Below are 144,179 nucleotides of genomic sequence, written 5' to 3'. Positions count from 1 at the left end.
ATTCTGCCAACAACCCAAACAAGCAGGCTTCCCTACAGCCACCAGAAAGGAACACAGCCTGCCAACAACCGGACTTCCAACCTATAAAACCACAAGATAATACATGTGCGTTGCTCTAAGCCACTGGGTTTGTGGTAAATTTTTCAAAAATATTTATTTATTCATTTGGTTGCTCTGTGTCTCAGTTGTGGTACACAGGATCTCAGTTGTGGCGTTGTGGCATGCAGACTCTCAGTATGGCATGTGGGATCTAATTCCCTGATCAGAGATCAAACCCAAGCCCCAGTGGGAGCAGAGAGTCTTAAGTCACTTGGCCACCAGGGAAATTCCGGTTGGTGGTAATTTCTTTTGTGTGTGTGTGCATTTATTTATTTTTATGGTAATTTCTAACAGTGGCAAAAGAAAAACTAAAACAGGTATTAGTACCTAAAAGTTAAGTACTGCTGAAATGACTACCTAAAAATGTGGAAGTGTCTTCGGAAGTGGGTGACGAGCAGAGGCTGGAAGAATGTTAAGAAGTATGAGGGGAAAAGCTCAGGTGGCTTCGAACAAACCACTGGTAGAAACATGTACATTAAAGACCAGGAATGGCCCAGAGGAAGTGAGAAGCATTACAGAGAAGAACAAGTGAAGTGCAGTTTGGGGAAAAGGCGGAGTACCTGTGAGTCCATTTCAATTAGATAAAGAAAGACCACGTCTTCTCTCTCCACTTTGATAGCTTTATGTAATGGGTACTCGGTCTTGGACTTGATCATTTTGTATAACAACTGAGCACTCATGCTGCTGAAGTCCTCCTTCCGTAAGTCATCCTGCGGATTAAGAAGACAGTGAAAAGCAGAACAGATTCAACATATCAACAATAATGACAATGCACATTTCTTAGGAAGCACTTGGAAAGTGTCTGGGCCTACTTTAACGTTTCCCAGCTCACTGAATTCTCACAAATCCCTGACGTAGGTACTGTTATTATCTCCATTCCCAGATGATGAAAGTAAAGCAAAAAGAGGCTGATTAACTGCACAGAGAGTGAACAGCTGAGCGGGGATCTGGAGCCAAGAGCCCACCCCCACTCCCGAGCATGGACTCTTCACCATAGCACCACCCGGCCTCCAGGTAACATGGTAAAGCATGAGCAACACGGACATCCCGCGGGACACAGCCACAAGGAGCCCCTACATGAGAGCAGACTCCTCCCCACTTAGCCCCACAAAGACGATAACAGAATTAACCAGAACTTCCACAAACAATTATCGGTTTCTACTGCTGCAGATCTCTAAATCTCTACCTATTTTAGCAGAAAGGTTCCTGTTTCAATTCTTCAAAATCCAGTAAGATACTTTTTCTCACAGTGTTGCTGAATACCAAACAATTTACAGAAACTAGGTTATAAAACAGCACTAGCCATGATTTTCTTAAAAAATGCAAAACAGACAACCAAGAACTGCAAAACCTCTTCTTTATGATGACAGCTACCTAAGCGAGCAGATCTAATCTAACAATTCTCTCCAGACACCGAGAAGGCAGAGAAAGCCCGGAGGGGGCGCTGCTGAGCACACAGGCCTGGGGGCCCCACAGCAGCACTTGCTTGTGAGGCTCGGCCACGGCTCCTGCAGATGGAGGACGAGGGAGGCGTGTGTCCCTTCGTTCCAAGCCTGCTTCTTGGCCTGGGCTATCTTCGCCCCTCGACTCCGAAATCAGAACTAGGAGGCTTTTAGAGCCAAAAAGAATCTAACAGATCATCTAACGCAACTACTTAGCCTTCAATTTTGTTATAAAAGGAAACAAGGGGCCAGAGACGTAACTTTCTGTGGAACCAAGTCCCACGCCCTGGTCTCCCGACTTCCAGCAAAGGTGCTTTTTTTCCCACACTCCTCAGCCTCACACTCACCCAGTGACTTGCAATAATTTCTGCACAGTAGTTCATCAATGTGCTGGCATTCAGCTCCTCTGCAGTCTGATAGAAGCGAATACAGTTCCTGACGTTCACCAGAGACATCACACCCTTCTCACATCTACGAGAGAGTTATCAGTGATCAACAGGATTGTTAGGATCAATATATTCATAAATGAACAAACCAAAGCAACAATCTGTATACTGGCTGGCTATGTCCAATAACAATAAAGTGTAAGGTTTAAGCAATGCAGCTATGAATAAACTGTAGCTGAGTTACTCTAAGTACCAGAATTTCATTATTGTATTGCTCATTCTGGTCAGAATCCAAATAATCTTTAAATAAACATGTTAAGCATAACACCCCAACTGCCTTCAAAATAACCACATGAAACTCACTGATCACACACACAGGCGACTGTAATGTCAAACATGAAATGCATCAAATTCAGTCCTTCAGTATTTAATTGTATGGGACACACTTGCAGTTCCCACTAGCACAACTCTATCATGCCACAAGTGTGGCTTAGAAATAGCTTCAAATATGAGGCTCCATGCCTCAAAACGAATACCTCCTTAAGTCTTCCCATATGGTGATCTATATGGTATGTGAATCGTAACTCAATAAAGCTGACTTTAGAAAGCCCACTTTAAAAATCCATCATGTATAGAAACAACTGAGTTAAGAGACAAACTACAGAACACCAAGATAGAGAAGAATTGGCTACAATGGTGTCCCACAGAGCCTGGGAACAGTAACAATAATAACAAAATTCTGAGAATCATTAATAAGAGAGCCCCAGCTAGGTCAGGGAAGACAGGGCTGCACACAGGTCTCTCGTAGCACAAAGCAGGCACACACCCTAGACTACACAATGCAGAACAGGGAAGCCCCAAGTTTCCACTATCCTGGGATTCCCAGAAACCTTGGTGAGCCTCCACAGCCCCGGGCCTGGGAGGAAGGAGGCGGTGACACAGTCCTCCCACCTCCCTTGCCTGCACATCTCCCTACAAGTCAAATTCACCTCCAAGGGCATCCAAGAGGCCTCATGTGGTCTCAGGGAATACCCCGACACCCCACTGCTGCTTCTGTCCCACAGTGCCCACAAAAACCAAGCTCTCATCACAAGGGAAGGTAGGGATGGACACAAACTGAATCATCAGGTAAGTAAGACCACAGCTGAGGTCCACTGCATTTAAGGGGCCCAACTACATGGGCTCCCTGGGCCCTCCTCTCCTCCTCTGTGAAATAAGGATAATACTCTCTTTCAGAGGTTCAGAGGATCTGTGAGTGTTTTTCAAGATAAAGGAAAATTATGTACAATCTGCACAGTCTGAGGTACATAGTAGGTATGCTTGCTTACTAGTTGAGGTCTTCCTCAAGGAAGATGCATAATTTAATAACTAATACAAAAGAGATTCAGTCCTACTATAAATAAGAATAACTGGCTAACAGATAACTCCAACAGGTGAGGTTTGAATACCAAGAGGACAGGGGAAGATGGGGGAAGAAAGGAGGAAAGTCACAAGACAGACCTGAGAAGGAGGAGGAACACATTTTCTAAACCTCACAAATGAGACTTGAGCCAGGAGCAAGAATAACCTTGCAGCCATTTCTCCACCTAGCAGTAAATGCATAAACTCATTTAATTCCAAGACCTGTGCTTATGTACTCTGTGTTTAAGCAACATAGCTTGGTGTAAAGAAGCACCTCCCCCAGAGCACTTTTAAATCAAACTGGCACCATATCTAAGTAAGTCACTACAATAATGAGCAAGGATGCTCTCTACTTCTGAGCCTCTGCTGCCTGCACACTAGTCTCATCAGACTCTAGCATGCTGGCTGCAATGTCTGATGAAGTCATTCTGACGCTGGCTATGAAATCAGAGCATTCTAGGAGAGATGTCGTCTTTTCGGATACGTGAAACTTTTACCACTTTTACACTGACAAATATCCTAACGTCCTAAAACATGGTGTGATCTCAGGGAGTACTGACTCATCTGCAGAGCACCTCACAAGGCATTTTTATAGACAAATGCTGAGTGTGAAAATGCCATTTTCTTCCTTACTACCACCAAGAGACACTGCACCAAGACACTCGATGCTTCACAAGGACAGATGTTTTGTTACAACCGGCAAACACTTCATTTTCACTAAACTCTCGGATCCCCAAAGTGCCATTCACAATGTGGATAGCCTATAAATAGTCACTGGCATGACTTAAACAACTGAAGGACATGTAATCATATTTAAAAATTCAGATTCTCAGTTCACATCTTCTCTTTGAAAAGCAGCAAGGCACACTGACTTTTCTCTAAAGGGATTTTTGTTGCTGTTAATACATGTTTTTCATTTTAGAGTATAAAAAAATACAGATGCACAAAAGAGTACATCTAATTTTTAAAGTCAAGTGTATGATTAAGCATCCCACAAACTCCTGTCCAGTTTTGTGTCATCTGTGCCTCTGAATATAAGGCAGAAAAATTACTGAAAGGATAAACAAAAGGTTCAGTTCAGTTGCTCAGTTGTGTCCAACTCTTTGCGACCCCATGAATTGCAGCACGCCAGGCCTCCCTGTCTATCACCAACTCCTGGAGTTCACCCAAACCCATGTCCATCGAGTTGGTGATGCCATCCAGCCATCTCATCCTCTGTCGTCCCCTTCTCCTCCTGCCCCCAATCCCTCCCAGCATCAGTCTTTTCCAGTGAGTCAACTCTTCGCATCAGGTGGCCAAAGTATTGGAGTTTCAGCTTTACCATCAGTCCTTTCAAAGAACACCCAGGACTGATCTCCTTTAGAATGAACTGGTTGGATTTCCTTGCAGTCCAAGGGACTCTCAAGAGTCTTCTCCAAAACCACAGTTCAAAACCATTAATTCTTTGGCGCTCAGCTTTCTTCACAGTCCAACTCTCACATCCATACATGACCACTGGAAAAACCATAGCCTTGACTAGATGGACCTTTGTTGGCAAAGTAATGTCTCTGCTTTTGAATATGCTATCTAGGTTGGTCATAACTTTCCTTCCAAGGAGTAAGCATCTTTAATTTCATGGCTGCAATCACCATTTGCACTGATTTTGGAGCCCAAAAAAATAAAGTCTGACACTGTTTCCATTGTTTCCCCATATATTTCCCATGAAGTGATGGGACCAGATGCCATGATCTTAGTTTTCCGAATGTTGAGCTTTAAGCCAACTTTTTCACTCTCCTCTTTCACTTTCATCAAGAGGCTTTTTAGTTCCTCTTCACTTTCTGCCATAAGGGTGGTGTCATCTGCATATCTGAGGTTAAATCACCGATGATTTACTTTTGTTATTTGTATAATTCTATACTTCCTAAATACCACACACTGAACATGTAGCTATCAGGAGAAAAAAAATTATTTAAACTGTCAGTTGTTAGCATACACTATTAATTATCTCTTTTTTAAGACTATTTTCCTGATAATGCTTACACCCAAAACTTCCTTTTCCCTTTTCATCAATCTGGTGACCACATTCCCAAACCAAGATCCCTACATGATAAACATCAGCAACACCTGCTTCACATTTAACTGCACACATCCATGTGTCAGAGCCCTTTCACTTACTATTTCAAATGTGTAATTCCTTCTGCAAACAGCAGTGGGCACTCTGTGATCATTCAAAAGCCAATATTTGACTCCAGCTGGGTCTCTTCCATCCCAGCCCTTAACAAAGCCTTGACAGATAAACTTAATACCCACATCCAATAATAAAACACTGAGCATCTGGTAATGTTGATAGTTATGAAGCCTAATCAGTTAATAAACAATAAACACTTTAATTAAAGAATCCATTACACAGATTACAGCTATCTAAACTACTCCTAACTGCAGGGCACTTTTATCAAAGCGATTCAATTTATAAGCAAGAAAATCAATCTGAGAAAGCTCAGGAAATCTGGGTGGGGTGGCGGGGGGAGAAACGTGTAGATATCAATCACATTCAATCTAATTAAAATCATGCTCTGATTTCACTCTGAGATGATTCAAAAACTCACCCAAAGAAAGACCTTTATAGTAAAGCTATCCTGGCTAACCTAATATTGTATGTACCTACAAGTCCTAGACCTGGTTTGGTTTTTAGGTTATTGGATTTAGGTATTAATACGGCCTCAAGCCCACATCAATCACAGATAATTAGGAGTAACCTGTGTACTGACTCATGTGGGGCACAGTGGGCTATCTCAGGGGAAACAGCCAGCCTCAATGAAAACAGAACAAGCGGCTCTAGGTAGGCAGGTCTCTCTTGACTCTGCTGCTGTGCCTATTTAGTTGCTATGTCATGTCCGACTCTTTTGCTACACATGTCCATGTGACCCCATGGACTGTAGCCTGCCAGGCTCCTCTGTCCATGGGATTTCCCAGGCAAGAATACTAGAGTGGCTTGTCATTTCCTTCTCCAGGGGATCTTCTGGACCCAAGGATCAAACCTGAGTCTCCTGCTTGGCAGGCGGATTCTTTACCGCTGAACCACCTGGGAAGCCCTCTTGATGCTGAGGGCAACACAACAGATGGAATGCTATCCCTCCGCCCACCTAGGAGCAACGCCCTTCCTTCACACACACAGAACACAAAAGACCACTGCTAAGTCACTTCAGGTTGTGTCCAACTCTGTGCAACCCCATAGACGGCAGCCCACCAGGCTCCTCCGTTCCTGAGATTCTCCAGGCAAGAACACTGGAGTGGGTTGCCATTTCCTTCTCCAATACAGGAAAGTGAAAAGTAAAGTGAAGTCGCTCAGTCGTGTGATGTAAAAAGCACTCCCTCTAAAAAGCTGACTTCCAGGGGCTAAATCACCAACAAAAAATAAGGGCATTTTGATCACCTGGTGAACACTGTTCTCACTGTGTTCTGTAGGGATAGCAACAGAGAAAGTGCAATATAAAAAACACAGCAGCCTCTCTCCTTGGAACCTAAAAAGCAGTAACAAATGAAGTGAGGTCTCAGAAACACTATGAAATTTACTGAGACAGACTCTCATGTACTAATTTAGTCATTAATGTGTTTGTAACAAGAGAATATGACCTTCTTCCAAGGTCAGAAGAACTTCCAAGCAGACAGAAAGTAGAAGTGAAAGGAAATGATACAGGAGGGAAAGTTGAGGGGCTGGACACTGGATTATATTATTTCATATTTGGTTCATCAGTTCACACATCTATGTAATCACAGGTAGTAAATCAGTGAAAGAAGAGAGAAGACCCAAAAGCTTCAGCAAAGTTTAGCTTACAAGACAACAAAAAGCAAGGGAGACAAAATTCTCTCCCCACTACTGCCTTTAAAAGAACACCTTGCAAAAGTTATTTACATTAGCAGAAGCAGCTGTTTTCCCAGAGCTTGGCATAATTAAAGCTCAGCCACCACCATCTGAGGTGCTTGACTATATCTGCTGTGACTTGCCTCTCCCTAAGGAGCTGTAGCTGAAACCGATTAGCTAGTTTCATCAGCTCAGTCAGGAACACATCGTCTTCTCTGAACTCCAACTCATCCGTATAGATCCAGCGAAGCATTGTCATCGTCACCTCAGGGTTAGCATCTGGTTAAAGAAAGAAAGCAGAAAAACTGAAGACAAAGCACAGATGACAGTCGGGCCCTCCCGAGGACCCCGAAAAGCTAAGGCTACAGAGAAACTTGTGGTAGACCCAGCTCAAAGAAATATCACACAGCCATTAAAAAGGGTTCTGGGTACCATCTGATTCCAGAAAAGTGTTAAAAGTTTTGCAAGGGGCAGTACATGGGGGAAATGAACCTATTAAAGATGTAAATCAAATAAGCTGGAGGAAAATATTTTAAATATATGACAAAGAGTTTACATTCTTTTTTTGGGCATCTGTACCGCATCTGTACAGGTAAACTTTTCACTTCACTGCACTTTGCACGTATTGTGTTTTTTCTCCACAAATTGAAGGGTTATAGCAACCCTGTGTTACAAAATGATGGTTAGAAATTTTTAGCCATTAAGTATTTTTAAATTAAGGTATGTACATTGTTTTTTCTAGACATAATGTTAATACACACGTAGCAGGCTACAATATTGTGTAAACGTAACATTCACATGTACTGGGAAAGCTAAAAATTCACATGACACACTATTATGAGTTTTGCTCTTTACGGCTGTGGACTGGAATTGAACCCAAAATCTCTCCAAGGTCTGTTATATACCACAACTCAGTTCATTCAGCCTTATGTGGGGAAGATAACTTACTCCTAACAATGAGGGCATCGCAACACCACCACCGTCAAACATCTTCTCTGTGGTGGTTTCTTTAATTTTATTTTAAAATTTCACTTGGTTTCCTTTAATAACCCTATGCAAATTGTCCAAACCAACAAACTTGTATGATGAATAAACCCAAATATGAACAGTTTTTAAAAAGTTTCTAAAAAATGACATCAGCAGAGATGCCCTATAACCCTCAAAACTTCAAATAAAGATTTGAATAAAAATCTTCAAATAAGATTCAAGTGATCACCAAACTTTCCCACTCCTGCCTTGATTCGTCCCTTAATCTCCAAACAATAAACTGAGAGTGATCCACTCTGAGTCTCATACTAAGCAGTGGGCAGAGAACAATGAACCAGAAGGAGGTTAGGTGCTTCTGTGTCAGTCAGCTCAGTCGTGTCTGACTCTGCGACCCCAAGGACTGCAGCACACCAGGCCTCCCTGTCCATCACAACTCCCAGAGCTTACACAAATTCATGTCCATTGAGTCAGTGATGCCATCCAACCATCTCATCCTCTGTCATCCCCTTTTCCTCCCGCCTTCAATCTTTCCCAGCGTCAGGGTCTTTTCCAATGAGTCAGTTCTTCGCATTAGGTGGCCAAAGTGTTGGAGTTTTAGCATCAGCATCAGTCCTTCCAATGAATAGTCAGGACTGATTTCCTTTAGGATGGATTGGTTGGATCTCCTTGCAGTCCAAGGGACTCTCAAGAGTCTTCTCCAACACCACAGTTCCAAAGCATCAGTTCTTCAGTGCTCAGCTTTCTTTATACTCCAACTCTCACATCCACACATGACTACTGGAAAAACCATAGCCTTGACTAGATGGACCTTTGTTGCCAAAGTAATGTCTCTGCTTTTTAATATGCTGTCTAGGTTGATCATAGCTTTCCTTCCAAGGAGCAAGCGTCTTTTAATTTCATGGCTGCAGTCACCAACTGCAGTGATTTTGGAGCCCCCAAAAACAAAGTCAGTGTTTTCATTGTTTCCACATCTCTTTGCCATGAAATGATGGGACCAGATGCCATGATCCTAGTTTTCTGAATGTTGAGTTTTAAGCCAACTTTTTCACTTTCATCAAGAGGCTCTTTTAGTTCTTCACTTTCTGCCATAAGGGTGGTGTCATCTGCATATCTGAGGTGACTGATATCCTCCAGCAATCTTGATTTCAGCTTGTGCTTCATTCAGCCCAGCATTTCGTATGATGTATTCTGCATATAAGTTAAATAAGCAGGGTGACAATATGCAGCCTTGAAGTATTCCTTTCCCGATTTGGAACCAGTCTGTTGTTCCATGTCCAGTTCTAACTGTTGCTTCCTGACCTGCATACAGATTTCTCAGGAGGCAGGTCAGGTGGTCTGGTATTCCCATCTCTTGAAGATTTTCCACAGTTTGTTGTGATCCACACAGTCAAAGGCTTTGGCATAGTCAATAAAGCAGAAGTAAATGTTTTTCTGGAATTCTCTTGCTTTTTCCATGATCCAATGGAAGTTGGCAATCTGATCTCTGGTTCTTCTGCCTCTTCTAAATCCAGCTTGAACATCTGGAAGTTCAAGGTTCACATACTGTTGAAGCCTGGCTTGGAGAATTTTGAGCATTACTTTGCTAGCGTGTAAGAAGAGTACAATTGTGCGGTAGTTTGAGCATTCTTTGGCATTGCCTTTCTTTGGGATTGGAATGAAAACTGACCTTTTTTCTAGTCTGTGGCCACTGCTGAATTTTCCAAATTTGCTGGCATATTGAGTGCAGCACTTTCACAGCATCATTTTCCAGGATTTGAAATAGCTCAGCTGGAATTCCATCTTCCAGCTTTGTTCATAGTGATGCTTCCTCAGGCCCACTTGACTTTGCATTCCAGGATGTCTGGCTCTAGGTGAGTGATCACACCATCGTGGTTATCTGGGTCATGAGGATATTTGTTGTACAGTTCTTCTGTGTATTCTTACCACCTTTTCTTAACATCTTCTGCTTCTGTTAGGTCCATACCATTCCTGTCCTTTATTGTGCCCATCTGTGCTTGTGTGTATCTTTTGGCAAATGATGGCAGTCTACCTGCCCCCAATCTATTAAGCAAGTGGCCATAAAAGTCAGATGACCCAATAAACCAGAAACTACTTTTAAAAGGAGTAGACTCTGAGAAGTGAAACCAGCTGGCATTCATCCTGCATGTTGTATCTGCTGCTAGAAGCCATTACCCCTTCACCAGGCCCAGCACACAAGCTGGTAAAAGTTCATGACTGTGAGGATGGAAAGTCACACCCAACCTTTCGACTTCACTGTGGTCCAAGATGTGTGTAGTCACACTTTGGAGAACTTGGAATTTTCTATGTGACCTAGTTTTTTTGTGTGTTTGACTGGCTTTAAATAAATGTTTTTGGAAAACATTTGGAAAGAATGGGAATAAATTCATCCTTTTGCAATCAACCAACCATTAAATGAAGCATACTGAGGAAATTAACTTTGTTACTTAAATCCCCAATCTGTGAAAACTGACAAAGAGGACTTCTCTGGTGGCACACTGGATAGGAACCCACATGCCACAGTAGGGGACACAGGTTTGATCCCTGGTTGCGGAACAAAGACCCCATATGCCGAGGAGCAAGTAAGCCCATTGCCACATTTTTCGTCACATAACTAAGATCCAACATAGCAAATAAATATAGTGAATCAAAACACAACTGAGAAAGGTGTTCTGAATCTCCTGCTATGACTCTGGTTTGTCCTCAAGTTTCCAACTATTTTTTATCTACCTTACGTAAGTCTTTCACTCATAAAATTTCAAAATCATAATAGGCTATACTTTTTGTTGTTGTTGTTCTGTGCCTCAGGATTTGTGGGGTCTTTGTTCTCTAACCAGGGCCCCAGCAGCGAAAGCGCCAAGGCCTAACCACTAGACCATCCCCACAGACTGCATCTTTCATCAGTGAAAACATCCTCTTCGGTCAGTTTAAGGATGTACCCTTAAATATAACTTCTAGAAATAAAAATAAACCCCATATCATACCTCTCAATAATCCCAGTGTCAAAAAAGAACAGAGGGTCTAGTTCTGCTATGGGAGTATGACAACCCACACTATTTTAACTGATTACAGCTAAAAACTGTCAACAGAGGGCCAAAAGCAATTACTAGAGGATTCCGAGAGTCAACAACACCACTTGAATTGCTCTGGGACGCGCCCCCTGAAGAAGCAATTGCACTGTATTAGTTTCTCGAGTATTTTTTTCCTCTTTATGGCTTTGCCCTGAGGTAGATCTGTCCAGGAGGAACACTGCTGTCCTGACCATAGGATGCCTAAAATTCCAATAAGAACACCATCTTTCTGGCCAGATGAACCAGAAGATGAAGCCTAAAGAGCACTGAAGGGTAAGAGGAGAATTCCAGAGAAGAGTCAGAGAAGGACATTTCCTAATTCTGTGTACGAAGCCACACAGGCCTCAGCCTTGCCTCTGAGCCATTCATGCATGGAACAGTCCTAGCCCAGCTTTAAAAATCGAAGTGAGGGGGCTTCCCTGGTGGCTCAGTGGTAAAGAATCTGCCTGCCAATGCAGGAGACACAGGTTCAATCCCTGGTCCCAGAAGGTCCCACATACCATGGAGCAGCTGAGCCTGTGTGTCACAATTCTTGAGCCTCTGCTCCAGAGCCTGGGAGCCACAACTACTGAGCCCACGTGCTGAAACCGCTGAAGCCCATGGGCCCTAGAGCCCGAGCTCTGCAACAAGAGAAGTCACCGCAATGGCTTCTAGAGACTAGAAGACCAGAAACTGGCCCCCTCTCAACACACTAGCGAAAAGCCCACACAGCAACGAAGACCCAGGACAGCCAAAAATAAACAAATAAGACTGCCTTAAAGAAAAAGCTGAAGTGATATTGGAACCACTATCCACAGAAGGTGAAACAGAACCTGTGATTTGCACCTAAAGAGATTCAACATCTTCCAGAGAATGGCACACAGGACCAGAGTCGACAACATAATGACAATGTCCAGAACCCAACCTAAAATCATTTGTTATGGAAAAAAACTGGAAAATATGACCATTTTTCAAGGGAAAGGACAACCAAAATATGCTAACTTCAAAATGACCCAGATATTGAACTTATCAAAGAATTGAAAACATTGAATATAACTATGCTCCAGAAGGTAAAGGAAAACACACCTGAAATTAAAAGATAAAAATGCTCAGCATATAAACTGTAAGAAAGAACAAACAGAAATTAAAGAAATGAAAAATACAATACATGGAATAAAAACTTACTCAGTGGGCTCAAGAGCAGGCTCAAGTGCAAAAAGTCAGTAAACTTGAAGATAGATCAATAGAATTTATCCTATCTGAAGAATAGACCAAAAAAAAAAAAAGGTCAGGAGGAAAAACAAACCAAAAAAAGCCTCAAACAGACCTGCTGGATACTAACAAAGGGTCTAGTATATGTGTGACTGGAGTCTCAGAAGGAAAGAAGAGACCAAGGAAGAAAAGTATTTAAGAAATGATGGTCAGCAGCTTTCTGAATACGGTGACAGACCTAAATCTTTATAGATTCAAGATTAGAGCATCTCAAACCTCTAGCAAAACAAAACAAACCACAGTAAACAACCAGTACGAGTGAATATGTCGTGAAACTGGAACCCTAGTGCACTGCTGGGGAACATGCAAAATGGTGCAGACCTATGGAAAACAGCAGCTCAAAAATTTAAAAATAGAAATTCTATGTGACCCAGCATTTCCACTTCTGGTATACTCAAAAGAACTGAAAGCAGGATCTTGAAGAGAGATCTGTAAACCAGTATTCACTGCAAAGATTATGTACACTAGCCACTAGATAGAAGCATGTATGGTTAACCAATAAGATGGGAATAAACAGTAGTTACCTCAAAGTGTTATCCTAAAGATAAAAGAGGTAACACCTGTAAACTACCACCACATGGTAACCGCTACAGAAAAATTTGCTGATTATTATCAGAACAGACTCTTTAAACGAACACACAAGACAAATTTAGCATAACCAGAGATTAGAGGGAAAAACACAAAAGCCATGTTAGGATGGAGTAAGGGGACACGACCACAGATAAAACAGATCACCTGAAGCTCTAAGATAATCTCAGGGTCGGGGGGCAGATCTCAGCTGTTAGCAGGAGGTCACAAGGCCGTCTGAGTGTCCTCATGACATAGCAGCTAACCTCTCCCAAAGTGAGCAATCCACAAGGCAGAGCAAGGAAGAAGTCACAATGCCTTCTAAGATGTATCTCTGAAGTAACATGCTATTATTCACAAGCTCAGTCGGCCTGTACCTAAGAGGAGGGGAATCAGGATCCACCTGGGAAGGGAAGAATATGAGATAACTTATGGACACATCTTAAACTACCATGGATATCAACAAAATACTGAAACCAAACAACCTGGAACCAGGAGTTCTTACACTCTCTAACAGATGCTGCTGAATTTCTCTTGAAAACGGGAACTACCACTGTCCCATGAGTTTGCTTGAGCACCTTAGTGTGCCTGAGCACAGAGTTTGGGACCCTACGCTCCTTTCGCAACACAGTGCGACCCCCCAGGTCCGTGTTCAGTGTGCAGTTTTCCTGACTGGACTGAAAAGGAGGGACGATGCTTTCTGGTTTTAGAATGGCTTGATAGGACCCAGAACACATTCCAGGAAAGCTGCATGACTCACCACAAACACTCATGCCAGGGAACCATAAGATCTCTGCTGGAGGAGGCATGCAAGAAACTCTAGCTTCACAACAGCTATTCTATGGCACTGGAACTGCTCAGTGTCAGCTGCTACTGCTGAAGTGACAGAGAGAGGCTATAAACAAACCACTGAGCCTGAAGCAGACTGCGTTACTTCCTAAAGAAGTAAATATCATGCATCAAGATTCGTTGTACCGTGTCGCGCTAACGGTTATATCCTTTCTCTTCCCAGCTGATTAGTCAGTATCTTTATAAATGTATCTTTATATATAAAATAATCAAGAAATACAAAACAAATTCATACCTTTTAAAGCTTTATATTTTGAAACAATGTGAGACTTACAGAACAGGTGTAGAGTTCCCATGTACCCTCCACTGATCCTCCCCTAACATCAGCATCTCGCATAACCAGGGCACAATGACTACAACCAGGTGGTTAGGACTGATACAATACTATTAACCAATTACAGACCTTTACAAACTTTGCCAATTATCCCAATAATGTCCTTTTATGGTCCAGAATCCAATTGAGGGTTCCACCTTGAATTTTATTATCATATCTCCTAAATCTCCTCCAAAATACAACAATTTCTAAGTCTTATCTTGTCTTTCATGACCTTGCCAGTAATTCTGTGGAATGTTCCTCAACTTGGGTTAATCTGATGCTTTCTCACAATTAGATTGAGGTCATGCATTTCTGGCAAGAATCTTACAGAATTGACTGTGACTTTGTCACTGGGTCAGATCAAGCACACATTTTACTTCTTTGAACAAGGTATGATTTAAGAAAATTTTCATTATGTCCAAATACCTTTTGAATATTTGGTATAATGCCTATTGTATATTCCTCAACATGGGCTAAAATTCTTAAAACAATTAACAGAATTAAAGTTGTGCTGGGACTTCCTTGGTAGTCTAGTGGCTAAGACTCTGTGCTCCCAATGCAAGGGGCATGGTTTGGATCCCTGGTCAGGGAACCAGATCCCACATGCTACATACAACTATAGATCCTGTAGGCCATAACTAAGACCTGGTACAATAAGGTAAACAAATTAATTAATTTAAAAAATTAAGTTGTGCTTATTTTGAATTTTAAGAAATATCAATTACAAAAGAATTTCAAACAAAAATGTGAGGCTTAGGATGTCAATCTAAGAATGTAAGTACCATGCAAACAGGAATTTAACTTTATTCACTGTTATATCCCTAGTACCTTGCAAAGTGCCTGCCACTGAGCATTTGTGATATTAATGGAATAATTATGAAGAAACAGAACACCAGTAGATCCATAAGATGATTTTACCAAACCCATGAGTGGGGAGAAGGTTCAACCATTTAAAACACAGCTTTTACCCTATTTATACACTTGTTTACAAGAGCCTATTTCCAACCTCCCTCAGCTGCAGGCGGCCACGGACAGTAGTGCTTCCAGGCGTCACGTAACACACAGGCTTGTTAGGCAGTTTCAGCTGCTGTGAGCCCGACTTTAGGCAACCACACCCACGCCCATCCAGGCAACTCCGCAGGGCTCGGGGCGAGACACACAGACCTGAGCAGGTCCACAGACGCTGCCGCCTCCCTGGAGCCCTTCAAGTGAAGTGAAAGTCGCTCAGCCGTGTCCAACTCTTTGAAACCCCACGGATTATACAGTCCATGGGATTCTCCAGGCCAGAACACCGGAGTGGGTAGCCTTTCCCTTCTCCAGAGGATCTTCCCAACTCAGGGATCGAACCCAGGTCTCCTGCATTGCAGGCAGATTCTTTACCAGCTGAGCCACAAGGGAAGCCCAAGAATACTGGAGTGGGTAGCCTATCCCTTCTCCAGCAGATCTTCCTGACCCAGGAATCAAACCAGGGTTTCCTGCACTGCAGGCGTATTCTTTACCAACTGAGCTATCATCAGGGAAGCCCTGGAACCCTTCAAAGATAAACTTTATAAAGGAAAGTAGAGATGCCATAAGTTCTACCACAGATATCTTAGTAGGTGCCTGATTTACCAAAGCCACCAAAAATTTTGGCTCTGCAGCTGCTCATCCCTCAAAGCAAACCTTACAGCAGGGATCAAACTACAGCAATGAATTTTTTGAGCAAAGACATAATTCAGCAGACTTTTCACACAGCCAATCACTTCTGCAAGTAACTCATATCTTAATGTGTGGGTATGCTCCTTACCATATGGTATCAGTCTTTTGATTATTATTTTTTTTAAATATGAAAGTATAACACATTTCAGAGAAGGCCATGACAACCCACTCCAGTACTCTTGCCTGGAAAATCCCATGGACAGAGGAGCCTGGTAGGCTGCAGTCCATGGGGTCGAGAAGAGTCGGACATGACTGAGCGACTTCACTTTCACTTTTCACTTTCATGCATTGGAGAAGGAAACAGCAACCTACTCCAGTGTTCTTGCCTGGAGAATCCCAGGGATGGCAGAGCTTGGTGCGCTGCCATCTCTGGGGTCGCACAGAGTCGGACACGACTGAAGCGACTTAGCAGCAGCAGCATAACACATTTACAGGAGACTTGTAATTCTCTTGATTATTAACAGCAGAATTAAATTTTAAATTTGCTCTTTTGTAGCAGCAGTTAGGCAAATACTAAGTGAAAATGCAATTTTGAAGTGAACTTTTGAAAATGATGTTTTTAAGTTTACTTAACCACCATATTTACCCAAATTGTACAAAATATATGTGCCACAAAAACAGTAACATTAAACAGTTTAAGCACTTAAATTCTGAAGACAGCTGGTCATCCTTTGATTGTAAAGAAAGAATATTCTTATTTTTTGCAGTAACTGTTACTTCTGAATTCAGTTCTTACAGACCAGGAAAAGTATTTTGGCAGCTAGGGTTAAATTTTAACCAGCTGAACAACAGCAGGACTTTCTCTTAGTGGAAACAAATTTTTTTTCTACATATGCTCTCATATTTATAACATACTACTATATGGGCTTCCCTGGTGGCTCAGAGGTTAAAGAGTCTGCCTGCAATGTGGGAGACCTGGGTTCGATCCCTGGGTTGGGAAGATCCCCTGGAGAAGAAAATGGCACCCCACTCCAGTACTCTTGCCTGGAGAATCCCATGGACGGAGGAGCCTGGTGGGCTACAGTCCACAGGGTGGCAAAGCGTCGGACACGACTGAGCGACTTCACTCACTCACTCACTATATGAAAAGTTATATGGAGGGATATTCTTATTTTATAAATTAAAAGAATACTGTAGTTCCTCAAATATTTATGATTTTTTAACCAGATATTAAACAGAAGTGTCCACAAAGTACTATCTAACGACTCACTACTTAACTAGTTTCTGATCACCACCAATTCGTGAGAGAAGCAGTCTACTCCCACGAAGCCACAGATATCTCAAAGTGACACATCACAGCCTTCTGCCAAGTGCTCATATGCCAGGAGTTTTGAGTCCCCAGCCGGTCAGAGGCTCACCTGACAGGTCCAACTCCTCGGTGGAAGACAAACTGGCCAGACTCCAGCTGTCACTGCGGGCCGCCAGGACAAACTTGTGGGCGTTGATGTGCCTGCTCCCAACCTTTATCTTCAAGTCACTGATGAAGAAAAATACCCACAGGTATAAAAAGAAAAAATATCATTATAACTAGGTATAGCTGGAATTCACAGCTAATCAGTATGTGAGTACTGACTGACCAACATACATCTGTGAAAGAAAAAAAAAATCACAGCAAAAGTATATCTCTATGCTAGCACTGATAGGTCATATTTATAATGCATTGCTAGACATGTTCACCAGAGGAGGCAATGGCACCCCACTCTAGTACTCTTGCTTGGAAAATCCCATGGATGGGGGAGCCTGGTAGGCTGCAGTCGGACACAACTGAAGCAACTTAGCAGCAGCAGCAGCAGCAGCAGCAGCAGCAGACATGTTTCCTATTTCTAACTTCTAGCTTTTAGTTCACATGGGATACTATGCTTTCAAAGACATTCCCTAATGTCACCCCCATGATGGCGCAGCCTACAAGTTACAAAGGATGACTAATATTCATATAAAGAGTAGAAGACGTTTTATGTAGAAAAAATCAAGATAAATCATCAGGGAGAAATAGACTCAAAGACTAAAGACTGTGATAAGAGCTCTCAGCCTACCGTGCTATGATGCTCCACACCGTATTAATGTTTAAGCAAGGTTAATCCAAAAACTATAAATAAATTAGCTTTGATAAAACAATCAAGAGTATGAAACATGAAACCCAATATCTGGACTCCTGCTCAGACCTAGTATTGGCCATTTTTTAACTCAACCATTTATAAAGAAAAGAAACATCTTTTTCTTCAAAGATGTTTCCATATATATGACATACCATTATATGAAAAGAGCTTTCCATATAGTTATTCATACTTAACTCTGAAATGTCAGATTTCAAGGTAGGAGAGCGTCTGGGCAGTTAACAAACACCTAAGGATGACCCACTAGGCTGACAGAAGCATGTGCCATATGGCTAGCTGGCAGCGACCCACAGTCACCCACTGTCATCTCCTTGCTTGTATTTGTGAGGCTTTTTACTTGCATATTTTCCTTGAAAATAACTTGTTAGGTCGGAAAGCCTTTAGAAACTAAAGACATAAAAACTATTATGTATGAGAAAAGGAAGAAGAAAAAAAATTTTACACAAATTAACTCATGCGCTTAAAAGGAGACACAAACAAGAATATGGCTTCAATACGATGCTTGATGCAGACACATTTCACCCCACAAAAGCAACCTCTAGAACATACATTATAATTATGTGAGCATATCAATAATTCCAGTTCTATTAAAGAACTAACCAGGCTGCAAAGAATTATCTTAGATTAAAAGAATAGGGTATTTATTAATACTGTTAACACGGAACACTATTCATAAAGAACAGAATTGACATTCTATTTAAAGCAGAACATAAAACTGCCTCATATCATATCCTGTGATAACGTTAAAAAAATATAATGAAAAGAAAGCACGAGTAACTTTTAAACTCTGAATGTATTTACAAAGTATTACATTCTAAGAATGTAAATGAACAGTCACTGCTTACTATTTCTAACACGTATCTTGAGTTTGGCCACAAAATTATAAAAATGAATGTTTCTATAAAATTCCTACTATTATTCATGAATGTCAAGTCAAAGTTTTTTCTTTTAGAGTCTAATATCCCAAAGAGATAGTGAAGGAGATGGCAACCCACTCCAGTACTGCTGCCTGGGAAATCCCATGGTCAGAGAGGAGACTGGTGAGCTACAGTCCACGGGGACTGCAAGAGTCAGGCACTAAACAACAATCCCAAAGAGAAATAAATATAAGAATTTCACTAATAATCTCTAATAGTAATAATTTTTAAAAATATAATTAAAAATGGAAACTTGGGACAGGTCAAGTCTTTGAAGACTCTATGCAGAAACAATTGGGAGGCTAGCAATTTTTTAAAGTTTTCATTCTAGTCATTTAAAGGCATTTCCTTTTAAAATATGGATACAAGGATCTTGTCACTGGAGAGGAAGCATAAAGAAAGAGCTTCTTGCTAGAGTGTCTTAAATACTTAGGAAAAATTATGTTCGGTTGTAAATAACTACAAAGCAACTAACACTTTCACTTTCAACCATCATTTTTAAGTATCTTATGGGACAAAAAAAGCCTTCTCCTAAACTTGAAGAAGTGCACCAATTTCTTCCACATTGCTCAATTTAAACATTTAACACTAACTCTCCAATTACTCTACTAAAATGCACATAAAAACACTATTTAAACTCTTCAACAAAACACACGTTCATGGGACAAAAGGTTTTTTCTTATCCCTTATCTTGGTAAAAGAGAGTCTGCTTTACAAATTTATATTCTACTTTCAGTTATTCCATTTCAAAAGCTCAGTCCATTTCAAAGTCTCCACTCCCCATCTGATCACTGTTTGTAGATAACAAAGGTATTCAGCCTTCTTCTGATAAAAGGACAGGTTTTAGAAGCGGAAGAGAGACCCACTAGAACCCTGGGACCATACCACAGCTGACCAGGTAAAAAGTTGCCAGAAGAGGAAACTGCCCAGTCTCATTCTCCCTGTCTCCTAGAAGGACTACAGTGTAAGAATGCAGTCAACTGTTACGTAATAGGGAAAGTAAATGGTGGGAATTCTAACGGGAAAGAGCCCTGGACAGTGAGAGAGCTGTGTCGGCTTCCTGGAGCCAGGGAGAACAAACTTTTCACTTATCCATGGGAAAAAGAGAAGGAAAAAAAGAGAGAGAGACAGTGACGTATATTTTACAAGCAGCTGCATCCATTAGATTTAAAGAAAGGGCTGTCCTTTACTCAGAGTGTGTAATTCTCATTTTTTGGTATTCAATTTTTTTCTTTTCTTTTAGAAATGATTAAGATGGTAGATGGCAGTTCTGGATTTTGATCTATTTTAAATGTCTTAATTTATTTCCACATTTTACTAAACCGTCGATTCCATCTTGCCTCTCTGGTAGGCAAACCCTTCCCGGCACATCATGACCTTGTCTCTTTCCCACAACTGCAGCCATCATCCCAGGTCAGTCCTTCATCACTTCCGGCCTGATTCTGCTCTTGTTCTCTCTATAATCTCGCCTACATGATGTTACCAGGCTAATCTGCCTGAAACACCACTTTATGACATTCCTGTAAACTTGAAAACCCTGTTTCACACTTCCTAAAGGATCAAGTCCAATTTTCTCACCTTGGCATCCCAATGCAACCCACCCGACCCTTCCCGCCACTCCAGTGCTCCTCTGCATGGATATGTACCCTAAAATGGGCCCCCTCCTCTAAATCCTCCACACATTCCCATCTGTGAGTCTGTTCTCAGCCACTCCCTCCACTAGTGATATTACTGTCCTTATTAAATCCTACTCGGCCTTTAACATTTACCATAAAACTCACTTAATAGTAGCTTAAAAACTGAGCACTTACTATATGCCAGACACTGTTTTCCTAAGTGCTCAAACAGTATTTATTAATTTAATCAACACAATAACTCTAGCTCAGTTCAGTCGCTCAGTCGTGTCCAAGTCTGTGTGACCCCATGGACCGCAGCACACCAGGCTTCCCTGACCATCACCAACTCCTGGAGTTTATTCATGTTCTTTGAAGTCAGTGATGCCATCCAACCATCTCATCTCAATAACCCTGAGGTAAATAGTATTCTTATCCCCATTTTACAGATTAGGAGCCTGAGGCACATCATACAGTTCCAGTTCACGTAGCCAGTAAGTGGCCAGCTGAACTCTGTGACCCCAAAGTCCACCCTCAACCATCATGCTACACTAACCAGTAGCTCCAAGATGCCTTCTTGACCAGGCCAAGAGAAGGCGACTTCTCCTCCCCCGAATCCCTGAACTTGCAAGCTAATTCCTATCTGTACCAGGGATGCAATCACCAGGACACCCATAATCTGTGCTGAAGATAAGCAGAAAACAAAAGAGAAAGCCAAAGGGTTTGCTTCCCCAAACTGGCCCCGTGTCAGCTCACCTATACTGCTCCTGCTCGTACAGGTCGGCCACGATCGTCAGCAGGCGGCTGATGAAGGACTCATTGCTGCTTTCTTTCTTTGCTTGTGCAGCTAGAAGAGTGCATCTCTTCTCTGTCTCTGCCAATTTCCTCTGCAGCTTGACATACTCTTGTCGGAGAAGCATCAAGTGCTTCTCCAACTTGGCCACCTCCTCTGCAAGGGCGACAAAGAATCAAGTTTACCACGCTAGGTGTAAACAGACAGCACTCACTCAACCCTCATCCCACAGCCAGGATGGGATGACCAAAATGACCACAGCTGACGCTTGAACAACACGGTTTGAACTGCGTGGGTTTACTTAACACACGGATATTTTCCAGTAGTAAATACTATACGGCAGGGGCCCCAAAGCAACTCCATCTGAGGTGGAGGTGATGTAATAATAAAGTGCACAATAAATGTAATGCGCTTGAATCATCTGGAAACTCTCCTACACCCCTCAGTCCATGGAGAAGCTGTTATCCTTGAAACTGGTCCCTGGTGCCAAAAAGGTTGGGGACAGCTGTGACACCATCTGCAGTTGGTTGAATCCGAAGAATCAAGGTCACGGAGGGCTCTAAGTTACATGCGGATTTTCCACTCTGCCGGAAGGTGAGGCAGAGTTCCTAGCCACCGATATTGTACAAGGGTCAACTGTAGTCACATGATGCTCCTACCATTTCTTACTGATACGCCTACAAGACCGAGAATGGTGCTGTTCAGGGCGCCATCACAGTGCAGGGATTTCTTCTCAATTTCCCTGAAGATCAGTTTTCAAACCGCTAGTAGGAATTAGTAACTTCTACATGTCACATGCTGTTTTACAAGTTTTCTGTGAATTCTCACGGTGACCCCATGGGGCAGGTACTATTAGGACTAGCCACTTTACAGAGGAGGGCACGGGGTACAGAGAGGTTAACAATTTGTCCAAGGTCACCAAGCTGGTGAGACGTGTGGGGCTGGGACAACAGCCCAGGCATCCAGTGGCTTATCAGCCACTATCCCACACTACCTGACACCTGCCCTCCCTTGGGAAGGCTCAGGGCAGTCAATAACCATTCAGATGGAAGCAGGTCACATCCCACAGGTGTGCTGGGGCAGATCCTAAAGGTTGAAAACCACTGTTTTTGACTCATTCAACATTTACCGAGTATCTGTGAGGGGCCTGATAGTACAGTACTTAAGCAAAATCAGACATATCTTTCCTCAGAGCTTTTAGTTTTGGAAGTAAACGTTTATAACAACTGCAACAACTAGATGAAAAACTACAACTCAGATCAGTACTAGAAAGAACAGAGCTTTGAGAACCTATAATGAAATTTTTTTAAAAAAGAAATTTAACTTAGGACATTAGGGAAGGCTTCTCTGAGGAAGCAAAGTCCAGAAACTTCTCTCTTACCTGCAGTTTTGGTGGGGATTCAGGCAATCATGCATAAATCATATCCGTGGAACCACAATGCTGCTGTGGTCATCCTCTGGACCACAGGACATTCACTCCTCTACTCCCCACCACAAAAACTCCAAATCTGGACACAGCCCTCAGGGCCATCTCCTACATTCTTGGACAACGTCTTGAGAAAACTGAGCAACTACCAACAATCCCCACTGTACCAAAAGCTACTCCCATCTATCCCTGCCTTCTCAGAGACTGCAGCTTCCTCCCATGCAAGCTTACGCACTCCTCCTCTGCTCCAAACCCTTCACTCTCCCCAGGTCCTTTGCTTTATCATCAACCGCTCCAGCTCCAGCAACTTCAATCTCTTTCAGTGGGAACCCTCTCATCAGCACGAACACAGGCCTAGGTCTCTATCAACAGCAAAACAAAACTCTCCTTTCACACATCTGACCACTTCTGCCCTTCCATCTCTAGCTACCACACACATTTCCTCACACACTATCACCCTGCCATTCCTTCCGTCTCCACTACCCTCTTGAAGCCCCTCTCACTGATGACTTCCTAACAGCCAAATCTAAGACACTTGCCAGTGATTCTCCTCTCAGCACAGGACACTGCTGTCCATCCTGCTTTTTCCTTCTTTCAACAACCACCATGCCACCTTCTCTCCAATCCCGGTGCTCTGTCACTTTCACACACTTCTCTGCACATCCCTCCAAACCCTCCACCACCGATACTCCCCAGGAGGTCTACCCTTGGCCTTCTCAACTGTGCCACCTTCCAAGGCAGCTATATCAGAGCCTTGGTCTGTGGTTAAAACCAAAATCTAGCATCAGTGATCCGTAGACCCTTCTATGTAGGTCTCTCTTCTTAGCTTCAAGCAAATTGCTCCTCTTTGTATGGTCCCTGTATTAATAAATGACACACCATCTATTCCAGTTACCTGCAGAAGAAATGTGGGAGTCATCTTGGATGTCTCCCACTCACTCATATGGCTCCAACCCTAAGCCAGCTCAAAAAGAGATGTTTCTATTTAAAAACCAGGAATAAGTGGTACACGAGAGTGAAGTTATTATGCAACTATTAATATTTTCCAAGAAATATGTAATACTAAATACACACATTCAAATTATAGGTTACAGAAAAAATGAGGCTGTGAAACTAAATATATTTTACAATTTCAATTTTATTATAAACATTCAAATATATGAGGAACAGAACGACAAATACCACAAAATATCAGATTTGTTTTCTTCTTTGCACTTTCTTGCACATTTCAGGTATTCTATAACAAATGTGTTCTGCCTTCATAGTTCAGAGAAGGCAATGGCACCCCACTCCAGTGCTCTTGCCTGGAAAATCCCATGGATGGAGAAGCCTGGTAGGCTGCAGTCCATGGGGTCGCAAACAGTCGGGACACAACTGAGTGACTTCACTTTCACTTTTCACTTTCATGCATTGGAGAAGGAAATGGCAACCCACTCCAGTACTGTTGCCTGGAGAATCCCAGAGACAGGAGCCTAGTGGGCTGCCGTCTATCGGGTCGCACAGAGTCGGACACGACTGAAGCGACTGAGCAGCAGCAGGAGTCAAAAAACTAGATATTATCTCAGGTGTAAATCAGCATTCCTGGGCAAAGGAAGTAGAAGGCACCTGCAAGATGAAAATCTGCTTACAGCTGCTGATCACTGTGCTCATGAGTTATGTATCAGATGAGAATTCCTATAACTAATTTTTTCAAAATACTGCAATTTATTTAGCCTACTAATATTTAAGCCAAATATTGCTTAAAAAAAAAACCACAAACACACACTGGCTAAAATAAAACACTACTTACAATGATCCTATTGTAATATTTTTCAAACCTTAGCATTTATAACCACAAAATTCCTTTGGCAGGACTCATATCTACACTTCTACTCTGGTGTGACAAATTTACAGGTCACTGATTTTGAAGAGTTATTTATAGTTACTCAGACTAAAGAGCCAAGAAATTGCAATTATTTACCTGAAACGGAGATGCACAAAGCAGTAAGTTCATGTGATTTTATAAAATGTATACTTATTTTTCCTACAGAGAAAGATATGAAGTTGATGGCCTCTTTAAAGAAAAACTGGCACTGATTTTCTAGATGTGGTAACAGAAAATGTTAAAGGACATATGAATTTAGGAGTAACATCAAATTTTGTCCAAAAGTTGCTGTCACTCGGAGCAAAATGAATCTATGGAGTCATGATAATGCTTCTCTTGGGAGGAAGGGCAGGAGAGTGGTAACTGGGAGGGCACAGCAGGGGTGCCCTCTAGGAGGTAAGATTATTTTTTTGTTATTAACTCAGTGGTGGTTACATTTTAAATATGCACATTCAAATTATAAAAAAAGTTTTATTTTGGTAATTCATTGGACTCATGCTTTGAACTTCTTTGCATGTATCTTATGCATCAATTAAGTTTAAAAAAAACTGATATATACACCTGTAGTAGCTTCTGGAGTTGCAAGTGATGGGAATATAAATCCATTTAGTAACTAGCTATGGGGATCATGGGCTCAGACCACCTCTCCGAGCTTCAGTTTCTTTATATGTAAAATAAGAGGGGGGATCTTCTACTCAGTGCTGCTGTGAAAATTAAATAAAATTACTATAACTTGCACAGGCATGCAAAATTGTCAGCATTTCCTCCACACCCCTTTTATGCTTTCCACAATTACATAATTACTGGTTAAATAATTTAAACTATTGTAACTATTTACACAACATTTTTTTGAGTCATGAAAAACAGAATGAATTTCAAATTTTTATTGACCAAGGAATTAAGACTGATCAATTAAAATCACAGCAAATCAATAGGACATTATCAGAAAAATAAGGTGATGAACAAAAGGAAAAACAGGAATGGAGAAACACTGCTAAATAATGAACGAGCTATCAAGGCTTTAAATACTTCATCACCTCATATAACAAGTCTGCACTGACAATTCCCAAACCAAAGAGTAAAGCCTAACATGCTTTTAAAACTCGTCATTAGGGAATTCCCTTGTGGTCCTGTGGTTAGGACTCGGTACTTTTGCTGCCATGGCCTGGGTTCAATCCCTGATCAGGGAACCAAGATCCTGCAAGCCATACAACAAGGCAAAAAAAAAAAAAAAAAACTTCATTATTATTGATTTGGAAGAAGTGCAAGTTAGTTAGGCTGTATCTTAAAAAAAAAAAAAAAGAAAAAGCTCTCCAGGAGGCAACTCCTAACCTGCCACAGGAAAAAGTCAGTCAATGTCTATCACTGATCCATCTAGAAATGGCAGTATTATCACTTAGAGGTCAACAGAGAAGCGGGGAAAGTAGTCTGGGAAGTGGGTTCTGAGGGATGGCAAAATTTTATTTCTTAAGTCTTGTAATATTATTTGAGTTTTAAATCGATGTGCACTTAGAAAGCAAATATATTATTTTATACAAATTTTAAAGATTATGGAAAACAATTACAAGTATGAGGGAAAGTAAATAATTTTCTAATACCCAAGTGTAAGGGTTTTTACACATCACAAAACTTTAGGAAAGGAAGGAACCTAAAGACCACTTCTTCTGGCTCAATTCCCAGACAATGAACTGAGGAGCACAAAGGGGACAGGCCCGTGACCCCTACCCACTTCCGACCTCAGACTGCTCTTGAGGACATTACTCCCAGACTGGCTGCGTAAGAATCACATAGGCAATCTGAACTAGAGAGAGAGCACCCAAATTCAGCAGATCTGGAGCGGGATCACAGGAAATGTACAGTGCTTTTCAGATGACCCCAGGTATGGGGATGACTGGCCTGGAGAAAAAGCTCAGTCCCCAGGTCACACACAGTTAGACTGCTCTGGGAATACTACTGTTTAGATGGAAGATCAACAGTACTACAATTTTTGTTGTGTTCATTCATCAGCTTATCCAGAGATTTACAACTCTTAAGAAGGCAACTGTATAACCTAGCAGTTCATTGAAAATTTATAAAGTGCCAGTGTGAAAGTAAAGAAAACCATCTTGGCACACGTTTTTCACAAAGCTGCTAGGTAATGGAGAAGACAGGCAATTAAAAAAGACAAGCTGAAAACCTGAAAGCACTCTGACAAGGGATACAAACACAGCAAGACCACCTGGCCTTAAGACAGTGCAAGGAAAGACATCTCAGACATGGCGTTTCACCCCCCAAAATTTAAATAAAGCCTGTCAGTGTCTGCAGCATACTACGACCAGAAAATATAAGGGAAAGGCTTCAGTGATTTACCTTCTTGGTCAGATTTTCCTTTTAAATTAGTGTCAGTCAACAGGTTTGTGGGCTAGGCACAACACTAGGTTCCAGGAGAAAAACAAATCATTAGAAAGCAAGACCTACCCTTGCCCTGCAAAAAAGTCACCACTGGCAAGAAGGCCTGCAAGTCACCTGCCTCTGCCTAAGTCAATTCAATGGATAACAAGAGGACACCTTATCTTGCTAGTTCAAACAGGTGGCTATAGTCACATCTTACTTGCCCAAGAGACAGCTGCTAAGTTTTCACAGGGGTTGCCTGTGGCTATGGATTGCAAATTTTTCTTCCCTGAAGCAAACTGAACCCATTAACCTTGGTTTCAATTACATCTTATTCTAGCCAACCTTTTGCTCAAGAGTCCCAAAATCCACCAACACTAAAGCAACCATAAATATTCTGCATTTCCATTTCACTTAAACTATCATTCTTATGGAAGATCAGCAGTTCCCCCTTGAAGTTTTTTAAAAAGGGCAGTTTAATTTGTACATTTTCCAAATAATATAGCACCAAAGTAGTGCCAATGGAGAAGGCAATGGCACCCCACTCCAGTACTCTTGCCTGGAAAATCCCATGGATGGAGGAGCCTGGTAGGCTGCAGTCCATTGGGTTGCTAAGAGTTGGACACGACTGAGCAACTTCACTTTCACTTTTCACTTTCATGCACTGGAGAAGGAAATAGCAACCCACTCCAGTGCTTTTGCCTGGAGAATCCCAGGGACAGGGGAGCCTGGTGGGCTGACGTCTATGGGGTCGCACAGAGTCGGACACAGCTCTGTGTCCGACTTGGCAGCAGCAGCAGTGCCAAATATAGAATCTATATAAAACATAGAAGTAGTGTCTACAGGAACTCACAAACAGGAGGGACAAGAATGAAACTAACAGTCACAAAGAATCTGGATAATGATTCATGTGGGGGCAACTATGAGGACATTTGCCTCAGAGAGTAGAAAGTTACGAATTCCAACCCTTAAAGATCATAAAAGTTCTATTTCAAAAATGTTCTCAAGGAATCTTTGTAAATTCTTTTGGATACCAGTTCAGTTCAGTTGCTCAGTCGTGTCTGACTCTTTGCGACCCCATGAATTGCAGCACGCCAGGCCTCCCTGTCCATCACCAACTCCCGAAGTTCACTCAAACTCATGTCCATCGAGTCAGTGATGCCATCCAGCCATCCTCTGTTGTCCCCTTCTCCTCCTGCCCCCAATCCCTCCCAGCATCAGAGTCTTTTCCAATGAGTCAACTCTTCGCATGAGGTGGCCAAAGTATTGGAGTTTCACCTTTACCATCAGTCCTTCCAAAGAACACCCAGGACTGATCTCCTTTAGAATGGACTGGTTGGATCTCCTTGCAGTCCAAGGGACTCTTAAGAGTCTTCTCCAACACCACAGTTCAAAAGCATCAATTCTTCGGCGCTCAGCTTTCTTCACAATCCAACTCTCACATCCATACATGACCACTGGAAAAACCACAGCCTTGACTAAACGGACCTTTGTTGGCAAAGTAATGTCTCTGCTTTTGAATATGCTATCTAGGTTGGTCAGTTACAAACAGGTAAATCCAAAATCTACAGCAATATCCCTAGTAGCTCTCAGAATTACGGACACAAATTTCTACCTGCAGCCTTGACTCTAACACTTGTTTCAGTCAACAGTTCCCTAACAATGTGTGTGTGTGTGTGTGCGTGTGTGTGTGAAGTTGCTCAGTCGTGTCCGACTCCTTGTGACCCCATGGACTGCAGCCCACCAGGCTCCTCTGTCCACGGGATTCTCCAGGCAAGAATACTGGAATGGGTTGCCATTTCCTTCCCCAGGGGATCTTCCCGACCCAAGGACTGAACCCGGGTCTCCCCCACTGTAGGCAGATGTTTTAGCGTTTGAGCCACCAGGGAAGTCTGAGACATAAACTACAAAGGATATGATCAGAGAAGAGGTGAGATAAAAGGAGGGTGTTTGGATACAGGCTCTCATTCATGAAGTCACAGCTGCTCCCCGTCTTGCGTCTTTTGCAGGAGAAAACCCCGATCACAAGTGCCTCGCCGTCTCCTGATGTAACAAAGCAGCACCCGTGGCTGAGACAGCATTCTGTGGGCATTGTGTCTGCTTGCAAATAGCAAGCAAATGTGTCCTTGAAGTACCAGCAAGCTGTAAAGCTCTTACAGGAAGAAGTATACAATTATCATTCTGAGAAATAATGGAGAACCTACAGCTCAGTGCCGTGGTGAGGGGGCACAGGCTCTGGAGTCAGATCCCAGCCCCAGCACTTTCTATTTGTCATTCCTCAGGCAAACGCCTCCTTCTCCACCTAGGTTAAGTATGTAAACATAAACAAGGACCTTAGAAGTATACCAGCCCTGCAGTAAGAGGTCAGTACATGTGCGCTATTGTTCTGAGTCTGAGAGAGGCAACATGATTTGCCCTTAAGACAGTGTGCTCTGGAGCCTCACTCGCCTGGACTGCAACCCACACCCGCGCAGTGGGTTTCCTAGCAGTGTGACCTTGGCAAGTCACTTCTTTCTGCCCTTCGGTTTTCACAGGTGGAAAGTAGCAATAATAACAGTATCTGAGAGTCCTGTCGAGGAGTAATTAATATATATTAAACTATTCACAACAGTGTCTAGTTTAAAGGTTTACTAGGACAGGGAGGCCGGGCGTGCTGAGATTCATGGGGTCGCAAAGAGACGGACACGACTGAGTGACTGAACTGAACTAAACTACTTCTTTATCAAGTGACTAATTTTCAGCTGTGGCTTCTTTTTTCTCTTTCTCCAACTTTCCCTGTGAAAAATAAGCCTTAAAATGTCTTAAAATAAGACATTTAAATAATACATAAACCTACAGTTTCACCAGAAGAGCTATACTAAGTATCAATGAAGAATATCAGTACTTGTATCACAATTTCATCGTTTTTTTCCACAAATAATACCCATTTACTCTTCACCAGTGCAGCTGGAGGTCAGATATTTTGATGCGTTCTCTGGTAATTCATCACTCCTCACCTAACCAAAGATGCCTGGGACAAAAAGAAAATCTACATTCACTAGGAGTACCCTAAGAAAAGAGACCAACATCAACTGCTATATATATATATATATATATATATATATATATAAAATTTAATCAGCAAGTCACAGGACAGAAAAGGAACCAACAAAGCTTCTTTTTTTTTTTTTTTCCCAACAAAGCTTCTTATAAGACTCTTCCTTCTAGGTCAGGAGTTGGCAAACTTTTTCAGTGAAGGGCCAGGTAGTAAATATTTCAGGCTTCACGGTTAAAGCACATCAGTGGTTGCCAGAGGTCAGGGGAATGGGAATGCAAGGGAGTTTGAGGAAATTATTTTAAGATTATAAAAATGTTTTACATCATGATTTAAGATCTTAAGCCAACAAAGCTCATGCTCATCCCACTGTACCACTCTACCTATTTTCAGTCTCAACATCAGGACATCAAACAAAAAGTTATTATTAATTCACTGACTTAGGAATTAAATGTTCTTCCCATTCCCTACCTTAAATGTGATTTCTACTCCCTGCCTACTCCAATTCTAACCCACACTGTATTCATTAAATCCTTTTAGATGAACAAAACCCTGATATTTCCTTTCTCTACATTTCTATAGTTCTTTCCAGCCCCCAATTTTCACAATGAATTAGTGTTCTTTGTATAATTCTGTAATTACTAAATGACTTTCTCCCTACTCTGCTTTAACTATGTCCATTAGATAAAAGAAAAATGACTGTAAAACTGGTAACATCTCATTTTGAGAACTGCAAAAATAATTTTGTTCCAGTCTTCTACATAACAATATTTCATTAAAGCACATATCATATTCCTAGAGAAAACTATCTTCCTTGCTGGCATCATAAGGAACATAAGGTCCTCACAGGTAATGAATTACTACCACAACTACTTTCCTAATCGTGTCATATTACAGATACAATTTTTCTTTCACCAGGATTACTAGCGCTAACTATAGTCCTAATCCTAAGAAAACGGTTTTCTAATTCTAAGAAAACAGAAAAGAAATAAGTGGATGTATTTATTGTTGAAATTCAAGTTCACAAAATACCCTAATGAAAAGAGGAAGGGAGGGAGTTCCCTAGTGGCCTAGTGGTTAGGATTCCAGCCTTTCACTACCGTACCGGGGTTCAACCTCTAGTCAGGGAAGTGAGATCCCGTAAGCCACAAGGCACGTGCGAGAAAAAAGAAAAGAGGAAGGGTTAGACAGCAATAGCATCTGGAGGAGAGTACAAAGGAATAGCAAGATACCTCTGCCAGTCTGTATCCTCCCAGTTCACACACACAGACACAGACAAAAAGTTTGGACATAATAAAAACAGGGTGGTGCTAAAAGATATTTCATATTTTGACTTTTCACCCTTTAAAAATTCTAGCAATTCTGTTACAACTCAAATGCTTTAACAAAGTCGAAAAGCCATTATTTTAACAAAAGTTGATTTAAAAAAATCCTTTTACTTCATTTACAAATAACACCTACTACTGAAGACTTCTTAGTTAGGAAAGATGACCTAATTTTATGTATGTATATGTGTACATATTATATACATGCACATAGTTATATTTGTTTTAAAAAATGATTTAGTAAAATCCTCTTCTATTCAATACTGATTCAGATTGGAAAAATATTGTTTGCGGGATATACTGATTTTCACTGAAGCTGACGCATAAATCTTGAGTTTTTAGAAGCTTCCCAGGTGATTCTAATATGCAGGGTTCTCCAGGTTGAGAACCACTAGCCCGAACTACCAGAATGACAGCAGAAAGGAAACATATGTGAGAGCTTTACAAGACCCACAGGATTTGATGCTGACTACAGAGTTAGAGGGACTTCCCAGGTGATGTGAGTGGTAAAGAAGCCGCCTGTCAATGCAGGAGATGAAGAGAGACGTGGGTTGGATCCCTGGGTTGGGAAGATCCCCCCGGAGGAGGGCATGGCAACCCACGCCAATATTCTTGCCTGGAGAATCCCATGGACAGAGGAGCCTGGCAGGCTATAGTCCATAGGGTCACAAAGTCAGATACAACTGAAGCGACTTAGTACACACACACACATGCACAGAGCTGGGGGAAGTCAAAAGTAGAGACATAACTTTCAAAGCAATGATTTTTCCAGTAGCCATGTATGGATGTGAGAGCTGGACCATAAAGAAGTCTGAGCGCTGAAGAACTGATGCTTTGAACTGTGGTGTTGGAGAAGACTCGAGAGTCCCTTGGATTGGAAGATCAAGCCAGTCAATCCTAAAGGAAATCAACACTGAATATTCACTGGAAAGACTTATGCTGAAGCTGAAGCTCCAATACTTTGGCCACCTGATGCAAAGAACTGACTCACTGGAAAAGACCCTGATGCTGGGAAAGACTGAGGGCAGGAGAAGGGGATGGCAGAGAATGAGATGGTTGGATGGCATCACTGACTTGAGTTTGAGCAAGCTCCGGGAGTTGGTGAGGGACTGGAAAGCTGCAGTCTGGCTTGCTGCAGTCCATGGAGTTGCAAAGAGTCGGACACAACTGAGTGACTGAACAACAACAGGGATGACCACTAGGTTACCGACCTTCAGCATTCAGCTGGACAGTGGTACGACTCATCATCAATGCAAAGGAGAAAACTCAGTAAACTATAAAGTACGATATGAGAAACTTTGCCTTCCCCTCTTGGCTGCACTTCCACTAAGGCTGAGACTGTGTGTTGCTCACTCTGTCATCCCCAGCATAGCTGCCTGTGTGTGTGTGTGTGTGTGCTGTGTGTTCAGTCATGTCTGATTCTTTGCAGCTCCATGGACTGTAGACCACCAGGGTCCTCTGTCCATGGAATTTTCCATAAAATACTTTTTTCCTGATTGTGATTCAACTGATGAGACTTGTCTACAAGTCAGTGGTGTGACTTACACATTTTTCAAAACCTCACTCTGTAGCACTGATCAGAGGTAGAGCTGGCTGCGTAGGAAATACTCAACAAATACTAGCTCGTTAGCTAATTTTCACACAAACACCAGTCTGACTGGAAATACTTCCAACTGCTTGCTAAGCCATAATCCTCTAAAGGTATACCGGGCATGGCGAAATCTGTCCACAACTGAGGTAAAGATATTTGTTCTCAAATCTGTTCCTTCTCTTCCTGTCAACAGCCCAGCCATTATCTGAGTCACCCAGACAAGAACCCTTGAGTCATCTTTGATTTCGCCCTCTTGTCAACATGCAAACAGGTTTCAACAGCCCTATGTTTTATGCCGTCTACAGTGAATGTCTCTCATATCAGTCCTCACCAATGACCCTTACCAAAGGACTCGTCATCAATTACTACAGTCTCTGTTCCGACCTCCCTCCCTCCCAAATCCATCCTCTACATTATAGCCTTTTTCACTTGCCTCAGACAATTCTAGTCATGTCACTACCTTGGCAGATACCTTTTAGTAGCCTTACCCCATGGCCCACAGAGTAAAATCTCAATACTTATTTAACCAATCCCTTCATAATCTGGTCTGTCACATACTTTTCCAACCTCAGATCCTGCTATTCCTTCCACTGAGAATTGTGACCTCTTCCCAACCCATGTCCAAAAGAGGCCTACTTTCCAAAGCCCAGCCCAGAGAAGCCCAGCTTATCTCCTGCAGTACAGGCTTCCCCCGACACCCCAAACACTGCCCCCACCACTTTTCTAAAACATCTCTTCCTAGCCTGAGTATCATAAGCATTTTTCACTTTCTATCCTACAATGCAATTTCTAACACACATACTCTTCATCTTCTTTCCTGGACTGCTGCATTCCCTATGAGAAGGCTCCAGGTCTGGCTCTTCTTTTGTACTTCTCCCTCCACCCCCACTCCATGCTCATCCCATCCTCCACCCTACAGTGTCTTACTTACTAGGTGGAGTTCAATAAATACCATAAGTCCCAGGCCTACTAAGATTTAACAAGAGAGACCTGTGTGGCAGGTCAAAATGTCTGGCACTGTGATAAAAGGGTTCTTGAGACACTATTTCTTTTGAGATGGAGATGATCCCCCTTTTCAAAGCTGAGGAAACCGAGACTGAGAGCAATTCACTGGCTTGCCTGTGATCACAGCTTAGTAAAACTAGGATTTAAACCCATGTCCACCTGCAGAGATTGAGGTCTTAAATACTGCGTGACTGCTAAGACTAAACTGGGCTGGATGAAAAGTAGGTTAGGCAGCTCCCAGCAGCCTGATATTATTCAGAGCACATTAATACCTGGACCAGGCAGCTTACTGGACAAGAGACTAAGGATGTATCCAGACAACTTTTCATTTTTTAGATTTTATGTATTTATTCATTTTGGCCAAGGCACACAGCTTGTAGGATCTCAGTTCCTCAACGAGGGACTGAACCGTGACCTTCAGCAATGAAAGTGAGCAGTCCCAACCACCAGACCGCCAGGGAATCCCCAGCAACTCTTCTTGATGTCTGGTAAATGACACTCAATAATTTATCCATTCCGTCAACCACAGGCATGATTCTAAGTTGGGAGATACAGCAGTGAACAAAATAGACAAAGTCTCTGCCCTTGTAGAGGTTCATATTCCAGCAAGGGAATTAAAAGACAAACAAAATCTAGGGACTATCTCTAAAGAGGTGAGAACTGAACAGACACCTGAGTGAATAAAAGTCGACTGGCTATATGGAGAAACTGAGGAAGACTGTTTAAGGCCAAGGGAACTGCAGGACAAAGATACTGCAGTAGAAGCACGCTAGGAATGTACGAAGAATAGCAAGGACGTTCGTGTGGCAAAAGCTTCGTGAATAAATTAAGAAATAAGGTAACAGTGTTAACCAGCAGTCAGACTCTGTTGGGACCTGAAGGTCACCGGAAGGCTTTGGAATAAGATCGCTGAGAGCCACAGAAGTGGGGAGAGCATGTGGAAGGTAGGTGTACTGCAAAGAATGAGAGACATGATCTGATTTATGTTTTAAAGGGAACCCTGGAAACAGTAAAAATAGGTTGTGGGGAAGCAAAATGAGGGAGAAAAAGTAAAAGCAGGAAGACCAAGTTGGAGGGACTTTTCCAGGTGATGAAGGACACTTTGATTAGCAGGATAGCTTCAGGGAAGTAGAGTGGAAATTGAAATTAATTTTAGGACTTTACTTAAATATATACAGTAAAAGCAACGTCCATGGATGGATAGAAGAAAAGAAGCTTGGTTTCTACACGAGTCCCACTAAGAAGTTACTGTATAAGTCAGTCTAGGTAGGTCGTGTTTACTATTTCTAAGTGCCGTTTCCCACAGGCTCACACACTTGCATCACCAAATGAAAACCATTATCAGGGAGGTTCCCATAGAGTGTGCTTACAGAGCATCCAATTGTTACATGACATGGGTTTTTTGCTATTTGCTTATATTTAAATGAGTATTTCTAAACAAGCATAGCCAGCTGGATAAATTCTGATTAAAGTACAAGCAGCATTAAACAAGTTAACACCGGGGCAAAACACTGTCCAGCTAATCTTTCCTTCCTGAACATAACAAGCACCCTCAGTTTAATGAGGTAACTGGATTAGAATGATCCACTCAAGAATCTTCCCAAAATTTGTGACACTGTTTCCAAAAAGCTTAAATCAGAACACAGAGGAGGAAACTGGAACACAGACAAGACAATAAAAACTGTCAAGTCAGAACCTCCTGACTATGCCTACCTATCTGTACTCCCTTGCCAATTTAACCCTGAAAGGATGTTCTCCAGGAGCTGGATGTCTCTCAAGGTTACCCTAACACAAATCTCAAGGCACCTGCAGGATTACGGATCAGCATATTCAGCTAGTAGGAGCTCCTCAAGCTGGAATCAGACTGGCAGACACAGCAGGTGCTCAGGAAAACTGCTGAATGAAAAACCAGCTGCTTTCTACAATATCAATCTCAGTAATGTACTCCCAAAACATTCAACTTCTGTAACTGATGTAAAGGCGCTGGACAACGTCACCCCACCTAAAACCTTCCTGAACCTTTCCACTCCAACTCACTGCTCTGGGCAACAAGCTCCATTTCACTGGCTGCACACTGTGTTAAAACAATATTAAACAACACTCTCTGATTTATCCAAAAAACTAGCTTCAAGGGATGCCTTAGCTTTCTTTCTATTATTCCTCTTAATCCTCCTCTGTTTTCATATAATATTTATCTGATGTTTCCCCCACAGCGGGTATAGCTTGGCAGAAAGAGCAGACCAACAGTGGGTACTGGTCCTGGGTATCTCTAGAACTCTGGCCTCAATTCCTTTATCTGTAAAGTGCAAATGACACCCACGTCAGGCCTCCTTCACAAGGCTATTGCCAAGTCTAATCAAATGAGAAAAGCCTGCAAACTGTCAGGTGCTGCCCAAAAAGAAGATTCAAGGAAAGATGGGTTCAGACAAAGCTTAGCTCAAAATCAATAGGCGAGGCGGGAGCACCAGCCTATTGCGTCCATACGCAATCATTTAGTCGAAGAAGCAGTGTTTTCCTCCAATAATGGGGGGAACATGAAAAGCACACTAGCTAGGTCCGACAGCATCACTTCAGGGTCCCTGGCAGGTAACTCCCATCTCTGGGTCTTCTTTCCCCCCAGCTGTACAAGGCTTTGACAACGAAGGATTCTAATACTGCTACGTTAAGGCAGACAGAATGGGAGAGGCCAAACGGCCTTTACCTGCAGTGTCATAAAGAAAGCGCCAGAAAGCAGAAAGCAGGTAAGGATAGGACTGAGAGGCAAAGGAGCCGAGGTCTAGTTTAGCACATCTTTTAGGAGCAGTGTGACCTTGGCCAACTACTCTACCTAGCAAACCCGCTCCTCCTGTCCACATCTCTAAACCTGAGGAAAGAACCCCAGCCGACCCGAATCTCTCGGGGCTGCTGGGAAGCCCAGAGCCTACAGCGCCCGCCCGTCTGGAGCGTCGGTCAGTGACAGCCCTGGCTCACCCCCACCCTCACCCCGGGAAGAGTCCCAGGCTCTTCCACAGGCAAGGGATGTACCCCTTCCGGATGCGGGACCTGCCAGGACAGCAGTTTCGATTTCCTAAGGAGAAGTGTTACTTCCCCAGCCGTTCCAGCGCCGCTGGTAATCAAGGGAGCCTCCCCGGAGGCCCTCGGGATCCCAGCAGCTGCACTCAGTCCCGGCACGCGACCTAGTGACCGGCTCCGGACCCCGCAGCGGTCCCCTGGGGTCGGGGACGCCGGGAGGGGCGTTGCCATAGGAATAGCACTCGAGACCCCCCCCCCCCCGAGGCGCCCAGCAGAGGCTGGACAGGAAGGCTCGCGAGACCCGCTGTGCCCCATGCGACCATGCCGGTCGTTCCCTCTCAGGGCTGCTTGGCCCAGCCAGCAGCGCCCCCACAGCTCCGCGCCTTCCCGCGCGGTTCCACAAAACCCCTACCTTCCGCCATGTCGGGCCCGGCCCTGCCTCAGCCTCGCGAGATGTGCATCGCTCAACTGGAGCGGCGCGTAACGGAGGCCCTCAAGTCTCGCGAGAGTCATGGAGGCCAGACAGAGGGAGGAGTCGAGACGAGGTAAGAGCAGTGAAAGTAGAGGGGGCAGTTGCACACCCAAGGAATTGAAATTCTGGCTCTCTGCTCCTAGTGGTTTCGAGGCTTTGGACTTATCACATCCTGACTAGGCTCTATCATATTCCACACCCTAGGGAGGGGACTGAAAAAGATGAGCGCAGCGAGCATTGACTACCCTTTGGGAACATATGGCCGTTGAGAGGGTCGAGAAAGGGGTTTTCTTTGGTTTTAGGTGTTTGTAAAGATGTGAGAGGCTGAGAGAAAACCAAAAGAGACGGAAAAGCTATTGAAGTTCAAGGTCCTTTGGGGAGGCAGGATGCCCTGCAGGAATTTAGGGGAAGTGATGAACTGTAGATTTCAGGCAAGTCACTGTTTTCTACCAAGACATTAGGATACAAGAATGTGCTTGCGGATACATGTGAAAGAGGGAAGAGATAAGGAGATTGCTTGATGCCATCAGTTTTATGGTTGAAGTTCTTAGACAAGGGAACCAAAAAAGAGTGAAGAAAAAGAAGTTGGAAGGCCTGGCTTCAGGCCTTTCAGAAGACACCTGTCTGCAGAAGCAGAGCGTAAGGGGGAAAGGGGGAGGATCTGAAGATAAATTTTCGGTGCTGCTTAGGTTAAGCATTACTGGGTGTGAGATGGAATGGAGAAGGAATTTGGAAACAATAGTCATGGGGTTAAATTTTTGAGGAAGGAGGAGGAATTCTGGATGAGGGATACCAAGGCAATGAAAGGGGAGAGGGTATTGAAATGTGTGAGAACAGTGGTGTGCTCAGGGAAATGGTGTCCTCGTTGTGACAAGACACTGAAGATGTGGGAGGAGGAATGGACAGGGAGGTATGTAGAGCTGCACTGAGCAAGCAGCCCTTAGACTAAGGCTGGCAGGGGAATACTTGCCAGACCCAACAGAGGTGCCATAGCTCAGTGCTTCCATGTCAAGAATGGTGAGCCCTTGGGGCCATTAGGGTAGTCAAGCAGAGGCAGCCTCATCTGTTATCCTAAGCTGCTGCTGCTAAGTCGCGTCAGTCGTGTCGACTCTGGGACTCCATAGACGGCAGCCCCCCAGGCTCCCCTGTCAGAGTGCCCTACAAATATATTCTAGGTCATAACCTAAAAGTGGTCAGGAAGTAATGCCATAGCTGATGGCTGGGTTTATATCATACGACTTATTTTTGCCCCTTCACCAGCACTAGCCTAGTGTCTGGCATACAGCAGGTGCTCAAAATATTTGATGAGCTGTTGCTGTGAGCTATACCAGGAGTCAGGAGAACTGAATTCAGACTTGGCTTTGCTGCTGATTTGTAGTGTTGATCATGGGCAAATCTCTGCAAGGTCTAGGCTGTTTCATCAGATTCTCCATCGATTTCAAGAGGGTGTTTGACTAGGGAGATCGTGACCTCCTTTTAGAATCTGATGAAAACCAGGGATCCTCTGCTTTATAGTAGTACACATGTAGGAGCAAACAAATTTTGCTTGGACTAGATGCCCACAGTCAAACAAGAACTCATCTTAAGGGATTTAATCAACTCAAGGGCTTTACTACCTTATCACAGCCTAACTTCAAGAAACCCTCTAACAGAAGTGAAAGCACTCTTAGTGATGTCTGTAATATTAATACAGCCCTGTCTCTGGGCCCTTGTCTTCTGAGTAGACTTACTGGCATAAAAACTCTGGTCCTGTGAAACTTAACATCTGGAGTACTCAGTGAATTACACCCTATAGGCTTGGATGGAGCTACATTAGATGTGATCTAAAATATAGACATTTTAGACCTAATTCACATCTTGTTGTCTGATATGGAGGAATGTTGTGTGGAGTTGTCTCCGACAGGGAGCATGAAGTGCACGAATAATTAAATGCTGCCTGCCTTAAGAGCATAGGAGAACAGACTCTTCTAGGGAGGCAGTGTCATTTCATGGTAGAACAGGAGGGAGGCAATCACTAGGCTGGTAGTCCCATGAATTGGGTTCAAGTACTGGCCTCAACACATTAACTCTCTATGTGACCTTGGAAAAAGTGTTCCAAAGCTAAGAGGTAAAGCACCAAGTAAGGGAGTTCGTGAAACTGAATCCCGGCCATCAAACTTACTTGCTCCAGTCTTGATAAATTACTCTGAACCTGTTTATGCCTGTGGATCCTTCTAAGGATTTGACTAGATCCCTTACAAAAAGAACATCTAGCACAAGCCTGCCACAAAGTGGAGGCTCAGTGAAGAGGAACTTGACTTCTGGTGCTGGTTAGGAATAAGGGGAAGTCACCATGCTACTACAGTTCCTTACACTCACAGTACTATTATAGTTGTTCCTAATGGAGACTGCTGGTAAGGGAAAACCAAGTACCTGTCTGTGAACTTCTGTGCAGCTCCTGTGTCCAAGATGTGTCTGGTTGCCTTTTGTGAAAGCCTTTCCCTTCACCTTCAGTTTATTTCACTTATGTGAATAGGATTCAAATTCCTTCTTAATCGTTTCAGTGCAGCCCAGTGGGGTGTGCAGACTCAGTGGAACAAGAAGCCTTGTCCTACCTTGGCAGCCAGGTTACACCATCTGAAACTGAGCAACCAAAAGTTCTTTATCCTGGAAATACTTAGCTGTGAGAATTGAATCCTGTTGAGGTTTGCAGTCCTCCAGAAAATGAAAATTTTTAATTTGGTGAAGTGTTACCAACTCTAGAGAGAGATGGAAAATCAACAGGTCCTTCCTCAAAGCCTAGGGCCTTGCACACAGTAGGCACAGTCAAGAACTGGTTCATTTGCATTGGAAATGGCATCCAAACAAAACTTTATTGCTATGTACCTTGAATAGATCATTATGCTTAAAACTGACATTTAAAGTTTAGGAACATCATATAGACCTTTCTATAACAGTTTTATTTCAAATATATTTTTCAGAAAAATTAAAACTGAAAAATGAGCCACCATTTTCCCCAAACTGCCCTGAAGGAGGATTTTCTTCTTGTGATTAAGAAATCTGGCTCCTTGTTCTATTCTGAAGAGGCCTTTAAACCACTGGCAACTTCTATCAAGAAAGACAAACTTTCAACACCTCCAAACCCATACAAAACTATATTTAAGGATGCAGGGTAAAAAGCTGAATATTCACATCCTGAATCCTGTTGGAGTTTGCAATCCTTCAGAAAAAAATGTTAATTTGGAAAAATTAAGGGGAAAAAAAGTACACAGGTCTTGCCTCATTTGCCACAAACTTACTGATCCTGGGCATGTATCTGGGTCAGGTTTGCCCATCTGTTTAGAGAAGGGAAGGTGGTGACCAACATGGTGCCTCTGGGTCTCTTCCAGTTCACTCACATCTGAGTCTGGGTTCTTTACCTTTTAGCTTATCCTCATGGTTGAGCCAGTTTAGGCTACAGACAAAATCCCCAATAATGCTCTAACAGGTGCTCATTTTATTTTACATAAGGTTCTAAATCAGCATGCATGAAATTCTGATGATGAATGGTGGCTGGCCCCATACTGGAAATTCTAAGACTATTATATGAGATTGGAAGTCAAGTGAACTTCCTACCTTCTGGTTCCTTTTTTAAATGAAGTTTTAAAAATTATTTATCAAGATTCCCCAGTGGACCCTTTGGTATCATGTGCTGTTTATATAGAAAGAATACCATAACTTACTTCGGAGACCTGCACCCTAAAACCAAAACAGCTCATGATACAGCCTCTAAGTCATCATTTATTGATTCATAGAGCACCCATCACATGATCCAGGTGCTTTACAATACAGTAAACATCACAACAGAACTCTCATATAAATACAATCAACAAATTACAGGGAAAAAAAAAAACTGGAATGAAGCAACATTAGGTCAAATTTCAAAGATGCTGAGAAGTGGCAGTACACAAAAGGTAATTCCACCAACTGGAGACCAGATGGGCAAAGATACACAGGCATGACAATCCCAAATGGGCAGATTTGTAGAGGGTGAATGAGCATATAAAATAAAATTTCACAACCAACAATGAAGGCCATTAAAGATACTATGACACCCAAGTGATCACAGAACTAGTCGAAAAACCTCACAAAGATATTACCTTGTAATGACAAGGAAACCAACCTCATTTGGATTTTAAGCTCACCAAAAGAGGCCAGAAAGCCACGGAAATCGTCCATCTCATTATGAGCCCAGACTGAAATTGATAAGCCTTTACAAGAAATTGGAGTAAATTTAGGAAACAGCCAACAGTTCTACAATCCATAAGACTATACAGGTGTTGTTGATAGTTGGCACGTGGTCAGGGAGAAAAATCCTTTCCCTAAAGCAGAGGACTCACCTCACACAAAATGATGAGGCATTGCTGGGACAAAAGCCACCGGAATTAGTGTCACCTGAGTGTGGTTTAAGATCAAATGTAGAGCCATTTAGATTCATACTGTCAGATGAACGCTGGGAAAGGCACAGATGACATCTCTGACAGAGGAAGCTGAAACATCTCTCGAGGTTTGTGTTTCTATATGTAGCATGGTCAGGGCACCAGGTGGTAAAGGGCATCAAGAAGTTTGCTCATTTATGGCTCTCCAACTCCTCAAGATCTAGCCCTAAAAAACATACGATTACACCAAAGTAACTGCAAAAAGTGGCACTTAAGAGTTTAAGAATAGTTGTCCCTGAGTTACTTGGTCCTTTGCTCCTCCCTGAAGAGTCAAATTCCAGGTTTTAACTCAAGAGATTGCTAGGAGAATTACAGCCACAAGAGAGCAAAATTCAGACTCCATCTTGCCACGAACCACCATCACGCGGGAATTTAAGAATAAAAGGGATGGCATTCAAAGTCCCAGGTAGGTATGCAGTACTGGTACTTTGGGGAAACAGTGCTGACAGAGTCTTTGAAAAAGTAAAGTCACAAGCGAAGTTCTTGGAGAAAACTGGCTGCAGTGACTCAAAAACAGTTTCACATTCAGCCATCACACATTTACAGGCTTTCTTTTTGTTTTTTTTTAATGCTTCAGAGTGAAGAAGAGGCTGAGATTTAGAAAAATCACTCTCTACTCTGACTACATCCTCAATTATTTCACTTTAAAAAGGACACACACACAAAGTTTTTAAAGGACTGGCTACTTGCAGGAATCCTTTCATTCTGTCAAAAAATTTCTCCAAACCCCACAAAGCAGAGATGTACCAGTTCTTACTGATTCTCACAGTTAAACACCATGTCTCATCAGGTACTGTCTCAAGTTCTGCCCCTTCTATGCCAAACACTGTCCCAGTCCCAACTTCACACCAAACACAGAAACCTGGGCCCACCTTTAACATTATTTTACCACCTCCTGAAAACTGTTTTAGAAAACTTATAGTATGAAATATATTTATGCTCAAACAGTAAGAAAAACCCAAGTGGACTATGTCAGTGACAGAATCTATATGTCAAACAGCAAAGCATTTATAGCTCTGTAATGCTTTGAAATTCATATAAGAATCCAGAGAGTCCAATACATATACTGCCATGGCCATGTGATTTTCAAGTATTAAGTTTGTTTGCATAAGGAATCAACCTGAGATTTTTCTAAACTGCACTTCTGACACATTACTATAACCTTCATTCAATACAATAAAAGCCAACAACTTGACAAATTATTGGAAAAAAATTATATTTTGGAAGAACTCACTACATAAGGTGACAGAATTCCAAAATCAAATTACATGAAAATATACATCGCAATTTCTTTGTACAATAGGTGAGAAAATTCTGCAGTATTAGAAGAATAGAGGCAAAGAAATATGAAGGGCTAAAGGGAAGGGTATGAGGGTAAACAGCATTTTTAATAGCAAACCCAGAAGTTAAGTAGAAAGCCTGTAGCTGTGCATGCTTTATTCATCCAACCTTCACATTAGGTAACTGAGGGCAAAAATAAAACCAAATCAGAGTTTTGTGTTGTTGGGAGTAAATTTCAATCATTTAAAATCTGAATTGAATTCAGAACTCTTTTTAGTTCCTAGGGATAATGACTGAATTCAAGAGCTCTCAAGGACAGAAAAATGTTATTGCTGTATCCAATCTGAGAGATGGGTGCAGGTACAATACAAAAGGGAGAAAGCACCTCGTGATGACCGCTCCTCTGAAGTCATCATTAAAAATCAAGTAGTTGCTTACTGAGTACTTCGGTATTTGAACTAAATGATTTGAAAACTTTCTGGCAGACAGAAGAGATAAAAGCAAAGGGGAGTGTGTCAAAACAAAGAAGATACAAAAGTTTAGTAAGTGGAAAGAGTTTAATGAAGCCTCAATGGTTTAAAGGAAATTAAATGGAAACTTTTAATCCTAATTGCTGTTTATCTGACATGCTTTAAGGAGTCTTTTAAAACTGATAAGAAACAATGAATAGGGAAGAAAACCTGCTAAAATTTTTTAGAATTTACACGATTCTTATTCTACTACAAGAAAGCATTATTTGGTACAAGGTGTATTTGTGGATGTACATGAACAGTATATATATTATCCGGATCATGTTGTGCTATGTACAGGTCTTTACAATTCTTCCTGAAGGTTAAAACAGTTCATTAGAATTCAAAATGCGTAATCATCTGTAAGTTGGCACTTGTTAGGCTCTTGTCAGCACTGATACTGGCATGTTTTATTGCAGCCCAGTTCCAGCCAGTGTTTGCCAACTTGTTACAACAGAAGTCCAGCAATAGGTGGGTAGAGTGCAGGAAAAACAGTGCCATGTTTCTCAATTGGAGACCTACAAGAAAGCAAATAGCATTATATAATGAATTTTAAAATTACAAAAGGATTAACTGATTAGCAATTTTTATTTGTATTCCACTTCTTGGGAAACAAATTCTTCATTTCACTTTAAGCTCACTTTTGCCCATGTCCAATATGGTAGCCACATCCAACCATTTCATTTTAAATTCAAATAATAGTTCATAAAGTTTTAAATTTAGTTCCTCAGTCACACTACCCACATATCAAGTGCTCAGTATGCCTAGTGACTACCATACTGGATACTGCAAATATAGATTATATCTACCAGTGAAGAAAGTTCTATCACACAGACTTAACTTAGAGACTTCTGTAAGTTTGGCCCAAACCTATTTTATCCATCTAGCCCCCAACAAATGATCTTCTCTCCCAATTAGAGTTTTCTATCGTTTTGTATCTGCTGATCCCATGTCTTCAATTAGACTAGAAGAACCACAGCTAAATAAAAACACCCGTCACCTTATGGAGTGCTTATTATGTGCCAAGCAGTATACAAAGTGCCTTAAAAACTCATCTCATGTAATGTGCATAATCACCATATAAAGGGTTTTCCCCCATTTTACAGAGAAAAGAAAGACAAGGTCACAGAGCTAATAAATGGCAGTTTTCTGTTCAAAAGGTTAACAAAACACTTGTTTCAGTTAAAACAAAATCCAGTGAAATGATTAAACTTTTTAGAGCTTTTATTATATGAATGTGTCCTTTGAAATATGTAAGGGGAGCACAAGAAAGGGGCAAGGGAGAAAAATGCCTATTACTGTTACATCAGATCAAGCGCTTCAGAAACTCGGAAGTCTGTATCACCTGCCAAGCCATTGTTGGTCACAAAGAAGACTCATACATAATGACTAGGAATCCAAGGGATAGAATTTTAAACTAACAAAGAAGCCAAATGTACTTATTAGAGCCAGCATGGCAAATATTTAACTTATACCAGACATGTGAAAAGTTCGATGTGTCTTCTAAATCCCCAAATGAAGTTATCAATATTACAGTCACCCAAATTCAACCATACCAAAGCTCTGCAGTGGGCAGGAAGAAAGCTGTGGGATATCTATGGCCAAATATGTGCCTGTTTCTAGAATCTAGACTACCTCCTAAGACAGCTCCTGAGAAGTAGAATGACTGCTAAATTTCTCCCCAAAGGGCTCGTACCAACCAATGTAAATGATACCCAGCAAAGCTCTGAATCCACCAAACCTTTTGCCAGCACCAGGTTCTATCCTTTGCACACAGATACACATATATGTACATATTTTATTAGAAAATCTAAAGGCACAGACTGACCCTCAAGAAAAATTGTAATGAATAGGATTGTAATTTCCAGGTTATGTTACTTAAAACATTTTTCCAAAGACTATATACCACACTCAAATTAATCCTTGGCCAGTTAACTTCTCAGGGCTGAAAAAGAACTGGGTATACAACTTAGGCATTCAGTAATCACTCTCTTATGATATGAACAAGAAATTTCAGGGCCACAAAACAATCATTTAAAAACCATTTCCAGGTGAGGTTTTAAAGAAAAATACTCCAGAGAAGACTGACTACAGAAAGTCATTAATTACCTAATATCAGACATTCAAGCCTTTTAATAGTGAGGAACCAGCTTTAAATAGCTTTAGCTTCTTCAGCAGGAAGAGGAAAAAAATCTATTTCCTCTCCTTTGAATAAAATATATTCTAAACAGAAAAAAAGCCTTGGTACAGCAAAAAGCAAGTTTGTTTTCTTTTCTCTAGAAAGAAAAATTCTAGAAGCTAAATTTACCTAATACTCAAATAAATGGTGTTGATCTAAAATAGTCATTTTACATATATAAGCAGATCCTATTTCTGGTTTAAAATAAATCTGTGTGGTGGTGTTAAAAATCACACTATTTTTATATCAACTTTATGAAATAACTTAAGTATCTATTTTTTGCCTTAAACCTAAGTCTTAACTATTCTTGATTTCTAACCTACAAATCTGGAGATGGTTTAGCTTCAAAGTGTCTTATTCCATTTATTTCTAAAACTAGAACCATATCATTAATTTTCCATGTGGCTACACATTTTAATCTTTTAAAAGGCCTAAAAAATAAAAAGCAGACATGCATGCTGTAAAAAACACACAAAAAACACTTTTTGATGTTAAAAGACAATAATGAAAGTCATTTCTCACTCAGGGGTAAGTGTTCCAATAATCTCAACCATTCTTAAGTGAAAGCAGTCCATAATTTAAATAGGTTTATATCAGGGCATTACCTTTCTTCCACAAGTTCCAATTCATTCTACACTGCCACCAAGTGTGGTGGCACTAAACAGCTCTCCCCCACCACCAACCCATCCTTCTCCCTCAAACTGAATTATTCTTATTCTTTTCCTTATGTCATCCACTTTGGACCATTCACACACATTTCCTTTCTGAAGTCTGTAATAGCTCACTCTCCTAGCTCTTCTGGTGACGAACCAGCCCACATATTTCTGTCCCCAGCGTCTGAAGGATGCTGTCCTTGGCCCTATTAAGTACTGCTCTCTGTACCAAATGAATGGACATCTCTACTCTGGAGACTTCTAATCTCACTCACAGCCCTACGTTTAACCTCCATCCTAAGCATTCAGTATTAGCCATGTGCTGACTTAAAGCCATGCTCTGCTGTTACTCCCACTAAAGCTCTCCATGTGGTTTGACATTTCTGTGCCTGGTCTAACTGGCCAGGTGAACAGTTCTTTATTGGCCTGGATAATATCTATGGTACTCTAGAGAACCCCTTCTTTCCCAAGAGAACAGTGCCTTTGGAAATATTCATTAACAAGAAATGAAATGAGCTCAGGGTGTGCTGTTCTTGGTGTTACCTCTCATTCCAAGATATAAATTTTAAACCTTAATAACATGCAACTGTTAAAAGGGAAGCAGATATATATTACTGACATTTGATATTAATAAAATATCAACAGACAACTGGAAAGCACAGAATAGACACTATGTATACACGTGTGTTATAGACACAGACAAAATCACACTTGTATGTACATGGGTGTTGGTGGGGGAGATTAGATTTCTGAGAGATTAAACAGTGGTTACTTCTGAGAACTGGTGGGCTGAGATGGGAAAGAGGTTTACTTTTCCTTACATATAGCTGCAGCTCTAAAGGTAGCAGTCAGATTCAGAGGAAACCAAGAGACAGCCATGATATTTATTTATGGGTATGAGAAGATGTTTCTAGAAGGGAGATCAATAGTCAATTCAGTTCAAATGCTACAGAAATTAAATAACCGAAAACCTTTCCTAGAGGTCCAATGGTTAAGACTCCATGCTTCCACTGCAGGGGACACAGGTTCAGGGGAACCCCTCATGCCACAGCCAAAAAACAACAACAAAAATACACTCATCAAAACTGAAATTAAGCCTTTGAATGTGGCAAACAGGCAGCCCCTGGTCTCCTTACTACTTTAGTATTCTATGGAGAAGGAAGGTAAGCACAACATGCTGGAAGAGTGACAGTTAAGAAAAAAACAAGGCAAAGTCCTTTTGTTTCCCAGGTCCCTCTCTTCCTCCCTAAAGTACTACTGCAAAATTTAAGAATTTTATGTATTTCTTCTGGTCCTTTCTTTTTAAAAAACTTTCATTCCGTCAGATAGCTACAACAGAATGGTGGGTTTTACTTTATAATATATATAAATGGTATCATTCTTTTTTCTTTTTATCACATTGCTTCTCCTATTCAAGACTCTGTTAACTATGTGATTACAAATAACTAAGTCTACATTATGTATCTTCATTGATTAACAATATTGTAACTGATTAATTCTGATGGGCCTTTTAAAAATTACACAGTCCTATAAGCAGTATCTTTGTATCATGTCTCTCTGTATACATGTGCTAGAGTTTCTCTTAACCTATACACCTAAATTGCAGGATATGTGTTTTCAAATTGACTAGATATTACCAAATCACTCTCCAGTGTTGACAGAACAGCCTCACTTATGCCAGGAGTTCAAGTATATACCATTTCCTGAAATCCTCACCAACACCTGGGTTTCTTGGACCTTTTGATTTCGACAACCTTATGAATTTGATGTCATCCCCTGCAGCTTTGTATTTCTGCTTATAAATGAAGCTGAATTACTTGTGGCATGCGTAACAACTATCAGCTTTCTTTTTGCTTCTATTATCTATTCATATCACTTTCCTTTGTGTTGATATTCTCATTGATTTTCAAACTTTTGTTGTAGACAGTAGACAGAAATCCTAAATATTAGATTAGAGAAATATTTTCCCAGTTTGCCACTTATTTTTCTTTTGTCTTGTCATAATATTTAAGTTTTGGGTTTTGATGTAGCCAAATTTAGCATTTTTCCCTTTTATGGGTGTTATTTGTGCCTAACAAATCCTTCTCTACTTTGATATTCTCCTGTATTTTGTTTTAGTAGTTTTGTTTTTCATATCTGTCTTAAGTTTTAAAACTTATTGGAGATAGCTTAGCCTCCTCCCTTTCTCAGTCAGCAAGACCACTACGGATCACCTGTATCAGTGGCAGTGAGATAGGTATGTCCTAAAGCCCACTGAGAAGAGTTTTCACTTTTCTTCATAATGTTACGGTAGCAAAGGAGATAAGAAAGGCTCAGCATTTCAGGAGCCTTAATTTTTAAGGAGGTATGGGTGAGATGTGGAGGCCAATCTTTAAGTGATCCAAATATGAAACCCACCACGGGTGTGGTCCTGCTGAGATAACCACATACTGTGAATGTGGTCTCAAGTAAGCAGGGGAGAAGAGACAGCTGCTCAGGAGAAACAGAAGCCATTTGCAGATCCACATGGGCTTCTGCTTCTGAGCAATGGCTCTAGATTCCCATGTGCACACAGCAACTAGGTAAAGCATGAGTCTTCTGTCCTGCTGTCTTGGGTACATTTCAGTTCAGCTCAATTGCTCAGTGGTGTCTGACTCTTTGCGAACCTGTCGACTGCAGCACACCAGGCTTTCCTGTCCAGCACCAACTCCTTGAGTTTACTCAAACTCATGTCCATTGAGTCGGTGATGCCATCCAACCATTTCATCCTGTCGCCCCCTTCTCCTCCCACCTTCAATCTTTCCCAGCATCAGGATCTTTTCAAATGAGTCAGTTCTTCACGTCAGGTGGCCAAAGAATTGGAGTTTCAGCTTCAACATCAGTCCTTACTCTCAAGAATCTTCTCCAACACCATGGTTCAAAACCATCAATTCTTTGGCACTCAGTTTTCTTTATAGTCCAACTCTCACATCCATACATGACCACAGGAAAAACCACAGATTTAACTAGATGGACCTTTGTTGCCAAAGTAATGTCTCTGCTTTTTAATACACTATCTAGGTTGGTCATAACTTTTCTTCCAAGGAGCAACAGTCTTTTAATTTCATGGCTGCGGTCACCATCTGCAATGATTTTGGAGCCCCCAAAAATAAAGTCTGTCACTGTTTCCCCATCTCTTTGCCATGAAGTGATGGGACCGGATGCCATGATCCTAGTTTTCTGAATGTTGAGCTTTAAGCCAACTTTTTCATTCTCTTCTTTCACTTTCATCAAGAGGCTCTTTAGTTCTTCTTCGCTTTCTGCCATAAGGGTGGTGTCATCTGCACATTTGAGGTTATTGATATTCCTCCCAGCAATCTTGATTACAGCTTGTGCTTCATCCAGTCCATCATTTCTCATGATGTACTCTGCATATAAGTTAAATAAGCAGGGTGACAATATACAGCCTTGATGTACTCCTTTCCCGATTTGGAACCAGACTGTTGTTCCATGTCCAGTTCTAACTGTTGCTTCTTGACCTGCATACAGATTTCTCAGGAGGCAGGTCAGGTGGTCTGGTATTCCCATTTCTTTAAGAATTTTCCACAGTCTGTTGTGATCCACACAGTCAAAGGCTTTGGCATAGTCAATAAAGCATAAGTAAATGTTTTTCTAGAACTCTCTTGCCTTTTCGAAGATCCAGTGGATGTTGGCAATTTGATTTCTGGTTCTTCTGCCTCTTCTAAATCCAACTTGAACATCTAGAAATTCACGGTTCACGTACTGTTGAAGCCTCGCTTGGAGAATTTTGAGCATCACTTTGCTAATGTGTAAATGAGTGCAATTGTGCAGTAGTTTGAACATTCTTTGGAACTGGAATGAAAATTGACCTTTTCCAGTCCTGTGGCCACTGCTGAATTTTCCAAATTTGCTGGCATATTGAGTGCAACACTTTTACAGCACCATCTTTTAGGATTTGAAATAGCTCAACTGGAATTCCATCACCTCCACTAGCTTTGTCCATAGTAATGCTTCCTCAGGCCCACTTGACTTTGCATTCCAGGATATCTGGCTCTAGGTGAGTGATCACACCATCATGGTTATCTGGATCATGAAGATCTTTTTTGTATAGTTCTTCTGTGTATTCTTGCCACCTCTTCTTAATATCTTCTGCTTCTGATAGGTCCATACCATTTCTGTCCTTTATTGTGCCCATCTTTGCATGAAATATTCCCTTGGTATCTCCTAGTTTTCTTGAAGAGATCTCTAGTCTTTCCCATTCTGTTGTTTTCCTCTTGTTTCTTTGCATTGATCACCGAGGAAGGTTTCTTATCTCTCCTTGCTATTCTTTAGAACTCTCCATTCAAATGGGTATATCTTTCCTTTTCTCCTTTGCTTTTCACTTCTCTTTTCACAGCTATTTGTAAGGCCTCCTCAGACAACCATTTTGCCGTTTTGTATTTCTTTTCTTGGGGATGGTCTTGATCACTGCCTCCTGTACAATGTCACGAACCTCCATCCATATTTCTTCAGGCACTCTATCAGATCTAATCCCTTGAATCTATTTGTCACTTCCACTGTGTAAAGGTAAGGGATTTGATTTAGCTCATACCTGAATGGTCCAGTGGTTTTCCCTACCTTCTTCAATTTAAGTCTGAATTTGGCAATAAGGAGTTCATGATCTGAGCCACAGTCAGCTCCTGGTCTTCTTTTTGTTGACTGTATAGAGTTCTCCATCTTTGGATGCAAAGAATATAATCAGTCTGATTTCGGTACTGACCATCTGTCTGGTGATGTCCATGTGTAGAGTCTTCTCTTGTGCTGTTGGAAGAGGGTGTTTGCCATGACCAGTGCGTTCTCTTGGCAAAACTCTATTAGCCTTTGTCCTGCTTCATTCTGTACTCCAAGGTCAAATTTACCTGTTACTCCAGGTATTTTTTGACTTCCTACTTTTGCATTCCAGTGCCCTGTAATGAAAAGAACATCTTTTGGGGGTGTTAGTTCTAGAAGGTCTTATAGGTCTTCATAGAACCGTTCAACTTCAGCTTCTTCAGCATTACTGTCTTGGGTTACACAATGCCTTGTGTCCTAGTCAGGTTGCCTAGGAAATAGATTCTGAGACAGGTGTTTGTGTAAGGTTTACTGCAAAGTGCTTTGAAGAGCAACAGTGAGGGAAACAGATCTAAGCAGATGGTGGGGATAGCGCAGCTCAAATACAGGCTTCAGTCAATCCCACACTGGAATGGCCTTTCAGATAATCCCCAAATTGAGAAAAAGAACCCAAGTCTGTGTACCAACCCATTCTTTCTCCAAACCAAACAGTCCATGGATGCAAGTGGCTTCTGAGGAAAGGGACTAACTTGGGCAAGTGATCTCTTAACTCCTAGAAAGCAAGTCAGCTATGAGTTATCAGCAGGCAACATTCCCAACAGGCTGGAGTATGATTATTTCCCTCTGGACAGGCAGTAACATCCACCACACCCAGAGCTTATCTTCTCTTACCATCTTATTTATTCCCTGGTGAAGCCAACCAATATATTGTGAGCTGACCTATGAAGAGGCCCATGTGACAAAACTTAGGAAGAACCCAGTCAACAGCTTGTGAGGAACAGAAACCTGCCGACAACCACATGACTGAACTTGGAAGCAGATCCACCCACAGCTGAACCCTGAGATAGATGGCTGCAGTGCCAGCCAACACCTTGACTGCAGCATTATGACGAACCCAGAGCCAGAAGATTCTACATGGATCCCTGGCCTATGCAAAGCATGAGATAACAGATGTTGTTTTAGGTCACTGAACGGGGTAATTTGTAAAATAGCAAGGAAATTAATACAGTCCCTCTACCCTTGATTGGAGAAGGCAATGGCATCCCACTCCAGTACTCTTGCCTGGAAAATCCCATGGACGGAGGAGCCTGGAAGGCTGCAGTCCATGGGGTTGCCAAGAGTCGGACACGACTGAGTGACTTCACTTTCACTTTTCACTTTCATGCATTGGAGGAGGAAATGGCAACCCACTCCAGTATTCTTGCCTGGAGAATCCCAGGGACGGGGGAGCCTGGTGGGCTGCTGTCTATGGGGTCACACACAGTCAGACACGACTGAAGCAACTGAGCAGCAGCTACCCTTGATACAGAACCAAAAGACAGAATCCTTTTGCCTGGTGGTACAGAATGTGGCCATGTAGCTAATCTATGAGAGAGGGAAGATTTTGTTTCTCCCTTTGTCCCCTTACTTCATCCTACAATAATAACTTTTTGGTGGCAGGGAAGAATCTAAGACACAGAAAGTAAAATCCATACAGGACAAAATTAAAATTCCACTGCATTACAATTAAGCACCTCTGTTCACCCAAAGATACTGTAAAGAAAGTAAACTGACAAGGATAGAAATCAATAACCTAACTGAAAAATGGGAAAGACCAAAAAAAGCACTTCACAGAGGAAGTTATCAATGGTCAAACACATTATAGTATGCAACTGCACTGGCAACTAGGGCAACACACATCAAGTCTATAATGACATCTCATTTGACACTAGATCAAAAACTTTGGGAAAGGACCTCCCTGGTGGTCCAGTGGTTAAGAATCTGCCTTCCAATTCAAGGAGTGCAGGTCTGATCCCTGGTTACAGGAAGATCCCACATGCTGCAGGACAACTAAGCCTGCACACTACAACTAGGGAAAGCCCATCCATCGCAGCAAAGACCCAAAAGAAGAAACTTTGGGAAAACAAACAAGACTTTCCAGAAGTCTGATAATACCAAATGTTAAAGAGAATATGGAGCAAATAGAACCCTTGTCCTTGCCAACAGGAGTATAAATAGATCCAATATTTTAAAAAACAATTTGGCATTATCTAGTCAAAGTGATGTGTATACACCTTTAACTTAATTCCAACCCGTAGGTATACACCCAAGAGAAACTATTTTAGTATACATCTACAAGAAACAAGGATAGCTACATTCTCTGTAATAGCAAAAACAAAGCAAAATAGGGAAATCCCCTGGTGGTCAGTGTATTCACTGCCCTAGGCCCAGGTTCAGTCCGACTGGGGAACCGAGATCCTAGGAATCAGGCAGTATAGCCAAAAAAAAAGAAACAGCCTCCCCCAAATAAAAACAAAACAAAAACAGAAACAAGAATAAGCAAAAACAACAATAACAAAAAAGAAACAAATACCCCACTCTAGAGAAATAATGAAATGAGAACCAAGAGTAAATTTATCTAATGAAATACTACATAACAATGAACATGGAATATAACTGTATATAACAAAGGATAATTTCAACAATATAATGCTAAGCAACAAAGTCACAATATGATCAAAGAAAGACACTATAATTCCACATATATTCAGCTCAAAAACATGCAATATGTTGTTTAGGAATAAAAATGGATGAAATTGTGAAGAAAAACAATGGTAAACATAGAATTGGGAATATGAAAAAAAGTATTGGTAGAGGAGTGGAAAGTAGGAGATGTAACAGTTAATAATAAAGCTCTTTTTCTTAAAATAGGTGGCTGGTACAAGGATATAGCATGTACTCTGACTTTTTTAGATGCTACGTTTCATAAGTAGGTTTTATCACCTCAATATTTAATTTAAAGAAAGAAAAACCAAATAACTTAAATATCACACATTTGGTCAATTCATCAACACCGTGTCTTCTTCTAAGCCAGATGGGTGCCTACTATCTTTGGCTCCTTGATAGACTTAAAGCAGACTTGTGGACAGATGGTATACAAGAAAAGGAAAAATCTTCCTACTGGCCCTGTAAGTAATGAGCAAGGAGATAAAGACCAGTTAAAACAAGAAAGGTAGATATTTAATGGTCTTATCAATATATTACAAACTATGGTCTTTCTTTATTAAAAAAACTAGGAAAAACTTAAGTCAATCTTTACCACATATAGCACAGTATGAGAAAATGTAAGAAATTTCAATGCCTAGTTTAGTCAAAGATGGCAGACCAAAAGGTAAAACAAAGAAAATGTAGCAAAAACAAAAGAAAAAACAAAAAAGCCCTCTATAATGAGAAATTTTACCAACAGTGAACTACTACCATACTAAATCAGTTTAACACGGAATATCTAGTTAAAAACAGCTGGATTTACTGAAGAAAAAGCAAGCAGATGACACTAATCTGCTGAGAAATAGCAGATTACTGGATACTACCACTGAAAAATGAAGCCAATGAAAACAAGCAATTCAAATACCCAAAATCACACATTTTCTAAAAACACTTATGTCATGTATAAAAAAGGCAAAAGAGTAGGACGATTTTTTTAAATGAACTTACCCTGAAATAAGTGAAATTACAGCTGTTGAATAAATGTCACTCAAAAGCAGTCTCTTGGCTTTTTCTTACACAGCGGGCAACTTTCCTTTTGAATTCTCCATTTCTGTCTTCCCTCCATTCTTTCTGTAAGTACAAAAGTAATAGCAAGTGATTTTATGCAAACTCCTCTTACAATCTCAAATACCTACTTTAATTTTGAATGTAATGCTTTGGCAATGTGAACACGTTTAAAATGTTAAACAGTTGATAAGGTAGAAAACACTTTTGCAAGGTACTCTGCCAGGATACATACAAATTACTTCTATAGGCAAAGTCTCTTTGAAAATGCAAAGGGCCCTAAAAAGCTTTAGCAATTTTGTATTACACTAAAAAGAAAGCTACAACTTACAATTAAGATATCCAGGCTATCTGAACGATCACCAACTCTATTGGAAGCAACCAGAAAATAAAGTAGACAGAACTGTGCCTCCTATATCAAGTAGATGGGTGTAATGCATCATATTGAGATGATACTGAGTAGTATTTCTAGTTGGGGAGGGGCCAGGACATGACAGTAACAATAACACTATTACTGCCAGGCACATGGAAATGGAATACAAAACAGCACCAGCATCCTTTCACATGAGAATAGACCTGATTTTTATTTAGCATGTAAATAGCAGGAAATTCTCACTAAAATGCCCAGCCTATTTTTTTTCCTTGTATCATCCATGTAGGGACAGCAAAGACTGTAGAAACCTTCAATACTTGTTCCTGCAGAGGAAGAGATCTGAATAATTTTCTCCCTCAAAGCAAGGCACCCCAGTAAGCCAATCATTATAGTAAATTATGAGGTAAACTATAATGTGGAAATGCAGAGAGATTTGTAGATATTTGATGAAGTCTTTGTGAATAAAATGTTATTGTCTCTAATTACCTCATTATCATTTCTAAGACATTTTAAGAAAGAGCAATTCCAGTGAACAGGGGAGGTCAATACCAAGGAGAAAAAAAACCACCTAAGAAGCACACTTAGCAGAGGGAATTAAGACTGAGAGCAAGGGAGAGCAGGTAGGAAGGTATGAAAAAGATCATTTGGCAATTATTATTTGAGTGCACCATGCAGCATGTGGGATCCTAGTTCTAGAACCTGTGCTCCCTGCATTGGGAGCATGAAATCTTAACCACTGGGGCCATCAGGGAAGTCCCTGGAATTACTTTTGTAAGATATAAATCCTCACTACCAAAGAAAATGGCAGTGAAGTCATCTAATAATGGGGGGAAATTTTCCCTGGAAGACCAAAAGTAGATGAAAGAACAATGAAACATGCAGCAGAGCAGAGAAAGCAGTACCCCAGGGAAGTCTCAGTGGGACCCCAGCAAAGAGGGAAAGGACCTACTGAAGAGAACCCCAAAGTTAAAGCTTGGAAACGGCAGCTTGAAGTCAGTAAAAAGTGGGGTTGAAAACTGAATGACATGACGGGAACGCATGTACACCTGCAATCTATGCCAAAACCAATACAGAATTGTAAAGTAAAAATTAAAAATAAATAAATAAATTTAAAAAAAAAAAAAAAGAAAACTGAATGACAGAAAGTTTGGCCTTTCCTTCTACACACACCCCAAATTTTAATGCCTTCCTAAAGTAGTAATGATAATATATAGATTTTATAAAAATGTCCGAAGACCACTAGAATTAAGAGCTCCAGGTATGGGTATTTGTTATGGAAAGTAATCACTTCCTCATTTTGGCATCTGACACCTCTCTCCCTCCAACTCTAACTTTTTTTGTTTCACTCTTAGTTTAGTATCTGGCTGAGCACTCACACACTCCTGAGGAGAACCAATTCTGCACACATACACTCCTTATGCTGTTTGGACTGATACTTGACTAAGCGTAAAGTTAGAATGATTTTCTGTCAGTGTTTACTTCAATTCAATTACTAAATTCAAAAATTCAAAGCCAGAGATTTGAAAGGTGGTTATATTGCTCCTTGGCCTTTTGGCTAAGATCAAATGAAAGGTGGCTATATATGTAGTGTTTTTCTACAAGTAAGATTTTTACCCCCAAGTTTTTATGTAGATCTGAATTAATAAGAGAAAAAAAAATAAAGGTGAATTTAACCTGCTGGCTTTCACATATCCTAACAAAGTTTCCAAGAATTAGAACAAAAGGATTTTTAAAGAGGGATAGATGACTGAGGAACTAGGACTATTCTAGATTTAAAAAAAGACAAATAAAACATGAATACAGGACTTCCCTAGTGGTTAAGTCTCCACGCTTCCACTGCAGGGCTACAAGTTCAATCCCTGATCAGAGAACTAAGATTCCATATGCCACATGGTGCAGGCAAAAAAAAAACAAAAACAAAAAACAAATAATTTTTTAAAAAGAAAAAGAAGGAAGATTGAAAAATAAAAACAGTAATGTAAAATGAGAAACCTATAATAAAATGATAGGAAACACCATCCTTTAAAAAATGAAAAACCAGGTAAAAATAAATAAATAAAACATGAATACAAAATAAAATAAGTTCCTAAATTCTGGATTCTCTCTCGCCCCCTCTCTTTGTTCTTAGGAGATACATGCTGAAGTATTTAAATATAAAGATCTGTAAAGCCTTCTCAGTTTAGCAAACAATGACAATAACGTTAATAGTAACAACAATGTTGCAAAATCTCCACAATTGTGAATCTATGTGTAGGGTATAGGGTAACCCAACGTATTGTAGGTCTGAAACTTTTAAAAATAAATGCTTGCAAATAATATGGACCTAACAGTGACTAGATATTAAGTAGAATAATAGTTTTACAATTATGTAGGATAGCATCCTTATTCTTAAAAGGTACAACTTCTGGTGGTAAAATAAGATTTATGAGAAAAAGAAATGAAAATAAACAGATATGTCAATAAATATCCACAAACACATACATATAAAAGTATATAGTTTTAATCAAGCTTAATTAAAGGGGAGAGCAGATGTGTCCATGTGACCACCTTACCGCAGCATCAACATTAGCAGGTGAGTCTCCATTGGGGTCTGCCAGCATAGAAATGACACTAATCATGATGGTTTCCACGGTGTGAATAGGCAGCCAGCGTTCCTCTGGCTTTTCATAACCATATTTATCTTCTCCAGGTTCGTGCAGAATAGAAATGCATACATCACCATTTTTATCAACTGCAAAAATAGAGAGTAAGATTCCAGTTTCAAATACTTTAAAAAACTGGCTATACATAAAATACGTATTATTTTATATGATCCTGATTCCCATGGTATCTGTATAAGATTCAGTACCACTGTTCCACTGAATAGACACAGAAGTTAATTTCCAAAATGGAACCTGTTAACCTTTTAGGAAGGCCAGAGATTTTACCAAATAGGATCCACTTGACAAACCCAAAAGAAATGTAAGCTATCATTTTTATTTCTGCAAATTTTCAAGTTAATATGTAGATGGTACCTAGCATTTACATGTAATAAACATAATGAAATAAATGGTACCTATTGAATCTGTTCCTTTCTACAAAGTATATGGTCCAAACACCAGAACTGAGTTTCTGTTATGATTTCCTAGTTTCCCTAGCAACTTACTGATTGAAATTGTTGACAGTCAAAGGTCTAAGACTTTCCTAAGAAAAAAATGAAAAATAACATCATAAAATACTTTTTAAATCACATAAAGGCAAAATTATATTTTCAGGGAAAAAACACACACAAATCCACAAAGTGAAGTGTCCAACTCTTTGCGACCCCATGGACTGTAGCCTGCCAGGCTCCTCTACCCATGAGATTTTCCAGGCAAGAGTACTGGAGTGGGTTGCCATTTCCTTCTCCAAAAAGACCATGTTATATTGCCAGTGAAAACTCATCAGCATACATTCATTAGGTCTCTAATCTATAAACCTATTTTAAAATCCAAGCCATAAATTAATTGTTAATCAAAAGGGGGAATTGGGGTCCTATATTCCACTAACTTCTTTACATTACACAACCAAATCTGCAAATCCTATAAAAACGAATAACAATGCTTATGTTCATTTCTGACTTCCTATCTAAAGTCCAACAAATTTATGACAGGTATAATGTTATAGCGTGTTTTTCACCTCTGGGGAAACAGCATTAAAGCTTGTATGCACTGTGGCTCTACAACTAATGCTTTCTGAATGCATGCTGTATCCCAGCCACCCACACTTGACACAGGGAGTTTAGCAGGGAATGCAGCATTTAAGACCCATGCCTTCAGCGTACTGTACGTGAGCTATTCTGCAATTAATGCTCCTTATCCCAACTCACCTACACCTTCTAATATAATCTGTTAACTAAAGTGAAATGACTAGACCAAGAAGCAAGAATAACAATAGTAAAACTTGTAACAGCACTATGAAGTTGAACAGAAAATGATAATATCGTGTTAAGATATTTTCCTCACTTACCACATAATATAAATTTTTCCTTGAGAAAAGGAAGTCATATATTTTTGAGAACATTTAATATCAAATGTTTGTACAAAATTCTATCAGAGAGAATCGATTTAAGATCCATTTTCCTTTTATAGAAATTGTTATAATTTAGCATCTTTAAAATTTTAACATCATGTCATTTCATTTTAAACATACAGAAAACATTTTAAACCTCTTAGAACGAGGCTTTTATGCTTAATAGCTATTACCTATTAAAATTGTAGTATTTTTTTAAAGGCAAGATAACGGAGTGAAATAATTGATCTGATAACTGAGTGAAAAGGCCAGTGCTATCATTCCTCTTAATAATTAGAGTCCATGTATTGCTTTCATATATATATGCTCTCATGTAACTCACAAAGAAACTAAGGCTCCAAGAGGCTTTACCAACAGTAACACAGGCTGATTCATGCAAAAGACAGCATCAGAAACTTTCTGTTACATTTTCCTTTCAAACAGGTGCAAAAAAAAATTGACTATTACACACTGAATAATTCAAGAGAAGGCAGGGGAAACTGCCAAGAGCCTAGGAAGAAATGAACCACATGTCCAAGCAACAAGGAGCAGATGTGGTCTATTCATGCGTCCATACATTGTGCAGGACTATCACTAATGTGTTCTACCAGAAAGAAATTCTTTTTTTCCCTTCACACTGGTGCAAAAGATAACTGTGTCTTCTGTGATCACTGCTACCTAAGACGTGATGAGATATGGTGGCCGCCATGATTCCACAGCTTTCCGTTCATCAGTTCTAGTCTCTTCTAAGACTCAGCTGTTCTTCAGGTCACTAAGTTCTATTACATTTCCTTGTAATAGAGCCTTGCTTTATTCATGCATCCATTACTCTCACTGATTTTTGCTTAAACTAATACAGAAGGGTTTCTCTTCCTTGCAACACAGTGTCTGGGTTATGAGAAGTAGATTGTAGACTGGTGTAATAGTCTAAAAAGACAACACTGATTACAAAATACTTACAGTCAAAATACTTAGGAAAGAAATTCTTGCAAGCTCAATCATACAAAACAAGGCCAAAAGTTCAGGGAGACTGTGTATAAACACAGTTTATCTAGACTAATCTTTGGCTCACAAAGTGAATTTTAAATGGTTGTACAACTTTGGGTAAAAAAGTCAATGTCACCATTTTATGCACAGCACTGTTAGATACTTTCCAAAGATCTAAACACGCAGAGTTTATCTCATTTGACCCTTTCAATCATCTTATGACATCAGTAAGACATTCCTTTTTCTTATGAAAAATATACATAAATAGTTAAGAGTGTCCACAGTCTAGGAGCTGAGAAAATAAAAATTAAAAATCCAAGTTTAACTACTTCTGTGTTCTCTGTAATAGCCAATGAAGCATATCATACCTTGGAAATAATCTCCTCAATTTTAAGACCTCTATTAATGCTGAGTATCACCCATGAACTCATGAACATCTCAGCTGTGAACATCATAGCTGAGAACTAAGTAAATAAACTAACTTTTCCCATTTGATCCGTTACTCTTCTTTTAGAAGGAATCGAATCCAAGACCATGTATATGCCAAACACAAAGAACCTAGTATAAAAATTCCAACACAATTTCACTGAAAACTACATCTTACTTATTGACCTTGAAAACTTCAGTGACAGGCTTGCAAAACTTCAGTGTCATACCTGCAAATGGAAAAGTAAAACTAGATAAACTTACCATTTGGATGCCAGATTTCTGTAATGAATTTCATTTTAGGAGGTCGAAGGGGATAATCTTTGGGGAAAGTGAGATGAGCTTTAAAAACACCACCTTCACTGGAAAAACAAAAACAAGTTCTTGCCTATAAGTTCCTGCTTATAAGTAAGATAATTATTAAAACAAACATAAAACAAGGATGCTTAAAAAACAAACAAAACAAGGATGCTAGTGCTAACATTATAAACGAAACAGATAATCTGGATTTCAAGCAGTTTACTTACTCAAATACCAAGTTTAATAAACTGTCATACCTACCACCTTATTAAACTCTCAAAAAACAGTAAAATGAAAGAAACAGCTTTAAAAAGGCATCCAGATGAGATCTCGCTACTGTTGTGCTACACATATCTTTTTATTGCTTCCCACTGCACTTAAAACTCAAATGTTTAACATTGCCTATCAGGGTCAAGTTGTCAATTTCTCTATATTGATCTCAACTTGTCACTCTTCTCTCTCATCCCAGTCATTCCTCTTTCTGTTCTTTAAACCCAAGCTTTTTCTCATCTGAGAACTTATGCATTTTCTTATTGCCTCTCTGGAAACAGTTGTGCTGACCTCCAACCATCCATCCATCCATTTATTCATCTTATCATTTAACAAGTATTTATTCAGTCTTTATGTGCCAGATACTGGGAGTTCAGCAGTGAACAAAGCATAGTCTCTCAAGTAATTTATATTCTGGTGTGTTTCAAAGTAGTGCTGCGCAACAGAACTTTCTGCAACTGGAGACGGTCTATAGTTAAACGTTCTCCAACATGGTAGCCACCAACCACTTGTAATATGGCTAGCACTGGGCTGCCCAAAGTTTGAGAACTTTTTGGGCAACCCAATACAACTGATGAACTGAATTTTTAATCTTGTTTAATTCTAATAGCCACAGGTGACTAGTGACTGCTGTGCTTAGGAACTGTTCCTAAATAACGGTCAAAACAACACAAGTCAATGTTGCAGAAAACCAATGAAAAAAGTCAGCCTTACAGGGCAAAAATGACAAAGTTCCTGACTAGTGACCTTGGTACCGCTGTTTCCTCTGTTTCAAAGGCGCTTCTCCCTTTGTTTTATTCAGAACTCAGCCAAAATGTTACCTCTGAGAAAGATTTTACTTGGCTACCCAATCCTAACTAGCCCCTGTGTCCCTCGATCATGTGGACTTCTTTTCCATTTCTTTACTGCAAAAGAAATTCACACCTCTGAATCTTTTATTATAAGATACATACCCCATAGAGCAGGGTCAGATGCAGGGTCATCTGACTGTGTTTGTTTCAGATCAGTAATAATAGAATTCTAAGCTCATTAAATGGTTTTCATTCATTAAACAAACAGGCATTGATTATCTACCTAGAGAAGGCACTGCTGTACGTAAAAGGATATGACAGAGAACAAGACATTAGAGATCACTGATTTACAGCACTTACCATTCCAGGGTCAGAGGAAAATATCAAGTAAAGTATCAGTAATAAATACTGGAATGAAATGAGCAATCTATTGTTACATTTCTAAAAAGTATCTACAGAAAGAGCCCATTTATCTTTAAGAAGAAAAAATGAGGGTATGTTTGTATAGAAATAGAAAAATGTCTGGAAACATGACACCAATACACAAAAATGGTTAACTCTGAAGCACGGGATAATGAGATTTTTTTACTTTCTGCTTTGTACATTTTGCTGTCACTTGAAGTTTTAACCAAAGCAAGTATGTATTCTCATTACTTTTTTCTGATCATAAAAGCAAGATGGCAGGACCGTGTTAAAGAAAGGTAGATCATTAACACCAAATACTTCTGAATTCTTAGGAAAGGCCACTGGGCTCCGAGTAAGCAACATGTTTCTCTTTATGCTTACATACATGCTTCTTTCTATGAAGTGTATGAAGTATACAGAGGGTCATAATGTAAAATATTTCTGATTATGGGTTGTGGTTTTAAAAAAATCACTTCAAATGAAAGCCACAAATACAAAAACTAGGCAAGAATCCATGTAAAAGAACATCAGAACAGCTACCACAAAGCCCATGTACTTTAAATCACTGGTAAGGCTATACCCTGATACTAAGTTAGCTTTCCTGGGTCCCTAAATTTTGACTGATATCAGATCCACTTAAAAGCTTTACAATAGCTCATTGAAATCCCTACCATGAAAAATTACCTTAGTCTATTAAAATTTTTGATAAAATTTAATTAATTGGATTATCCTTAAAAGTTTAAAGTACACAATTTTTTTTGTCTGCAATGTCCTTATCCATTCTGAATCAATCATGAAATTCTTTAGTTTTTTTCCTACAGGTGGAATCCTTACACCTGTGAAAATCCTACTTTTTTTTTAAGCCTAAAACTCAAAACATAGTGTACAAAACATGGTTAAATATTAAAATGTCACATATTCACTATTTTTCAAATACATAAAGATGCTACTATGATGAGCAAAATCAAAGTTTTATGAAAAGCATTAATGGTTTAAATGATGCTTTCCTACTTTCTCTTCACAGATATTAACAGTGTAAGAGTATAACTGCTACATAATTACAGATATATCATATTACATATATGATTACTAGCATGATGTTCTAGGCCAGTTCAAGATTCTTTTATTAGACTTCCCTTACTGTCTTTGTATTAAATGTATAAAAATCTTACAAGGATAAGAGCCTATCATTCTACTTTGTCAGATCCTATCAGCCATATTTACTTTCTTTAAATGATATACCATATGTTGCCATCAACATTGTTCTTTTATATATTCCTTTTCACATCTGTCTTCTGTTTATTCATTTTACCTGTCACAATTTATCTATTACCTTCATGAAATATTTGATGGCTTCCAATGTTTTTACTACTAAAACATTAGAACACTGAACATTCTGAACACTTTCTAGGCACAAGGTTTTACCCGAGAAATGAAACAAGACGAAGTTCAAATAACTGTTAAAAGTCACATAGATAATAACAGTAGTAGACTCAGGGAAGTAAACAAAGATATTCTCCAAAACTCACATTCTTAAGCACTAAATGATAAATGATACGGTACTGCCATTAATCAATCAATTTCTAAGTCACATGGGCACTAGGTTCATTCCTTCCGAAAATTCATTACAAAATACCTTGTGCAGCTAAGTTTTAAACAGACTGTATAAGAATTTTGTTACTGTAAAAGAATATTAATCCAAGAATTTGGTTAGTCAACTCTTTGTTTTCTATATCCATCAAGGTAAGGCAATAACAAGCTACAATCTTCCAAGATTCTACAAATTGTTCACACCACTGCAGAGGTAGGAAACAATATAAAACATACTTCTTGAGCGCACCAGCCATGACTGATGAAAAGAGATGCAGCAAAAGTTACCTGCCATTTACTAATGCAAATTTATAAAATTTATAATTCACAGTGAAACCCATATCTCCTAAAGTTTCTTTCAAAACCTACTGCCGCTCCTACCTGATATTATTCTTTCCATGGATATGGGCAGCTAGTCACACTACTTGATAATCATTAGTCTGAAAATAGCAGGTTGTCACACCAGTTTCAGATTATTTTTCATAGAGAGAAAACCTCAAGAATCTATTTTTAATATCTCCAGAAACATTAATTAATGGCAAGTGTTAGTTGCTCAGTTTGTGCCCGACTCTTTGTGACCCCATGGACTGTAGCCCACCAGGTTCCTCCGTCCATGGAATTTTCCAGACAATACTGGAGTGGGTTGCCATTTCCTTCATCAGGGGATCTTCCTGACCCAGGGATCGAACCCAGGTCTCTTATATTGTGGGCAGACTCTTTACTGTCTGAGCCAATGGCAAGAGCAGCAATAAAAAGTTAATACTGTGTAAAGATAAATGTAACAGCTAAATTAATACTCAAAGCAACTATCAATAAAGTAATGCCTGAATATACCAGTTATTAACACATGGATTGTAAGGAGTGTGGGGTGCCCTCTAGTGGCTAAATGAGGGTTAATGACAGCACCATGAACTACACTTGTTTTTAAAGAATTTTAGTACAGCAATCATTCTATTATTACAGAAATGACCTAAAAGTAGTTAATGTGAGCAAACCTAACGCCTCCTCCCATTACCAGCCTCTCTATTTCTCCTCTTACTTACACTTAAGATCTGTGTCTCATTTCAAGTAACACTCATCCAACAACCACAAGAAGGGCTCTGCCCTCTTCACTCCACTAAACACCAGTAATTTCCTTACTGTTAAATCAGCAAACAGCATTAAATACCTGATTCTTGGTGGCATTTTAGAAAGCTTCCTTCTATAAAACCTTTTGTAAGATGTCTGGCTAACTTCCTCTGCTTTTCTCAGGGCCCTGTCCTAGGCACATGTGTGCTATCCCCTGAGCAAGGCTGTTGATCTCCCTACTTCAGTCCATTTCTTACACTATGCATGCACGCATGCTTAGTTGCTCAGTTGTGTCTGACTCTTTGAGACCCCATGGAGTGTAGCCCACCAGGCACCTCTGTCCCTGGACATTCTCCAAGCAAGAATACTGGAATGTTTCCATGCCCTCCCCAGGGATCGAACCCCATCATCCGCATTGCAGGCAGATCCTTTACCATCTGAGCCTCCAGGGAAGCCCAAGAATACTAGAGGAGGTAGCCTATTCCTTCTCCAGGGGATCTTCCTGACTCAGGAATCAAACCGGGGTCTCCTGCATTGCAGGTGATTCTTTACCAGCTGAGCCATCAAGAAAGCCCCTTCTTACACTATAGACTGCCCCCTCCAATTTTTTTAAACAATAGTTTAAAACACTTTACTACAGAAATAAAATACAAGTAAGCTGAAGGAAAATAAAATTTATAATTCCAAAGTTATGATACTTAGAATCTGATGCATATTCTAAAATATAAACCTGATAACTCTTGATGTAAAACTCCCCAATGGTTATGCTTTGTCCTCAGGACAAAAGAAAAATCCTAACTCCCCTGATGGGCTGCCGTCTAAGGGGTTACACAGAGTTGGACAAGACTGAAGCAACTTAGCACCAGCAGCAATAACAGTGTTTACAAACATTTTCTAGCCCTCAACTCTCTAGCCAACCTCATTTTTTGAAATTCCTTACAGTCGTTTTGCTCAGTTGCCATCCCCTTGTTCTGTCCCTTATTTTCCAGGCCTATGTACACAAACATTTCTTTCTCCCTATGAAATGCTCAATCCCCAGCTTCCCTTCCACTTATCCCCATCTCCTAACCCCACTGCTACTGCCAGAGTATCTGTCTAGTTAATCCTTACCCTAGCTATTGACAATCCAAAATCTCTTCAATCCCAGAATAATTAAACCAAATGTGGCAATCTCATTCATCTTGCCAGTTACCGGGTAAGGAATGATGAAGCAACTTGATTCCAACAAATGAGACAAGAGTCTGCTGGAGAGCTTCCAGAAAAAAAGGCTTTTCTACACTAAAATACATAAAAAATTACTTTTCCTACTTTTTTGACTTTAGCTCACTGAGACTTTTTTTTTTTTTTAACTTTAATTGGAGGCTCTATTCTTATTTCTATATAAGAAATACATAAAACACAAGCAGAAACTACTTTCACTTCTTCCTTTTCAGCATACTCTGAAATGCTCAAAACTGTTGTAACCATTTTACTATCTCTGTCAAGAAAACAAATTTCCTTATTTTCTCAGCCAGCTAAAATCAGATTTCTTTTGCTTATAGCTGGAAGCCTACTAATACAGTAACTAACTCTTCAGTTCTCACTTTAGACACCTCCTCCTCTGGGAAAAATTCCCCAACACACTGAAAACCTGCCACAAGCCCAGTAAGTTCTCACCATATCCCAATGCCTCCCTCCATCATGGCTGTCCCCAAGTGTATTAAATAACTACACAATGAGCAGCTTTGCCAACTAAACTGTAACTGCTTTGGAGTAGCACCTATTAACTGATTTAAGCCATGTTCGTAGCATCTAACATAAGAGTGCTCAAAAACATTAGAAACTAAATGAATGAGTAGTGTAAATGCCTACAATGCTTTATTTTTGAAACAATTCTAAATGGGAAGTTGCTAAAAGGGTTGGCCAACACTCAATAAATCTTAAACCCACTTCCTGAAGGCTTTATAAAGAATTTCATAACTTCCAGCATGTGAGTTTTAGAAAAGGTCATTCATAAAAAGGAATTATATCCAGGTAAATTTGGATGATAATTATAAGGTCTGTCAATGGCATTAAGGTTTCATTGTTCACAGGATGTTCAAAGTATATTTGGTTAAACTGTAGCCTCGGTGCAGTCAGTGCTCTCATCAGTAAGGGACAGTGAGGAAGTGGCAGCCTGTCAGCAACTCCAGAGGAGCTGCCACAAAGGTTTCCATTGTCCACGCCTCAGATAGACAGTCAGCACTTTTAAAATGTATATGAAAGGCCAGAAACAGGTTCTTATTGGTAGGAAGGATGGCCTGTTAATTAGTACAATGAGCATTAAAGTATCTTTCTTTCATGAAGCTGAAGGGACACAACATGTATATGGACCAGCTAGTAACATTTAGAGATGCTTGCCACCATCTCATGAAAAAAGTATAAAAATTATGTGAGGTCCTTAGAGATGGGAGGTCAAACCTGGATGCCTCACTCATTTTCTACTCAGACATTAGTTTAGAAGAACTTCTCTTGTTATCACACACCAACTTTAAGAAGATTCTGTCACTGGAATGTTGCTGTGTCTTCCTTGAGTAAACCTTCATGCAATGTGTTTTGATTTAGAAACCCAGAACAGAACCTCATCAGGCTCAGAAGCCAGGCACAAGTATGATTTTGTGTGCAAAACTTGGTAAGAAATTTACTTTCAAATAATATTAAGGTTGTGGGGGAAGACCTCTAGGATAGCTTTCATTGACTACTGTTATCTACCAAACTATCACTGTAGAGTGACTAGATTGAGTTATCTTAGCTTGCAACAATTACCAATGCAAATGTACCATTGGGAAATAAATCAGCAAAAATTTTGATCAGCAATAGTTGTGACAAAACCTAAATCATTTTTTTTCAGACCTTAGAAACCCCCCCAATCAATACTACAGCTCAACTGTGCATGTCATATACCAGTTTGCTCTGGTACAGAACTAGCTCTGAATTTTCTCTTCCATCAGGTTGGGCAGGTGCAGAGGGGAGGCAAAGGAGTTACCATTCAGAACATCTAAAATAAAACTATTTCACTGTCAAAAAAAAAAAGTATTATGTATCCAAATTCTTGCTGCTTAGTACCATCAAGGACCAAGGCTGAGTGACCAAGAATAGTTTCCAAGAAAGACCCTGCTATCCCTCAGTTGCATGGCTTTGAGAAGGTTGGTGCTTTTTTTCCCAACACCTCAACTTCTATAAAAAGTATGCAACTTGTACTAGTCATTGACAACAGACAGTCATGATCCATCTTACAGAACATTAAATATTAGTAAGTTTAAGTTGACCTGCAAACACATGGAACAGAAAATCAGACTGTGTGTGGTCTCTGAATCTAAAAATGTACTAGATATATAAGAAATCCATCTTTTCTTTGCTCTTTGATAACACCACACTCTGTTGTCTATATTTATATCAGTTAATAGTGATTAATTAAGTGATTAACAATCATTCTTGTAAACTGGGAAACTTCAGTTTGTCAAAATAGTTTATATTTCAATTATTAAAAGAGTTCCACTTGGATGTCAGTTCCATTATACTTACTAAAGTGTATCTGGAGGACCAATAATAAGGACTTCCCATCGGTAGAGATCATTGTCATCTATTAAACCTGCTGAAAAGCCTTCCACTGGATTTTTGTTGAGCTCTGCGGAAAAAGAATAGTTTTATAAAAAAAATTTAAGTACAAAATCTTCACCCAACATTCATTACAGAACATTAAAAATTCTAAACTATTAAATGAATACACCTGGACCCATTAGCAAAATGCTACCTGATGTCAAAACCTTTCCATTTCTATAACACAAGGAAGCAATGGGCAAAGCAAGCTATCCAGAAGATCAACTTCTACCTCCCTTTCACATCTACCCTGGTTTCCAGCAAGGTTCCTACCATTCTAAGGTGCTCTCTGGTGGCATACAGGTATAGTGGGTCAGAGAGCTTATTAAAATGCAGTTGGCAGACTCATCCCCCAGAGATTCTGGTTCAGAGGAAAATCAAACCAGTGTTTCTGATAATTCTTATGGTATGGTCTTTAGGGTCTTTGGCCTTTCCGAAATATCAATAGAGTGCCTGGTACCTTTTCACTGGAACTTGCTATATAACCAATCTTAATTTATACTAGTAACTATGTATCTGCATGACTAAGTCCTCTGCATTCTTGGGGATACACGTCTACAGCTGGTATCCATGTGTGGCCCAACAGACTCTTTGAGCACACAGAGAAGACAGACTCCATCTGTCCCGCCTGTGCATGTCGAACCTTTTGCTGGTCACAGTTTCCAGCATTCGGGAATGGCTTAAGAATAAGAGCTGGAGCACAGAGACAACACTAGCAACATGAGATTTTCCTCTTCCAGAGAGAGTGCTCTAGCATGGATAGAGAATGATGGGGGCTGGGGATAAGAACAAAGGCAAAGAACTAGTGAGGTGGGGGGATGCAGGCCATGAGGGCCCCTGAGAGGGGCAGGTGAGAAAGAGAGGAGAGTCTGAACAGTTCCTGGAGACACAGGGCTTAATAAAGTAATGACCCATCGATGGTGGGCATCATGTTAGGATTTTTAAGAAAGCTTTAACAAGATATAATTGACATTCAGCAAATTGTAGGCATTTAAATTATATAATTTCTTACACACTGATATATATACACAGCTGTGAAGCCATCACCACTGTGACGATTAAGTGTGTGTGTGTTGTGTATAAATACATGAATCACCAAGAAGAAGCGCTAGTTGGCTCAAACTGAGGAGAGAGGACAAAGCACACGGAAGAACAACTGAGAGAGAAGTTGCTGGGCAGCCAAACAGGGCTGTAATCCTCACATATTCCTGCCATCGTCCTCAAGGAGCTTGGTCCCATGATAAGTAAGTGCAGCACAACTCAGAGTGCTATAAAAAACTGAACAAAGTGTGTTATTAACTGAGAAGAAAATATTTAATTTTTTGAGGAATCAGAGGTGTTTATTTCAACAACTAAGATTTAACACCTCAGCATGCCAGTGAAACCCAGAGAGAGCCAGAAGTGAAAGTTTATTTACACTTAAACATGAATGGCTTCTTTTCTCAAAATCTGAGGGAAGTTCTTTTTTTTAATTTCTAAGTCTAATATTTTTGCCTAACTGGCAAAGCAGACTTTTTATAAATAGTTTTAAATCAGTACCGTGTTGCAAAATATAAGAAATGCAGTTTTACTTTTAAACAGCCATTCTAAGACATTCTTTAAATACTGAAAATGCAATGAAGTTGTATTTCAATCTGGTTATTTTATTTATAAATGCAAACATTCACTGAGTGTCAATATGCTGCAGACATTCTGGAAAAGATCTGCAAGTCCCATTTTTACTGTCAACTGAGGGGCGAGTAGAGCATCGACAATCACAATCTGGACAGGTAATTTCTAAACTGAGTTATCTCATTTCTAACCTTTCTCTGGACAAACACTAGTATATTACTCAGACCATTTTCTCCAACAATAGCTGTAAGAGTCTTGCAGAGATTTTATAATTTATCCAGAAATCACCTAGTTATTGAATCTTGCATTAGAAGTCCAGTGGAATTTTATAAACATAGGTGGTTGGTTAAATTCTTAAATTAGCATATATGGTCAAAACTACCTTTGAAAACTTCCTTACACTTTCTATAAAGTATATTATTGCTTCTCGTTATATATTTCATCAACACACAAGTTCTATAAAAATCTTTTACATGTTCTTTGCATTCTTCTCTTCTACAGGAGTGACTGTGTCTACTGCTTGTTTCATTAAGTAATACAGGTAATGCTGAAAGATATCCATCCATCTCAGTTTTGTCATGGTTTCTGCCCCTTGCATGGCTCCTCATAGCTTAGATCCATGGGCATTTAACAGATTTAATCTACCTATAGAGGCCAGCCATTATCATAGTTTTCATGAATACTTCCTTCAAGGTCCAATTCAAGTACCATATTCCTCCTCCATGAGGCCTTCCCTAAATAATTTACCAAATAATCTTGTCTTCTGCTAAATTCCTATTAATCCTACTTTTAGTCTGTAGTGCATCCCCTGGCACTTGACTATTAACTCCTGATTCTCACAGAAGTAAAAAGGCGATTACAATGTATATTAAATGGCCCAACATCAGTACAGGAATTTGGAGGGGCACAAAGAAGAGCACAATATAATCAAAAGATACAAAAGGGCTTCTAAAAAGAGAAGAGATATCTGAAATAAGACGAAGGATTTGGGTGGAGTAACAGCAAGGCTTAGACAGAAGATATACTGTATATACTACAAAAATCTGAAATATGGAGACCAGCATGGCGGCAGAGGGGTGCAGCACACCATGTAGCTGAAGCTAGACAGAATGTCAGAGGGAGGACAGCAAAGGGCCTTTATAAGCCTTGTGAGTTTAGATTTTACCCAGAGAACAACTTTTGTTTGCATTTTATTTTGCTTTGTTTTTAAAACAAAGAGGTCATCTCATGAAATTTACATTTTCAAAAACCAATCTCTCAGAATGTGAAAAGTATGTGATAGAGTAAGGCCATGTGATGACAAAGAAGCCAAAAAAGGAAAGGAGGCTATTAAAGTAATCCTGGAAAGTGTATCTTCAGTATATAGTAGTGGGAATAATGATGGAAAACACGGATACGAAGGAGGTAGAATCAACCAACCAAGATTGGTGATATAGGGAGTTTAAAAAGTCAATAACGATACATAACTCCTCAAAAAGTTTATAAGCACAGTTAACACATAACCCAGTAACTACACTTCTAGGTATATCCCCAAGAAAAATGAAAACATTTATCCACAAAGAAATTTATACTCAAATGTTTTATACTGCAGCACAGTCAAAAAGTAGAATCCAAATGTCCATCAATGAATGAATAAACAAAATATAACATATACATACAATGGAATATAATCGAGCCATAAGAAAAGGAATTAGGTGCTGATACATGCTACAACAAGCTACAACTTCGATTGTGGCATGTTGGTTCTCGATGAACTTCAAGAACATCAAGCTAAGCGAAAGAAATCAGACACATACCCTATGATTCCTTTCATATCTACAAATCCAGAGACAGAAAGCAAAATGGGGGGGTGGGATGGGCGGTGAGTGCAGTTACTGAATGAGTCTGGGCGTTTTGCGGGGTGATGAAAGCGTTCTGAAACTGAAGAGAATAAGAGTGGCTGCACGACACTGTGAATCCCCGAACTGTACACTTTAAAATGGCTAGTTTCATGTTATCTGAGTTTCAGCTCAATTGTTTAAAATGACAGATAGAGGTTTCTATGCAGAGAAACTGGGTAGGAGTCTATTCTTTTTCTGAAATGGGAATTATAATAAAGACGTGCTGAATTTAGAGGGAGAGAAAGAAATGATAGGTTTGGTTTTATATACCTAAGGGACATAAATACATTGTTTCCAAAAGAAATTTCAGCTAGAGACCTGGGGGTTATCACAATATTGCTGATAACTGACCCCATAATACTGATGGTATCACCCAAGGATGAGCCTAAGTGTGAACTGTGGAATCTAACTGAAGGAATTCTAGAGAATACCAATATCAGGGGGATTTAAAAAGAAACAGCTACAAATATGACAAAAGTAGGAAGAAAACCAGGAAAAAGCTAGATCAAAGAAGCCAAATAAGATGCGTTCCAAGGAGAAAGTTGCCAACAATAAATACACAGTGTTTAGGAAAGAGGAGGCCTAAATTCAGTCTACTGCATTCAGTTCAAAGAATGGCAAGGCTGCCCTGGGCATAGGTAGTTTCGGTGTAATTGTAAAGCCATGCAGACAATACTCAATTGACAAAAAGAAGGTGAAGTAAAAAATGCGGGTCATAATTTTCTCTAGAAGTTTGTGATGAAAAGTGTAGTAGCCAGATGTAGATGAAATTCCAGCGAAATTCCATTTCAAAATCCCCTTTTTAAAATAGGAAAGGCCAAGGAAAGATGTTTAAACAGCCTACTACATTTAAATGCTAACAGGGATACCTCATACTGTATTTGAATACAAATACAAATAAATAATAAAGTTGGCTGAAAAAAAAAGATGCAGATTTATTTTTTAACATACTTTTAGTTCAAGGTGGCATTCCTAAGCAGAACATAAAACTCAACAGTCAGAACATACTACACAAGGTATTTTAAATTCACTAGAGCAATTAAGTTTAAATACAAATGAGAGACTGGGAGAGAATATTTACAGCACAATAGGTAAAAGTCTAATATCCCTAATACAAATAGATTTCCTGTTAATCAAAAGAAAGGGGAAACATGCAAAGGGTAAAAATACAATGAGGGGAAATGGAAATTGCTAACATACACAAAAATCTATCCTGCTTAAGACAAATATTTAAACCAAGAAGTGTATATGCCTGGGTTTCTACTTAGATTCCTAAGATATTACAGAGAAGTTTTGAATGTGAAAAAGATAATCATACTTTTTTTCTGGATGCTACCTGGACATGAGTAAAGTTGGAAACAGCTAGAAAGAGCTCTCTTTTTCTCATATCACGAATGCTCAGACAAAATTTTAAAGTTCTAAAGCAGGCAAAACTAATCAGTAACATTAGAAATCAGGACAACAGTCACCTTTTCTTCTTTTTCTTTCAATGGGGAATGAGTGGTATATGGAAAGAAGAAAGAAAGAGATTCTGGGATGCTAGTAATGGCGTGCTGTATATAATATTTATGCATTTTTCTTTGTGTATATTATACTTCAATTTCTAAAACTCAGTAAATCCCAAAGTATTGCTGATTGCTAAATGAGAGTTATGTATGCATGCTGTGAATCTGGAAATCACTGAGGGCCAAAATGGTCTACAAACCTTGAATTAAAAAAGAAATCAAGGACAAAGTAATGTCCTTGAAAATAATGATTTAGATAGGTATAAGTAGTGGAAAATAAAGCATGAGCAGGCTTGCTATGATATAATAATTATTCAAGAATGAGACTAAAAGAGAAAAAGGAAAACACATGAAAAGTAAAAACTCTTCAACCCTGAATTTGAATCAGAAGTATCCATACGAACTCACGATAAAGCTTTAAAAATGCAGAGCTCTGTCCACTAAAACAGTCAAGAAAAATGACCAACTTTGCAGCAATGAGTGTCCCTAGTGCCCAGAATATAGTCTCCATATATGAGCTACACTTAAATGGAGCAAGGCTCTTCAGAAAAATGGGTGATTCCAGGCCTGGGGCAGGAAGTGTTCCAGGCTCAACTTTCATATCAGATAAAAAGGAAGCTATCAAGTAATACTATGGTCATGTTAAAAGGACTCAAATTGACTGATCCCAGTATAGGATGCTAATACACCATTTTGTTATTTTGAAAACCATTTTTTTCCCTTAAAAAAAAACACACATACACAAGATTTATTCTTCCTTTTCTCTACAAATAGCATTGTCAGGAAATCAAACAGTAACTACTATTTGATCAAATGAGGTATCTCTCCCTACAGAGACAGTCCAGTTAAAAAATGAAAACTTACTGAAACCTTGCCATTTTGTTATTTTAACCTAGGCATTTTAGAAAGGACAAGCAGACATTAACATGCCTCCTGATAAGTAAGCCACCACTTATGAAGTGATCTCACCTGACTCACAAACCAGAACCCCTAGACACAATTACCAATTTATAGAAAACACAGAGAAATATGTTTAAGAATATTCCTAAGATACAATTAGCAAAATCTATACTTTGGGAAATTCTAAAAGGCAAGGTCTAGAATCCTCAATAAGTATACTGCAAGAAACAACGAGAGAGGACTGAACTCAGACTTTTAAAACTGTATGACGCATGCACAGATTTAGAGGCTACTACATCTAACAATATTAAACTGTGTTAATTTTTCCAAGTGTGGTCATGCCACATGGTTTTTTACTCCCTCTTTTCTAGGAGGTACCGAAATCTTTAGAGTTACTGAAACATTTACAGACAAATGATGATGGCGTTTGGGTTGCGCTTCAAAATCACAAGGGAGTGGGCAGAGACAGATAAAACAAGACTGGTTGTGACCAAGTAACTGTTGAGTCTAGGTAAACACATGCAGGTTCACTGTACAGTCAGTCTACTTTGGTGTTATTATATTCTTAAATTTTTTTCTCCATAAAAGTTTTTTTTCAAATGCTAAACAGACAGTCTTAATGTAGTCTAAAATAATGGTTTACAATATTCTGTCAATCATGTGAAAATAAACCTTCACTGGGCTTTATCAAAAATACAAGGTATCTCAGGATAACAACATTCAAAGGCCCAAGTATATGTCATTCTATACTTGGCTATTAAGAAAAAATAACCTACTTTAATCGTAAATACACTTTGCCAAGACCAATAGTTGACTAAGTTAAGTTACAAAGCCAAACATATTTATAGCGTAGCAATGACGTTCCTTTGTGTCTTGATGGTTGTGGTCTTCTGCTCCTGGGAATGTACATTCCTGTCAAGGTTATTTATATAACACACAGCTGGTTGTAAGGTGCATTTCTGTAAAGTGACTATTTTTACACTGGCTTCCTTTCAAACTGTTGAAGTCTCAGATAGAAACTTTTATCCAGACACTATCTAATTACTCCTAAGTACTGAGATGGTTTGTCAAAATAATTTTGACCTCATTATCAGATGAATAAATAAATTGCTACATTACTTTAAAACACACATATCGCCAGAAAGCTAGTTACCAGAATTAACTGGGAAAATATTCCTGGTCTTGCAAACTTCCATTAAGTAATCAATACTGAAAAAAGTAATGTTATCAGCAAACAACCAAAGGTTTGCTCATATTTCCTTTAAAGATTTTATAAATGCATCAATTAAATCAACTTAACAGATTTCTGGTAAACTTTAAAAATTTGCTTAAAATTAGAATTTTTTTCTTTACACTATGTCCTAGGCTAGGGCTAGATAAGGCAAGCTGATTTCCTAATCAAAAACATTTTCAGCCTAGATGAATTTCTTTTACTGTGCCTCAAGCACATAAGGAATATGGAGCAGATGAGCAGAAGAGCCCAGACATCCTAGCTTGCAAATATTTGGCAATATGCTTCTAAAAGGATTTGCTGGGCAGAATTCCGGACCACACTCCTAAAATAGCACTTTGGGAAGTTCTGCTACCTGCAATGTTTCACCTTGCTTACATCCTCTTCAAACACTTATTATCTAAGGGCTCTTCAACAGTAGGTCCTAAATATGGCGTTGCTTGTGCTTAAATACAACAGCTGTCTCATATGTCCCTGCCAAGATTTACTATGGCAGGAATTCCCCACCGGGCATAAATTGTTAGGCCCTGACACTACAACTATAGTCTATTGTTTTATATAAACTTCTCATTTATTTTTTAGAAATAAGTTGATAAAGACACGATGCAGAGGTGAGAGGAGAGGCATGTGAATTTCATCTCACAAGAGAAAACACAGGCCACAGTTTGAGCACAGAGCATGGTATTATGTCAGTAACACCTGGGTTTGAATGCCAACTCTCTCACTATCCTTAGCGTCTTAAACACGTCATGACTCTTTTTTGAGTGTCCTTTTGCTCGTCAGTACAGTAAATCCCGTGGCAGTGCTGGAGGACAGAGGAGCAATACTGCAAGACCGTCCCCCTTAGAGTACAACAAATGTCAAGTGTCTGTTTTTCTCCTTTAAAATTGCTCATTAGACTATAGGCTATAAAATGAATATAGTGTTCTTCAGAATGTCAAGAACAAGCCATACCTTAAGTACTTCTTTTGGGAAATACTACCTACCCCTGAATATCACACACAACTACTTGTTTCGCTGTTGCTTGTTCTATACCAGTTTACTCTGTACACCACACCACTGGGACATACAAATGAGTGAAGGAATACCTGACACGCCAAGAGAATAAGATCTTACTGAGAACTTTTCAAATCGGCATTTAACAAAAGGAACTCCAATCCATGGGGCAGGCCCACAGCTCAGATCCCAAGGAGAAAGCAGATACACGAAAATGAACAAAAGCAAGCAACAAGGAGAAAGGTCCTAACAGAATTCTAGTTCCTTAAACCTGGTACCACTCCTGCCCTCTTCCATAAATTAAGCATCAAATTTCCTGTTTTGTCTAAACTTCAGTTCAGTTGCTCAGTTGTATCTGACTCTTTGCGACCCCATGGACTGCAACATGCCAGGCTTCCCTGTCCATCACCAACTGCCAGAGCTTGCTCAAACTCACGTCCATCAAGTCGGGTGATGCCATCCAACCATCTCATCCTCTGTCGTCCCCTTCTCCTCCTGCCTTCAATCTTTCCCAGCATCAGGGTCTTTTCCAGTGAGTCAGTTCTTCGCATCAGGTGGCCAAAGTATTGCAGCTTCAGCTTCAGCATCAGTCCTTCCAATGAATATTCAGGACTGACTCCCTTTAGGATTGAATGGCTGGATCTCCTCATAGTCCAACGGATTCTCAAGGCTTCTCCAACACCACAGTTCAAAAGCATCAATTCTTCGGCACTCAGCTTTCTTTATGTCTAAACTTACTTTATGTTTCTAAAACACTGTCTAAACTTACCTAGTTCAATTCCTCTTGCTAAGAGTACCCTTTTCTCTATTCAGAGAGTCATATTTTTAAGCTTACATCCCAGTTGGTCTCTAGGCAGTTTCGCCTCTAATACTTTCTGTATAGCAGTAGTTCCTAGCTTTCCTTTACTCTCAAACCACATTACACAGAGACTACAACATTCTCAGCAGGGCTGGTAGGGTATGATCACCCCCGGAGATAGAGGAATGGGGTAATCTGTTCACTCTGCCACCAGCTGGGGGTGAGAATCATTAACTACTTCACTCCATGCTGATTTCCTTAAGTACTACTCAAAGTAAATTAAGGTTTCTAACAGTTCCTATCACCTTATCTATGTGTTTTGTGTAAAACTAGGTAAACCGCCCTGCTCCTTATATCAATACATGGGATGTGTATATATGTATTGTTTCTTCCCTCATCCTGGCTCATCAATAAGTCAATGGGTTATACTAAAAGGGACTCAAAACTATTTAGAGGTTTGTGGAATTTTCTTCTCTCAGCTTCAGAACCCTTTCAGGAATTCTTTCTGGCAGTAAAAAACATGTTTTTAGTAACACAGATCAATCATGTGTATAATAGTATCTTAGTTTTTTTTTAGTCAAATGTAACCAACTTAATTAAAAATTTATGCCACATAGTACAGAAAATGAGGTATCATTTTATACCTTAGTCACTCAAGTATACTATGAACATTAGACAGTTTCTGCCCCCTTCATTCATTTATAATACTGCCATAAAACATTTCTGTACTGTCCTGTACATCTGTGGAAGTACTACCTAGAATCTAAGCTCCTGTAAGTCGAATTGTGAGTCAAAGGAAGATACATATCATCCATCAAAAGTTCAATTTATATTTCCAGAAACGCTATAGGTATGTATTTCTCTACAACCTTGGTTATTATCCTTTTCCTGTTGACAGCTCCCTACATGCATTACCTACTTGTATTCTTTGCCTTTTTTTTTTTTTATATTAAGTGATTCAGCTTTTTTCTTATTGATTTGGGTGAGCTTTATAAGCATTATGGCTGTCATTTTTGTTTTAAAATGTTCTTGATTTGTGTTACCTCTTTAAATTCTCATTTAAGAATAAGTTCCAGGAGTGCAAGTTTTTTTAAAAAGTCAATCTTTTTCATAGCTCTTTGGTTTGTCTTGCTTAGAAAAAAGCCTCCCTCCCTTCAAGCCCAGACTAAAATAATATTCTCGATAAGTTTTACTTTATGATTCTATCTTTAATTTCAATTCTTGGCCAACTGTTTGAGCACAGCCAGGTTCCTCATGTGTAAAGTGAGGATAACACTGTCTACACTTCGCTTGGCACACGGTAAGTTAGCACTCAGAAACTATCCCGACCCTTTTATAATTCATGTAAACATAAACACATCAATCATTTTCCCCTCCACCTATCCCCACTATGATAAACCAGTTGTTCCAAGGCATGTTATTAAATAATCCACTTTTCCCCCAAGAGTTAAAACCCACCCATTGGTAGATCTTGGACTTTAAGGTCATTGAAATCTAAATTCACTGCTTCTTTCCACTATGGCACTGAATTCTGACTTTGGTTTCATATTTGTATGTAACAGCATTTCCTTATAAAGTGTTTGACTCACCTGAAATCTACCAAGAAAAGCACCCAAATTGATAGTTCCATTTTTTTATTTGTTATACACATAGATAAATTTCTAAATTGGCTACAGAGCACATAGAAAGAAAGTATCCCAATATTAAAAATTAAACTCCCTACATTTCTACAAATTTTCTATAATACTGATTTTTATGATTGGGAAAGCTTGTTTTAGGTAAAGAGAAAATAAGAGTTTATTGGCAATGAGCCTTTTCTTTAATAAAAGTTAACTTTGCCTACACGCTCAAAGAAGTATTTCAAAGTCTCCAGTAGTTTGTGAATGGCAGGGGGTAAAGAATCTGGCTGCAAGGCAGAAGGCACAGGAGATTTGGGTTTGATCCCTGCATCAGGAAGATCCCCTAGAGAAGCAAATGGCAATCCAATCTGGTACTCTTGCCTGAGAAATCCCATGGACAGAAGAGTCTGCTGGGCCACAAAGAGTCAGACACGACTGAGCGAGCTTATGATAGAAACTTAAAAAACAAAAATTAAATAAAACTCAGATAAAGTGACTGAGAGACAGTAAAACAGGCTATTTCTAACTGCATGAAGAACACATCCCTAAAACAATACAAGGAAAAAGTGGACTTAGGGAAAAAAAAAAAACGGACTTAAACCCAGAAAATGAAAAAGAAAGAAGCACCAAGACTAGAAGCAAATGGCCACTGACCATCTAGATGGAAAGTTTAAGTAGTTATCACAGCAATCTAAGCAAAGAGCTGGCCTCTAAAGAACAGAAAATGTTTCCCATGCTAACTAATGGTTTGACTTAACTGCATCCCAATGGCTTAGAGAAATGAGATGCACTGGCATATGCCATCTGATGAAGGTTAGAAAAATACACTGATTGAATCATGTGGTGTCCCCTTGCCATCTCCTTTCTAGGATAAACTCTAAACACAAAGTTACAAGACTGTGTGATATTTCAGGGCCAAATGCACCTGATACTTACAACAGTCAAACTCTCATCATTTACTTAAGTAAGAAGTTAATGATTCATTATACAAATCTTATTATATGCTAGCATGCAAAAGTCAAAAATTCTCTTGCTGTGTCCTCAATTTTGTCACACTTAAAAAATCTACATATTAGTGTTATCAATCTGAATGATTGATAGCTTAGTCAAATTTAGTTTTTAATTATGAAAATTCATATCCATCTTGTGCTTACTTGTACTCTAAGCAGAAAATCCTTTCATAGTCTTCCTCATAAATGAAGAACAGGTAAGCACAGGAAGTATGAAGTCCTAACCACTGGACCAGTGTCCTAACCTGGTTTGTTTTTAAGGGTAAAGGATGGAAGCCAAATTTTTTCAAATGCATTTTCAACATATATTATTAGTGATCCACAATCATGGGACTGTTTCTCCCTTCATGTATTAGAAGACATTGGCATCTATAACTGGGATTGGTCCAGAGTATTTCTGTGTGCTGTCAGATTTTGATATTGGACACAGGCTCAAAATGAATCAGAAAGCTTTACAATTTTTACAACAGCATAACTAAAACAAAGAGGGATATGTACCAGAATAAACAGATTGCTAGATCATGCTAGAGAAAAGGAAGCTCTTTGGGAATTTATAGAATTATCCATAAGGGGCGAGGAGAATAAATCTAAGACTTATATCATATTTCTATATAATGTAAATATTACCAAAATAACTTAGTTTAACAAAAAAAAAATTTTTTTTTTTGGTTGGACTAAGCAAGACATGAATCACTGAAGTCATAGAAGGGGACTTCCCTGGCAGTTCAATGGTTAAAGACTCCACAATTCCACTACAGAGGGTGTGGGTTTGATCCCTGGTCAGTGAACTAAGATACCACATGTGGCATGGTGTGCCCCCACCAAAAAGAAGTCATAAAAATAAGAATGACAGCTTTGTCTACATAGAAATGTAGCTACTTGAATGACAGGGGGAAATTACTAACATATGACCAAGCTTTAATTTGCCTTTAGTGCACATAAGTAGATTTATATTATGGACACAAAAACAGCAATGCACAAAGTAAAAACTGGAATTGTTAACATTAAATGTCAGACGTTCTAAGTCACAAATGCATATTAAAACAGCATGATTTCTAATTCTTCTATTGTCTCTAAGTAGGCCCAATCCCCCGCCCCATATCCTTGCCATAGGGGGGAAAACAAAACAGCAGGCTATTCAGTTCCATTCCGAGCTTTCTTCCAGAAAGGAGAATAACAGGTGTGATTATGTGGAAGCAGCAGTGATAAACTGCTATTAATTCACTTTCTGATATCTCACCATCATGCCTTAAACACCTCCTCAACCCTTTACCTAAGATGTGCTCTTTGTAACCCCACGGACTGTAGCCCACCAGGTTCCTCTGTCCATGGGATTTTCCAGACAAGAATACTGGAGCAGGTTGCCATTTCCTACTTCAAGGGATCTTCCCAACTCCGGGATCAAACCCACGTCTCTTGCACCTCCTGCACTGGCAAGCGGATTCTTTACCACTGTGCCACTTAGGAAGCCCCCAGATCCTCCTATAAACCTTACCAAATCAGGAATGTAAATTAACCTTCTCATCTGTGCTCCCTAGTATTTTTCTATTAGTGAATTTGCCCCAATTTAGATATGAATTCTGTTTGTCCTTATAGCTCAACTGTAATTTAAGGGGTTCAAAGGGAGCCATTTATTTGTGGGAGGAAAGAAACAAAAACTTCTAAAAAGAAAGCTAAAGCATATGAACCCTGAATATAAACCATGTAGTTTTAAATAAGAACCATACTAAACATATTTAATAACTGTTAAGTACTTATCATTACAGTTTGCCAAAATGACATTTAAATCTAGGCTATCCAACTGGATACACAACCACACTTGACTTTGATTATGTAAAGAGCTTGGTGTTTTGACAGTAGTCATTAGTGTTCCAACCAGATCAACTTACTCTGTTTCAAAATAGCTTCAACTCTTATTACATTATGACTCAGCTTTAATAGGCACTGCTTTCTAGCTACATTACTCTTAATCCCATTCCCTCTTAATCTTGGACAAAACAAACTACAAATTTAGTATTTTCAGATTTAGACCCTCAAAGATTCCCTACTCTCCCTACACCACCAGGCTCTAGGAAATCCTGTCCGACTGTGTCCCCAGGGCTCCAATTCCCTACATACACACCCCCAGTGCAGTATTCTTCCTAGTACACCCTGAGAAACACGGTTCTGTTTTCTGACTTCAGCTGACAGAATCACTTATTGGCCATGCTCGGTTTAATTGTTTTTAAAACTATACACAACTATTTCTTCACCGAGGTAGTAGCTACACCTTGCTTTATAACAACCCTTTAAACCATGCATGTTTTATATTGCATCACACACAAAATACACTGTTCTATAGATGTGACTATACAGTTTAAGAATAAAAAAGACAAACATTAGAAACAGATTGAGAACTTTTACATTTCAAAAAGAGAGAAACCTTTGAACAACTGAATCTTTTCCTCAAACAATCTTAAAGAAGAACAAAGCTGGAGGACTTCTATTTTCTAATTTCAAAACTTATACAAAGCTGTCATAATCAAAACAGTGCAGTACTGGCATAAAAACACAAAGAGATCAATAGAATAAAATATGCGCTCAGGAAAAAAACCCCTTGCATACATAGTCAAATGACTTTCGCCAAGGGTGTCAAGGCCATTCAATGCGGAAAGGGCAGTCTTTCCAACCAGTGGTGTTGGGGAAATTTGGATATCCACCTGCAGAAAAACGAAACTGGACTCTTTCCACACACTAGATGCAAAAAATTAATTCAAAATGAATCAAAGACCTAAAGCTAAAACTCTAAAATTCTCAGGAGAAAACACAGAGGGAAATCTTCATGACATTAGATTTGGCAACAAAATTACTTGGATAGTAAAGCCAAAAGGAGAGGGAACACCAACATGTATTATATACATAATCACTGGAGTATCAGCCTTAAAAAAAAGAAGTTCTGAAAATATGCTACAATACAGATGAACCTGGAAAAGATCAAGGTGAGACAGCCAGACACAAAAGGACACATTATTTGTGATTCTTACAAGGTTTCTGGAGTAGACAAACTCAGAGACAGAAAGTACAATGGTGGTTACTAGGGGCTAGTGGAAGGCCAAGAATGGGTTACATTGTTTGGTGGGCACAGAGTTTTTTCAATTGGAGATGATGAAAAGGTTGTGGAAACAGTGGGGATGGTAACTAAATGGTGTGCATAAACTCAATGCCACTGAACTATACACTTAAAAATGGTTTCAATGGTCAATTTTATGTTATGCATATTTTATCACAACACAAAAAAGTCCAAATATACAAATGAGATCAACGTGGAACACCTCAAATAGAAATCAATCATCCTCTTAACCACTTTGTGTGACAGATCCCTGTGTACAGATTGAGGATACCATTGTTCTTAATCACTCTCACACCTTGGATGTGATCCACATTCAAGGAAGGAACTACTAACAACCAATCATGGAACCCAAATTTTCTTAATACAGTATTCAGGAGCCACTCCAGCCAAAAAAACACAAGATGAAAGACATCTGCCATCCTTGTCTTAATATGTGACCTTTGGAAACAAACCTGCCCTTCTTTTCCTTTGTGTGAACCCCTTCTCCCTTGTTTTCTGTGGAGCTTCTCCTAAATGAAGGGCCATTTCAGTCTGCGTGAGGTTCAAGTAAGCCAAAACCCTCATTCTCACTGTTAACAACATATATATGAAAAACAACTCCAAATGGATCACCAAACAGACTTCGTAGGTTTGTGAGGGATATCAAATTGCAAGTCATCATTTTTAATGGAGTGGGAACTTGAGGCCTAGACTAGAAAAGTAACGACTAGTCTGGTTCTCCCAACTGAGAACTAGAACAGGAAGATAAACTAGTCTTCATTTAAATTAAAAAAAAAATAGAAATACTTTTCACAAATTACTTAAATAAATATACATGTTGCAACTATTTTACGTTCTTCAAAATACTGATATACTGATTTTTTGGTTTTGGGGGCAAAGCACTTTAGTACCTTACACATATCGAAAAGCTCTGATGAGCATAATAAATGCCAAGAGAATTAACAAATATTTAGCTAACAAGAGTACAGTAAAGCTAAAGATTGTGATCTGAATTCAATGCCCTGCACCCAGACTACTGGAGAGAGGGGAAGAGGATGAAACAAGATAAAAGGATGCTTCTTTGCTTCCAGTTTCATTCCTCTACGTCACTGGCTCCCCGTCCCCACCACCACCTCCTGCTACAGTTATCTGCTTGAAGTAAAGAATCTGTGAGACAGCTCTGAAACCACTAATACATTTACTCAAATTTATAAAGGAAATCTAAGCACCTATGTGAAAAAGTAGAATTTAACTAAATTTTTTCAAAACATAGTCTAAACAAAAAATTATGTGACTGCCAGTGGGTGGGCTGTGAAAGTGAAGGTCGCTCAGTCATGTCCAACTCTTTATGACCTCATGGACTATACAGTCCATGGAATTCTCCATGCCAGAATACTGGAGTGGATAGCAGTTCCCTTCTCCAGGGGATCTTCCCAACCCAGGGATCAAACCCAGGTCTCCCGCAGGGCTCTAATGCCACATTAAAAATGAAAGTGAAGTAAAATGAAAAATATTTATATTACTAAGTACAGTAACACATGATTATGATGAAATATATTAAAAAGGTTGGAAGAAAAAATACAACAAAACCGTAAGTAATAGCTTTTGGGTGAAAAGAGACTGACATTTTGTCTCTCTCCCCAATTAATCCACTTCTCATGAATAGGAATTTCTATAGCTTAAAGATTCATGAAAATTCAAGGCATTTTTATAATGATTAAGGATTTCAATAATCCCAGAAAACAGGGATTCCTTGAAAAATAACACTGATCTATCTTCTGTAGTCAATTCATAAACCAATCTTTCTTTTCCTAATATAACTTTTACTATGAAGTCTGGTCCACTGCCATTTAGGCTTTTTTACAGGCTTTTTTACAAAAAAAATTTTGTTTTATAAAATGTTACAATGCTACTTATAAATAGCTTAAAAAGTCAGTAAAGTTCTATCTAAAATGAAATTAATTTTTCCCCAAAAAGGACTAAACTATTGCCAGCATAAGTTCCTAATGGAATTATGCCAAATAGTGACAAATTCCCTGGTAACATTCCATGACTCACTAAAAGAAAGCTTAAGCATTATGCCCTTTGTGGAAAGCCTAGTTTAGCCAGATTATCCAAGCACAGAATTACTAGGACTAATAACATCTCATATATATGCTGTCCTTTGATGGACAGATTTAATAATTTAACATTTTATAGCACAAGGCAACTGATCATATTTAGAAGCAGCAACAATTCGAAATCTAAATCATGATAGATTTTTCTCAATACAAGCTGAAGGCCAAGTGTTTCTCATCGACTGTTTTCAAAAGTTTCTCCCCCCCAACCCCACCCATTTCAGAGCTATCTTCAAATTTTCCAGTCTTATCTGACTTTAGGAACAGGAAATATTCTAAGTGTCAAAGAAAACACAAAGAAAGCCTAATTAATTGAACAACTGAAAAAGAGCACCATGAAAATTTACAAAGGCATTGGGAATTCCCCAGTGGTCCAATGGTCAGGACTCCACACTTTTCTCTTCCAGGGCCTGGGTTCAACCCCTGGTTGGGGAACTAAGATCCTGCAAGCCATTCAGTGTGGTCAAAAAAAGAAAGACAAACAACTACTCTTACAAACCTTTAAAACAAGGCTCTCCTTCTCTCCACACATACAATTCAAAACTGTCAAGAAGCATTCGATTTTATTGGAAGTTTTTAAAATAAAAATATTCTTTTTACCTAGCAGAATCAAGCCTTTTTTAGAAGTCTCTAATAGTAAGAACATAACAAAAAATGGAATTTTAATACAGTGATAGTGGGACTATTACCTTCTAGGTGTGATATATGTTAAGAACCTCAAAAAGATGCAAACTTCCAGTTACAAGATGAATTAAGCACTGGGGGTATAATGTACAGCACAATGGCTGCAGCTAACACCGCTGTATGGCGTACTTCCGAAAGTTGCTAAAACAGTAAATCCCAGAAGCCCTCATCACAAGGGAAAAAAACTGGAGTAACTGTGTAACATGATGAACGTTAACTATTTTTACTGTAGTAAGCATTTCACAACACAGTTAAGTCATTATGCTATATACCTTAAACTTACACAGCACTGTATATCTATTCCATCCCAACAAAACAGAAAAAAAAGAACCCAAAAAAATGTTTATCTTCTTTGATTCAGCAATGACTGCATCTATATATTTATCTAAGAGAAATAATAAAAAGATTATGTATAAACATTTTTTCATAGGGAAAATCCACAGCAGCATTAGCTATAATTTAAATAATTTGTAATACAACAACAACCTAAAGTCAAAAATTCGGGGAATCCTATGGTATTTACATATGAAAGAATGCTAAATATCAATTTTAAATACTTTGAAAAAGTGTTTCCCCACATAGGAAAATATTTATAATTTGTTTTTGAAAGATAAAATATTGTTAAGTACATCTCTTAAAAACACATACACTACATGTATTTTAAAAAATGAGGCCAAAAAATTTGACCTAAACCTCTACCTCTAATCTAGTTTCCAGCTCAAGGTGCCAGCGTGAGCAAGTGTTTATCCTTTCTCCTTTACTTAACTGAATAAACTTCTCTAAAGAAATTTTAAAATAACCTTTTGTTTAGTTTTATAGTAAAAGTACACTTTTTAAAGGTATTTTAAAAACACCTAGGTGGATTGCCCATGGTTCTGAAAAGATGGAGAACGGATGGAGGAATGAGAACTGTTAGGCACAGTGGAGGGAGACGAGCAGAGTACTCACAGAGGGGAGCAGCGGCCGAGGAAGGCTAATCTTCTGGGCAGAACCCCAGAGAGGCGCCAGCTCTGTGGCCGTCGTACGAGGAAGGTCAGCAGTGAGAAGTGGGACTGAAAACATCTGTCATAGCAAGAAGTCAACAGAGAACGTCTAAAGTTGATAAACCAAAAAATAAACACTATAAGCATATTATTTAGAACATGGAGAGAAGCCCCAGGAAATCTGAACCAAAAAAGTTTCTTTCAAAGTCGTTGCCTCTGGGGGAGTGGGGCTCTTCGTTATTAGGCCTTTGCTATCACTGATATTTGATTACTTGATTTTTTAAGCTAAGTGTGGATAGAGTATTGATTTTAAGTTTTCATCCTTTTCCACTTTATACTTTGTTCATTTTCCTTTAATATGCAACACCCTACTTCTACTTGCTTCCCACCAAGGGAGAGGCTGCATCTCATTTAGCAGTGTTTTTCCACTATAAGTTATACAGTCATGAAACAGATCTAGTGGGACATAAATAACGTTTCTTTTTCCTAATAAAAAGGGAAAATAAAATAGGGATATTATTGATGACGCTTTCAGTTCAGTTATAAATGTTTACTTTAGAGCGTTTACCAGGGTACTGTGAGGTGTCTCCTTCTTGTTGTCTATTCTCAATCCAGCATCCAGAGGGTCCTGCTGAACTGTGAATTCTGATCATGTCACAACTCCAACGGCTTTGAGTTCTGGCTCAGGCTAATGAACAGCCTGCATAATGGCCTAAAAGATCCTTTAGAATTATTCAACTTTCTGCCTTCATTTGGCTAACTGCTCTCCTTGTCTTCCTCAACATTCAAGTCTATCTCTACTTCAGGGCCTTTGTGTTTGCTGTAGCCTCTGGACAATTCCCATCCGCAGCTAATTCAATTACTCAAACGTCATCCTAGTTTAAATTATAATCCCCACACTCTTATGCTGTAGTCCCTATTTTATCCCCTTATTCCTTATTATATTATTATCCCCTTATAGTCTTCATACTTCCTACTTTATTCCATTTTACTTCTCCCAGAACATACAACTTTCTCCTAAATTTATCTCCCCCACTTCCACAAGAATGCATGCTCTAAAAGAACATGGATTCTTATCTGTTTACTGCAGTAGTCCAGCACCTGTTACAGCTCCTGGCATGTAGCAGATCCTCTGTAAATTTGAATGAATAGATTAGTTAAAACATATGTATCATCTTATGAAGATACCACACTATTGTGGCAATCAAGCACAACAGTCTGGAACCTTTAAGATGTTCTGATAATTTCAATTATAAGGATAAGCTATGATTTAGACTCTGAAGCGGAGAAGGCAATGGCACCCCACTCCAGTACTCTTTCCTGGAAAATCCCATGGACAGAGGAGCCTGGTAGGCTGCAGTCCATGGGATCGCTAAGAGTCGAACACGACTGAGCGACTTCTTTCACTTTTCACTTTCATGCATTGGAGAAGGAAATGGCAACCCACTCCAGTGTTCTTGCCTGGAGAATCCCAGGGACGGGGGAGCCTGGCGGGCTGCCGTCTATGGGGTTGCACAGAGTCGGACACAACTGAAGCGACTTAGCAGCAGCAGACTCTGAAGTAGTAAAGTCATTCACAATACTGAGTATGTTGCTGGCATACTGAGTCATACTGACTGTGCAAGTCCGCTGAAATAATTGAAATAACTTTTGTTAACATCAACAGTAACAATAAAAATGCTGGTATCTCAGGTGTGATTTTTTTTAAAAAAGGGTTGGGGGAGAACCTACTCTCTAAACAACAAAGACACTTGAAAGTGAGCAAGTCTTGTACATTTTCTTAATGAGTCACAGGGAACGTCTCATGCTCGAGTAATCACAATTTGCACATGTTCCCAATTTTCACTGTTTCCTTCAACCCCAAATGGAGACCAAGGGGACACTGTTGATCACCTTCATTTCTTCAGAATAAAAGAAAGAGCAAGTTAGCATTCCCACAACACTCACGCAGCAGGTCTTCACTGTGGCACATACAGATGACAGAGCCTGTCACTCATGATTTTCTTTTCCAGTGAATTTTTCTCTAGTCTACATTACAACTCACTGACTGAAGAAAAAAATCTTCAACAGGTTTTCAATGATTAATAAGAAAAATCCTCGAACACTTTTCCCTCACACACGCAAAAGCACACATGGTACAACAGATTTCTACTGAGCACAAAAGCAGCTTATCCAACTGCAAAAAGAAACGTCTTTGAGCCTGCAAATGAATAATGCTCTTTCCATATTTCATGCCATTAATAAAGCTCATTTAACAGCATGTCTTGATAAAACAATTTCACTAATCACTCGTTTTTTGTGTTGAGAATAAATTTTGGTATTAGCTGCTTTGCAACTGGTTTTACCCATCCATCTTCTCAAAAAACAAGGTGGTTTTACTTGCTTTTACCACAAGAAGTAAAGGCTTTTTGAAAGAGGGAAATAAGACAAGTTGCAAGGGGAGCTCACAGATATAAATAAATAAAACTGAATAAAGTACACAAGCCACTGACACAATGAAAACTCCATCGTATAAAGGACCTGATATTAATAAAAACAAATTTATGAAATGAAAGATAATCTCAAGAAAATTTCCTAGAACACAGCAGAAGAGAACAAAGGAAGCATTTAGAAAAATAACACAAAAGGCAGGAAAATACAAAAGACAGGAAAACACAAAAGACAGGAAATGAAGGTGCACTATGATAAAACTGATGTCCTTTGAGGAAAGAAAAATAAAAATGAAAGCATATTACAAAATATATAAGAAAATATTCCTGAGTCACAGATTGAAATGGCTTACCATAAACAGGAAAATGTAATAGAGAATCACACCAAGACCGAGATATATCCTGATGAAGTTACTGAACTTCAAGGATAAAGAAAGAATTCTACCAATACCCAGGAAGAAGTAGGTCACCTACAAAGGGAAAAAAAAAGTCAGGCTGGCCCCAGACTTCTCTAGAGTAACCCGAGATGCCAGAAGATAATGGAATAATGTCTACTGAGTATTAAGGGGAAGGTAACATAGCTCAAAAATTCTATAACCAGCCAAAATATAACTTCATTTGTGAAAGCCACCAACATTTTTAAACATACAAGAATCCTGAGAATAGAGTATTTAAACAACCATTCCTCAAATAGAAAAATCGATTTGATAAACATAATAGATTTAAGTATATTAAAGCTACAGCTTTATAATAGACACAGAACTATAAACTACCGTATTTCCTCTATCCTAAGATGTATTTTTTCACATTTTACAATATCTGAAATCAGCATGCATATTACAATCAATGTCAGGTCACAGTTTCTTTGACAGAGTTTAACCATGTTAATGGTTGTCTAAATAAGGCATCCTACAATCAACGGTACCTCAGACATAATAAAATACAGTATACAACTGCCAAAATGAGAGAAAGGAAAGAAAAGAAGCCATGTAGTTTAAGGAAGAAAAAAGAAAACTCAACAAAAAGATAGGCAATGAACAGTATTAAAGAAGCAAAACCAAACATACAACATTAATGTAAATGACTAAAAGCATCTCAGATTGGGTCTCAAAAAACTAACCTTTCTTTATCCAACTACATGAAGTCTACATGATACAAATCTAAAACAAGAACTTGGAGAGGTTAACAGTAAAAGGTTAGAAGTATACCAGACAAGTATAAACACTCATCAACTGGATTCAACGCAGAACATTAAGGTAGCAAAAATGGTCACTTTTCAGAACGCTTAAGATTACAATCTATAAAGAAGATATAAAACTATATACACCAAACCTTCTCTCTCTCAATCCCAACATCATATACACATATACATGGATATATAGTAGAAGGCAATCACCATTTCAGTTCTTAAAAATCAAACAGATTAAATGGGTGAACATATAATGTGATCAAATTCCTATGTAACAGTTTATAAAAACTGATCATCTAATTAGGCCATAACATGTAAAAATTTACAAAAGTAGAAACAATAGAGACCATGAAATCTGAAAATGAAACAAATGGTCAAGTCTCTTCCACTACGGGGAGGAGACTTGACCATTTATGTACTATCTCTCCCTAAACTTCTCCATTCAAAGATGGATATTAAAATTAATACAGATTATCTAATAAACAACAATTATACAAACTACCTATTTAAAAAAAAAACCTTTGATACATAAAGCTATACTCAAGAGGAAGATCCACAGACTAAATAAATCCTATCAACCAATGAAGAACTAAAATTAAATAATAAGCATTCAACTCAAGGTTTGAAAATAAATAGAACTAAAAAAAAAAAGAACAGAGAAGGAAAGGAGGAGGGTAACTGGGAGTTTGGGAGTTAGCAGATGAAACCAGTTTCGTATAGAATGGATGAATAACAGGATCCTACTGTATAGAACCCTAGTGGCTCAGTGGTAAAGAATCTGCTTGCAATGCAGGAGACCTGGGTTCGATCTCTGGGTGGGGAAGATGCCCTGGGGAAGGGAATGGCAACCCACTTCAGTATTCTTGCCTGGGAAATCCCATGGAGCCTGGTGGGCTACAGTCCATGCAGCTGCAAAGAGTGGGACACGACTGAGCTAGTCACACTGTATATACAGCACAGGCAACTATATACACAGCGTTATGGGATCAACTGGCTTCCCTGGTGGCTCAGATGCTAAAGCGCCTGCCTGCAGTGTGGGAGACCTGGGTTCAATCCGTGAGTCGGGAAGATCCCCTGGAGAAGGAAATGGCAACCCACTCCAGTACTCTTGCCTGGAAAATTCCATGGACTGAGGAGCCTGGTAGGCTACAGTCTTATTACTAAGTCACTTTAGTCATGTCTGACTCTGTGCGACCCCACAGATGGCAGCCCACCAGGCTCCCCCATCCCTGGGATTCTCCAGGCAAGAATACTGGAGTGGGTTGCCATTTCCTTCTCCAATGCACGAAAGTGAAAAGTGAAAGTGAAGTCGCTCAGTCGGTCCTGACTCTTAGCGACCCCATGGACTTGAGCCTACCAGGCTCCTCCATCCATGGGATTTTAGTACTGGAGTTGGGGTGCCATTGCCTTCTCCAGGCTACAGTCCATGGGGTCGCAAAGAGTCAGACACGACTGCCATTATGGGATAAATCATAATGGAAAAGAACATAAACAAAAACGTCTGTGTGTGTTTATAACTGAGTCACTTTGCTGTACAGCAGAAAGTACTGTATATCAATTATACGTCAATTTTAAAAAGTAGAATAAAGTAATTAAAGAAATTTACAAGTTACTCAATTAGAAAACAGAAGCTAGTAAGTTTAAAACCTAGGAACTGCATTTTGAAGGGAAGAAAAATTCCAAACAAACCATTCAGTTCAGTTGCTCAGTCGTGTCCGACTCTTTGCGACCCCATGAATTGCTCACGTCAGGCCTCCCTGTCCATCACCAACTCCCAGAGTTCACTCAAACCATTAGCTAAGACTAAAAAAACAAATATACAAAATTAAAACCAAAAAAGAAGGAATAAAATGATAGAGGAAACCAAAATAAGCCTCCACTAAATTTTTAAGTTACTAAATGTTAAAATCTAGATTAAATAAATGGTTTTCTTGGAAAATACAAATTGTCAATTGGAATCAAGTAGAATTAGCAAGTAAACACCTCACTAACCTCCAAAGAACTGAGTAAGTTATCTCCCCAACCATTCTACCAGTGCTAGACATGTTCACTGTAAAAATTTGAAAGGTAACTTCTTTATTAAATTATATCCAGAAACTCCGGAAGTTGGTGATGGACAGGGAGGCCTGGCATGCTGCAGTCCATGGGGTGGCAAAGAGTCAGACACAACTGAACGACTGAACTGAACTGATCCAGAAACGAAAGTTTTCTACATTTCATGGAGCCAATTGTGCACAGACAGCACAAAGGATACTCTGACAAAAATTCTGAACAGCGAACACTAACATAGTATTTACTATATCCTAAACATTGGTCTCTGATGGGCAATTACATAAATCAACTCATTTACTCTCAAAGCAACCTGATGAGCTGGAGAACCAAATATTTAACAGCAGATCCAGAACAGTCACTAACCCATCAGAAGCATGCCAGACCTCGGCTATGTAGGATCCTCCTAGGGCCCCTCTTTTTTGCCACACGGTACCCTGTTAGTTGGCTAGATCACAGGCAGGAAGGGTAACAGCCACGGAAGGGAGCAAGCAGTTTAAACACCTGTGCATCCACCACATTAGTACTAGTGCCTACTGAGTGATTATCATGACCTGCCTATGAGCGGAGAATTATTTGTTATCTCCACTTTACAGCTGAGGAAACAGACCCAGAGAAGTTAGATAAAAGAGAGGCTAGGGCACTTAACTTCTATGCTATACACCCTTTCTAAAATAAAATACTAGTAAATACAAGAAGCAACAGTTAGAACCCTGTATGGAACAACTGACTGGTTCAAGATTGAGAAAAGATTATAACAGGGCTGTCGGCTGTCACTCTGTTTAACCTATATGCTGAGCACATCATGAAAAATACTGGGCTGGGTAAGTTACAAGCTAAAATCAAGATAGGTGGGAGAAACATCTACAACCTCAGATATGCAGATGATACACCAGAATGACAGAAAGCAAAGAGGAACTAGAGGGCCTTTTGATGAGGGTGAATGAGTAGAGAGAAAGAACTGGCTTAAGACTAAATATTAAAAAACTAAGATCATGGCATCAGCGCCCCTCCCCATTACTGCATGCCAAACAGAAAGGGAAAACAAGGTGGATGTAGTGACAGATTTCCTCTTCTGGGGCTCCAAAATCACTGCGGATGGTGACTGCAGCCACAAAATCAGGAGACCACTGCCTCTTGGCAGGAAAGCTATGACAAACCTAGACAGCATGTTAAAAAGCAGAGACATTACTCTGCCAACGAAGGTATAGTCAAGGCTATGGTCTTCCCAGTGGTCACGTCTCCCAGTGGTTTTGAGACCTGGACCATAAAGAAGGCAGAGCACCAAAGAACTGCTGCCTTTGAACCGTGGTGCTGGAGAAGGCTCCTGAAAGTCTCTTGGACAGCAAGGAGATCAAACCAGTCAATCTTAAAGGAGACCAACCCTGAATATTCACTAGAAGACTGATGATGAAGCTGAAGTTCCAGTATTTTGGTCATCTGATGCAAACAGACGACTCATTGGAAAAGTCCCCACCGCTGGGAAAGATTGAGGGCAGAAGAGGGCGTCAGAGGATGAGATGGCTGGATGGCATCACTGATGTAATGAACATGAACTTAGGCAAACTCTGGGAGACAACGAGGAACAGAACGTGCTGCAGTCCATGGGGTAACAAAGAGTCGGACACAACTGGGTGACAAAACAACAAAACAAATACAATCCAACAATAAGCTTAAAAGGTGTGTCACTCTTCCTCAAATGCCACAGAGGCTCGATCTTTGTGCTAACATCACATTGAGATCAAGTGAGAAAGGGTATTCATTTTTATTGTTGACATTTTTTCATAAAATGACAATACAGAGACTTCCCTGGCAGTCCACTGGTGAAGACTTGGTGCTTCCACTGCAGAGGGTACAAGTTCAATCCCTGGTCAAGGAACTAAGATCCTGCATGCCTCCAGGCAAGGCCAAAAAAGTTTTAAAAATAAAAGAAATGCAGCTATTAAAAAAAAAGTGCCACATACACTCCCGATTAAAAGGAAAGAGAATCCCAATAAAATAGAGGTGGATATAGTACCAATATTTTGAAGAAAGACATGCCATATAGTACACATGTATATTATGATAAGGATTTTACATACACACATAATACATTAAGCCCATAAGGCAAAAATTCTCACTGAAGTCTAGTAACAAAGCAAGGACGCTTGCCATGACAGCTATCATGAACGGAATTGAAGATGAGTAATCATAAAATTCATTTAAAAAATCACTAATTTTCTTTGAGGAAAGAAAAATAAAAGTGAAAGCATATAACATTTATAGTTTAAAAAAACTATTATTAATAAATAATAGTAAAACATTTAACAAAGTTTCAGAAAAAATAAGCAATGTATTCAGGTTAAAAAACATATTTAAAGAGGAGATTTGAATATGATTATTGTATAGCTAGGAAAACTAACAAAACCAAATGAAAAACTAAACAAAGAGGGCAATTACAAAATTAAACAAATAACAGCTTTCTTATACATGTATAAATATAAACTAATTTTAAAAAGTAGAAAAATAATCCTGTACCCATAAGCAACTCACAAGTCTAACAGAAAAATGTCGAGCTAGTCTTAATAAATAAAATGCCCACTGAAAGCCGGGATTACATGGGAAGCCAGATTTTTGTTCTTGTCCAACCACCCTTAATCTATAAATTCAATGCAATGCACTCAATCAAAACTGCAAAGTACTGAAGGGCAGGATGAGGGATAGTGGTGAGTAAAACCTGACAAAATGATTCTAAAGCAGAAAGATGTCAGTGTTTTTTCACTTAATATCAAAATACCAGCATGAATATTTGCATTTTAAACTGCTCAGCACTTTTAACAAGTTTGTAGAATTTGTAAAAATAAATAATCATCTCAATGCAAAAGTGCAATATCAAGAAAATGTACTTTCATTAAAATATATGTTAAATATACAATCCACTATTAACTGATAAAATCAAAATAAGCTATTGAAAACTAAAACACTAAAATTTTACTTAAAATTACATGAAAAGAAAAAAATTTTAAGTTTGAGCTAAAAAAATACAGCTATAGAATCATCTGAATTGCAGAAAAATTTTTCTAGCTGCTAAAACTATTCTAACTGCAATTTTGAATAATCCCATCTCTTATTCAGAAAGCCTGAGAGCTGCAGTTTTGTGTCAGAGTGAGCCTGCTACAATAAGAGCCAGACCATTTCTCTCGTCTGCTGAAAGCCCTTCTCAGCTCTCCATCTCACTTAGAACAGAAAGGCCCCTGGCCTTATAATGGCCCACATCCTCCCCTTTAGCCGTCTGACTGCATCTCCTGCTTTTCTTCCCACTGCTCACCTTACTCTTCCAACATCAACAAGTCTATCATCCCATTAACATAAGTTTCAGAAAGAGATAACATAGAAAACACAAAGGAAGAGGCTCGTTTGTTTTTAAGAAATCTAAGAAATGCTATTCCAAGAAAATTTGACTTTATCTGTTTTGTTGCAATTTTTAACAAAACTAATTTTAATTTTAAAAACTAAGAATATAAATTGGCCACGGTATTTTTCTCACTGCTGACAGTTTTCTTCTTCACTTCTATATTCCTATGCTTTTCAAGCATACTCTTTCATAATTAAAAAAAGTAACTTATTTAAATGGTTACCATAGCTTTCTGCTTCACCCTCTCAACCCTTTTCCACTTCCTATCCACCTCACCCACAAACTTCCAAAGGATTCAATGGTGGATTAAAAGAAAGAAGAGGGGGGAAAAAAACTGCTCTGAGACATTTATTTGGATTTAATTTTAACCTGAACTATTTACAGGACTACTCTTTCCTACTCAACACACTACCAACTCTTTCCTATCATTATTATATGTTCTGTTATCTAAAATATTCTCATCAACATTTTTATCTTCCATTTTCAAGAGCCATTACCCAATGCAACTTCCCCCATGAACTCTTTTTAACTGAAGGTACCCTCTTCCTCTTATAAAAACCTACAGCACAATAACTTTTTCTTATGGTATATTACTTCCTTGATATGGTTTTGTTGACTACAGGGTCCATGTCTAAATATTCATTTTATATCTTAGAATATTGTCCAATGTTGAACATTCAGTTAGCAAATGATGGATACTCAAAGCATAATTTTATGTTTTTATACATTATAATTTTATAAATACAAAAATAATTTAGGTGTAAAGGTGTTTCAAACAGTAAATTTTAAATTCTTACAAATTACTGGCCCTTGATTTAAATCTTTAACTTCCTCTAACTTCCTCTCTCTAATTTCCAACTTTGCCAGATTAGTTAAAAGCCTTCTAAAAGTTTTTACATTCTAGGTCTTGTCTTTTCAAATCTATGTATCGTAGTTCTATTACTTGCTACACAACAACCTGGTCAGAATCCGGGGTTCTGTATGCCAAGACCTGTTTCTCCATCAGAGAAACCCTGCCTCTAAAAGCAGCTCTGGGTTCACTGATCAGACTTCCTTATCTCCTTTTTTAATCTTTTACCCCCCATATCACTCTAAAATGATACTGATGTACTTGTCTGTTTTAAGCATACTCTGTCTCATTTTCAAAATATTAACATAACTAAAGCCAGGAGAGAGTCTGAGTAGATTTCCCAAGCATCCCCAGGATCCAGTTTTCCCTCTAATATTCCTAGATTAACTACCCCAGCTTTATGATCAGTCCTAAAATTGTGATTACAATTTATATAAATATATATTATTTCTCTGTTAACTTCTAACCAAAATATAAAAAGGATTTTTTTTCTATTCAACAATTTTGATAAAGGGACTTTTACCCACATACTAAAGAAAGCGTACCACTTTCAAAACTATAACATAAAATTACAATGTTTCTGATTAGAACTATGAAAATTCTGTCTTTCTGGGATGTCCTTTAAATTAATATTCTGTGTGAGTAGCACCTCTAGTGGCCAGCATCTTTGCAAAGAAACGACAGCGTAACCAGAAATTACTGAACTGATCCATCTAGCTCAAATGAACAGCCAGAATTTCCAGAATTAGGGTTTGCACCTAACCCCAACAGTTAGGGGTTTAGAACTTCCCTAAGTTAGGGTTTGGAACCCTAAGCACCCTAAAGGTGCTGCCCGGTTTAGAAGCCTTAGCTACCCACGGGCAGCCAGCTCATCAGAGTAACACAAGATAAGGTGGAGTAATGAGTCCATGGGAAGATATTCAGGAAGAGGGTGGTTTTGTATACAGTGTGGAAAATTTTAGTACTTATCTCATAGGATAAGTACTAACCCCAACCCAACTTCCAGAGTTAGGGTTTGCACTGAACCCCAACATTTTTGCACCTAAATTATTTTTGTATTTATAAAATTATAAAGTATAAAAACATAAAATTATGCTTTCAGCATCCATCATTTGCTAACTGAATGTTCAACACTGGACAACAATATTCTAAGATATAAAATAAATATTTAGAGATGGACCCTGTAGACATGGTCCCTCTTAAACACAAGAGATTTAAATTAACTGGTCAAGTAAATAACCCTGTGACTTTATAAACAAATATTACAACCTTAACAATTTCATACACTAGTTTACAGTTACCTGTACAAGTGATGATAACAGTCAACAATTATCAAGTGCTCTGCTATGTTCTGTAATCATCCCTTTACAAGTATTAACCTACTGAATACTCACAAAAATTATATGAGATAAGTACTAAAATTTTCCACACTGTATACAAATCCACCCTCTTCCCAGAATATCTTCCCATGGACTCATTACTACACCATTTCTGGTGTTACTCTGATGAGCTAGTTGCCCATCCTCCTAGCTAAGGCTTCCAAACTGGGCAGTAATTAGATCCCATCTAATTTCCCCAACTCAGACATTGCTGAAGAAATTCCTAACCTCTCCTGTGTCATCAGTTCTTCCCTCTCTACTGAATTCAATCCCATCAACATACATGCAATCATTTCCAAGCTTTACAAACACACACAAAAAGCCCACACTTGCTCCAGTTACTGTCCCATTTCTCTGCTCCCCCAGTTTAGGAAGACAACTTTTAGGCGTTATCTGCATTCCTGGTCCCTAGTTCCTCCCCTTCTATTCACTCAAGGTCACACCAGTTTGGCTTTTGCTCCACCACTGGCACTGAAACTGTCCTTTGCAAAGTCTCCACTCACCTCTACTAGTCATTTATCAAGCCTTGTCTCACCTGATCTACTTGACACAGCTGATCTTCCTCCTTCCTAAAATTTAACTTGGCTTATAAGGCCACCATATTTTGGTTTTCCACTTACCTCTCTGACCACTCTCCCTCACTCTCCTTTCCTAATTTCTGATAATTTCTCTGACTTTTTAGTCCTAGTGTGCCCCAAGATTCGGTCCTTAATCCCCTTCTCTTACTGACCCCATCCAGTCTCATGGTTTATACACAATCTATACACTAACAGTTCCCCAGTTTATGTGTCTAAGCCATATACTTCACTGAAAGTGAAAGTCACTCAGTTGTGTCTGACTCTTTGCGACCCCATGGACTACCGGCCAGAATACTAGAGCAGGTAACCTTTCCCTTTTCCAAGGGATCTTCCCAACTCTGGGATTGAACCCAGGTATCCTGCATTGCAGAAGGATTCTTTACCAGCTGAGCCACACTCTCCACTGAATTCCTGATCGTATATGATAAACTGTCTATACGACTTCTTTCAGTTCAGTTCAGTTGCTCAGTCGTGTCCGACTCTTTGCAACCCCATGAATCACAGCACGCCAGGCCTCCCTGTCCATCACCAACTCCCGGAGTTCACTCAGACTCACGTCCATCCAGTCTGTGACGCCTTCCAGCCATCTCATCCTCTGCCATCCCCTTCTCCTCCTGCCCCAAATCCCTCCCAGCATCAGAGTCTTTTCCAATGAGTCAACTCTTCACATGAGGTGGCCAAAGTACTGGAGTTTCAGCTTTAGCATCATTCCTTCCAAAGAACACCCAGGGCTGATCTCCTTCAGAATGGACTGGTTGGATCTCCTTGCAGTCCAAGGGACTCTCAAGAGTCTTCTCCAACACCACAGTTCAAAAGCATCAATTCTTCGGCGCTCAGCTTTCTTCACAGTCCAACTCTCACATCCATACATGACCACTGGAAAAACCATAGCCTGGACTAGACGGACCTTTGTTGGCAAAGTTATGTCTCTGCTTTTTAATATGCTGTCTAGGTTGGTCCTACCTTTCCTTCCAAGGAGTAAGCATCTTCTAATTTCATGGCTGCAGTCACCATCTGCAATGATTTAATGTCAAACTGCGCTTGTGCTTACTGTCATGTTTAACTCTTTGTGACCCCACAGACTGTAGTTTGCCAGGCTCCTCTGTCCATGGGATTCTCCAGGCAAGAATAACTGGAGTGGGTTGCCATGCCCTCCTCCAGGGGATCTTCCCAACCCAGGGGCGGAACCTGAGTCTCTTTTGGCTCCTGCATTTACAGACAGATTCTTTTACCACTGAGCCACCTGGGAAACCCATCTTGTCAAATGAAATTTAAACCTTCCAAATCAGCTAAGAAAAGAAACAAACAAAAAGCAATGAAGAAAACAATCCAGCACAGTCAAGAATGGACAAAAAAGAGACAAAGAGAGACACAGAGGAGGAGCAAGAAAGATCATAAGGGCAGAAAGGAAAAGAAGGTGGGAAAGTAAATTCAAATATATCAAGTTATTACTAAAAATTTAAATGGTTTAAACAATTCTAAGATACAAACTCATTAAATTTTTAAAATTAGACATTCTACATTCTAGTTCTATGCCTAAAATGGCACAAAAGGTTGTATGTAAAGATGGAAGCAATTTAAATATTCATCAATATAAAGATATGTCAATTGTCATTCATATGCAGAAATACTCTACAGTAGTTAAATTAGGTCTATAAGTATTAAGATAGACTAAAAGTTATATTAAATAAAAAAGCGACTTGTAAAAGATACTGATAATTTGAAATATATAGTGTAAACTTATATATTTGTAGTATCTTAAAACTCACAAAATACTAAGTAAAACTTTATTTTTACATGCATACAAAGTTATAAAAACACAGATACATATTAACTTCAAAAAATGATTAGCTCAAGAGGAGAAGAGAAAGTAGAGAATGGAACTGAGGAGTGATTTTTGTAAATTACTACAAATTTTACTTAAAAATATCAGAAGCAAATACAACAAAATGTTATTATTTGCTATTTTAGAATGTGGGTACATTACTGCTTGCCACAGTAGTTTTCTGGTATACTCAAAATAATTCATAATTTTAAAATAGGAAAGGAGAAATAGGTAAGTAAACATGTTATTAGATAAACAAATACCTATTTTTGAAAATCAGCAGGGAAATAAACCACCTTAATAAGATATAATAATGAAAATATCAAAATATATGGCAAAAAGTGAGTTATTGAACACTTACTAGGAAAACTAATTGTAACAAAAATATTGTGACATATGTTTGTCACATTAGTTTTAGATGTATTAGAAAAGTTAAATGCAAAATAGGGTTTAAAAAATAAGCAAATAATTTTTTTTTTAATTTTCTGGGTCAAAAATAAAGCAACTTTCAGTCATTATAGGTCATTTCACTCCCCTTACCCTAAATTTTACTTTTGCACTTCAGGCAGACCAGCAGCTTAACCCTCATGAACCATTCAGGGAAACCAAAGCACGTGCTGCTCATACCTTCTACAAACTAGTACAGATTTTATGATGGGCTGAAGTTCCCCGAAGGAACGATAAAGGAACCCCAATCAAAATCGGTACATTCAGAACTGAGCCCCTAGTAACCCCTCCATCTTGTCCTGCAGTCTTTTCCAATAACAACTCCATTCTTTCAGCTGCTAGGCTAAAAACTGAAGTCATCCTGGATACACACATTCTCTCTCTCTCTCAACACACACACACACACAACTCCACCTAAAGTCTAGCTCACACACACACACACACACACACTCCACCTAAAGTCTAGCTCATCATAAATCCTGACCATTCTATTTAGCAAATACATGCCCAAACTCAACAATTTATCATCTCCATTGCCACCATCCTGGTCCAAGGGAATGTCCTCTCTCTTCTGATTTATTGCTCAAGTCTCATAGACTTTCTGTCCTTTGTCTCCCTGCAGTCTATATAGTAAGCATCACAAGTCAAGTGTAATCCTGTTAAAATGTATATCCAATCATGTAAACTCTTATGCTGAAAACCTTGTAATGGTCTGTCTCAGCATAAAAGCCAAAGTCCTTACCTATAAAGACCGTACTGCCAAACCCATCTTGCTGTCTGCTGACAAACCAGGCCCCTCCTCCCACCTCAGAGCTCACTGCCTGGGAAGCCTGGCCTCCAAGACACCAGAGCTCCACCCTCAACTTTCCATCTTCTTTCCCCACTTTACTTCCTCTTCAGGGTATTTATTATTTAACACACCACATTTTAACTTAATTATCCAGTTGATTATCTGTCTTCCCATACTAAATGTTAAACTCTGTGCCAGCAAGATTTTTATGTTCTGTTCTTTAAAGTACTATAATGCTTAGAAAAGCAGGCACTCAAATATTTGCTAAATGACTAAAGAATTAAATTTAGACATTAAATTTGATATGTCAGCACTTTGAGTTGAACATGCTATGTGAGATAGCTTTCACATGATTCAACCACTTAAAAGTGATAAAACTTTAAAACAAGGCCAAGTCCTCTTTGCCTATAATAAGAGAGTAAGAGATTTCACTATACTCTTCTTCAACCTTTTTTTCAAGAAGGGGAAAAAGCACGTATTACTGGTAAATTTCTCTTTCATTTCAACAGATATAAACTCTAGAGACTAAAGCTCTAGGATGTCTCTGGAAAAAAATAGCAATGACTATTAGCCAAAAGAAAAAACTGAGGCAAACAAATATGCCCAAGCTCCTGCTGGTTTCTAAAACAGTACTATGCCCTTCATTTATTGAAGGCAGAGCCAAGGTTATCCTCGGTAGTAAAGCATGTTAATGAGGGATAAATAGTAGTCAAAGAGTACCTAGTTACTGCTATTAACACTGAGCACACAACACCACAGTCTGTACTTCAAATAATCTCCAAACAAGAAACCTAATCAATAACCAAGCAGCTTTCACTGCCAGGGCCCAAGTTCGATCCCTGGTGGGGAAACTAAGGATCCCACAAGCTGTGCAGCATGCTCCCCACAGATCTTTTCAAACCAAGCCCCAAGCAGATTCAAAGTCTTGAAAACTTATAAATGTTGCCCAATTTGAATTTTAACAGTACCACTTCACTTTCAGTTTATAATGAAAATGAAGATTACATTTGATTTGCAAGACTTCTTTCAAATTCAATAGCACTGGTTTATTTCCAACAGTGTAAATATTTCGTATGTATTACTTTCATTGATCACTTTTAAAAAGTTTAAAAACTAAACATAAAGAAAACTTTAAAAAGAAAATAAAGCTTCAATAATACTATAAAAAAATACTTCTGGAAATTACTTATCAGACATAAAGAGCTAGCCATTGAATTTATTATTGAATTATCTTTATTCACAGTACCAAGAGACATACAGTACAGAATTGCTTTTATCGAAAAAAATCTCAATAAATGTTTACTGACTTACTAAGACTTGTTTACTCGTCTAATAGTCACCTATTACACAATTCTCATCTTACAAGAGAAGATCTCTTGTTGATCTTCAGAGCATGAAATCAGAGACAGCTTCAGTATGCAGATCCACAAGTAAAAATAGAACAAATTCCACAGCCTCAAACTGAGAAGAGGGAGGAAGAACACAGCCATCCCTATTTAAGTAAACAACCTATGGCTCTATTCAAAATCATAAAATAGATATTTCCCATAATTTGAAATAGAAGTATTGAATAATTCAAGACTGCACTTTTCAAACTATTTTCACATTATGATTAATAGGATGCTCATATATGCTACTGAGGTTTCAATAATACAGTATTCAGAACTTCTTTATAACTTACCACTTTATTCTCTTTATAAAAAACAAGTATCATTTACTGCCATAACTGTGAAGACTAATTTTAATTCTCATCTTAGGTGTATTTTCTACCTACTGAAAAGTCTTTAGGTGTAAATTATTCTTTACACTAATCCAATAAACATCAAATATTAATGCAAGTCAACAGTATGAACATTATACCCAGACCTCAACTGATATAATCCTAAATATATGGATTAGACAGCCAACAAACTCAGTTTTCATGGTCCTTCAAAGTAGGTAAGATACTGTGAAAGTGAAAGTGAAGTCGCTCAGTCGTGTCAGACTCTCTGCGACCCCATGGACTGCAGCCTGCCAGGTTCCTCTGTCCATGGGATTTTCCAGCTAAGAATACTGGAGTGGGCTGCCATTTTGTCTCATCTTAACTCATACTTTAAATAAGAATTTAGAAAGGAGGAACAGGGAGAAAATGAAGAAAGATGCCTGAGAAAAAGATACTAAAGAGGAAGAAATACAACTGTAGAAATTTGAGAAAAGGACTACTTAGCTCTTCTAAAATTGAATTTAACCTCCTAGCAATTCCCTAACATCCCTACCAAAGATTTAAACTTAGCAGCTACTTGAACAATGCCATCCATTCAAGCTATATTTTCTGAATGCCTACTATATGTCAAGCAAAGTACTGTTATGTGCTGGTAATATAATGCAGTAGTCATTAACGCTGTTGTCAAATACTTCTGGTTCTCTTCCCATGCAGGCACACAATTAACATACATTTCTTGGCCCCCTTGTGGTTGAGAAGCCCCGTGTCTAGAATTGGTTGGTCAATGACTTCTAACTGAAGCGCCTCCATTCACTTCTGGCCAGAGCATTTAACTGCTAATTGAACAAAATGTCCAGAAAACCACTACCTCTCTGGCAATATTTGAGATGGTGGCTGCACTACTACTGAGTAATCTCAACAAGCAGAGACTTCTGTCAACCTGAGCCAATATGGAATAAACATTTGTGTTTGAAGCCACTGAAATTTTCAAGTCTGTTTTTTTAACCACAGCATAACCTAATTTATTGACTAACACAAAGAGTGATCAATAGACGTCTTTTTCTTTCAAGCTACTTATCACTAAGCTAGGTCTCCCTAACTTCACCCTGAAAAAGCTTTTTTTTTTTTAAGACAAATAGAATTATCTATTATTTTAGCAAATTTTTCTGCCCAACTATGGGAAAACTAAGTCCTAATTTTATCAATGAACCTAATGGTTATTCAATTCCTTTGATTCCTACAAACAATAAATATATTGATGTCTTCATTCAAGTGATTATTTTTTGGAACTGGATCAATTAAGTTCAAGAACCCTGATGCAAACTAGGAGACTGTCCATCATGGTTCTTGTGAACCAATCAAACATCACTACAGTTATAACTGTTCAACTATACAAGCATCCAGTCTTCCATATGGTTACCATGGTTGTCAGTAGCTTAACAGAATCACTACAAAAAATTAAACATGACTGAAGAGAGAAGGACAGGAATAGGGATTAAGAAATAGGATACTAATAGCAGATTGACATTTAATAATCATACATGGAGGCAAAAGCAAACGTGTACATAACAATCATCGTCAAGTACAAAATGGTAAGTGCTTTAAGGACAAAGAAAATACTAAGTAGAGAAGGTAAAAGTTCACTAAAAATATGTCAGACCCTACTTGAGACACATGCTCAATGCCAATAACCCAGTGCAACTTATTATAGCAAGGGACAGGGATTTCTAAAATACAAAAATATCTGAACTGGTCCTTTACCTTAAAAGATGAGTTTATTTTACTAAGCAAAGATGGGGAAAAGATAGGAACACCCCCAAATAAAATGTTTGTTTGTTATACAGAGAAACAAACAGGACAAAAAAAACATTTTTCCAAAGGGAAGCTGCTAAATCAGAATGTTTAGGGTTTGTTCTGTCTTGCCCTCAAGAATAAAGTGCTTTACAAAGAAACATAGAACACAAAAATATATAAATTAGAAATAGATGAGAAAAAGGGAAACAATGTAGGAACATTAAATGAAATCAGAAATAAGAGTAATATAAAAAATGCATTAAAAATACATATCACAGTCCTCTTCATTCACAAGGTTAAGAGCCTACAATTTCAGCTCCAAGCTAATAGGTGCTTAGTTTTTGATGAATGGCTAGTTCAATTAATTCAAGATTTCTAGCAACTGATATGAAAAAAGAAATATAATCAGATGGTCACACAACTAATTACCACTAAGGTTGAAAAAATTATTTTTCTGATTAAATAGAATTATGTGCAATGCTAACAAAAAATGCACTTACTCCTAAAGGGCCGCTTAAAAAGGACAGTGTTCTAGAACATCTTCACAACTCTCAATGAATTCCACAGGGTTGCTGCTGACAGCATTATCTCCACTGGTGGCGACAGGAGTGATCTCTCCCCAGCCCAGTTCAATAAAGAAAGACACCTCTGTGGAGAGTAGGTGTGCAGCAGGGTAGGTGTTACTCTGAGGACAATCTAAGGGCATCCATACACTGATATTTAATTCGTTGCAGGAGGAGAGGACAAAGGGAGATCAGCAGGCAAGTGGTTTCAAACCTCAGAGTCTAAATTAAGAGACAGATCTTCCTCTCCCTCCACTAAATGTACAATTTTGAATATAAAATTTCAGAGGATTCCAGACGACACTATCCATTTAAGAACCCCCTGCACTTCCCTGGCAGTCCAGTGGTTAAGACTCCTCCTCCCATCCAATGTTGAGAAGGGGAGGGTGATGGAGTAAGTAAAGTTAAATAAATAAGTAAAATTTTCAAAAAACACTCTTTTTTGTTTTTTTAAATAAAAATAAAAAGAAAGAGACTAACTGCAGAGACTTCAGTCAATCCTCAAAAACTGTAATTTAATCTTATTTATTGTAACTGAATATGGTAGCAGCAAATTTCAGACTATACTCACTAATCAAGTATCAACAGTGCAGATATGTATGCTCCATGTGACCCACAGAGCAAAAACACTGACAGCAGAACACACATCTTCTAGGGAGCCTTAATGAGCTCTTATTACTAAAGAGAAGATATTCCAACGGATACTTACAATGGCTTAACCAGCTTCACTGACGCAAGACAGCACCACCCTTAGCCATTCTGGATCTCTTTTTGTTTGCTCAATTGTCCTGGCCTTTTCAAACATCTGGCTAGTTCCTATAACCATCCTTTAGTCTTAGCTTGGATAGTACTTCCTCAGCAATGCTCCTCCCAATTCCTACTATATGAGCCTGTATATTACGGCAATTACAAATTTAACTATCTTCAGTGCTAAACAAATGAACTTCGTTCAATAAACAATTTTTACAGTGTCTCCCAAGCCCACTAACATTTAAAGTCAGCATTCAAATACTTACCTGAAGAACAAGACTACCTCTGATAAAAAGTAAATTTGGCCTAGAAGTTTTTCAATATCCTTTCTTATACACAAATGAGCAAATTCCTATCCCTTATAGTATGGCTCAGCTAACTAGCTAACAACGCTGTCAAGACACCACCTTGAACATTTCAAAACAAGTAACAAAGCATTCACAGAATGCCTGGTTTTGAGGAGTACTTTCTGCTGTACTCCCCCAAATTAAACTATTTATAAAAATTTGCACCCAGGGACTGAAAGAAGCAACTTATAATTAAATGGCAGGGCCACTGTTATTTAAAACACTCTTTAGATAATATAACCATATCATCTTCGAGATAATACTGCCTTCCCAGTCTCTACAGAGAAAAAGTTTCTATACAGCTCATTCATAAGTGGAATTAGATCATGAAGGAACCATTAAGAAGGCTGACCAGACCATTCTATCTTTTTTACTCTAGTGTTAATTATTACCTGGCCCATAAAGAAAGAGTCTCCAAGGACCCTAAGAACAAGCCATATGGTAAATAGAAACATTATCAGTCAAGGTTTAGGGTGCAGGAAACAGAAAATATATTTGGTGCTTTAAGGAGAAGGAGCTTAATGAGAACTTTGGTGCTTACAAAATTATTGAAATGGCTAAAAGAGTTTGAGTTAGAGAAAGAACTTCCAGTATGACAACCATGGAAATGTAGAACTGATCTAACAGCAGCCCTGGAGCTAAGAACTCAAGAACAGAGTACCGCAACAGTGATCCAGATTCAGAACCATGAATCAAAGAGAAACCACTGTATTGATTCTATGCAATACTGTACTGCAAATCATGGCCAGCATAAGAAAAAAAAGTATTTTAAAAGCATAAAGATTGAAGAAGTAAAATGGTGTTTATATGGAGATTACAGCTGTGTATTTAAAAACTCCTAAGAAAAATATAAAAAGGCTACTAGATCTAGTAATTCAGCAAGGCTGCACAGTTCAAGGTCAAAATACAAAAAAAAAGTCAGCTGTTAAATGTCCATCAACAGAGGAATGGATAAAGATTAGGTACATATGTGTGATGGAGTATTACTCAGCCATAAAAAAAAATGAAATGCTGCCATTTGCCACAACATTATGGACCTAGAGACTGTCACTCTAAGTGAAGTAAGACAGAGACAAATATATGATATCACACATATGTGGAATCTTTTTTTAAAAATGGTACAAATAAACTTATTTACAAAACAAATAGTCACACGTAGAAAATAAACTTATAGTTACGGGCTGGGGGGGTTGTGGATAAACTAGGAGATTGGGATTGACATATGAACACTACTATGTACAAAACAGACAACTAGTAAGGAACTACGGTATATAGTACAAGGTACTCAACTCAGTACTCTGTAATGGCCTATATAGGAAAAGAATCTAAAAAAGAGTGGTTGTATGTGTAACGGATTCACTTTGCGGTACACCTGAAACTACAACATTTTAAATCAACTACATTTCAATAAAAATTTTTTAAAAAGAAAAAGAAAAAATAGCAACTGTATTCCTACAGGAAATACTTAGGGATACACTTAACAAAGCTGCAAAATCTATACAGCAAAAACAACAAACTTGCTAAAATTTTAAAAGACTCTAAATAAATGGAGAAATATACTATGTTCATGGAAGATTCCATATTGTTAAAATGTCAATTCTCCTCAAAATCACAATAAGTTTTTCTGTAGAAATTGTGTCAAACTGACTTGAAAAGACCTTTAAAAGACTAAATAATTTTTAAAGGAAAACAAAGTTAGAAGATTTACAATATATGATTTTAGGGCTTACTACACAGCAATAATCAAACTGTGATACTAGCATAAGGACAGACATATATATCAATGGGGAAGAAATGGCAACCCACTCTAATATTCTTGCCCGGGAAATCCCACTGACAGAGGGGCCTGGAGGGCTATGCTCCATGGGGTCACAAAGAGTCAGATACAACTTAAGAGACTAAACAACAACAACTGAATACATAGTCTCCAAAGACCTACAACAGGTTGGTCAACAGATTTTCAACAAAAGTTCCAAGGCAATTCAATAGGAAAAGTTTTGTGTTTTTAACAAATGATACTGAAACATAGCTACAACACAGATCAGTTTAAAAATATTATGCCAAGTGAAAAAAGCCATAACAAAAGAACCCACATCTTATTATCTCATTTACATGAAATGCCTAGAAAAGGCAAGTTTAGGGGGACTGAAAGTAGATTAGTAGTCGCCTGGGTGTGGGGCTGGCAAAGGGGAGTGTCTCCAAATGGGCCTAAGGTTTCTTGCTGAGGTGAGAGAAACGCTCTAAAATTACACTGTGATGATGGCTGCACAACTCTAAACATACTGATTGTACACTTAAAATGAATAGATTTTATGGTATGCAAATTAAGCCTCAATAAATCTGTCATAAAAAATAGACTTTCACTGGGAAGGTGGAGCAGAGACTAACCTGTTGTAAATTAAAAATACAATTGCCAAATGAAAATTAAAATGGCCAGTCTAAACAAAACAGGCATGGTTGAAGACCAAGTCACTAATGTGGAAAAAAAAAGTGCAGGACATCTTTTCCATGATATAGTAACCAAAAACAGAAAATGGGCAATGGCAATAAAGAGACAAAGAGGAGTGATCAAACACCTGACGAGTGTGTGTGGAGCGAAGCAGCTCGAAACACAACGCAGGAGAACGTGGACGAGGACAAAAGAAGACAAGAAGGAAGTTTCTGAACGAAATACAGACCTAAGCCTTCAGCCTAAAAGAGCCCATTGAGAGCCTAAAACAATGAATGGAAAACATTTACACTTAAGAGACACGTACGGGTAAAATTTTAGAGCTCCAAGTATGAAGAATATCCTTTAGAACTTCAAAAATTTATCTACACAGGAACAATACTTAGACTGACATGAGCCATTCTTCTTCACTGTCTTCTCATAAGGAATTCTGGATACTACAATGAAACAATGTCATCAAAGTTCCATGCGGAAAAAATTTTCAACTCAAGAATTCAATTCCCAGAAAACCTATCAAATGTGAGAACAAAATAAAAGCACTTTTCAATACGCAAGGACTCAAAATTCACCTCCCATACACTATAAATTTAAGAAATACTAGAAATAGGACAACATGGGTTATGAGAAAACAATAATTGCATATGAGCCAGAATAACTAGTGAAAAGTGAAGGAAGTAAGACTTTGATACTTAAAGATTCTCCATTAACAAAGTTTCAATGACGAACTACAGCACCTAGTTAGGTACAAAAACATATTTGGTATTATAATAAATACACTGACAAATTATATAAACGCTGTTTTCTAGTTCTTCTTTAAGACTAGATAAAACATTATTTCAGTTATAAAAAAAGAATATAAGTGCTATAAAACTTGACAATATAAAAACAATTAAAAGCTGCATGGAGGGGACGGAAACCAGTGAACGCATTTCTTTACCTTTCATAGCAAGAACTCTTATGTAAAGTGAAAGTGAAAGTTGCTCAGTCGTGTCCAGCTCTTTCCAACCCCATGGACTATAGAGTCCATGGAATTCTCCAGGCCAGAATACTGGAGTGGGTAGCCTTTCCCTTTTCCAAGGGATTTTCTCAACCCAGGGATCGAACCCAGGTCTCCCGCACTGCAGGTGTATTCTTTGCCAGCTGAGCCACAGGGGAAGCCCTTATGTAAGGTAGATAAATCATTAATAAAGCCAGCCATTAGAAGAGCTACATATATAAAACAAAAATCAGGAAAGGGAATTAGACTTTAAAGTCTACATCTTTCTTTTCAATGGATTATTTATTCAAGGATCTTGGGGGGGGGGCTCAATTATTTATTTATTTTGGGGCCAGGCCAGCACACGTGGGATCTTAGTTCCTCCACCAAGAATCGAACCAGAGCCCCCTGCATTGGAAGTGCAGAGTCTTAACCACTGGACCACCAGGGAAGTCTTCATCTTTCATAGTGAGAAGTGAGTCATGAGTTAAGAGGTATCATATAAACTATCGTGGTAACCAGAAGCATGAACTACAAATTCCCTTTGGAGGAGGAAAAGGAGGGAGGTTAATGGATGGGAGACTTACTTTTCATTTTATTCTCTCTGGTAGAACTTATATTTTTATCATGAATATGCAATATTTTTATAATTTAAAGAAGTATTTTAATAAAAACTGAATTTTGTTTTAGCCATGGAATGGCATACTGTATTTGAAAAGAACAAGTTTCTATGTACCAATATATAAAGATTAAGTAAAAAATCAAGAGGCAGAACAACACATTAGGATAGTATCATGTTTAAAACAAAATGTGTGATACGGCCACTGTGGAAGACAATTTAGTAGTTTTTTATCAAGTTAAACAGTCTTACCATACAATTAGCAATTGTATCCTAGGTATTTATTCAAGGTGGTTGAACTGTATATTAATGTTCACAGCAGCTTTATTCACAATCACTAAAAATCAGAAACATCAGTATGAACCTAGGGGTAACTTAATACATATATAGATAGACATACAGAAACAGGATAGATATGTATGTACCTATGAACCTAGGGGTAACTTAATACATATATAGATAGACATACAGAAACAGGATAGATATGTATGTACCTAAGTTAGTTAAATACACCTATCTGTGTATGTGTGTGTATTTCTGTCCTATAAGGTAATGAAGTCCAGTAGCTATGAGCACTTTCAATGTTCAGATCTTGGTTTCTGGATATTATCCATGGAGAAACAGCTGACTTGAAGGCTGGGGCAGAGAAAATATAAGATAGGCCTGACACATCCTATAGTCATCAGAAAACAAGGAAGTGCTTAAAAACTAGAAGGCTGAGTGCATGTCAAAGGGACACAGAAGCGAACCTGAAAGAATCCCCAATGACCAAAGCTGCAGCAATTTAGCATTCACATTAATGACAGAAGGAATAAAATACATATGTGATGACTAACTTATGTCAGCATTCCTGGGCCATGGCACTCAGATTATGTGGTCAAACTTACTCCAGATTGTTTCTGTGAAGGTGTTTTTTTTTTAAATGAGATTACAGTTCAAGGCTGTGTTGGCCAGGTTTCTCCGCTGCGGAGTTAGTTTTTCCTGATAGCTCAGTTGGTAAAGAATCCGCATGCAATACTGGAGAACCGGGTTCAATCTCTGGGTTGGGAAGATCCCCTGGAGAAGGGAAAGGCTATCCACTCTAGTATTCTGGTACTCAGATTATGTGGTCAAATTTACTCCAGATGTCTCTGTGAAGGTGTTTATTTCTTTAAATGAGATTAGAATTTAAATCAACAGACTTTCAGTGAAGCAGATTACCCTCCATAATGTGACTGGGCCTCATCCACTCAGCTGAAGGCCATAATTCTTAAAAAGACTGACCTCCCCCCAGAGAAATTCTGCCAGCACTCTGCTTTAGGACTCGCACTACAACACAGACTTACCTCCAGGCTTCCAAGCAGCCCTGCAGATTTTGGACTAGCCAGTTCCTACAATCACATGACACAGATATATCTGTGTATCCTCCTCCTGGTTCTGCTTCCCTACCCAACCCTGCCTAACACGTATTTTAACCCCCAATTATAAAACAGATAAACCCATGCTGAATAAATGACTGAATTAACAAATAAATGGGAGAAGTAACAAATCTTCCTTACAGATGAATTCCAAATAATATAAGTAGATAGGGGCCCCTTCAGGAAGTGAGGCCTAGTCCTTCCTTCCCACATGAGTGGGGACTGAAATTTATAAGTGAGTAGCAAAGATAAGATAGGAAAAGAGAAAAACAGTAACTTTGCAGTGGAAAAACCTGGTCAATACAGCCTTAAACAAAGGGTCAAGGTTCACATCGCCAGTGCTGCTGTGTGGTCACGACGGGCATGTGATGAGAAGGGCACTCTACCTCTGTGGTATTCTTTTTGAAAACACCAGTCTAATCAAGAAAAAGACTTTAGACAACTCCAATTTGAGGAACATCCTACAAAATACCTGACTGGTATTCCCCCAAATTGTAAAAGACACAGAAAACAAGGAAACTGAGAAACTCTCCAAGAACAGACAAGACTTAGGACAACTAAATGCAATGTGGTTATCTTGGATGGGAAACTGGAACAGGAAAATGTATATCAGGTAAAAACTATGGAAATCTGAGGCTTCCCTGGTGGTCCAGTGGGTGAGACTCCATGCTTCCACTGCCAGGGACATCCCCAGGTTCGATCCCTGGTCAGGGAACTAAGATTCCCACATGCCATACGGCACAGCCCAAAATAACTATGGAAATTTGAATGAAGTATGGAGTTCAGTTAATAATAATCTATCAATACTGGTTCATTAATTGTGACAAATGAACCACACTAATGTAATGTGTTAATAATGGGGAAATCTGGGTACAGGGTATATAGGAACTCTATCTTTAGAATTTTTCTGTAAATCTAAAACTCTTCTAAAATTACATTTATTGCAGGGGTGGCGGGGGGAAGGCCTATCACAATGGCACTGCTTCCCCCAAAAGCCACACCGTACGCCTTAGGCCCTGAAGAGGGCAGCAGGAAGCACAGCACCCTCACCCGTGCCACGGCTGCACCCACAAGAGTTAAATATAAACCAAACTGGATAACGACGGTTTTGTTCTTTTTCCACCAAGCAAATGCTAAGGGCAAAAACTGCAGCAAAGGTATAATCCTAAGGGAGAGATGTAAAAACAACCAGAAGAGACATTGAAAACATACAGTGTTTCCCTGGGGAATTACCACACCACAGATGTGCACAGCAGTTTGAATAAAGAAGTGAGCACAGCCCAAAGTCCTAGACGGCTAGTGACGACAATATAAACCATCCTATGCACTGCTAAACACGAAAAATAAATATTATCGTAACAGGTAAAAGAATATTAAGGAAAGTCTCAGAGTAACAACCCTCCTGACGTAAGCCATGAATAGATATTTTAGTCTTAGAATCCTACAGCATAGAAGTTGATAAAGACAATCTCAAAATATCAAGTGAGGCCACGAGCAATATTAGTTCTTCCAAAAGTCACAAAGTTTTCAAAGTTTAAACATGCCATTGTATAAAAACCAGTAGTCTTGGTAATAAGATGACCTGAGTTTAAAATCTGAGTTTAAAATTTCTGTCATTTACTTGCTAAATAAATTTGGAAAAAAGAACTCCTTGATCTTTAAGATTTCTTAGAGAATCAGTATATAAAAGGAACTTTAACAAACTCTACTTTGAAGAGCATGATTTTCACTAAAATCCTTAATATTAAAGGTTCTTCTTTCAGAATTTCAATTTACCAAAAAAAGCAAAATGCAATGAAAAGAATCAAATGTTAAGAGGCTGCAAAGGGATGGTTGATCTTTGTATCACATTTTATCTTTTCCAAATCTATAATGAATAGGTTCATTTTATTAATTAGAAAAGTTACATTTTGAAACATTTGTTGTTGTTGTTGTTCAGTCACTTAAATCCTGTCCAGCTCTTTGCAAGTGCACAGACCGTAGCCCGCCAGGCTCCTCTGTCCATGGGATCTCCCAGGCAAGAATATTGGAGTGGGTTGCCATGCCCTCCTCCAGGGGATCTTTCTGACCCAGGGTTCGAACCCAGGTCTCCTGCCTTTCAGGCTCCTTTACCCCTGAGTCACCAGGGAAGCCCCATTTGGTCAAAGCTATACTTTAAACAAGTAAAGGCGGGGATGTAAGAAGGGTAAGAATGTCTATACAAATGTGATGAAGTATATATATTCTAATGATCAACCAGTATTTGTTTATAAAAGTCTACACTCTATTCTAATTATCAATCAGTATTTGTTTATAAAAGTCTACACTCTAATTATCAAACAGTATTTGTTTATAAAAGTCGACACTCTCCACTAGACAGGGAAGCCAGGAATTGTATCATGAATCTTTGGATCCTTAGGGCCTGGCATATAGAAGGAACTAAATGTTTACTTATGGAAGTTTCTAATTGTCTCACTTTCTACCTTAAAAGGTTCAGTTCACACGTGCTAAAGTAATGGGGCGGGGAAGCGGGGGCAGGGGGTGGAGGTGGATCTAGTGCAGTAATTTTAATCCATCCAATAAATATTTATTGGTTGCTTGCTGTTTCACTCTTCCAGGCATCTGTGATGTCAGTTAATAAAAATAAAAATCATTGTCCTTATGGACAGACTATAGTCTGGTATCACTCTCTACTCTGCCCAAAGCAGCGCTAAAGTGTGGTCCATTAACTGGTGCCAATGTACCAAACTTACTGGTCCGTGACCGTCAGCCAGAGCAAGCATTTAGAAACTCAGAGAGCAATATGATAGTCATTTTATTTGATGAACCTAATATTATAAAGTACTGACTAGAATCTATCTTTATTTCATTTTTCTAATAATTTATTGTATTTTAAAGAATCATTATATAATGAATTGGAAAATTTATTAAACCTGGTCGTTCACCACAGATAAGGAGAAGCATTGGTCCAACACACTTTGATCACATCATTTCTCCCTTCCTTGGTAAAAGTCTATGCTTCAGTATCTTTATGGTCTCCCACAAATGAAACCAACCTTTCCAAATGCTGTTTTCCCACTAGTTCGGTTCATCATATACTCCAACCGCAGTGAATTGTTTTCAGTGCAAGTCTTCTGTCTGGCTTGTGCTTCTCTCTCAGCCTTAAATACTTCTTAAGTTTACATGATCAAATTTTACATATCCTTTTCAAGTCAAGCACAATTGCCACCAACTCCTCCGAAGCCCTCCAGGTAGAAGCAAACATTCCCTGACTTCCTCTGGCACAGTGTTCTAAAGCAGCCCTCTGATAGAATTTTCTATAGACTATGAGTTTCTGTAATACAAGAATAATTTATTCATTTGGCATCCCTATATAACATACAAAACGGTCATCAAATTCGCTGAATGAATGATAAAAGAGACAGCATTACATGTGCAGAAGTCTCACTCAAGAGATCAGAAAATCCTCTAAAATTATACCCAAAACTGTGTGTGCCTTTTCTAAGGGAAGGTCTAACGCTTACTAGATTCTCAAAGGAGTATAAGAAGCCCCAAATGTTAAAGAAACCACTGATAAGAAAGGGTTTCAATTTCATTAGCAGATATATTTCTGCCAGCCAGCTCCATCAGGGTTAGCTCCAGGGAATACCAGACATAATAAAAACCTCAATTGTGCTCAGTTGTTCAGTTGCCGCTCTATGGACTGAAGCCTGCCAGGCTCCTCTGTCCGTGGAATTCTCCAGGCAAGAATACTGAAGTGGGGTTGCCATTCCCTCCTTCAGAGGCGCTTCTCGACGGAGGGATCAAACCTGCGTCTCCTGCATAGCAAGTGGAATCTTTACCGCTGAGCCACCAGAAAAGCCCCGAACCTCAATTTCCTTATCTCAGAAAGGTGATGTTTACTCCAAAGATTTGCTATAAGAACTGAATTTGACCACATATGGAAGGTCCTAAGATCACGAAGAGTGACTTGTTTCCTTTCTGCCCTCCTTCCACTTTTATATACTCATGAAGTAAGCAAGCTGACAGGTTCTATACAAAATTTCTTAAATTACAAATTACTGCCATCCCTCGAAAGCTGTGTCCAGACTATTTTCTTGGAAATCTTCAATAGGGTTATCAGTTCAGTTCAGTCGCTCAGTCAGGTCCAACTCTTTGCGACCCCATGGACTTCAGCACACCAGGCCTCCCTGTCCATCACCAACTCCCAGAGTTTACCCAAACTCGTGTCCATTGAGTCAGTGATGTCATTCAGCCATGTTATCCTCTGTCATCCCTTTCTCCTCCCACCTTGAATCTTTCTCAGCATCAGGGTCTTTTCTAATAAATCAGTTCTTCGCATCAGGTGGCCAAAGTATTGGAGTTTCAGCTTCAACATCAGTCCTTCCAATGAATATTCAGGACTGATTTCCTTTAGGATTGACTGGTTAGATCTCCTTGCAGTCCAAGGGACTCTCAAAAGTCTTCTCCAATACCACAGTTCAAGACCATCAATTCTTCTGTGCTCAGCTTTCTTCACAGTCCAACTTTTACAACCACACATGACTACTGGAAAAAACCACAGCTTTGACTAGACGGACCTTTGTTGACAAAGTAATGTCTCTGCTTTTTAATATGCTATCTAGGTTAGTCATAGCTTTTCTTCCAAGGAGTAAGCGTCTTTTAATTCATGGCTGGAGTCACCATCTGCAGTGATTTTGGAGCCCAAGAAAATAAATTTTGTCACTGTTTCCCCATCTTTTTGCCATGAAGTGATGGGACCGGATGCCATGATCTTAGTTTTCTGAATGTTGAGTTTTAAAGCCAACTTTTTCACTCTCCTCTTTCACTTTCATCAAGAGGCTCTTTAGTTCCTCTTCGCTTTCTGCCATAAGGGTGGTGTCATCTGCACATCTGAAGTTATTTATATTTCTCCTGGCAATCTTGATTCCAGTTTGTGCTTCATTCAGCCCGGCATTTCCAAACACCTACTTAAGTCTCTCAACATTAGATTTCTGTCATGCTAAGTAGTTCTAATTACTAATTTTTCTATACTGATAAATGCCAAGAATTTTTAAATATTTAAGTTAATACTCTTAAAGAAGTGAAATCTTGATTCTGCTATATCCAAAATATAGCTCTTTCCCTATGATTTCCCAACTTCACTGTACCCTCCCATATTAGTACTCCTTCCTCAGTCTTTCTCATCCTTCCACTTGTGTTTATGTACTTATACAGCATTATATTGAAGAAATTAGGGAAAATGACTAGACCATTCAGGTATGACCTAAATCAAATCCCTTATATACAGTGGAAGTGAGAAATGGACTAAAGGGACTAGATCTGATAGACAGAGAGCCTGATGAACTATGGATGGAGGTTTGTGACATTATACAGGAGACAGGGAGCAAGACCATCCCCAAGAAAAATAAATGCAAAAAAGCAAAGTGGCTGTCTGAGGAGGCCTTACAAATAGCTGTGAAAAGAAGAAAAGCGAAAAGCAAAGGAGAAAAGGAAAGATATACCCATTTGAGTGCAAGAGTTCCAAAGAATAGCAAGGAGAGATAAGAAAGCCTTCTTCAGTGATCAGGGCACAGAAATAGAGGAAAATAATAGAATGGGAAAGACTAGAGATCTCCTCAATAAAATTAGAGATACCAAGGGAATATTTCACACAAAGATGGGCTCAATAAAGGACAGAAATGGTATGGACCTAACAGAAGCAGAAGATATTAAAAAGAGGTGGCAAGAAAACACAGAAGAACTGTACAAAAAAGATCTTTATGATCCAGATAATCACAATGGTATGATCACTCACCCACAGCCAGACATCCTGGAACGTGAAGTCAAGTGGGCCTTAGGAAGCATCACTATGAACAAAGCTAGTGGAGGTGATGGAATTCCAGTTATTTCAAATCCTAAAAGATGATGCTGTTAAAGTGTTGCACTCAGTATGCCAGCAAATTTGGAAAACTCAGCAGTGGCCACAGGACTGGAAAAGGTCAGTTTTCACTTCAATCCCTAAGAAAGGCAACGCCAAAGAATGTTCAAACTACTGCACAACTGCACTCATCTCACATGCTAGCAACTGCTGCTGCTGCTGCTAAGTCGCTTCAGTTGTATCTGACTCTATGTGACCCCACAGACAGCACCCCACCAGGCTCCACCATCCTTGGAATTCTCCAGGCAAGAACACTAGAAGTGAGTAGCCATTTCCTTCTCCAATGCATGAAAGTGAAAAGTGCAAGTGAAGTTGCTCAGTCGTGTCCGACTCTTAGCGACCCTACCAGACTGCAGCCTACCAGGCTCCTCCATCCATGGGATTTTCCAGGCAAGAGTACTGGAGTGGGTTGCCATTGCCTTTTCCAGGTGCTAGCAAACTAATGCTCAAAATTCTCCAAGCCAGGCTTCAAAGGTACGTGAACCATGAACTTCAGATGTTCAAGCTGGATTTAAAAAAGGCAGAGGAGCCAGAGATCAAATTGCCAACATCCAATGGATCATCAAAAAAGCTATAGAGTTCCATGAAAGCATCTATTTCTGCTTTATTGACTATGTCAAAGCCTTTGTGTGGATCATAATAAACTGTGGAAAATTCTGAAAGAAAGGGGAATACCAGACCACCTGACCTGCCTCTTGAGAAATCTGTATGCAAGTCAAGAAGCAACAGTTAGAACTGGACATGGAACAACAGACTGGTTCCAAATAGGAAAAGGAGTACGTCACAGCTGTATATTGTCACCCTGCTTATTTAACTCCTATGCAGAGTACATCGTGAGAAACGCTGGGCTGGATGAAACACAAGCTGGAATCAAGATTGCTGGGAGAAATATCAATAACCTCAGATATGCAGATGACACCACCCTTATGGCAGAAAGTGAAGAACTAAAGAGCATCTTGATGAAAGTGAAAGAGGAGAATGAAAAAGTTGGCTTTAAAACTCAACATTCAGAAAATGAAGATCATGGCATCCAGTCCCATCACTTCATGGCAAAGAGATGGGGAAACAGTGGAAATAGTGAGACTTTTATTTTCTTGGGCTCCAAAATCACTGCAGATGGTGACTGCAGCCATGAAATTAAAACATGCTTACTCCTTGGAAGGAAAGTTATGACCGACTTTGTCAACAAAGTTCCGTCTAGTCAAAGCTATGGTTTTTCCAGTAGTCATGTATGGATGTGAGAGTTGGACTAGAAAGAAAGCTGAGCACTGAAGAATTGATGCTTTTGAACTGTGGTGTTGGAGAAGACTCTTGAGAGTCCCTTGGACTGCAAGGAGATCCAATGAGTCCATCCTAAAGGAAATGAGTCCTGGGTGTTCACTGGAAGGACTGATGTTGAAGCTGAAACTCCAATACTTTGGCCACCTGATGCGAAGAACTGACTCATTGGAAAAGACCTTGATGCTGAGAAAGATTGAGGGGAGGAGGAGAAGGGGACAACAGAGGATGAGATGGTTGGATGGCATCACCGACTTAATGGACGTGAGTTTGGGTATGCTCTGGGAGTTGGTGATGGACAGAGGCCTGGCATGCTGCAGCCCATGGGGTCGCAAAGAGTCGGACACGACTGAGGGCCTGAACTGAACTGACAGCATTATAATTTTGTTTACATGTCCATCAATGCCTATTAAATGTAGCACTTCAAGGCAAGAATACCAGGTCAATTATCTTTTGCATTCCCTCCGTGTTTCTCAATGCAACTAAACAGAAGTGCTCAATAAATGAGCTTTTATAGTGATCCTTTCTCCCATTTTGCAAACAACAGCACAAGAAGTTTAAACAAAGATTATTTAAAATTAAGATGGAATCTCTACCTCAAACTATAGATTTCATTCAATTGCAGCTTCCTATTCCTTGTAAGTGTTAATATGGCAACTATGTTGCTACATTTCTAAGTATGATGTGAAAGTCTCTCAGTCCTGTCAGGACTCTTTGTGACCCCATGGAGTCCAGGCCAGAATACTGGAGCAGGTAGCCTTTCCCTTTTCCAGGAGAATCTTCCCAACCCTGGGGTCAAACCTCAGGTCTCCTAGATAGCAGGTGGCACTGCAGGCACACTGCAGGCTTATCTAAGTATGATAGTAAGTTTATTAATAAAAAGGACTTCTTTACATGAAAAAAGACTGATAAAAATGCTCTGGTTACAAGTGGCTTTTTAAAATTTTTTATTTTGATATACAGTTGTATAGGGCAATGGAAAAATAGAACAGAGAGATTGCTGTGAATCTAAAACTGCTCCAAAGGGCATTCCCTTGGGTGTCCAGTGGTTAGGACTCAGCGTTTTCACTGCCAGAGTCCAGGTTCAATCCCTGGTGGGGGAACTAAGATTTCACAAGCTTCGCAGCATGGCCAAGAAATGAAATTAACTTAAAAAATAAAATAAAAAATAAAATTGTTCTAAAAGTAAAGTTTATTTTTAAAAAACAGAACTACCACATGAACTAGCAAACCCACTTCCAGCTATATATTCAAAAGAATTGAAAGCAGAGTTCTGAAGAGATATCTCACACCCATGTGCATGGCAGCAATAATCACAGGAGATGAAAGCAACCCAAATCCACCTACAGATGAGTGGATTAACAAAATGCGGTATACGTACATACAAGGGAGTATTATTTAGCGACAAAAGGATGGAAATCCTGCCATACACTACAACATACCCTACACTAACAAGCCAGTCACAAAAAGACAAACACTGTATGAATTTACTCATATGAATCAAATGCAGAGAAACTGTAAACATAAAACGGTGGTTAGCAGCGGCTGGAATCAAAGTGGAAAGGGAGATTTGCTTATTGAATTTCAGTTTTTCAAAATGAAAGAGTTATGGAGGGTTGTTTTTTTTTTTTCACAACACTGTGAACAAACTTAACACTACTGAACCATACACTGGAAAATGGCTGAATGTCAATTTTATGTTTTTTACATCAAAAAAAGAATTTTATAGAAACGGAATCACAGAATATGCAACCTTTTGAGATTAGCTTTTTTTCAGCATAATTCCCTTGAGATCAACCAAGTTGCTTTGTGTATCAACAGTTATTTCTGAGTAGTATACTCCACAGGACGGATGTACCACGGTTTATTCACCCACTGAAGGACATCTGCATTGCTTCCAGTTGTTACTAATAACGCTACTGTGAACATTGGCAGGTAAGTTTTTATGAGGATATCAGTTTCCATTTCTCTGAAATAAATGCCCAGTGTGTACTTGATGGGTTGTATGGTAAGTGTATATTTAGTCTTACAAGAAACTGCAAACTGTTTCCATAGCGGCAGTACCATTTTACATCCCCACCAGCAACATGTGAGAGATGAAGTTTTTCTGCTTCTCCTGTCCAGCACGTGGTGTTAACTTGTTTTAATTTAGCTGTTCTAAATAGGTATGTGGTGATACCTCAGTGGTTTCGATTTACATTTCCCTGGTGTTTAATGATGTTGAACATCTTTTTATTTGCTTATTTACCAGCTGAAATGTCTGTACATGTCTTTTGCCCATTTTCTAAACAGACTGTTCATTTTCTTTTACTGTTGAGTTTTAAAGAGGTCTATATTTTCTAGAACAATCCTCTGTCAGATAGTTTGTAATTTTGTTCTTCCAGTCTGCAGCCCGCTTTTTCTTTCGTGTTTCACAAACAGAAGTTTTCTTATTTTGATGATGTCCAGTTTACCAATACTACCTTGTACAGATCATGCTTTTGGTGCCATGTCTACCTTGTCTAGAATTACTTTGTCTTGAAACATAAACTCTTAGTTAAAATATATCTTATATAAGAATAGAAAATTGATATAAAAGCATAAACACATTTAATAAAAGGTAAACATTTCTACTTACAAAAATTGACTTCAAACATTTTCTAGGACTTAACATCATAAAGAGAAGTACACATCTCTGCTGCAACAGCAATAAATTACAGAATTTTTCCTAGCAGTTTCTCTGAGGGCCAAACTATCAAGGGAACAGCACTGATTAAAAAAAAAAAAATTTGACGTAGGAAATTCCCTGGCTGTCCAGTGGCCAGGATCTGCACTTTCACTGCCAAGGACACAGGTTCAATCCCTGGTCAGGGAACTAAGATTCTACAAGCATGGCACAGCTGAAAAAACAAATTTACCTGATTTACCTGAATTAGTCTAATAGTATTTTGAACTAGTGCAAAAAAAATTGTAATGCTATATTTTAACATATATATATACACACACACATATAAATACATACATACACACACAGAGAAAGAGAGAGACAACATCTTATTTCCTAAAGATGCACTTTATTCTTATCCTCTCATTTATCTGTTCATACCAAAAATTCATGTTCATTACCAAAATTTGCAAAATATTTGCTTTTTCTTATTTGTAATTTTCTGTAGTTGAAATGCCTTCAACCAGATATAACTATGTTTGCTTGGCCAGAATGGTTCCATAAGCATATATTAATACTATGCTTTCTTCTCTGAAAAGTTATTTCCTACAAACTAGTCAAAGTTGCCGTTCAACAGATTTTTGGAGGTCAACTAGTGTTTTAAATTCTAACAAAAATACTTCTCAGTAATCTAGAAATGAAAAATTCTTCATCCTAAATTGAAGTCAGTTCATTAAAACAAAAGAATGCTTAGCATTTTATTTGCTTGAAGAAGCAAAAGCATAGCCTGCTACAATTTACAATAAACTAGTATCCCTGCTCAATAAAATCTGCACTAAAGTAAACAAGATCAAATAACCCAAAGATTGAAAATCTTGATACCTGCAAACCCGCTTCACCTGAAAAGTCAAAAAGCAACAAAAATATTGAAGTAGTGAAAGGATTTCATATTTTCCATACTCGGTATCACTCTATTAATACTTAAGGCATGCTTGGGACTTCCCTATAGCTCAGATAAGAAATCTGCCTGCAATGCAGGAGACAGGGGTTCTAACCCTGGGTCAGGAAGATTCCCTGGAGAAGGAAACTGCAACCCACTCCAGGATTCTTGCCTGGAGAATTCCACAGATAGAGGACCCTGGCAGGCTACAGTCCATGGGGTTGCAAAGAGTTGGACACAACTAAGCAACTAACATACACAACATCACCATTATATACACACATATCACCAAATATAAAGTATATTAACTTATATAAACTATATAATAAAACCATATACTTTAGTACTACTTTACAGTAACTACAGATTATACTAATAAACTAATATGTACAAATTATAGGTAAACAAATGTTTACCTCAACATTTTGATATATTCAGTAGTACTTGAGTGAGATCAACTGTTACACAATACATAGAAAGTATGTTTCATTCTAAATTTAAAATTAAACTACCATTTATTTTAAACTATCAATACTTCTAAAACACTAAATTGCATTATATGTCAAAAATATTCACTAAGCAACAGAAATTATAACTTAAAATATTTACTCCTTAATGTCAAGAATTAACGATTATCCTTCCAGCTTTACTGAGATAGAACTGACACATAACACTGTATGGAAGATATACACATAATGATTTAATACATGTATATGTATATATTTTGAAGTACGATTCTGCAACATAACATTAGATGCTTAATTCCTGGATGCTCCCCCTCGGCTACAGGGATTATAAGTCATCTAACATCCCTTCTTCAACCACAATGTTTGTGTGGTTTATACTTTTTTTCTGACAGCATATAGTAGCTGCATTATATCTGGAACAGTGTAATGATTTCTGGAATTAAAAATTCCCGAAACTCTATTAAAATAAATAGTAATTTGATGCAATATAAGGCTTACTTTTAGGCTTTTCTTCCATTTCTAAATATGTGAGTTTACAACCATTAAGAATATTAACATTGTACTCATCACCTTAGATTCTTCTACCACTAGGGTGGTCCCTTTCAATAATCAACACTCTATTTTTTCTTGTTTAAGATTACTAATGAAATTTTATGTCACAGTGCCAATACATTCTAGAAAGGCCAATAAGAAATATTAAATCTAATTCCTCCTTTTAAACACCATTCTTTCAATATCCTATGAACACCACAGTAACGAAACACAGCACCCCACAAAAACTAGGAACGGGACTACTTGCAGAAGGCCCTCCAGAGGGATGACAAAATAGCTTAGGGAAACTGTTGAAGTGTGGGGTTCAGAACACAGTTTCACAGTCAACAAAAAAAACTGCTTTAAAGACTTGGCTTTGTTGGGCCCCACCTGGACATGTAGACTAAGACTCTGTGGAGGTAAAGCCAGGAATCTGTGTTTTGAACATACTCCCATGTGATTTTGTTGCACATTAAGTCTGAGAAACACATATAATTCATCACAACCTACTTACATGGGTAGCCAAGGAGATATGGGAATGTTCCAGATTACTTTAAAATATACAATCAAACTTTCTACGATAAAAGGAGTTCAATTTATTTATTGTTACTGCATAGCGAGATCCTTCTTCCCAGTTTTGGAATGACAGGTACCTATGAGAAAGCAACTACTGAAAATCTATGTTGTCAATGTTAAAAAACCTCAAGTGATCTTAAAAAAAAAAAAAATTCTCTTCTTCTTTATAAATGCTTGTCATAAAGTAAAAGTATGGTTAGAGTAGGGAATAAGACCAATTCATTTTCCCCAAGTTAACTGCTAACACCAAAAAGCTTAGTGCTGCTTTCAACCTATGACATTCTGCAGAATGCTGCTCCTAAACTAACAATGGCTAAAGCATCCTTTTATGATTACCTTAAGAGTATCATTTATGTATGGCAAAACCAATACAGAATTGTAAAGTAAAATAAAAAATAAATAAATTAAAAAAAAAAAGAGTATCATTTAGATTGTAGAGTGCCTTATTTTGTGCATAAAATTTTATTAAGATGGGACTATTTCCCCATTTTGGTAGTTACTGGATAAATTAACCTTGAATATTTAAATTTATAAAACCATATTTCACAGTTATATTAAATTGCTGCTCCCTGGAAGACAACGCTGCAAATTAAAAATAAAGCCTCTAACAGGAAGGTCCTGAATATGAATAGAGCAGCACCACTTATTACCTGTGTGACCTTGGATAAGTAATTTAAACTCTCAGCCTCAATTTCCTTATTAGGAGGATTAAATGAGATATATACATAAAGCTCTCAGCACAATTCCAGGTACATACTAGTCCTCAGTAAACATTAGCCCATATAAACACACAAGACCCCATGGTGTGCTGCAATCCATGGGGTCACAGAGTTGGACACGACTGAGCGACTGAACTGAACTGAAACACACAAGAAACTATCAATGATGGTTGCTTCTGGAAAAAAAAAAGTAGGCTGGGTCAAGGGTGGAAAAATGATACCTTTTCTATACTCTGTATTTTTAACCAGTGCTTATACCTTTTTGAAAATTTTAAATCATCTCTTTCGCTGTGGGATTTTAGTATTTAGCATTATGCACTGCAAAAGCTGAACTGTGACTGCTGAATTTGCAAAGGAGTAAGTCATAGTCTAATAATACCCACAAAGAAATACAACCTATCTGATTTCATGAATCTATTTCTTACTTGCTTCACAACGGCCATTCTGGTCTTAACCAAAACACCTTAAACCAGAGGTTTTTCGACCTCGGATGACTTTGTCCCTCGGGGGACATCTGGCCACACAGACATTCCTGGTTGTCACAAATGAGAAGGTATACTACTGGCATCTGGTGGGTAGCGGCCAAGAACACTGCTAAACATTCTATTACATAGTATATAGGCCTGCACCACAGTAACTGCAACCCAAGGAACCATTCCACTTCACTCTCAAAGTAACCAGGTTCTTCATTACAATTACCAACAAAACAAAACGCACCCACAAAATAAATTCTCCCCTCAAGTAATGAAGTAAAATCCTAAGGACTGGCAGAGAGGCTTAGTAAACTAACCACTGTTGGCCACTGTTTTAAGTTTCCAAAATTCTACCACCTAGAATGGCTTAGGTTTGAGTGTCTACTCAGTTCAATACATTACAAGATTTTTAAAGCATTTATTATTAAGCCTTCCAAAAGTTCACTCTAAATGATTTTAAGAGATTACTGTTTACCATTTTTCCTGTTTTCAAATGATATCTGAAGAACCAAAAAGCTCAATGCACTACTAAAGCCTAAATAGGGCTTTTATCTCAGTATGTAGTTATCAAGTCTTTCCAATAAACTTAATATTTTCACATTTCCCTTAATGCACTGGCCTTGGCCTACTTCATATATTCTGAGTATGTTAATTAATATCCTTCAAAAACTTAAGAAAATATTAACAACAGTCCTTGTTTCTGAACTAGAAGGCAAGAAAAGTAATCCGCAGCTAAGTAATTTTATAATAAGGCATGAAAGATTACAAACTAAATCATTCTGTCCTCCACCTTAAAGCATAAACAAACAGTCATCCGTTAAGAAAGCGTTTTGGAAAATGTCTTTATAATCAATATTTGGGATTAATCTTTAAGAGTGCAAAACTGAACCAACTGGCTATCAAAATTTAGAGTCTGTTCACAAGTAGGTTGGGAAGAATTCTGAAATACTGCTACTGCTAACACTGTTATTAGTCATACTTTACTTTCATAGCAACTGCTTAACTTCTTTTACACCTTTAAATATATATATATATACACACACACACACACACACACCTTTCCCATTATGTAAGAGTTGAGTACTGTTTTAATACTTTAATACTGTTTAATAGTTCACCACATAATTTAAAACTTATTCTGATTAAGGAATTCTTAGGGAGACAAAAGAACATCTTAATTCCTTCCACCAAAACAAACCAAAAAAAAAAAAAAAATACACAGAACAGTAAGCTGTGTTTGGAACTACAAGATACAATAAAGTTGTTATTCATTCAGTGCTTGTCCAATACATTATTTGCGATGGACACAGAGATCACCAGAACTTCTCCATTCACTCCAGATCACTCCCCCTGACCATCCAGAACTTTAGTATGTGTCCAAACCTGCTTGCTCACGGTCTAATAATAAACCTAATTATACAACCTGTAAGAGCCCCTGACAACCTTTTCCTTAAGAAGTCACAAAGGTGATTTAACCAGCACCTCAAACTCTTTGTAAACCTATTGCAGAAACAGATGTCCATTCCAACCCTCTAGGTTCTGCCGAGGGCTCAGGGCCTCTGGCGGTAGAGCTGAGAGGTGAAGATCCGCCAGAATCGAGAGGACAGCCGCCGGGCGTTGGGCAGCAGAAGGTAACCGCTGGTTCATTTCTCTTTAAATCTGGCAGCACGTGGGGAGGCATTGTGAAGCCACCAACCCGCCTCCCCCTCTTTCACTCCGCACACGTACGTCTCCAGTGCGCATGCTCCGCTCACACAGTCCTAGCAGAGTCGGAGCCAACCCCCTAAAAAGTCAACCTGGAAGCCGCAAACGGCCGGAGGCCGGGACAATGGGGGAGGGGGGACGCAGGCACCTCTGGGGAGGCAGACCCGGCCGCCGCCCCAAGCCAGAGCCCGCGGGCCGGAGCCCCGGGGCCCCGCAGGCCTGCACAGGAGCCGGAATCGCTCGGAGCACAAAGCCCCGAGCTGGCCAGCGAGCGGCTCTCGGCTCGGCCCGCTCCTACCCTCCCCCAGCCGGGCGGCGCAGCCGGAGCCCGTGCCAGGCGGAGGCAGGCGAGGCGGCGTCCCGCGCCCCGCCGGGCTCTCAGACCCCGTGCGCCAGCAACCAGGCCGCAGAGGCCGGCGCTTTTGTTGTCCGCCACAACTACGCGGACCCGGCGCTGCCTAGGCAGAAGTTTGGCGCGCCTCACCTACCCGCCCCGCGGCCAGTTCCTCTCGCCCACCCTGCCCCCGGCTGCCCGCCCGCGGCTCGGACAGCCGAGCCCGCGACGCGCAGCCAGCAGGGCCCAGATGTTCTACCTGCCTCGGGGGGTCCAGCGGTCTCGGGCGCACCTGAGCCCGGACCCGCCCCTCCAGGGAGGGTCCGCCGGGACAGGGTACCCACAGCCCCTCCCCCGCAACGTCCCACCGAACAGTGGGGGAGGGGACAGGCTCCCCTCCCTCCCCGGGGGTGCCAGGCCCCGTCCGGGGGCCGAGGCTGGGGCGCGCCCCCGCCCCCAACACCCTCGGAAAGCCGGGGAAGAAGTGATGGGCCCGGCCCGAACCGGCGCCTGGGCTCCCCACTCTCGCAGGCCCGCGCCCGATCTCGCCGGAGCCTGCCGCTCCCCTCGACCGTCCGGCCCGCCAGCCCGGGAGCGCCCGGGAGGAGGGGAGAAGCGGGCAGCTGCTCGCCGCGATCGCGGCCCGGCCCGCCGCCCAGCCGCCCGCTCGCTCACCTGCCAGCTGTCTTCGCAGTAGCAGTGCCGACTGCAGCTCCGTCATCCTCCCCGCCAAGGGCCCAGGCTGGCGCCGGGGCTTCCGAAGGACTGGGCACAGGCTCCGGAGCTGCTCGAGCTGGGTGTGCTGAGGAACCCGGGCCCCCACGACGGGAGCGCCGAAGCCGAGGGAGGCTGGGCTGTGGCGGCGGTAGCGGCGCCTCGCTGCCGGTGCGAGTCCGCTCGCTTCAGCTTTCCTCACAGTGCCTCACGCCCGGAAGGGGAGGGTACCCGTGCCGCCGCGGCGCGCACTGGGACTTCGCTCGCCCGCTTCCCTCCTTCAACCCGCCCGTCGGCCCCACCGGTGCCTTCCCCCGCCACAGCCTCACAGCGCGCAGGGCCGCTCTGCGCAGGCGCGCTGGGGCTGCCTACTTCGGAAACAGCCCGCTCGCTAGCCCAACCCTTCTGTCTACTGCTCCGCCTCCGGAGGCGGAACCCCGCCCCCTACGTGCAGTGGCCTCTGTCGCCGCCATCTTGGGAAGGTCGCCGCCCGGCCAAGTGCCTGGCCCCGGCGGCAGACGCCCCACGGACGCCATGACAGAGAGGTCGCGGAGGGTCAAGACACCGCCTCCGAGTCGAAGCAGGTGGTCAGCAGGGAGCGAAGGGGCCAAGAGAAGTGGTAGATGCGTAGTTGCTGGCGAGCGCCCAACAGCACACAGGGTGTGCGAATTAGTCATTGTTAAAGCCGAACTTAGTACTGGTGTGCCCCATTTTAAGCACACCCCCAAAATAGACTTCATATATGCCGGTAATTCACTTTACAGAAAGATACACGAAAAGATTCTTCAAGTAAAATGCTCTGCATCTCATAGTACAAAATGTTTAAACATCGTTAATAATCTATGTGTAAAGTGAGCTGAGATTAGCAAAATCTGATATACACTACAAAATGTCCAGAAAAGCATCTATTATGTAAAGTCAAAGTGTGGGATCTAAAGTTTGGAAAAAATCACTCTACCTCCTCTCACCCTTATTCCCACAGCCCTCTGCCTTGCATTAACACAGTCTCAATAAACAGACAAAGCAGAAGGAAAAAATGATACCTAATGGCACTCAAATTTGTATTTGTTCCTTCACCAAATATTTATTAAAGCCGCATTAACCTTATACCTGAACTGGATGGCTCTGTTCCTCGCCTCAAAGGGCTTACAGTCTCTGAGCTCCAGGTAAGGTAGCCAGAGAAGGAGCAGGTTCTAATACAGTTTATTGACTCAAAAAATTACTGAAAAAACTGTGTTCACTCTCCCCGCAAGAACAAGAATTAAAAAGAACAAATAATCTGAATAAAAACATAAATCGACCGTTTAATAAAAAGGAGTAAGTTTGGACTCCTCTAGGAAACAACTCCAAGAAGCTAACCCAGATTTTGTGAAGCCTAACATTTACCCCATTTGAAGGACTCTCTTTAAGGGAAAACAGTTTTAAATAGGGTTGGAATATGACTGTCTATTTAGAATGAGAAGATAAACCACAAATAACTGTAGTCTTAGAGAATTGTTCCCTTTCTCTGAGATCTCTTCAGGCAGGTTATCAGAAATTCTGCTTGGCTGCAGCATGGTTTCTTCTCTCACCTACAACAAATTCCAGCCCTGCCAGCGACTCTATAAAGATTCTTTAGCTTTACCCGGAAAGAAAAACAAAAAAATCCATTTCTGACACTAACCCACCTTTCTGGACCAAGAAAATCTTTCTTTTTTAAGTAAATTTTTACTTTTATCAAAAAAGCAAATATACAGTTCATAATCAGTGTATTAAGGATTATTGTGAAAAGCAAACATGGAGGGGAGGGGAATTAAACAAAAAACATATTTCTCACATAGTTCCTTCCTCATTCCTAATCTTGCTTACCACAGGCAATCCTTTTTAACTCTTTTAGTAGTTTCTTCTGGTAGTTACCTTCATTTTTTCTAAATGATAGAATGCTTTTTCTTGATTTATTCATTTTAGACCTAATATATTTATTCTTATTGTAACTGATAAGAATTTAACTGACATGCTACTTTCCATCTTTTACTCTTTTAAATCATTTAATTATCATATTTATTTATATCAATACATGATTTTTACACTATTGTAATTTCTTAAATGTTGAATGTGGATGCATGCTAAGTCACTTCAGTCATGTCCAATGCTTTGTGACCCTATGAACTATAGCCCACCAGGCTCCTCTATCCATGGGATTCTCCAGGCAAGAACACTGTAATGGGTTGCCATTTCCTTCTCCAGGGGATTTTCCCGACCCAGAGATCGAACCTGTCTCTCTTCTGTCTCCTGCATTGGCAGGTATGTTCTTTACCACTAGTGCCACCTGGGAAGCCCAAATGTTGAATAGAAGAGCCAAATACTATAACAGATTATATTTATTCCTTACACAGATTTTTTGTTTTGGAGGACTAGCATTTCAAATTATATTGTTTTCTGGCACTATCTTGATTATAATCCTTCCCTGCCCATTGCCATCCCAGTGCTATTGCACCAATTATCCTGCCAAGCCCTTTTTCTCAGAAATTTCCCTCCTAAAAGTCTCTATATTACCCTCTAACCTAGGCTGGTTGCTTTAGGCTGTGCTTGCTACATAGAATTCTTCTTAGGGCTCCCCCATGGCTGCTCTCCTTGGGTGCTGAATCTACAGCATCCTGGATCAAATGTAATTCTTTTTTGTTTACTCCCTTCTTTTGCTGGAGAATATTATCACATAACTTCTGATGAGTACACATGAGGCAGATTTTCAAATATTATAACAATGTTTGAAAAATGCCATCATTTTAAACAGCTATAATTAAGTGCCAGTTTAGCTGGGTATAGAATTTTGTCTAAAATCAAACACATTTTCTTCAAAAATATGAAAGCATTGGTCCATTGTCTTTTAGCATCCAGTGTTGCTGTTGATTCTTATTCTATTGTCACTGACCTTTTCTTTTTCTTCTCTGGATAGTCCTAGGATTTTTGTCGTTGTTATTTTTGGTATTTTAACATGTGTTCATAGGTCTATAGGGTGTTTTCTTTTTTAATTCACTGTGTTCACAGTGAGCTTTGTGGTGATAGAATGGTTGTTTTCATACAGAGATAAGCTTAGAATAATGAGATAGCCTGCATTTTCCTGGTATATAAAAATTATTTTTAAAAGCAATCAAGCTTTTTAAAGGAAAATTTATGTTTTGTTTTGTTTTTGTTGGCTGCTTGGAATTTATTGTCCACTTGGTGCAAGGCGCAAGGTTATGGGATGTGAAGAAGGCTCTCGTGTGACTTGGAGAGTAAAGAGTAAGGTCTCTCAACTTCCTTTTTGGTGTTTTGCTGTTTTGATATTTAAAACTGAACTGCTTACATTGGCTGCAACCTGGGGAGAGGTTGGGGAGGGGAGGAGAGGGGATGGGGAGGTCTCTGATGAACCTAGCGTCTTGGAAGGAAGCCTGGCAGCTGGTGGTGGTCACTCAGGATGGGGCCCTGCAGTTCGTTTTGCCAGGCTGGCCAGCAGGCTGCTGCTTCCCCATGGCTTACAGAGCCAGGTCACAGGTGATCCTGCTGGTGGAGACCTGGGCAGACTCTGAGTGCTCTGGGGACTCCAACACTGTGGCCATAAACAGGAAAGTGGACTTCCTAAAGAAGACGCTTGCCCACCAGTGTCCTGGGTGTGCCCTGGGGGGACCCTGGTGGTGAGGGAAGACCATGTGGTGGAGTATGGCATCCGCAGGAGCTGTTACTGGAAGTGCAGCTAAGGTGGAGCTGGTAGTAGTCATGAGGGGGATGACTACCTTGCTCTAGCTTGCGGGCTGGTGGAAACCTTGGTGGGAACCCCTCATGGGCTTCGCTATCATGGACAGCAGGAACTGGGACACTAGGCGGCAGAGCCCACCTACCTAGGAGAAAGTGGGTGGCTGCTCCACGAAGCAGATGTGCAGGGTTATTTTTAAATTTTTATTTATTTATTTATTTTGGCTGAGCTGGGTCTTCCTTGCTGCTCAGGACTTTCTCTAGTTATAGCATGTTGGCTTCTCATCGTGGTGGCTTCTCTTGTGGACTGTAGGCTCTATGGCACACAGGCTCAGAAGTTGTGGCACATGGGTTTAGTTACCCCACAGCATGTGGAATCTTCCTGGACCAGGGATCAAACCAGTGTCCCCTGCATTGGCAGGTGGATTCTTAATCATTGGACCACCACGGAAGTCCAAAAAAGCAATTGATTTTTATATGTTGATTCTACAACTTTACTAAACTCTAAATTAATAATTTATGTATAGGAGATTTTATTTTTATACATAAATAATATACGTCCAAATATTGGCATTTCTATTTCTTCCTTTTGATGCCTCATTTCTCTTTTTGCCTCACTGTGCTGGCTAGGATCTCCATCACAGTTGCATAGTTCTTTTTTTTTTTTTTTTTCAGGTTGTAGATTTTTTTGTGGACTCTTTTAGCAGGTAAGGGAAGTTCTCTAGTCCTTACTTATTAAGATTTATTTTTACGATAATTCCCAAATTTGTATCTTCAGCCTAGATCTTTCACCAGTTTATGTCAGCACATCCAACTGTCTAACTGTGTTCATTGATTTAACAAATGTTTTATTGAGCACTTACTGTGAGCTAGAGTTGATTCTAAGACCTAGGGCCCGGGAGTAAACTAGACAGACCAAGTCCCTGCCCACATGGATGAACATCCAGTGGGACAGGACAGTGAGTTAAAAAGGTAAACAGATATTAAACAAATCATCATTGGATTATGATAAGTGCTTCCTGGGAGGTGCTAGTGGTAAAGAACCCACCTACCAATGCAGGACACATAAAAGGCAAGATTTGATTCTTGGATCAGAAAGATCCCCTGGAGGAGGCCATGGCAACCCACTCCAGCATTCTTGCCTGGAGTACCCCGTGGACAGAGGAGCCTGGTGGGCTATGGTGCACAGGGTCATAAAGAGTCAGACACGACTGAAGCGACTTAGCACTCAGGCATGCACATGATGGAAATAAAAGGATAAGGAAAAGGCTTTATTTTTGATAAGGTAGTCAGGGAGTCCTCTCTCAAGAGATTATACTTGAGCTGAGCTCTGAATTACAGGTAGGAGATCCCATTTGAGGACTCTGGGCAAGAGATTCCAGGCTGAGGAAAAGCTACTGCTAAGATCCTATGGGAAGAAAGAGCTCGGCTTGTACAGAGACTACGAAGAGGGTCAGCATGCGTGAAGTGGCTCTGCAGGAGCCTGATGAAAAGGGTGCTAAGAGCAGGTTGGAAGGGCAGACAGGGGTTATCATATCGGAAGCCTTGTTGACCACAGGAAACAGTATGGATTTTAGTTTAGTTACAGTGGAAGCCTTGAGATGGGGGCAATCAGATTTATATTGTTTAAAGCTCCCTTTGGTGCTTACAGAAAAGAGAAGACTTTGCCAGAAGGTCAGTCAGAAGGCTATTGCAGAAGATGAAGCAAAAGACAGTGGTAACTTGAAACAGAATGGGGGCAAGGAAGGAAAAGCAGGTATGGGGAGGGGAGATTGGGGATGAAGTTGAGATACATTTTGGAAGTAAAATGCAAAGAGTTTGATGGTGGATGTCAGTGAAGGGGAAACATGACTCCTAAGTTTATGGAATAACTGGCTTTATTTCAAACAGGGGGAAGAGAACAACAGGTTTGGCAGGGGTTATCAAGGGATCTATTTTGGATGAGTTATATTTTAGCTCTTCATTAGACATCCAAGCAGAGATGGCAAATTAGCATATGAATGCATAAGACTGGAGCTCAGAGGAGAGGCCAAGGCTATAAATTTGGAGAGATCAGGCTTCCTACGGAGAGAATAAACTGAAATTTATTTATTTATTTTTGGCTGTGCAATGCAGCTTGCTGGATCTTAGTTCCCCAACCAGGGCTAGAACCTGGGTCACAAAAGTGAAAGCCCAGAATCCTAACCACTAGGCCTAACCATGAGGGAACTCCTCAGATTTTTTTTTTTTTAAGCATACAAATGAGTCCAGAAGTACTCAGACATTTAGAGGTCAGGCTGAGGAGAAGGAGCCAGCAATGGAGGGTCAGAAAAATTGCACACAAAGGAGAAAAACCAGTGTGTGGTGTTACAAAAGCCAAAAGAGGAGCAAATGTTCCCAGGAGGAAGGAATGGTCAATTGCCACATGCTACTGAGAGACAGAGAAAGATGAGAACTGAAAAGGATGCCCTGAATTGTGTTTTGGGGTTTTTTTGGATTGATACAACTGGCATTTATTAGAAATTCACTATGTACGAAATAACCGAAGAACTACTTTGATTCATTTGCTCACAGATTCTGTACATTGACCCTATTGTTTCCATTCAAAAGATAAGGAAACTGAGGCTTAGATTCAGTGGACTACTCAAGTATCAAATCCTCTTAAACCATAGTAAGTGGTAGAACTGGGATTCAGACCCCAGTCTGTTTGTTGCCAAAGCCTGAGTTATTACCCATTGGAGCGCACAGCCTTCCCTCACGGCAGGTATAAGAGGCTGCAGTTTGTCTCCTTAATGTACTAAGTTACTTAACAACTCACTCAGGCATGACCATACCACCAGTTTCACATTTCAGTACCTGAAAGAGTTTAGTAACACTTCACACCTGGATGTTTGTGCATTTTGCCTTCTATATCTTTTAGAAAAATGTTCAACGAAGCAATTGCCAGTATTAACCTGCAGTTGGTCTATTACTACTACTCCATTCAGAAAAATCTATATATAATCTATGCTTTTAGAATTTTTTATTGAGGTAAATTGACACATTAGTTTCAGATATAACAGCATGATGATTCCATGTTTGTATACCCTGAGATCACCACAGTAAGTCTAGTTACCATCCATCACTGTACATAATTAACAAAAGAATGTTTTTTCTTACAATGAAAACTTTGAAGATGTACTCTCTTAGCAACTTTCAAGTATTCAATCCAGTATTACTAACTACAGTCACCATGATGTATATTTCATCCCTGTGACTTGTTGTATAACAAGTTGATTCCTTTCACATTCTCCACCACCACTCCCCCAACCATGCACTGAATTTTGAAACTGGGAAACTGTTTTTGACCTTGATAGGAGGATTCTGATGGAGCAATTTTGACAGCAGACAGACCAAAGTGGGTTGAAAGCTGATTGCAAGATGGAAAAATAGAGATCTCAGTGTCAGTGCTTATTTGAGGTTTGTGGTCAGGAACAGAAAATGGAACCAGTAGGTCCAGCTCAGTAATTTTTTTTTCTTGCAGTGTTCAGTTGCTCAGGTGCAGGCATGAAAAACTCGGTACATTTAGGGTTGGTGGCTAGCCAGTCAAGTAAATGGAGGTTGAGATGGAGACCAGCAACTCTGTTGAGGGTGTATAAAGAGAGTGCCGGTAGTAATGAACTCTTTTCTAAGCTGAGCAGAGAAGGAAGTGAAAATGGGTGGGAGCTGATAGATAGTGAAAAAGTAATACAGATAATGGGGTCTTGATGAGTTTGAAGAGTTGTGTGGTGTAGACACTAAACCAAAGGGCCTGGAAGGATAGGAAACTGTGGTCAGAGTAGATGTTTTGAAATTTAGAATTCAGTTGAGATATGGTTATGGGATGTGAGTTGGTCTCCTGTGAACCTGAGAGAGGCTGGCTGGTGGAGAAGGGAAGGGAGGAAGTCAAGGGGGTGACAGGCAGACGTACTGGATAGTTCATCCACATGGGTAATTAAGTCCCCAAGGACAAGAGTTGGAGTAGGATGAAGGGAAACTCTGTGACCAGGAGACAGTCACTGAGGAATGGGCCCATAGATAACAGCAACAGAGTAGTAAGTGGTACAGCAGAGATGGTATCAACCTCAAAGAGCTCAGGACTGGGGACTTCCCTTGGGGTCCAGAGGCTAAGACTCCAAATTACCAAGGCAGGGGGCCCAGGTTCAATCTCTAGTAAGAAATCTAGATCCCATATGTCACAACTAAGAATTCACGTGCCACAACTAAAGATCCGCTAGTGCCACAACAAAAATCGAAGATCCCGCATGCCAGAACTAAGACCCAATGTAGCCAAATACATAAATGAATGAAAATAAATCTTTTTTTTCTCTTTTTATTTTGTATTGGGGTACAGCCGATTAACAATGCTGTGACGTTTCAGGTGAACAGTGAAGGGACTCAGCCATACATATACATGTATCCATTCTCCCACATAAAAATAATTTAAAAAAAGAGCTCGGGTTTGGGACGGTAAAGGATACGAAAGATTAGGAAGCAGCAGTGAGGAACCAGGAAACTGTGCTAAGCCTGCTGGCCCTGAGGGCCGTGCAATGTGAGAGGAGACAGCCTTCCCTTGAGAAGGCTAAGGAACCTGAGTCCTTAGAAAATCGCCGGGTTCAGACAAGGCCAGGAAGTGTAGAAGCATCCTATGAGCTCCTCAAACTACCCTGACCAGAGCTCACTGCTGGGTCTTCCCTGGGGGTCCGGTGGTTAGGACTCTGAACTTTCACTGCAAGGGCACAAGTTCAATCCCAGGCCAGGAAACTAAGATTCCACAAGCCTTGGCACAGCCAAAAAAAAGGCAAAAACAAACAGAGTACAGAAAGTACTCACCCTCTGGATGGGGTTGGAGGAGATATATGAGGAGTAAGGGATTAGCATATACACACTACTACATATGAAATAGAGAAACAGCAAGGACCTGCTGAACCACACAGAGAACTATAATTCAATATCTTATAATAACTTAGAAAGAAAAGTATATTTTATATGTATAAATGAATCACTTTTTTGTACACCAGAACCTAATGCACCATTGTAAATCAATTTTTTTAAATGGCTAGTTAAAAAAAAACTCATCTTCTTTCCAACCTGTTCCGACATAACTGACAGTACCCCATCATCTGTGTTCCCTCTTTTCCACTCCCTTGGACACTCCTGAACCCAGACCTGGATAACTGCTACAACCTCTGTAAGGGTCTCCTGGCCACTGGTCTTTACCTTCCCTCCCTTCATCTATTTTCTGCAGCCACAGCAAAACGTTCAAAATGCAAATCTGCTATTGTCCCAATCCTACTTAAAACTCTTCAATGACCTCTCAACCATTGTAGGATGAAGCCCAAGCTCCCTAGTACGATTTAATTGTACTTTCCAGTCTAGTCTTCGTGACCTCTCCACGTTTACCCTAACTCTCATCCTGTACCTCTCCCTGACACTCTGTTCCTAGGACAGTACATTTCTTTTCCTTCCTCCAAAATGTCAAGAGTTTTTTTTTACACCTCTAGGTCTTTCCACCTGCTGCTCTGATGGCCCAGGACATACTTTCCTGCTGTGTACTTGGCAAGCTCCTATTAATTCATCTTTCAGGTCCTTGAAGGGAGCAGTTTCCTCCAGAAAACCTTTTTCAATCTTAAAATTAATTTTACTTTTATGTTTCCTATTTCTAGTATGTATTACATATCCCACCCTAACATTTACAATGCAGTATTTCCTTTTTTTTTTTTTTTTTCTTTTCAATTGCCTGTAAGCTTTGGGATAGCAGGACTCTATTTTACTTCTCTGTTCTCAGAATTTAATATAATGATGCTCTGCAGTAGGCACTCAACAAATATCTGCTGAATAAATGAGTCAATCCTATTAAATTAATAACCGGATAATCTTTCAAGGCTAGTGTAGGCCGTGTTTTTGAATTTGGGTTTGTGTACCTGGCAGAGGGTGGTAACACCGTGATGTGCCAAGGTGTTCTTGAAGCCTCAGAACAAGTCTCTTTTCGATCGTCAGTTTCACCAACTTGTCTGATATTTAAAAGTTAAAAATACTTAAAAATACTTATACTAGATACTTTACATCTAGTTAGAAAGACTAGACTGGAAAGTACAATTAAATCATACTTAAAATAAAGGAAAGCATATAACTTTAAATGCTTATATTAGGAAAGAAGAAAGACTTGAGAACATAATAAGCTAAGCATTTATTGTAAAAAGTTAGAAATAAAATAGCAAAATAAATGCAAAGAATGGTACTGGGCCAACTGGATATCCAGATACAAGAGAATGATGTTGGATCCCTACCTCACACCTTATGCAAAACTCAAAATGGATCAACCTAAGTATAAGAACCAAAGCTATAAAGCTCTTACAAGAAAAAAAAATCATAAATCTTTGTGACCTTGGATTAAGCAATAGTTTCTTAGATAAGCCACCAAAAGCACATGCAACAAGAGAAAAAAATAGATAAATTGGACATCATCAAAATTTTAAATGTTTATGCTTTAAAGGACATTGTTGAGAAAATGAAAAGAAAACCCTCCAAAAAGGAGAAAAGTTTTACAAATCATGTATCTGATATAGGATATCCATCTGTAATATATACAAAACTTGTACAACTCAATAGTAAAAAGACAACCCAATTTTAAAATGAACACAGGATCTGAATGGACATTTCCCCAGAGTAGATATACTAATGGACAATAAGCACATGAAAAGATACCAGTATCATTAGGCATAAGGGAAATGCGAGCAAAACCACAGTGAGTTATTACCTCACAACCACTAGAATGGATAGAATCAAAAAGACAGATGATAGGGCCTTCCTTGGTGATGCAATGGATAAGAATCCACCTGCTAATGCAGGGGCCCTGGGTTCAGTCCTTGGTCTGGGAAGATTCCACATGCCTTGGAGGAATTAAGCCCGGGCACCACAACTACTGAGCCCAAGCTCTAGAGCCTGCAAGCTGCAACTACTGAGCCCACATGCTGCAACTGATGGAAGCCTTCACGCCTAGAGCCTGTCCTCTGCAATGAGAAGCTAAGGAGGTGCTGCTAGAGTAAGCCAGCACGCAGTAATGAAGATTGGCAGGGGTGGGGGGTGGGGTGGGGTGGGGATTTGCCCTCTTTAAAAAAAAATTTTTTTAAGATAGATAATAAAAGTGTTTTGGGAGGATATTAGGAAATTGGAAACTTCATAAGTGTTTCGTGAAAGTGTAAAATGGTACACCACTGTGGAAAACAGTGTCACTGTAGAAGACAGTTTCTCCAAAAGTTAAATATAGAATACTATGCTGCTGCTGCTGCTGCTGCTACTAAGTCACTTCAGTCGTGTCCGACTCTGCGCAACCCCATAGACGGCAGCCCACCAGGCTCCCCCGTCCCTAGGATTCTCCAGGCAAGAACACTGGAGTGGGTTGCCATTTCCTCCTCCAATGCATGAAAGTGAAACGTGAAAGTGAAGTTGCTCAGTCATGTCCGACTCTTCGCAACCCCATGGACTGCAGCCCACCAGGCTCCTCCGTCCATGAGATTTTCCAGACAAGAGTACTGGAGTGGGGTGCCATTATGATACAGCAATTCCAGTTCAGTAGAATTGTAAGCAGTTTCACATAAAAACTTGTACACAAATGTTTGTAGCATTTTATTCATAAAAGCAAAAAGGTGGAAATAAATCTCCATCAACAAATGAAGAAATAATCAAATATGATAGATCCATACAATGGAAAATTATTCAGCCATAAAAAGAGATGATATACTGTTACAACATGGATGAACCTTGAAAACATTCCAACTGAAAGAAGCTAGACACTAAAGGCTACATATTATATGATTCTGAAAGTGAAAAGTGAAAGTTGCTCCATCGTGTCCGACTCTTTGCAACCCGGTGGACTATACGATCCATGGAATTCTCCAGGCCAGAATACTGGAGTGGGTAGCTTTTCCCTTCTCCAAGGGATCTTCCCAACCCAGGGATCAAACCCAGGTCTCTTGAATTGCAGGAAGATTCTTTACCAGCTGAGCGACAAAGGAAGCCCAAGAATACTGGAGTGGGTGGCCTATCCCTTCCCCAGGGGATCTTTCCAACCCAGGAATCGAACTGGAGTCTCCTGCATTGCAGGCTTATTCTTTACCAACTGAGCTATCAGGGAAGCATTATATGATTCTATTTATATAAAATACCTAGAATAGGGGGACTTACCTGTTGGTCCAGTGGTTAAAACTCTGTAGAAACAGAAAGTAAATAAGCTGTCGTCTAGGGATTGGGTTGGAGGGAGGGGAATGGAGAGGAACATATGATCGGTACAGAATTCTTTTTGGAGTGATGAAAACGTTCTAAAATTAATTGTGGTGATGGTTGTACAACTTTGTGAATATACTAACAACCATTAATATAGGTGATTTGCATGACATACAAATTATATCTTAATAAACCTGTTATTGGGCTTCCCAGGTGGCTCAGTGGTATAGAATCTGCTTGCCAACACAGAAGAGGCTGGTTCAATCCCTGGGTTGAGAAGATCCCTTGGAGAAGGGAATGGCAACCTACTCCAGTATTCTTGCCTGGGAAATCCCATGGACAGAGGAGCCTGGCGGCCTACAGTCTATGGGGTTGCAAAGAGTCAGACACAACTTAGTGACTAAACAACAGCAGCAACAAATCTGTTATAAAAAATAATACATATACCCAAAGAAATAAGAAAATAATAAAAGCAAGAGCACAAGATTGAGAATATAAACAATAAACAAAAAGTCCCTGGTGGTCCAGTGCTTAAGACCCCACACTTCCAATGGAGAGGAAGAAGGTTTGATCCCTGGCTGGAGAACTGAGATCCCATGCACTGTTGGGTGCAGCCAAAATATAAATAAATAACCTTAAAAAAAATATTTGCAGATACTGAAAAGTGCTGTTGAGAAAATAAAATAGGCTATCGGGAGAGGCTGATGGGAAAGATTTCTTTAGCTAAGGTGATCAGGGAAGACTTCTTTGAGGTGGTGACATTTGAATTGAGACTTGAATGGTAAAAAGGAGGCAGCCATGTATTATTTACTTGGGAAGAGTGATCCAGGCTGAGGTGACAGCAAGTGAGAAGACCCTGAGGCTTGTGTGAAAACATAAGGAAGGCTTGTGGGGCTGGGGTGAATGGTGTGAGGGAAGAGGCTGACAGGCTGTGATGTCAGAGGTCCTAGGCTTCCTGGACCAAGGGAAGGAGTCCATTTTATTCTATTTGCAGTGGGAAGTCATTGCAGCATTTGAAGGAGTTTCTCCTCCTTCAAGATATTTAATTATGAAAGAGAAAAGAAGTGGGGCAACAGCTCAGAGGAGGGACATGAATGCCTAGCCCAGAAGAAGACAATGACTTAGTCTTAAATTTTATTAATATTAATGTTCCCTATAGGATGAGATGGCTGGATGGCATCACTGACTCGAAGGACATGAGTTTGAGTGAACTCCGGGAGTTGGTGATGGACAGGGAGGCCTGGCGTGCTGCGATTCATGGGGTCGCAAAGAGTCGGACACGACTGAGTGACTGAACTGAACTGAACTGATGAATGCCCAGCCCAGAAGAACACAATTACTTAGTCTTAAGTTTTATTAATGCTTCCTCCTCACACCTTACCCTCCCTGCTGTTCTCACAGGTTTGAGCAGCAAACCTGTTCCTTTTTAGATCACGGTGGAGTAATAGTAAGTGCCTACAACTCCCCTTAAATGATAATTAACTTCTTCAGCCTTTGGTGCCTCAGTTCTGCCACCTGAAAAATGGGATGGGACCCATATGCCTCCCGAAGGTATTGAGTGTGAGGCCTTTGGGTCCCTCAGAGGAAATGATTGCCAGGACTCCAAACTTCCTGCAGACTCCAGGGCAGCTCACCCATCCTCAGTGTTTGCTGGGTGCCTCACAGCAACCCTGAGAGTCCCATCAGAGCTGAGAGGGGAAGGAACCTCCCCAAGGTCCCATGAGAAGCAGAGATCGATCCAGAGACAGAATCCAGACCTCAGTTCTCATTTCCTGTTGTTCTCGAAAAGCACACAGTGGCCAGAAACAGTGGACTTGAGACACAGAGTCTGCTAAGATCTAGTTCCCCTGAAAACCTGACCTCTCCTCACCTGACCTGGGTATTAAGGACTCCAGGAAGTCCTCATCTGTCCCAGGTATCACCCACCTCTGAGCCCTGATCCCTTCACCGGTCCTGGGTGTTTGCCAGCCTCTGCAACAAAGAAGTTGCTGTTGATCTCAACAAGCATGTTGATAATGGAGCAGTGGGAAGATGAGCCAGACGACAGTGTGGGAGGACTGACCCTGAGTGACTTTTCCAAGAAATATGACCATCAAGGAAGGAATCGAAAGACAGAAAGCATTGGGAAACAGCAGAGTCAAAGGAGAAGTTTTTGCCATTGGGTTTGGGTTGCGGTTGTCTTTTAGGATGAGGGAATTGAGAATAAGCTGGAATGTTGACAATAAGGAGTCAGTGAAAAGGATAATAGGGGACTTCCCTGGTCATCCAGTGGTTAGGATTCCAAGCTTCCACTGCAGCAGGGCATAGATTCGATCTCTGGCCAGGGAACTATTAATAAAATCCTGCATGCCATGTAGTGCAGCCAAAAGAAAAAAAAAGAATGATGATAAAGTTTCAAAAGTACAAAAGAGTCAGGAATTGAGGAGTTGTGCCCCACAGCACAGGTGGAGACATAAACTCGCAACAAGAAGGGAAGTACTTCTCTATTTGTAACTAGAGGAAGGGAAGAAGGAACTAACATGGATGAAGGTGAGTCTGAGGGGGAAGGAGGCAGGAAACCACAGGGGAAGCAGGAGAAGCATGGGGACAAGAGGTGTGGGGGTTTAAGAAATAGCCATTGTGGAGAGAAGTGGAGAATTGACTAGGGAAACCGGAAATGGCCAGGCAGTTTTGAGGGCCCATTTATAGTAGCACCAACCTGCTCAGATATGTGACTTTGTTCAGCAGTGTCCATTTGTTCAGATGTAGACCCAGAGAAGATGGGGAGGTGGAACTATGTAGGGTTGCTATGAGCCAAAGACAAGTGCAAGAAAGTTGAAAACATTGGTGAAAGGGTTGAAGTGATGAACCAGAGACTGCTGGTATTGAACAAAATAAACAAACCTGCTATACTCAGAACAATCTGTTTTATTGGCACCATTCTTGCAGGTTGATGGGCGCTCTCAGACAACATTCTTCAGGGGCTTTTTGGCCATGGTTTGAGGCTTTGGGGATCTGACTTCGCAAACCAAGGATTAAACTCACAACCTCTGCAGTGAAAAGTGCAGAGTCCTAACCACTGGACCACCAGGGGATTCTCTCAGACAAGGTTCTTTAAATGTATGTGCATATCCCATGATGAGGAACTTTATAACCTGGTGATCCACACACTGCCAAAAATGGAGCAGAACAGTGATTGGCGCCTGTAATGAACTCTGTTATATGTGTAGCTCCCTCAGTGTGTTTTGAACCTATTTCTCACATGGTGGTAATTTCCCACCTCCCAAAGGTAGTTGCCAAGACTTGCCTGTCCAACCTCGTTTGCAGCCAGGGCTTGAAAG

The 144,179-nt window shown here is 39.6% G+C and overlaps 2 protein-coding genes across 6 annotated transcripts in view; both read right to left on the bottom strand.

Moving 5' to 3' along the window:
- The window catches only part of ANKFY1 (ankyrin repeat and FYVE domain containing 1), a 69,527-nt gene extending 32,079 nt beyond the window's left edge, over nucleotides 1-37,448 (bottom strand). For 2 of the 3 annotated variants that reach the window (XM_040243715.1, XM_040243716.1), the window contains exons 1-6: nucleotides 37,382-37,448; nucleotides 21,306-21,498; nucleotides 17,264-17,382; nucleotides 7,313-7,448; nucleotides 1,889-2,012; nucleotides 660-809 (exon numbers count right to left, since the gene is read on the bottom strand). In XM_040243715.1, the coding sequence (XP_040099649.1) occupies nucleotides 660-809; nucleotides 1,889-2,012; nucleotides 7,313-7,448; nucleotides 17,264-17,382; nucleotides 21,306-21,498; nucleotides 37,382-37,391 (732 nt within the window). In that variant the 5' untranslated portion in view covers nucleotides 37,392-37,448. Of the gene's footprint in view, nucleotides 1-659; nucleotides 810-1,888; nucleotides 2,013-7,312; nucleotides 7,449-17,263; nucleotides 17,383-21,305; nucleotides 21,499-22,723; nucleotides 24,096-37,381 lie in introns of those variants that run through there. The other variant, XM_040243717.1, reaches the window with a different exon arrangement.
- A 3,732-nt stretch (nucleotides 37,449-41,180) lies between these two features.
- UBE2G1 (ubiquitin conjugating enzyme E2 G1) lies at nucleotides 41,181-129,303 on the bottom strand. 3 transcript variants are annotated; one of them, XR_005721603.1, is made up of 7 exons: nucleotides 128,887-129,225; nucleotides 87,085-87,228; nucleotides 68,622-68,724; nucleotides 60,919-61,016; nucleotides 57,765-57,943; nucleotides 54,783-54,905; nucleotides 41,181-44,206 (listed from the first exon to the last, which is right to left on the bottom strand). XR_005721603.1 is itself a non-coding variant. In XM_040243712.1 (6 exons), the coding sequence occupies exons 1-5, from the start codon at nucleotides 128,930-128,932 to the stop codon at nucleotides 54,819-54,821; spliced, it is 513 nt and encodes a 170-aa protein (XP_040099646.1). In that variant the 5' UTR covers nucleotides 128,933-129,303; the 3' UTR covers nucleotides 41,181-44,206; nucleotides 54,783-54,818. The 3 variants fall into 3 exon arrangements, 1 of the variants encoding a protein (XP_040099646.1); XR_005721604.1 differs by having other exon boundaries at nucleotides 87,085-87,198; XM_040243712.1 differs by lacking the exon at nucleotides 87,085-87,228 and having other exon boundaries at nucleotides 128,887-129,303.
- Nucleotides 129,304-144,179: the final 14,876 nt, after the last annotated feature.

The sequence above is a fragment of the Oryx dammah genome, unplaced genomic scaffold (genome assembly GCF_014754425.2).
Source record: "Oryx dammah isolate SB20612 unplaced genomic scaffold, SCBI_Odam_1.1 HiC_scaffold_8, whole genome shotgun sequence".
Taxonomy (NCBI): domain Eukaryota; kingdom Metazoa; phylum Chordata; class Mammalia; order Artiodactyla; family Bovidae; genus Oryx; species Oryx dammah.
This window is presented reverse-complemented; position numbering and strand designations above follow the sequence as displayed.

Coding starts and splice junctions, on each gene's coding strand:
- UBE2G1 (XM_040243712.1), bottom strand. CDS start 128,932: ATGACGGAGCTGCAGTCGGCACTGCTACTGCGAAGACAGCTGGCAG. Junction 68,725..128,886: donor ACTGCGAAGACAGCTGGCAG/GTGAGCGAGCGG, acceptor CTTTTTCCGCAG/AGCTCAACAAAAATCCAGTG. Junction 61,017..68,621: donor GGTCCTCCAGATACACTTTA/GTAAGTATAATG, acceptor TTGTTTTTCCAG/TGAAGGTGGTGTTTTTAAAG.